Source organism: Pelodiscus sinensis, chromosome 9 (assembly GCF_049634645.1).
Source record: "Pelodiscus sinensis isolate JC-2024 chromosome 9, ASM4963464v1, whole genome shotgun sequence".
NCBI classification, from domain to species: domain Eukaryota; kingdom Metazoa; phylum Chordata; order Testudines; family Trionychidae; genus Pelodiscus; species Pelodiscus sinensis.
In genome coordinates, this window is record NC_134719.1 from 25,975,183 (window position 1) to 26,119,361 (window position 144,179).

General features: G+C 42.3%; 2 protein-coding genes across 3 annotated transcripts; one reads left to right on the forward strand and one right to left on the reverse strand.

The window, feature by feature from the left end:
- Positions 1 to 8,352: 8,352 nt before the first annotated feature.
- Positions 8,353 to 28,906, forward strand: LOC102458960 (interferon-induced protein 44-like). Of its 2 annotated transcripts, XM_075936326.1 has the most exons (9): positions 8,353 to 8,602; positions 8,818 to 9,033; positions 13,877 to 14,382; positions 14,466 to 14,517; positions 19,327 to 19,522; positions 19,735 to 19,887; positions 21,269 to 21,440; positions 23,222 to 23,322; positions 27,772 to 28,906. In XM_075936326.1, exons 3-9 carry the CDS (start codon positions 13,887 to 13,889, stop codon positions 27,958 to 27,960), a joined length of 1,359 nt encoding a protein of 452 aa, XP_075792441.1. In that variant the 5' UTR covers positions 8,353 to 8,602; positions 8,818 to 9,033; positions 13,877 to 13,886; the 3' UTR covers positions 27,961 to 28,906. The 2 variants fall into 2 exon arrangements, with proteins under 2 accessions (XP_075792441.1, XP_075792442.1); XM_075936327.1 differs by lacking the exon at positions 8,818 to 9,033 and having other exon boundaries at positions 8,374 to 8,602.
- Positions 28,907 to 49,099: 20,193 nt separating this feature from the next.
- Positions 49,100 to 99,097, reverse strand: LOC102459916 (vitellogenin-1-like). The gene is made up of 35 exons (XM_075936328.1): positions 98,986 to 99,097; positions 98,678 to 98,695; positions 98,321 to 98,472; positions 96,423 to 96,674; positions 93,562 to 93,723; positions 92,894 to 93,045; positions 88,911 to 89,061; positions 88,649 to 88,806; positions 88,387 to 88,552; positions 86,962 to 87,087; positions 85,027 to 85,245; positions 82,740 to 82,957; positions 82,541 to 82,638; positions 78,287 to 78,411; positions 78,103 to 78,204; positions 77,898 to 78,017; positions 77,449 to 77,638; positions 77,270 to 77,363; positions 76,967 to 77,152; positions 69,754 to 69,898; positions 67,734 to 67,953; positions 66,866 to 67,041; positions 65,717 to 66,490; positions 65,580 to 65,627; positions 63,650 to 63,886; positions 61,613 to 61,819; positions 60,882 to 61,024; positions 60,646 to 60,784; positions 59,214 to 59,349; positions 58,139 to 58,325; positions 57,681 to 57,778; positions 56,822 to 56,916; positions 56,557 to 56,716; positions 55,266 to 55,427; positions 49,100 to 49,416 (listed from the first exon to the last, which is right to left on the reverse strand). The coding sequence occupies exons 1-35, from the start codon at positions 99,023 to 99,025 to the stop codon at positions 49,292 to 49,294; spliced, it is 5,781 nt and encodes a 1,926-aa protein (XP_075792443.1). The 5' UTR covers positions 99,026 to 99,097; the 3' UTR covers positions 49,100 to 49,291.
- Between the last annotated feature and the right edge of the window lie 45,082 nt (positions 99,098 to 144,179).

A 144,179-nucleotide genomic window follows, 5' to 3' on the forward strand; every position in this document is an offset into this window, starting at 1 on the left:
GGGCTGTGCCCACGAAAGCTCATGATACCATCTACATGTTTCATTAGTCTATACCAGGCCATTTGTGCTACCAGGCCATTTGTTGTTTTTTTTCTGTATGGGCTAAGGATGTTAAGTATCAGGTAATTGACTAATAGAATAGTCAATTCTAAGGATGCTAAGGGCTAAGGATGTTAAGTATCCAGTAATTGACTAATCGAATAGTCAATGCAATGACTATTCGATTAGCTGATGGGGGGCCTCTGCCTTTGAAGCATAGCAACAGCACTAGGGTTGTTGCTACATTTCAAAGGCAAAAGCACGGCGTGGAGCCCGGGGTCAGCTGGGGACTCTCCCACTGACCCTGGGCTCCGTGCAGCACTGATGCTTTGAAATGGCATGGTGGCATTTCAAAGCAGCAATGCCACATAGAGCCTGAGGTCAGCTGGGCTTCCTGTGGCATTTAAAAGAAGCAGCGCAGAAGCCTGGGGTCAGCTGGGGACTCCCCAGCTGATCCTGGGCTCCACATGGTGCTGCCGCTTTGAAACACCACATGCAGCCTGGGGACACCCCAGCTGGACCTGGGCTGCATGAGGCTTTTCAGAGTGGCGTCAAGCAGTGCTTCCACTTTGAAGTACCCCCTTTTCTCCTCCCCCCTTAATGCCTCTATATGATAAAGGCAGTGGGGAGGGGATGCGACTAGTTGACTATCCTGTTGACTATCCAATAAGCATTTGCTTATCGGATAGTCGATTAGTCCATCACATCCCTAGTATGGGCATGTCTACATAGCAGGATAAAAGTCAAATTAAGCTACAAAACCTCAGCTACATCAACTGTGTAGCTGAAATCAAAATAGTTTAAATCGGCTTTTTGCGCTGTCTACATAGCAAGAAGTTGAAAGAAGACTCTTCCTTTGACTTCCCTTATTCCTTGTGAAATTTAAAAAAACAATGAATAGTCTAGTAGCACTTTAAAGATGAATAAAACGTGTAGATGGTATCATGAGCTTTTATGGACAAAACCCACTTCTTCAGATGACTGGAATATAATGAGTCCAGATTCAAGGATAAGGAAGGGGGGGGAGGGGAGGAGGAGAGGGGATGAAGAAAAAGAGAGATAGTGAATAGATAAAACTTAAAAAACAACAATCAGTCTAGCAGCACTCTACGGACCAACGAAATATGTAGATGATGAGTAGATAGTTCAAGTAGTTACAGGAGTCTGTTAAAGAGCCATTAGCACCTCCATTGTTTGTTTGGTTGCTTAAGCTATTAAAAGGTGGAAGATAGTGTGTGAGCCATCCAATATCCTTGTTTAGACCATTAGCATAAAAATTAAACTTGAGAATGAAGTTAAATTCCAATCCTTCTCTGTGTATTGGCTTCTGAAACAAAACAGCGACTTGAAGATACATTAATGAGTGTCCAGGAAGATTAAAGTGTTTTCCAACAGGGTTTTGTGTGTTGCCTTTTTGGATATCTGATTTGTGTCCATTAATTCTTTCCTGTAGAGATTGTCCAGTTTGGCCAATATACATTGCAGTGGGGCATTGCTGGCATTTGATGGCATAGCTCACATTAGTGGAGTTAAATGAGCCTTTGATTTGGTGGCTGATGTCACTGGGTCCAGTGATGAAATCATTAGTATAGATGTGTGTGCAGAGTTGGCAGCAGCACTGATTGCAGGGATGAGTTCCAGGATGGAGGTGGATTGTGTGGTTATAGGAAAGAATTTGTTTGAGGCTAGGTGGTTGTTTGTAAGCAAGAAAAGGCCTTGTGAAATGAGGGTTTTGGGAGTCAGAGTATGAAATCCTCCAGCTTGCCATTATTTTTAAATAATGACTTGTGGTATAAACACGCTCCTTGTTATTTCAGAATAACATCAGTTATTCCAAAATAATACTGCTGTGTAGACATATGTGTGCGTGTACTTGTGTGTGTGTGCGTATACGTGTGTTTGTGAGAGAGAGAAAGAGAGTCTTGTCAGCTATCTTTGGGGGCTCAGACTATCGCTTATTGAGGTATAATAAATTAGGTTAGACATAAAAGACATATCTATAGTCTCTGAATTATTGACTCATATTTCTAAGAAGGGACAGTCTTATTAGGTGTGGTTTGTGAAGCATGCACTTAATATAACCACAGGGTATAGTAAAGGGATCAAATATAAGATATTACAGAGACCAGGCTACACAATGAATTTTGACACTTAAAAAGAAGGCAGGAATGTATATTGATACTAAGAAATGCATCCTTTTGATTTTGTCACTTCTGAATTAAGGAAGAATTGAATGAGTCAAACTGTTCTTCTCTAATGAATCCTATTGTATAGGATTTGCTACAGTAGCAGATGGATAAATAACCATGAGCCTTTTATATCAAGGAAGCCTGTACACACAGAAGATGGATACATGCTGAACTTTTGGTACAGGCAGTCCCCGGGTTACGTACAAGATAGGGACTATAGGTTTGTTCTTAAGTTGAATTTGTATGTAAGTTGGAACTGGCTCTAGATTCAGCCACTGCTGCTGAAACTGACCAGGGGCTGACTACAGGAAGCTGGAGGCAGAATTGCTCTGCCCCCATCTTCCTGGAATCAGCCACTGATCAGTTTCAACAGCGGCTGAATCTCGAGCCTGGGACAGAACAGCTGGGCTGTCAGGTAGGTCCCTGCAGGACCAACCCGGCAGCACCCCAGCTGCTCTACCCCAGGGTCCACAACAAAAGCCTGGTCTGCTGGGGGGGGGGCACTAGCTGCGCCCCCCCCCAGCAGACCAGGGACACGGGGAGCAAAGCTGCAGTGGCGGCGGGGTGCCATGCCTCTGAGGCTTTGCTCTGGCAAAGCCTCAGAGGCGCAGGACCCGCCGCCGCTGCAGCTTTGCTCCCGGTGCCTCTGGTCTGCTGGGGACCGTCTCCAGCAGACCAGGGACACCTGGAGCAAAGCCGGGGAGGCAGAGGGGTCCCGCGCCTCCGCTGCCGCTGCGGCTTTGCTCCCGGTGTCCCTGGTCTGCTGGAGACAGTCCCCAGCAGACCAGGGGCACCTGGAGCAACTTTTCTCGCCCCGGAGGTCGAGGTGGCGGGACCGCTGCACTCTGGGCGGTCCCGCTGCCTGCGAGCTCCGGGGCGAGAAAGCCCCGTTTGTAAGTGCGGATCCGACATAAGTTGGATCCATGTAACTCGGGGACTGCCTGTATTGAAACAAAATATCGTCTTCTGTAACATTTATCATGTTAACAATATGGTTCTTAACTTACTGTGTCGCAACTGGTAATATTTTCCTTTTACAGATCTTTGAAATTGCTTAACCAGATTCATGCTGCTTTTGTTTCTTCTTGATAGGTAGCAACAACCGTGTGTGATAGCAATGGTTATCTGCTTCTGCCTTTTGTCACAAGTGTTTTTGGTTGCACCATGCTGTTTAAGCAAAGTCCATGTTGCACACGAAGGGTATATCTACAGAGCAGCATTATTTCGGAATAACTGATGTTATTCTGAAATAACAAAGAATGCATCTACACAGAGAGCCAATATTTTGAAATAATGGTGAGCTGGAGGACTTCTTACTCTGACTTCTGTAACCCTCATTTCACAAGGAGTAAGGAAAGTTGAAGGAAGAGTGTTCTTCCTTCGACTTCCTGCTGTGTAGATAGCACCAAAAGCCAAATTAAGCTATTTCACCTTCAGCTACACACTTGGACTGTGTCTACACTGGCCCCTTCTTCGGAAGAGGCATTCTAATTTAGAACTTTGGAATAGGGAAATGCGCGGGGGATTTAAATATCCCCCGCGGGATTTAAATAAACATGGCCGCCGCTTTTTTTCCAGCTTGGGGAAAAGCCGGAAAAGAGCGTCCAGACTGGCGTGATCCTCCAGAATAAAGCCCTATTCCAGACGATCTCTTATTCCTTTCCAAGCCGGAAAAAAAGCGGTGGCCATGTTTATTTAAATCCCGCAGGGGATATTTAAATCCCCAGCGCATTTCCCTATTCCAAAGTTCTAAATTAGCATGCCTCTTCCGAAGAAGGGGCCAGTGTAGACGTAGCCTTGATGTAGCTGAAGTTGCATAGCTTAATTCAACTTTTGCTCTGCTGTGTAGATGTGCCCAAAGGGGAATTGGTGAGGTGCCTATGACTTACTCTCTCTGTAATGAAAGACTTTACCTCAGTTATCTGAATTGCTTTAGATGAAGGGTTTCAGAAGAACTTCAGGAGGGTGTTTAAAATTGTAAAAAATGTAACTTGCTTAATCTCTCTATATATGTTAGAGGTTTTTATCTGTGTTGTTCTGCAAGCCCATTTGTTCAAGAACTTTCTAAATGGTAAAAGCTAGAACCACTAAATTTGGTAAGCAAATTCCTTGCGTCATAACTTAAAGCAAGGTCAGGGTTTAGTTGTGCCAGGACAACTGGAAACTGCATACCAAATTTGGAAAGGGACTGTTTTCCATAACATGCAAAGGGAGGGGCTGCTATTTGGAGGGATGCAATACTGAGTGTCCACTGGGGCAGCCACACCACCAAGGAAGTGGCCAGCAGGGCTGGGGCTCCACATTCTTGCCTGCCAGCATGCTGGGTAAGTAGCCCCCGCAGCCCCAAACCTTTTCTCACCCTTTTGGCTCTTGGTCACAGCACTGGAGGGTTGGAAGAGGGGGAGGCCCCTGGTGGCTAGGGGGAACTAGGTGGGAGAGAAAATGCCCCTGGAAGCTGGAGGAGAGTCGGTGGGGGGAGGAGAATACCCCTGGTGGCCAGCACAGCTGGGGTGGGGGGGAGAAGAGAAAATGCCCCTGGCAGCCAAGACAGGGATGGGGGGAGAGAAAAGGCTGGTGACCAATGGGATACCCTACCCTGACCCCTTCTCACCCCCCAACTCATCCATGCACCCATCTGCCACAGTCGCCTGACTGTCCCCCGCACCTCTCCAAGGCCCTGCTCTGACTCCGGCATGCACACACGCACACACGTATGCATGCACAGAGACACTGCTCTGCCCACACCATCAGCTCCCTGCCCTGAAGGATCTGGGCCATGCCAGGTAAGTTTGCTAGTGGATATAAAAAGATTGGTGGTAGAGTCAGGACCCTTTGGAATGCTTAGATTAGTAATTAGATTTTAAAATAATGTGTTAATTAAATAAGAAAACTCAGCCAGCATGGGACCATCATAGTTGCTACCTGAAGGGGCTTCCATCTCTGCCACCAAAGGGCAGTGCTTTACCTCAAATGCAGCAAGCAGCAGCAAGAAGCTGACTTTGATTATGGCAACAAATCTGACAGAGCAGAAGGACCTGTAAAGGTGCTTCAGAGGGATTTTTAAGAAGCTGTGTAAGTCTAATCTTCTTTTACTTACCATCCAAGAATATCTTTGTTTTGTGTATAAAGCTGGGTGTCTGTGGTCAGAATGAGATCTTCTTCTACCCTTTTAGTAGAGGGGTACTCTAGCCAGCACTTTCTAGAGATTTAGTGTTAAGTATTCATTGTTAGGTATTGAATGTTTAGTTGATATATTGTTATACTGTTACATATTATAAAGTCGTAAGTGAATGATTATGTTATCAACTGAAATTGTTATTGTATTACTCTGTTTTTTATTTGCCACACCACTTCATTCCCTTATTATATCTATCTCTTTTCTTTTATTGTAACCACTCACTTGCAAATAAATATTTTTACAGTTTTCAAAGATTTACTGCTTATTTGTCTATTCTTGATCGGAGGGATATATCTATGTCTTTTCAAGGGTCAGCAAGGCTAGCTTGCTTCCCTGGCAATTCCTTTAGGACAGGCCACAATGTTTTTAGGCAACATTGATATAGTGTAATTGAATCAAGAATCTTTTGGTAACATTTAGCCTTCCTTTAACCCCATTTTGCCCAAAGTTATGTTGTCATTTGTTTTGCCAGCACCAAAGGAAAATATGAGTGTATTCTGCACATAATATTTGCACGGTGAAAACAACACCAACAGAAAAATAGTAAGTTGTCTGTGGCCTGGTCTTCATTATAAAGTTAGATCAACATAAGCTGCTTTGCAAAGAGCTGCCTTGCATAGAGTTTGCACCTAGTGTGTATATGCATCTACACTTATATTTGTCTCCTATTGATGTAAGCTACCCATTATGCCAACATATTAACATCGCCTCCCTGACTAGCCTTGAACCATGGTTAGAGAGCTCTGTTTGTCATGGATGTCATGGAAACCAGGGAATCTGTAAGTTCCTCCAATTTCCATGGTTTTTGCAGCAGTGTGGCAGATCTCAGGGGGCACCCAAGCAGTTGGCATGTGGACCGCACATTGGCTGCTGTTAGAGCCATTCACGTGGTTACATGGCCAGTTGCATGGGCTGCTGCTCTTTCTAAAATGATGTAAAAAAATTATATATTCTCTCTTGTTTTCCTGTCAGAGTATAGAAAAAATAACACTAACTTTTACAGAAATATCCAGGAAAAATAATACAGGTTTTCAGCATTTATATTATTTGTTACTATACAGATACATCTCAATATTTATATATTTTTTACTCCTTTCAGTAAAAACTTTCTGCTAACAATTCTAGTACCAATACAGGCAGTCCCCGGGTTATGTACAAGATAGGGACTGTAGGTTTGTTCTTAAGTTGAATTTGTATGTAAGTCAGAACTGGCTTCCAGATTCAGCCGCTGCTGAAACTGACCAGCGGCTGACTACAGGAAGCCCGAGGCAGAGTTGCTCTGCCCTGGGCTGCCTGGAATCAGCCGCTGATCAGTTTCAACAGCAGCTGAATCTGGACACCTAGGACAGAGCAGCTGGGGTGCTGCCGGGTAGGTCCCCGCAGAGGCGGCGCTGCGGGGACCAACCGGGCAGCACCCCAGCTGCTCTGCTCCAGGTGTCCCCAAGTCAGCCGCTGCTGAAACTGATCAGCGGCTGGTTCCAGGAAGCCCAGGGCAGAGCAACTCTGCCTCGGGCTTCCTGTAGTCAGCCGCAGATCAGTTTAAGCAGCGGCTGACTTGGGGACACCTGGGGAAGAGCAGCTGGGGTGCTGTGGGGTTGGTCCAGTAGCACCGAGGAGCGGCGCTGCAGGACCAACCCAGCTGCGCCCCCCAGCAGACCAGGGAAACCCGGACGGCGGGACCGTGGAGATGCGCAGCGGTCCCACCCGCATCCTCCCCAGCTTTGCTCCGTGTCTCCCTGGTCTGCTGGGGGGTCTCCAGGAAGACGAGGAGCAAAGCCGCGGAGGGGCTCGGGCAGCGGGGCAGCCCAGGCATGCCTGGGCTGCCTGGCTGCCTGAGCCCCTCCGTGGCTTTGCAAAGCCTCGGGGGAAGCCGGCAGCGGGACAGCCCAGGCGTGCCTGGGCTGCCCCGCTGCCCGAGCCCCTCCGCGGCTTTGCTCCGCGTCTTCCTGGTCTGCAGACCAGGGAGACACGGAGCAGCTTTTCTCGCCCCGGAGTACACGGGCGGCGGGACCGCGAGGTCCCGCAGTCCGTGTCCTCCGGGGCGAGAAAAGCCCCGTTCGTAACTGCGGATCCGACATAAGTCAGATCCGCGTAAGTCGGGGACTGCCTGTATTTGGCAATTCAGCATAACCTTCAATAAAAACAAAACAAAACAATTTATTGGAAAAATACAACCTGCATACTATTATGCAAATAAAGGACCTTTATCAAGTCATCATCCAAGATAAGAGTAGTCCTGTGGCACCTTAGGGTATGGCTATACAGCAGCACGTCTTCATGGAATGACATAGTCTTCACTACAAGCCTTTATTTTGAGCTGGAGGACTTTTTACTCCAACTCGTGGTAACCCTCATTTCATGAGGAGTAAGGGAAGTCAGACGAAGACTGTTCTTCCTTCAACTTCCTGCTGTGTAGACAACGTCAAAAGCTGAATTAGGCTCATTTGACTTAAGTTACACAATTGACATAGCTGAAGTTGCGTAGCTTAATTTGACTTTAGCCTTACTATGTAGACATACCCTAAAGTGCCACAGGACTACTTGTTGTTTTTAAAGTTACAGACTAACATGGCTACCCCTCTGAGGCTATCCAAAACAGATTCACTTGGCAGTCCCTAATGTAGAAATAAATCTGTGGCTTTTTTTGTAGAGTAACGGTGTTTTATTGGATTACTATTCTGTTTTTGGAACTATATTTGCAAATATAAAGCTTTTGTATTTATATATTCAATGTCCTTAATGTAAAAATAATATTTTGTATGGTGTGGCGTCTCTAATGACTTGACATAGCTCAGGGCCTCACAATGCAATACTCCCGCCCTGACCCCATCCTTCCTGTTTCCAGCACCCATGGTGAGCAGTGCTGCCATTCCAAGGTGTATCCTACTGAGTACTTGCAGGGTTAAATCCAGGCAGCTCCAGTTCTTCATTGGAGCCCGGATTCCCCCCACCAAACCTGCCCTCTTCAACAGTACTTTGCAGAAACTCCTTCTTTTCAAAGTCTGGCACTTTATTTTCCTGGGCGTTACCCCCGGCGGGTTCCCCGGAGCTCTGGTTCTCTCCGCCAGCAGGAGCTCACACCCCCCTTCTCTGACATTTCAGGGAGTTGTCCGAGCTGTGTTATTGGCGGCAAAGCGGTGACTTTCACTTTCGTTTCTTCTCTTCCCGGAGTCTCCCCGGCGGGCGCTCTCGCACGGTAAGACCCGCGCCCCCGGATCTGGGTAGAAACCCCGGAGCTCTTACAGGGCTACGGCTTGAGACAAGGGTTGGGGTTCACCTGCTGGCAGGCTGCTGTTGGGAAACCTCCCTTTCGCTGATGCGAGGCTCTAACGTGGAGCCGGGGCCAGGCGTTGCCGGATGGTCTCATCGCCCTTTGTTGCGTTTATAACTTGCACCGGCGCTTCCCTGCAGCAGTTCCTGCTATCGAACCGTGCACTGGCGCTTCAGACCCGACCACAGACAGATAGACCAGATATCGATCCCCTTAGCCAGCGGGATGCTGCATAACCCAGACGAGGCTCCAGAAAACCAGCTGTGCTGTGCTGGCCCAAAGAGCCCGAATGAGACAAAACCGAGGAGTCCCGTGGCGCCCTAGAGACTATACTGCCAGCTACCAAAGAGGAAGAGGTGAAAATAGCATCAATCAACACAGCATCCCCGCTTAGCTAAAAGCCCTGCTTAAAAGAAATCCCCCTGAACATGTTGGCAAACATGCTCACAGAGAGATCTAGGAGGAGTTGGCATTCTGCAGAGATGGACAGTTACAGTGGCTGTTGAATAGAGAGGTTACAATGCATGTATTTTTGTAAACGTGTAACCGCGGAGTCCCCCCCAATGGTTACACGTCTGTACGAAGCGGGTAGGTGAGCATGGTGCTAATGCTGTGTATTGGCTCCTGCCTGCCCTCCCTATGTGCTGCTGCCTCAGTGGGAGGCAACAGGGTGTGTGTGTGGGTGGAAGGCAGCATGCACAGAGAGCCATGTGCATCAGCTCCCGCCTCCTCCCTATTGCCTCTGAAACAGAGGCAGCAAGGAGAGGAGGGGCTACGTGTAACTATGAGGGTTAACCAATGAGCCCGGCTCATTGGTTAACTGTGTACACAGGTACACATTCACTTTCCTACTGTTGAGTAGGGATGTGAAGGACTAGTTGACTATTCGGTATGCTTATCAGATAGTGGACATGCTTGTGCCTCTATCAGAAAGAGGCAGCTGGGGTGGTGGGGAGGAGCAGGTACTTCAAAGCGGCTGTGCCGCTTGAAGCCTGGGGCCAGACCCCGGGTTCCAGCTGGGTGTCCCCAATCTGTATGCAGCGTTTCAAAGTGGCAGCGCTGCATGGAGCCTGGAATCAGCTGGAGACTCCCCAGCTGATCCCAGGGTTCCCTGTGGTGCTGCCACTTTGAAGCATCGTGGGGAGCCCAGTGTCAGGCTCCTTGTAGCTTTCACCTTTGAAGTGTAGCAATAGGCAAAATACATAGACTGTTCGATTAGTTGCTATTTAACATCCTTACGGGTGAGTGCCTGAACATCCCATTTTGTGATATAATCATATAATGACAAGACAGGTAGTAAAATACTCCCCCTACCAACACTTTAACCAATGCTCACAGAAGGGCAAAAATCTGTTTTTTAGTTATGCTGCTGTAATGATGAGAAGTTGTGTGGCACTTTAGGCTATGTTTACACAGCAGCGTTATTTTAGAATAATGAATGTTATTCGGAAATAACATTGTTTGCATCGACACACAAGCAATTATTTTGACATAATGTTGTAATAATGTCCTCCTGGAGGACTGCTTACTCCAACTCCTGTAACCTTCATTGCACGAGCAAAAAGGGAAGTAATAGGAAGAGTGCACTCTTTTGAAATAAGTGCTGTGTAGACGTACACAAATTCAGAATAAGCTATTTCAACTTAAGCTACTCAATTAGCGTAGCTCAAGTTGTGCAGCTTATTTCAAGTTTAGCCCTGCTATGTAGATGTACCCTTAGAGACTAACAGATTAAATGTGGATGCATACATGTGTATATTAAGATCTTGTTCAAGTTATAACTATTGGCATGTCACAGAAATATAATGCATGATTTATTCAAAGTGACTGCATCTTTGACTCTTTAGTTATCTTGCACATTAACAGTTAATAGTGAATGTGTTATCCCAGTGTTTCTCAACTAGTGGTACGAGTACCCCTTAGGGGTACTCGAGAAAAGTCTGGGGGATACATCAACACCACTGAAATTTGGAGAAAACTTAATTTTTGTTATAAGTTTTACAGTGTTATATTATTTTTGTACTTTTTACACCCAAACATTTCATCACCTGCCCAGCTACGATTAAGTTGTTTAAACAAATGTGTTGCAATGGTAGAAACAATTTTGTGTGTCTGAAAACTGTAGGTACTGGGGGTACTTATAATGTTTTTAAAGGAGTACTCTATAAAGAAAAGGTTGAGAAACACTGTGTTAACCTAACACTAGCTCTATCTTCAGGCTGGGTGGAGAAATTCTTAAAATTTTAGTGATAATAATTGAAATCTTCATCAACTTATTCATGTCAATGTATTTAAATATCAGAGAAATTGGCTCACCATTGCAAGAGAAGTCAGTTTTCATGTATCCAAAACATGGAGTGCTGGGTCTAGTTCTTCCTGATACACAGGAAGCATAGCATATGTAGGAACCACTTCCCTATCAATAGTAGAATGTCGAGTTTCCTATTTTCTGTCACATAATTCTAATGTATTTGGAGAGAGGAATACTTTGGAAAACTTGTGAAGAATGTTCTTTTTAAATTTTCTAAGTCTGGAGACAAGTCAAGAACATACAGGGAAATATAATTGCACATTTCTGAGCAAAAACTGTGCATTGTGCCATACAGAGATTTGTTAATATGAAATCAAGCAATAAATGGTCTTGAAAGTTCTGCATATTTACAGATAAAGGATCCAAAGAGTAAAGGACAGCTTTATTTTTCTTTATTTCTATAATGAAGAATAATAAACCATCTGACATGATACTCAAAACTTTGAAATCCAATATAGGCAGATCCAAATTGTCTAAAGGCATTCCTTATAAAAAAAAAAGGCAAGCCCCCACTCCCCAACCTGGCTGTACAACAAAGATTTCTTTTGACAGACTAATCAGTATGAAAAAATAGCCTCCCTCCCCCAGAAAATATTAAGAGAACTTAAAAAGAACAATTGTTATCAATCAAAACAACCACTGCAGTGAGAGAATAAATGAAATATTGAAAGGCAAGGTGAAAAACACAAATAACATTGATGTGTTCATTAATTATTTCCACTTGTCACACAGGTTGCAGAATTATTAAACCAATATTGTATGGTTAAGGAGTCAGTAAAAAACCCAGGAAAAATGAAGGTCTACCAATTTGTAGGAATTCACTGATATTTGTAATAAAAATCCTTAGTTTAAAAAATATAATTAAATTAAAATAATAGTGCAATATATTTTATATAGGCAGCACAACTGGTGATGGCTTTTTAAATTTTTTCTTCTTCTGTGCTTTTTAGTTTTGTATAACTATGAGCCTTGCAAACCCTATGCACTTTGCTCATGCAAGTAGCTTTCAAATTAGGGTTCGCAGGACTGGCTCTGTGCTTTCAACTGGTAGGGTTGCCAGGTGTCCGGTTTTGAACTGGACAGTCTGGTATTTGAGGGTTCTGTCTGGGAAAAAAATTAAGAAAATACCAGCTATATCTGGGTCAGTCCCACTCCCCGCCGACTAATTCTTTCCCCCCGCTGTCCCCCTCGGCCAGCCCCGCTCAGTTCCCCCCCCAATCCCTCCTGGCAAACTCCACTCCCCCTGGTCCCCTCCCGGACAGACCTGCTTCACATTGGCTGTTCCCCCCAATATCCCCCGGCCAGCCCCACTGCTCCCAACCCCCCCGCCAGCCCTGCTTTCTGCCAGCTGATTCCCCTCCCCCCATCCTCCCGGCCAGCCCTGCCCCCCTCCCAGCTGGTGTCCTCCCCCTCCTTCCCCGCATCTGAGATCAAATGTATCCAGTATTTTTTTTGAAGCTACCTGGTAACCCTATCAACTGATCATTAACTGGCCAGGGTGAAAAAATATATAGGAATGGCAGAGTAGTTCATTGGTGGTAGTAGTTCTTACATGTGAAAGAAAGCATAGCATCAAAGTAAAAATTTTAAATTAATCAAATTTTACCATAGAATCTCTATGGACAGTATACACCATTCTTGAACAAGAGGGTAAGCCACCTGACTAACAGTGTTTATGAAATACAGTACTCAGAGAAAGGTGACAAAGGCAAAAAACACATTAATAATGCTTTTTTTTAAAAAACTGTCCTCCTGTTGACTGGGTATGTCTCACCTCAGAAAGGGATGCAGATGTAGGCTCCAAATGATTGTTTCTTGGAACAGCTTTTCCTGGAACCCACAAGGGGACAGGTAATTCTGGATTTAGTGCTAAATGGAACACAGAATCTGGTCCAAGAGGTGAACATTGATGAACTACTTGCAGTGACCATAAAGTTAAATTTAACATAATTGAAGGATGAAAATGCCAAAGAAAACCATCACACTAACATTTAACTTCAAACCACAAAAATTAGGAGGCTAGTTGAATGAAAATTAAAAGAAAGTCTCAAGGGTGAATTGCCAGCAAATTGCATGGAGACTATTTAAAAATAGCATTATATAGCCTTAAATGGCATGTATACCCCAAATTAAATAAAAAGCAAAGCAAAGCAGATAAGTTTCACTGTGACTAAACAGCAGAATAAAAAAGGCAGTTAGAGGCAAAAAGGTATCCTATAGAAATTAGAGGTCAGATTCTAGTGAGTAAAATAGAAAGGAGGATAAACTGTGGCTAGTCAAGTATAGAAATACAATAAAGCAGGCCAAGAAAAAAATTGAAGAACAACTAGTGAAGAAAAATGCAGGACAATGTAGCACTTTAAAGACTAACAAGATGGTTTATTAGATGATGAGCTTTCGTGGGCCAGACCCACTTCCTCAGATCAAATAGTGGAAGAAAGTAGTCACAACCATATATACCAAAGGATACAATTTAAAAAAATGAACAAATATGAAAAGGACAAATCACTAGTGAAGACATAAAACAGGATTTTTTTAATACAGCAGAAGACTGCAGAATTTAATGGGGATAAATTATTTTTTGCCACTCTTTGTCTGTCTTGTTTATTTTAACTGTAGGCTTTTTCAGTTAGAGATAGTCTCATACTGTGTGTTTGGATAGTCTGTTAGGCACAGCATATATGTCTTCAGTTGGAACTTCTAGATAATGCCGGAATACAACTGCTACTACTAATGATGATAATGATTTATTAACATGACACTCCAGTGTATCTGGAACACAGAGACTTTACCACTGCCTTCCATCTTTGGTGATTTGAGTTAAAATAATAATACATTCCTCTTCTTGTTGCACTTGTATTTGTGTAACATCTCTTTTGTCTTTTTAGATTACGAAGAATGGCTGCTGTCATATCTAGATTAACACAAGATGAAGTAAAGCAACTGCAAAATCTGTTGGGAAGCAGACACTTCACTCTTCTTTATAAGGGAAGCATACATGGCTATAATGCTTCTGTATTTCATGCCAAGTGTGATGACCAAGGGCCAACTTTAGCTGTAGCATATAATGGAAGTGGTTATATTTTTGGAGGCTTTACATGTAAGAGCTTTAGTTCATCTGGAGTGTACATAAATGATGAGAAGGCTTTCCTCTTTAGATTAAAAGAGAAAGATGGTGTGCTCAGCCCATTAAAAATTCCTGTTAAGACTTCAACAGGCGCTATATATGATCATAGTTCTAATGGCCCTAATTTTGGAGGTGGAGCACTACTGTTGCTGGTCCAAAATACGGCAACAGCAGCAACAAGTTCCAACAACACCTACACATACAATGTTGCTGATTTGCATGGAAATGATGTAGGCCTTATAGAATGTGAGGTGTATCGAGTTGAAGGTAAGTTGATGTCAAAAGAGAAAATGTATGCTGAGGAAATTATAGCTGTGTACTCTTAATGTTACATGTTGCTTTCCCCCTAGATATTAGCAGTTTCCTGGAATCTCCATGGAGAAAGATTACATGGACAACTGAGTAAGTTAACTGTTGTAATCTATCACTGCAGTGATCTGTAGCCACCAAATGCTGTGGTCATGTGAGCTACTTAAGGAAATAACTACATGTTGTTAGAGTAGACAGACTTGTATTATATGAGATACTTATCTTAGGTATTAATAAGGCACCTATAACCATAGTGTCTGAGCAGTTCACAATCCGGGGATAAGTCCAAAATGATGATTTCAGAACAGGTCAAACTTGAATGGGTGATGAATGTCTGAACCAAACTAAGATACATGAAGAGCTACACTTACTCTTAGCCACACTAAGTCTGCTTTGGCAGAGACTTAAAATGATATTCCAGAGGCAGCAGTGCAGGGGAGAGAGTAGAAGAGGTGGCACCCGCCTGCCACACTGTGCTGCTGCTTCTGATACAGAGGCAGCAGTGTATGTGGGGGGCATAGGCGAGTGGGAGGGCTGTTTACAACAGTGAAGGTTAACCAATGAGCCCAGACTCATTGGTTAACTATGTACACATTTACACTTTCACTTCCCTATTACAGACCATGATTAAGAAGGTAGTTACTTATCTGGGCAATTCCCAGAGTGGCATAGTTATAGTGTGGCAAATAGGGTATGTCTACACTACCCTCCTAGTTCGAACTAGGAGGGTAATGTAGGCATACCGCACTTGCAAATGAAGCCCGGGATTTGAATTTCCTGGGCTTCATTTGCATAAGCGGGGAGCCGCCATTTTTAAAACCCCGCTGGTTCGAACCCCACGAGGAGTAACGGTAGTTCGAACTAGGAAGCCTAGTTCGAACTACCTAGTTCGTGCCCCGTGTAGCCGCGCTGCACGGGGTTTGAACCAGCGGGGTTTTAAAAATGGCGGCTCCCCGCTTATGCAAATGAAGCCCGGGAAATTCAAATCCCGGGCTTCATTTGCAAGTGCGGTATGCCTACATTACCCTCCTAGTTCGAACTAGCGGGGTAGTGTAGACATACCCATAGTGTTTTTGAAACATTTAGAAAACATTGTGCATCTCAGCATAGAATTATAGAAATGAGGGGCTGATAGGGACCTCAAAAAATCATCTAGTCTAGCTCTGAGGCAGAACTAAATATACCTAGACCAAGGGTTAGCAACCTATGGCATAATTTTCATTGGCACGCAAGGCAGGAGCTCAAAAAATTGAAGCCTGCTGTGGCTTCAACTGCCTCCAGATTCAACATGCCCCAGCAGCAACCTGCCCACCCGCCACAATCTGGCCTCAGCCCCAGTGGCAGCTGGCCCCCCATGTGGCCCTGGCTGCCAGAGTGTCCAACTGAGCAGCAACCCCAGGCCCACAAAAACAAAGTTATAGTGCACAAAAAATTCTAATCGAAACCCACCTACCTTCGCAGCAGCACTCACTTCCTCCTCCTGGAAGGTGAGTGTTGTGGCTGCTCTCGCTTATGGCGATTGGGACCAGGACAGGCCCAGGGCCGTGTTGAGGCTGGCTGCTCAGGCAGCTGCGCTAGTGGCTAGAGCCACATTGTAGGGCCAGCTGCCGTTAGGGCTGAGGCCACATTATGGGGCAGCTGCTGCCAGCATTTCAGGCCTAGAACACGTGGCAGGCGGGTGGGTTGCTGCCGCAGTGTATTGAAGGCACGACCAGGTGGGTGGCTGCCGTGGGGTGTTGAAGCCATGGCCGGGGATGGGCCAGGGATTGCTGGTCGGCTGGCTCTGACAGCCAGGGCCACATTGGGGGCCAGCTGCCACTGGGGCTGAAACCGCATTGTGACAGGCGGGCAGGTTGCTCCTGTGGCATGTTGAATCTGGGGGCAGCTGAAGCCAGAGCCGGACAGGTTGCTGCCGGGGTATTGAGACTACAGGCTGGCAGGTTGCTGCTGGAGTGGGGGAGGGCTGAAGCCGCAGGAGGGCAGGTTGGAGATGGGGATGGGACCGCAGCTGCATTGGGGGGTGGCTGCTCAGGTGGCTGCTCTGGCATGCCATAGGTTGCCGAACCCTGACTCAGAGGCTTGAGTGCTGCTTAAAGTATCCAACTGTGAGCCCAAGATCAGAGAACTCAGCAAGGCAAAGCAAGGTCAAGGATCACACTAAACAGTATGATCTGCATCTTAATTTATTTATATATGAAGCTGCTGTAAGTAGGACTATTATTGACTTTAAAAAGTATCACTGGCACGCTGACCCATAAATAGATGTGAATAAGTTAAATCTTGGCATTCCACTTCTGAAAGATTGCTGACCCCTGACCTAGACCATCCCTGACAAGTGTTTCTCTAACCTGTACTTAAAACCTCCAGTGGCTGGGATTCTGCCTCCTGCCTGGGAAGCCTATGTCAGAGCATTATTATTCTTATAGTTAGAAAGGTTTCTGAATATCCTAACCTAAATCTTCCTTGCTGCAGATTAAGCCCATTACTTCTTTTCTTGCATTCAGTGGACATGGAGAGAAATTGATCACTCTCCTCTTTATAACATATTTGAAGACTGTTATCAAGTCCTCCCTCAGTCTTATTTTCTGAAGTCTAAATATGCTCAGTTTTTTTTTAGCTTTTCCTTACAGATCAGGTTTTCTAATTTTTTGATTATTTTTGTCAATTTCCTCTGGACTCTTTCCAATTTGTCAATGACCTTCTTAGATTGTACTGACCACAACTAAACCACAGTCCTCCAGCTGAGGTCTCACCAGTGCAGAGCAAAGCATGACAGTTCGCTGCATTTAATATTGTCTCTCTGAGAAACTGAAACTGCCATCTCTATGGAACTTCCTTTTCCCTTTCATTTTGTTCCAATGGGATATTATCTACCAGTTCTCGTAGTTTGATGTCTGTTGTCCTCATTCTGCTGTTTTCACTCCTTCCTTTCCTTAGAATCATGAAATCTATCATTTCACCCAAATTCCTTTACCTATTCTTCCCTGTTATTCTGAATCAATCTAAAATGATTGCTCTCTACTTCCTTCTTTCACTGTCTGAAACAAAACATGGTCTCCAATACAGTCAGAGGACTTGTTAGACATTTTTTGTTTTGCTATATTACTTTTCCAACAGATGTCGGGGTAGTTTAAGCATTTTCCATGAAAAAAATGTGCTTCCCCTAAGCATGTATGCTGTACAACGTTATCTGTACAGGTTGTTCTGTCAAAGATGCCACTTATCAACAGTGTAAAAAGACATCTGTATAAAGCATGCCACAGTCCTCACTTTAAAAATCAGGAACACGAAGTCACTTGTGCCTTATGCCATCCCTCTGAGTGTAGAGAATGGCTGTTTACCTCATCCTATTCAGAAACTCTTGCTGTGTTGACAGCTGTACTCCCAGGCAACAGTCACACTCCAATGGACCTGTGCTAAATATTGGTTCAGCAGTGTCAGTTCTACCTGTTTTACTTGTTTGCGATCTTTACACAATGCACAGCCTACAAGACATAAGCTGCATTTGGTAGTTTACAGTGCCTGTACTTGGTTACCGGAATACATGTGTAAGGCATGACAAATTCTTTGCTCTCTATACATAGGTAGTGAAAACGGATTCACTCAAGCCTCTTACTATGTTTTAGTCTTCTAACACTTTTTACTTAATAACTTTTAGTCTACTTCTAAGCTTGTTTGAATGAATGCAACTTTTCTGCATTACCTGTCACAGGGTCAGCATACAGAGATAATTTTCCCCTGTGACGTGTCAAAGCAACAGTTTTAGGCAGCATTTGTTGAATGTATTTTCAAAATTTTCAAAGTTGACCACTGATTTGGAGTATGCAGACTGAGACATCAGAGGCCAGATTTTTATAGGCACAGAACACCTATAAACTCCCATTGACTTCAATAGAAACTATTGGTACTCAGCACCTTCTGAAAATCAGGCCTGAGGGTGTTTTAATTGGGCATCAACAATTAGAGGATATCATAGTTAAAGATCCATTCCATATGTAATATCAGCATAAAATCCTGAGCATAAAGTGATTTGACTCTGTGTGAAGGTCATACTCTGAGAGATCTGGTTCTTCTTCAGTTGCTCTTGCATGCTCTTTCCCCATGTTATCAGGAGGCTTTCCAACATTCTGTTAATGCACGGACAGGTACATGTTTTGATTCTACCTGATGCAGCTATAAGGCTGTCTCTGAAATGTGTGGATTCACAGGATTGAGCCAGATCTAGGAACTTCAGAACATGATGCCTGGTGTAACCATGGTCACTCTGGGTGTGTGTACACTGCAGCGTTTTTCCAGAAAAAAGGCCATTTTTCTGGAAAAACAATATTTGTGTCCACACTACCATGGAGTTCCTTTGACAGAAAGTTGAAAGAACAGAGGGGTTTTTCTGACAGTGGTAAACTTCATTCTACGAGGAAGAAGCCTTTTTCCGAAAAAGCTTTTTATGAAAAAGGCATGTATGGATGCAGAAAAGGGAGTTATTTCGAAAGAAGAGGCCTCCAGGAAATAAAACAGGTGCCCTGGTGCCCGTGCCATCTAGACTAATCACAACTTAAATGCGAGATAGTGTCCAATCAATGTGGACGCTATCTTTCAAAAAAGCACATCGCTTTTTTGTTGCGCATTTGCTGTGTGGATGCTTTCTTTCAAACTCAGTTTTTCTGGAAGATATCTTCTAGAAAAGTTTCCAAAAGAAGCTTGCAGTCTAGACGTAGCCTCAGGCTGGTGCAAAGTCCTCAGTAAATTGTATGTTTTATGATAGTTAAAGGTGGAGTATATGGGAGGATGTGGGGATGGAAAATATTTACAGTTTCCTGATTTCACTGTGCCTATATGCAGTGCAAAACATGTGCTGTGATTTCATGGATATTTAACACTATACAAATCTTTTTGTCTTACCAGGGAAAGAGAGAAAATAATGGAGGAAATCAGGACTTACAAACCTTATTTAAATTCAGTGCCACAGATTCGGATTTTGGTCATTGGTCCAATTGGAGCTGGGAAGTCCAGTTTTTTCAACTCTGTGAATTCTGTTTTTCGAGGTTATGTGACAAGCCAAGCCATAGCAGGATCTGATAACACTAGTGTGACTACACAGGTAAATTTTTGGTTCTAATTATATAACATCTAAACCAAACCACATTTTCTTAGTTAAAAATCAACATTTTCCCCACTAAATAGGAAATCCAGAAATAGTCCATGATTGTCCCCACTGAATTCCATGCATCTGCCTGTGAGGAGAAAGGTATTAACTCAATGTTTTCCAGCTATGTATAATTACATATTACTTCTCCCCCCTGCCCCCAATAGTACAGAACTTACCCAGTTAAAGATGGAAGAGATGGCAAGCCTCTGCCTATTATCTTCTGTGACACGATGGGAATAGAAGAAAAATCAGGAACTGGTCTGGAAATTGATGAAGTGTCCAACATAATAAAAGGCCATGTACCTGATAGATACCAGGTAGGATTTCTGCAATTCTGTGCAATTCAAATAATATCTTTAAATGTTTCTTTACATGTAAAAAAATATTACGTCTTACATTTAATTACAGTGGAACAGAATATCTACTGTGTGTAATATATTCTTGCATATGTGGTACTATGCAGTAAAAGCTTATGAGTGTTGATCTCAAGTAAGATGTATTTGAAAAGTGATATACTATGGCAAGTTTGTGTTTAAGTCCAATTTTGCACTGGCCTGTACTTTATGTAATCTTTTACAGTCATGCTAAGTTGATGTGTAAATTGCTGCGTGGGTAGTGTTTGCCAACCATTTTATTTGGGTACAAGCAAAGGGAGAATCAGCCACAAAGTGTAGCTGGTTGTAATATTTTGAACAAAAATGTTTTAAATAGGAAAATGGATTTTAACTCCCCAAGTTTCTGGTGTCTCTTAAAATTCTTTTTTTTTTAAATTGAAAGATATTTACTAAAAATGCAATCAATTTCATTATTGAAATGATTCTCTAAATTTTTGTATTTTTTTCCAATTGGAAACCTAATTTTCAGGAACTGAACATTTTAATTTTTATGTGTGAAAGAATTTGAAAAATGAGGAATAGGTTAGCTTGGTAAAGCAGAAACAATCTGTCATTTTGAATATTTTGAAAACATTGTTTTAAAACATTGGAAAGAGCAACTTCCATATTCAAACTTAGTACAGTGTCTTTTGCCCTGGCTTTTTGTCTTGTCTAGTAGATGGCTGCTGCCTATATAGGCCATTCTAAATACTAACTTTTGCACTGTGCACGAGATGCAGATTTTGGCTATGACTGCACTGCACTGCACCTCTCTTGTGCAAAAGCCTATGCAAATGAAGCACAGATTAGCCTATTGCTACACTTCATTTGCATAATTAATTAGGGACCGTTTTTGCGCAAGAGGCTTTAGCACAAAAAAGAGCTGTGTAGACAGCTCCATTTTGCGCAAAATTCCCCTCTTGTGCAAGAGCCGTTCTTCCTGAAAAAATGAGGAAGAATGGCTTTTGCGCAAAAGTGGGGTTATATGCAAAAAGGCGCCGTCTACATAGCTCCTTTTTGCACAAAAGCCTCTTGCATAAAAATTGCCCCTAATTAATTATGCAAATGAAGCTCGGCAAGATAAGTGAGTGTGAAACTGGGAATTAGGAAATCCTAAATTTCAATCCTGACTTGACCACTGTATAGTTGAGTGTAGATGAATTATTTTATCTCTCTGTATATCAGTATTCCTCCTTCTAAAATGAATTAATAATACTTGTCTCCCTGCTCCAGAGGTGTAGTGTGGGAATCAGTATTTGTATAACCCTTTGAATCTTCAGTTCTTTGGAATTATTATTTATTATTATAAAACATTTCCTTGCAGTTTAATCCAGCTGCCACACTTCGTCCGGATTCTCCAGGCTATATCAAGAATCCTTCTCTGAAGGATCAGATTCATTGTGTTGCATTTGTTATTGATGGGTGCAAAATTGAGATTCTCCCTGAAAAGCTGGAAGACAAGCTGAAACAACTTAGAAGAAAAGTGAACCAGTTTGGTATGTTTTATATATCCTAATACCACAGAACAGAATGAAATGGGCCTGCCCAGGAGGTAATCTGACTTTCAAGCCTGAGCCCATTGCATTATTAGGGGCCTGAAGTACTTCTAGGAGCCAGTGCTTATCTTTGATGTGGGAGGAGGAATTGCCACATATAGCTATTGAGGTTTACATGCTGGCTGGTTCTCTAAGCATTATTATGGTAATCTGGAGCATCAGGTCCCTCACCTGGTGAAGATACGGGCACTGCATTGAGAGAACAGAGGAATTCCTGATCACCTCCATTTTTCTTTACTGTTTAATTTTACAGTATGCCTATTGTGTTTCTGCTCTTCAGTACAATAGAGCCCACCTGGGCTACATCTATACTGCAAGGCTTTTCTGCAAGAGGAAATTCAAATGGAGCGCTCATTTGCATATGATGTGCTCACATTTGCATTTCCTCTTCAGATCTCTTTTGCGCAAGATATTTTTGTCTAAAAAAGAGCTGAGTGGATGGCTTCTTTTTGTGCAAAAACCCCCTTTTGTGCAAGAGCCATTCTTCCTGAAAAAATGAGGAAAGGCAGCTCTTGCTCAAGAGGGGGTTTTTGCGGAAAAAGGAGCTGTCTACACAGTGCTTTTTTGCGCAAAAACCTCTTGTGCAAAAGGGATCCGAAGAAGAAATGCAAATATGAGTGCGACATATGCAAATGAGCACTCCATTTGCACTTCCTCTTGCAGAAAAGCCTTGCAGTATAGACGTAGACCTGTTAATACAGGCCCCAAGAGAGAACTGTGGGCTTATAGGAATACATCTCACCAGGAGAAAAACCATTTTGATTTCATTAATAACTTTAAAATACATATAATCCCAGGCATTAAAACCTTTTAAAAAAAGGAGCAAAGGTAACATTGCTTCATTTAACAGTGGCACTTGAGATGGAAAGCAACAAAGAATGAAAAGAGAACTGAATCTTGTGAATGCTGCTATGGTTATGTTTGGACCCAATAGCTGGAACCTGATTTTCTCCTCACATGATATAAGTCCCTTTCATAGGGCAGTGGACTGGGATATAACCTATGAGGGGCTGTGTCTAGACTGCATCCCTTTTTCATAAAAGGGATGCAAATTAGACATATCGCAATTGCAAATGAAACAGGGATTTAAATCTCCCCTGCTTCATTAGCATAAAAATGGCTGCCACTTTTTTCCGTCTTGGAGCTTTCATTTTAAGAGGGATAAGGGATCTTTCAGAAAAGGCTTTATTTTCCAAAAGATCCGCGTCTAGACTGGTGCTTTTTTCTGGCAAAGCTCCGAGCCGGAAAAAGCGGCAGCCATTTTTATGCTAATGAAGCAGGGGAGATTTAAATCCCTGCTTCATTTGCAATTGCGATATGTCTAATTTGAATCCCTTTTACGAAAAAGGGATGCAGTCTAGACATAGCCAGGGTGAAAACAGGCCCCAGTTGTGCTGTGGAACTTGACTAGGTGTGCCGTGTTTTTTGAGACCCCTGTTTTGAATCATTACTTAGCCCTGGCAGTCTTCCAAATTAGATGATTAAGTCTTTAAATTTAGTGATACTATACTGGAGGAATAAAAGTCATTTTGTATACAAAGCATCTTCCCACCAAGACAATTGGGGCATTGTCCAATAACTGTTTAATATTAGTTTAATAATTAATCTTTTTCTAAAGATGCTGTGCAAAAGAAAAATACTTTCACCTTATGTTAGCAGAAGTAGTTCCAATACAGAAACGATGTAAATTAGATGTAAAATCTTACTCATTTTTTGTATAGGGGTCCCACAACTGGTTTTGCTGACGAAAGTGGATGAAATTTGTCCTGCTCTTGAAGAAGACATCCAATGTGTGTACAAAAGTAAAGCTGTTGAGAAACAGGTGAAGTATGGCAGTGTTTAATATAGTACTAAATATAAAAAACTCAATCGCCTTGAATAAATCAAGGTATTGTAATACTCTACATCTGTAGTACTTACATACTCTCATATTCATACACACATTCTTATTCTGGTTTTGTAGGCACAAGCTGAAAATATAACTAAATTTAATACTTCAGGTTTTGGTTGAACCCACAAAATAAGACCATAAGAATGGACAATCTGGGTCAGACCTAAGGTCCATATAGCCCAGTATCCTGTCTTCCAGTAGTGGCCAATGCCAGGTGCCTCAGAGGAAATGAATAGAACAGGTAATCATCAAGGCTACGTCTAGACTGGCCCCTTCTCCGGAAGAGGCATGCAAAGCAGGCAAGTCAGAATAGGGAAATCCGCGGGGGATTTAAATATCCCCCGCGAGATTTAAATAAACATGGCCGCCACTTTTTTTCCGGCTTGGGGAAAAGCCGAAAAAGAGCGTCTATACTGGCGCGATCCTCTGGAATAAAGCCCTTTTCCGGAGGATCTCTTATTCCTACTTGCAAGGCCATGTTTATTTAAATCCCGCGCTCATGTTTATTTAAATCCCGTGGGGGATATTTAAATCCCCCACGGATTTCCCTATTCTGACTTGCCTGCTTTGCATGCCTCTTCCGGAGAAGGGGCCAGTCTAGACGTAGTCCAAGTGTGATCCATCCACTGTTGCCCATTCCCAGCCCTGACAAACAGAGGCTAGGACACCAGCCCTGCCCATCCTGGCTAATAGCCATTGATAGACCCATCCTCCATGAATTTATCTAGTTTTTTTTGCTATCCTGTTAAAGTTGGCCTTCCCAGCGTCCTCTGGCAGAGATTGCCACAGTTTGAGTGTGCATTATGTGAAGAAATACTTATGTGATTGTTTTAACACTACTGCCTGTTAAATTGCCTAAATCTTACATTATGGAAGGAGGAAATAACTTTTCCAAATTTACTTTCTCCACACCATAAAAGATTTAAGACTTGTTAATATTGCAAGGTGGATTCTGAAGAATAAAACTGGATAATAGGAAAAGATGGCAATACCAGAAACCTGATTAAAAATTAAGGGCCAGATTCTTTTCTCCTACCTCACTTTATATAAAATAACTGGAGTTTGGCCGTAACTGGCCAGCTGCAAATTACCCTGGTGTAAATAGGAGTAAAACTAAAAGTAAAAAAAAAAGAATAAAAGAAAAGAAAGGAGAGCTTCAGGGGGGAGAAGAAGTAGGAAAGAGCTCTGTTCTGTTGGCTTTTTTTTAAAGCTGATGTTCTTTCAGAGGGGAAAAACACTACTGGATTATTTTTGTACAGTCCCTACATGACCAGTACATAGAATTGTCCTCTTGGGGTGTGTCTAGACTACATGACTCTGTCGACAGAGCCATGTAAAGTAGTTTACTCGACATAGTCAATGAAGCAGGGATTTAAATAATCCCCGCTTCATTAAAAGAAAAATGGCTGCCGCGCTGTGCCGACAATCAGCTGATCCAGCACAGCGCGGCAGGTTAGACACAGTGCGGTCAAAAAGGGAAGCCTTTGTCGACCACTCCGGTAAACCTCGTTTCACAAGGCATACCGGAGCAATTGACAAAGGCTTCCCTTGTTGACCGTGCCGCGTCTAGACTGCTGCGCTGTGCCGGATCAGCTGATTGTTGGCACAGCGCGGCAGCCATTTTTCTTCTAATGAAGGGGGGATTATTTAAATCCCTGCTTCATTGACTGTGTCGATGGAGCCATGTAGTCTAGACACACCCTTGGACTCCTTGCCCTGTCCCATGCTGACAGAGTCTGACACAGGAGAGAATCCATAAAGGTTTAATTACCTGCAATATTTAATCTTGTATAAATATATACTTGTCATGGCTCAGTCCCCCAACCTGACACTCTGCATGCAGAGATGGGGGGCTGGCTAGCAGAATAAACTCTGTAAAACCTGTTTCTGACACTCCCAGAGACAAACTTATCCTGTCTCAGTCTTCCTGAGGTCCAAGAAAAAAAGATAAATCAAAATTCGTTGCCACCACCCAAATGTACTTAAAAAGATATAAAATAAACCCTTTTCCAGGGAAGAGCTCACTTGGGAATCCCTTCCCTAAGGCAAAGCTCTCCCTCCTGCCCCAACCTCCATTTTGCTTGGAGTTGGGAAAACAGAGGGACTCCACAGAGAACAATGGACTCTGCCCAGGTAAGGAGGCATGTAAACTTCAGGACACAATTATCAACCAATACTGGTTAATCAAAACAAAAAAAGGAAAACTGATAGAATCATAGAACACTAGAACTGGAAGCGACCTCGAGGTCATTGAGTCCCTGCCCTCTTTTATTATCAAAACAAAACTACTGTTGCAAGCATAGTAAATTGACTAGGGGTAAATAGCCATGAAATTACATAGACTCAGGGAAAGTCCCTGGGTTGTAATCCTTAGTTACAAAAGAGAAAAACAATTAGCCAGCTCAGACATGGTTTCCAAACTCCCAAACAAGGAAAACAATTAATTCTAATGGACTATCTAAACTTTTCCCTACTTACGCATTTCAACAAGTCCATTCTTTGAGAGAGACCCCGTCTCCCATCTCTCTCAATACTTGGGAGAAACGGCTCTGATCTCAAAACAAAGAAGAGAGAAAGAAAAACCCCTCTGGCCTAGTTTGAAATTCTTATCTGCATTTTTATTGGCTGACTGCCCGAACCCCTTCTCTAGGTGCATCTCTAGTTGCTTAACCCTATCCTCATTCTTCAGGTAAGTCAGACTCTTCTTAGAAGCTCCTATTTATGACAATACCCCTCTGTGGAGAGCTTGTAAAATGCTTCCATTGTGCTTTGGTAGAATTTTACACCTACTCTGTACTCACATTGCACAGCCATAAATGCTAACCCAAAGTGAAAGATTGTGGAGAATCAGAGGCTGCTGGGGATTTGCAATTCCCAAATATGGGGGCAGGCCTGGAGCTATTTCTGTCATCAGCAATCCTCAGAGGTATTTAGGCATTTAACTTCCATTGATTTCATAATTTTGAGGAATGTGGTCCAAGTGACCATGGCTACTTTCTGGCTGCTTTGTTCAACAGAAATAGTTCAAAGGGACTGGATCAGTTTCTAGGGTAGAGTCCTGACCCTAGGCTTCATTCTGTCCTGTATCTGAAATCAGTTAATCACAAGGGAAAGGGCTGTCAGGAAGCTGAGTGGTGCTCCCTGAATCTGTGGGCTGGCTCCAGTGAAACATAGTTCCAGAGGATCCGTCTTAGAACATAAAAACAGCCATACTGGGTAAGACCAAAGGTCCATCTAGCCCAGTATCCTATCTGCTGACAGTGGTCAATACCAGATGCCCCAGAGGGAGAGATCACAATAGGATATCTTCACGTGATCCTTCCCTTGTCCCCCACCTCCAGAGAAACAGAGGCTAGGATACCATTCCTACCCATCCTGGCTAATAGCCATTGATGGACCTAACCTCCATGAATCTTGTATCAGTTTTATACCAGTGAAGATTCACTAGAATCTTCACTGCCAAGTTATGATCAAAATCCAGTGCAAAGGAGCTAGATTGGCCAATATAGTGCATTCCCCTGTATCTAGAGAGGGTAAATATGGACGTCACTGCAATAATACCAGAGATGAAAACCTAGGAGCTTCTCTCTAGATTGTTATAGTCCGGAGTCCTGGGTATCACCTCTGAGATTAAACAGAGGGTTTGGGCCTCCAGGACTTTATTCAGTCAGGCTATGTCTAGACTGCAGGCTTCTTTCAGAAGAAACTTTTCTGGAAGAGATCTTCCAAAAAAACTTCTTCCGAAAGAGAGCATCCCCATTGCCAAAGCGCATCAAAAAAGCAATCTGCTTTTTCAAAAGATAGCGTCCATTCAGTGTGGATGCTATCTCGCATTTAAGCTGTGATTACTATGGACGGAGTGGCCACCAGGGCACCTGTGCTTTTTCCTTTTTCCTCTTCTTTTGAAAAGAACTCCCTCTTTCCCATCCACAGACACCTTTTTCCGATAGAGCTCTTTTGGAAAAAGGCTTCTTCCTCATAGAAAGAGGTTTACCAATGTCAGAAACCCCCCTCTGTTCTTTCAGGTTTTTTTTTAAAGAACGCGATTGCAGTGTGGACGTAAGTGAAGTAAAAATGGCTATTTTCCCCAAAAAACTCTGTAGTGTAGTCGTAACCTCAGTTTCTATCAGAGAATTGGCTAAAGAAGAATAAAATAAAGTAAATATGATTTTGTACTGTAGCTCCTTCAAAATGTGGTTGCCACTTCAGTTGCAGGATGGATAGAATTTCAAAATGTGTGGTAAAGTTGTTATACCTGCAAGATAAGGGGGTTTGAAAAGCTAAAATACTTTTCAAAACTTTTGCTTAGCTTCTTCAAGGAAGATTTAAAAAATAGTCAGGGTGCTCTTTAAGACAATCCATTTTGTATCTTTTCCACAGATGCGGATAACTGCAGAGAAACTTGGAATCCCTCTTGCTCAGATTTTACCTGTTAAAAACTACTGCTCTGAGTTGGATCTTTCATCCGAAGTTGACATCCTGATACTTTCTGCAGTGAGGCAGCTAATACGTTTAGCAGAAAGCTACCTTGACAATTTCCCTTTTGAGAAACCAAAAAAAGAGCTCTAACATGATGTTTACTGTGATGCTGGATATTTTATGTGCTAACCTTTTAAAAATCCTTGATACCAGAAGCCAAATTTAGTGCTGCTCTAAGCAGTGTTTCTCAAAGTGTTCTGCGAAACCACTTTGAGAAACCTGGTAACTGGCCACAGCTCTCTTTGGACCCCTTTTGAGTGTTCACACACACCTTTTTGCGCAAGAAGGAGATTTTGTGCAAAAACCCTATAGTGTAAACATAGCCTCAATAAACACACCGGAGCACCCAGTTAGCAGGTTTCTCAGAGTGGTTTCACAGACCACTGACTTCAGAGGAATGGTACTTGATTATGTTAGTGGTGAATTTGGTCCAAAGGTTTTATATCTTGCTACTGCTTATGAAGATTAATGGTATTTTTGAATGCATCAAAGTCAGAATAGATTCTCCAGCTTTCAAGATGGGATTCCTTTATTTAAATATTCCACATTCTTACTCTGCTCCTAACCTTCCAGTCAGAAATGGCCTTTTCTACTAAAAGAATTGTTTACATAAACCTTTTAAGAAGTTGGCCCTTAATAGTCTTTGTGAGTTGCTTCTTGCTAAATCTAGTTCCTGTGCATGCCATATATTCTTTATTTTTATTCTTTTGAGTTTATTATACTATTTAGTAAAGTAGTTTTTGTACCAAAATTTTGTAGTTAAATGCACATACATGAACACGTGACATGACCTGTGTGTTCATATTTCTCACTGACACGATTATAAAGAATAGAGGATTGTATTATAAGCAAGAGTTAAATTGGTAATTTACATAACTAGTCTGTACTAGTGACGCCAACTACGAAGTGTGAATTAGTCTAATTGTTTTGTGATTTCATCTGTTTTTTAAAAAGCTGTTTACGTTTAAAAGAATTGAAACACTAGGTTGTAAAACATTTATTAGATTAATTGGAAAATAAATTACTGCATGTACTTTTTCAAGCATTTTCTTTATCCAGGTTCAGAATTGCAGTAATTTTGCAAGAGGTTTTGTGCTTATTGAAGGAGTGGGTGGTGAGGTTCTGTAGACTCTGATGACCAAAAAAATCAGCCTAGATGGTCAAAATAGTCTTTTTTGCCCTTAAAGTCCATGAGAAGAGGTGAGACAGAGATACAAAAATACTACTTTTGCTCTTGCTTACACTGGTTAAACCCTGCTGTAACGCTATTGACATCAGCATGTACTTCAGATTTGTACTTGAGAACAGCATTTGTGTTCGATACTTCATGAGCTGTAATATCAAATGCAATGGTAGCATTAGAAAGAGTATTTCTATTATACTTTAATAGCTGTGGCTGTCCCAGAAAGAGTTGGTGTGGCTGGTACAGGTGACCTTCCCTTTCTGGCACCATTGCAACCTGACTGATCCTGGATGAGGGATTTTGCCAGACCAGGGGAGATGACTTTGGACCCCTGCCACTGGCCGCCTGTCCCGGCTACTGGCCTCCTGGCTGACTCCCCACCTCCTGCTGGCCCCTCTGCCCTGCCGACCCTGATGGGCAGCCATTGCTGCCATAGTGCCGGGACCTGCTAGGCAGCTGTGCACCATAGCTCCTTGTCCCACCAAGCTACCGTGGCTTCCAGCCCCACTGGGCAACCGTGCGCTGGGTCTCCCTGCTGGGCACTATATTGCCACTATGGGTTGGTCCCACCGTTAGCTTGCTGAGGGCAGACCACTGCCCTACCAGCCCTGCAGGGATCCTTGCCAATGGCCCTTCACCAAGACTCTCTGGTCTTGCAACATCCATGCTGGACCAGAGAATCCCGGTTAAGAGAGTTTTAACCAGTATATAGTTTCTTGCAGGTGTAATCAAGGGAAAGGGCTTTTTCTTATATGATAAACCAGACCTAAAATTGAGCAGTGCATGTTATTTAACAAGAATTCTTTTTTTTTTCATTAAATGACTTGGTCCACTTTGCCCTCTAGTGGCCAACAGTTACAAAAAACTGATTTCTGAAAAACAGTGCTAAATAAAGATGCTTTAGAAAAAGACTACAATGCAGGATTGTGAGTAAACCTCTTGCCTGACCTATGATTCACTTCTTTATTATTTTATTTTCTGTGTCCACACAACTATTTGGGGAGGAATTTTATGTCTATTAAAACCATAAGAACGGCCACATGGGGTCAGACCAAAGGTCCATGTAGCCCAGTATCCTGTCTTCCAACACTGGCCAATGATAGGTGCCCCCAAAGGGAATGAACAGAACAGAACAGATAATTATCAAGTGATCCAGCCCTTGTCACCCATTCTCAGCTTCTGACAAACAGAGGCTAGGGATACCATTTCTACCCATCCTGGCTAATAGTCATTAATGGACCTAACCTCCATGAATCTATCTAGCTCTTTTTTGAACCCCGTTGAAGTCGTGGCCTTCACAACATCCTCTGGCAAGGAGGTGACTATACAGTGCGTGAAGTAGTACTTCCTTTTGTTTGTTTTAAACCTGATACTTATTAATGTCATTTGGTGATCCCAAGTTCTTATGTTATGGGAATAAGTAGATAACTTTTCCTTATTTACTTTCTCTGCACCATTCATGATTTTATAGACCTCTATCATATCCCCACTTAGTCTTGAGCCAACTCTGGTGTGAATGAGCCCAACATCCAGCCACCCTTTTTGCTAAGAAAGCAGAGTCATATAGCCAGCCTCCAGATCTCTCCACCAAAAGACAACAGTAAGTGGTGGGAGGGGTGTAGGTTACATCTCCTGATATTTTGCTGTCAGAATGTATTCATTTTGCTAAGGCATATTTTTATAGATATGTAGCTACTTTAGTCCAACTTTGTCTTCAGGATAACAATGGTAAAAGCACATTTAAAGTGTATTACATGCCACAAGTAGCACATTTTGATGCTTAGCAAAATGGAAAAACAAAATACCTGCAGAGATCTTTTGAGATAAATAAGAACCTTGGAGGGGTGTGGAGGGAAATGAAACCAAATAGCTGTCGAATTGCAATGAAGCATTTTCAGGGCTTTTATTTCACCCTTCCTCAGCCTACCATATAAAGTATTTTCCAGCTCTGGAGAATCAGACTAATGTATTAGCATTAGTATGTGTGTATTCTGTTTTTCATGCATCATTTAAAAGGACCATCTAATAGTTCTGCAGTTGGGGCTCTTTTGTCACTTTATAGCTCATGTGCTGAGGCTGATGAAAGAAGCTGCTGTTTGATATTTTTAGAAGTGTTAACTCTACAAAAACTGAGAGAAGGGGTGACTCTACAGATTGGCACTTCATAATCTGGACTTAGTCCAGCACCCAGCATTGTCAGGGTGACCCTGTGGGATCAGGAGGATTGCCAGGCTACAGGCAGGTGATACGTGGAGTCCTGGGTGGCAGCGGGGTCACTGGGGAGAGCCCCTGGTGGCAGCGGAGTCACTAGGTGGAGAATGGAGCCCTTCCTGGGTGACAGCAGAGATGGGCTAATGTGGAGCCCTGGGTGGCAGCAGAACCATGAAGTGAGGGAGGGGAAATAGAGCCTCCTCATGGGGAGAGCAGAGCCCCAGGCAGCAGTGGGGCAGCCAGGAGGAAAAGCAGAGATGCAGTGCATTGACCTTCCCTGGTCCAGCAAATTTCCAGGTCTGAGACCAGTCAGGTCCCAGGGGTTCTGGACCAGAGAGGTTCAGCCTGTAGAGCAATTCTTAATGTGCTTTAGTAAGACTTATCCAGGAGATTATCATGTAGAAGCTCTCCTCAAGGGCTGATTGTGGATTAATCCCAGCTGAACTGCTGCATGCAAAACACCCATTGGGTAGGCCAGTTAGGTAAAATAACTCTTTGTCAAGCCTGTTTTTCTACTATCAGCAGTGCGTTAGAGTGAACTGTCTACAGTATGGTACCTGTTCTACATTACAGTGTGATAACAGCCACATTGGTTGTTACAAGGGACTTCCAAAATTAATAGTGTGAGCCTCTGTAGCATGAACTAAATAGCAGTTACATAACCCACAGTATGGTGTGTGTTACACATCTCCCACTGTGCTACAAAAGATGTGAGTTTGTTGCAGCTTCCAGATGTAAATGCAAATATAGATAGTACAATGAAGAGTTCTGCTTATCATGCAGATGCAGCCAAAGTATTAAACTCATTGAGATATGTAAGGAAAGGGACAATGAATAATACAGAGAATATTATAGTATCTTTTTATCAAGAAGTGTTGTGGTCTCATCTGAAATCCTGTCACCTCATCTCAGAATGGACATTGCTGAGTTCGAGTAGATTTAGACATGAGAAGAAACAAACCCAGGCCTAGAAAAGGCTCAGAGAAAGAGAAATTAAGAAGAGTGGGATTGTTTATCTCAGAAATGAAGCAAATAAGAGGAAACATGATAAATGTATACAGGCAGTCCCCGGTTACGCGGATCTGACATGTCGGATCCGTACTTACAAACGGGGCTTTTCTCGCCGCGGAGGACGCGGGCGGCGGGACCGCCCAGACGCGCCGCGGTCCCGCTGCCCGGGTCCTCCGCAGCTGTGCTCCGTATCTCCCTGGTCTTCTGGGGGGGGCCGGGCGCAGCTAGTGGGCCCCTCCCCCCCCAAGCAGACCAGGCTTTTCTCGCAGAAGCCTGTGGTAGAGCAGCTGGGGCGCTGCTGGTTGGTCCCGCAGCGCCGCTCCTCGGCGCTACTGGACCAACCCGGCAGCACCCCAGCTGCTCTGCCCCAGGCGTCCCCAAGTCAGCCACTGCTGAAACTGACCAGCGGCTGACTACAGGAAGCCCAAGGCAGAGTTGCTCTGCCCCGGGCTTCCTGGAATCAGCCGCTGATCAGTTTCAGCAGCAGCTGACTTGGGGACACCTGGGGTAGAGCAGCTGGGGTGCTGCCGGGTTGGTCCCCGCAGCGCCGAGGTGCGGCGCTGCGGGGACCTACCCGGCAGCGCCCCAGCTGCTCTGTCCCAGGCGTCCAGATTCAGCTGCTGTTGAAACTGATCAGCAGCTGATTCCAGGAAGCCCGAGGCAGAGAAACTCTGCCTCGGGCTTCCTGTAGTCAGCCGCTGGTCAGTTTCAGCAGCGGCTGAATCTGGACGCCAGTTCCGACTTACGTACAAATTCAACTTAAGAACAAACCTACAGTCCCTATCTTGTACGTAACCCAGGGACTGCCTGTATATAATAATGTATAGTATGGAAAAGTTAAATTGGGAACTTATGTTTCATGATTGCATAACAAGCAGAGGTTACCGAAAGGCATCAAATACAAAACCAATACAAGGAAATACTTTAGCACATAACACGTAACTAGATCGTGGAGCTCATTGCCACAGGAAATTGTTGAGGCCAGGAGGACAAAGAAAACATCAAAGCAATAGCATCTTCTATTGTAGAGTTCCTCACCAGGTAAGGGAAGAGGGGGCAACCACAACAAAATAATACATAGTATTATTTTCATGTTATGGCCATAATAAAGTTGAGGTGTATGTATTTGCAAATATTTGGCGATGCAGAGTTAAAAAAAGGATGTTAAAGTACAAAAGTGGGGAGGGGGATTGGAGAGGGACTACTCAGTAACTCAAGTGTTTGCCCTCATCAGTCTATTTGAAATACATTTCATTCATCCACAAAGGTATGTGAACGTGGTTCTAGTCAGTGCTGCAATGCCTAATTCATGGGTAGACTGCTGCTGAGTGGACTCCTTATCCTCTAGCTGGACACGTAGACTATGTCTAAACTGAAAGCCTCTTTCGAAAGAGGCTTTTCTCTTAAGTATTTTTCGAAAAAGCCTCTTTCAAAAAAGAGCATCTAGACTACAACCAGTACTTTAGAAAAAGCAAGCCACTTTTCAAAAGAGAGCACCCAGGCAGCCTGGATGCTCTCTTTTGAAAAAGCAGTTTGCATTACATGGTGCCTTTTTTTGAAAGAGCACTTTCGAAAAAAGGCATTCTTCCTTGTATAACGAAGTTTTCCATGGTTGAAAAAACTGCCGCGTTCTTTCGCTTTACTTTCAAAAGAACGCTGCAGCAGTCTAGACTCGGGGAGTTTTTTCGAAAAAACCCTGTAGGCTAGATAGACCCATACAGAGGGGTGGGTAACCAAGAAAAGCATTCTCAGAAACCAGCAAACCAACTGGGAAGCCACTCAAGTTAGCAAGGGAGTGAAATGCTAAGATAAGGAGTGGTGAGAGCAGAGGGGCCTAGGCACCTAACATGTGCCGCCTAGCCACCAGGCCAGAGATAGATCCTTCCTCCATATGGGATCCTCAGTCATGAACCCTCTCCTGGATTTGTGGCTGAGCTAGCTTAGTGTCTGTGCCCTAGCAGCTGAAACAGCCTGTCTTTCACTGTCTCCTGCTTGTGCTGGGTACTGCTGTCATACCTTACATTTCCCTGTGTCCCCTGCTGCCTGCTGTACTGACCATCCATCTGTTGGGAGGGCCCAGATTCTGGTCTTTAAGCTGTGGGGTCTTACTGGGTCTTGGCGTGCTCAGAGCATACCTGAAGGATTGTCCACTAACCTGGTTTTGGGGCAGTCCAGGCTTTGGGAGATTTGTGAATGCCAATTGGCAGAAAATTAGATGCTTAGGGGACTTAGGGACCTATGGGGTTAGATGGAATCTGAGTGCAGGCTGAGAAAATAGTAGAGCTTAATGGTGTGAGTCACAAACCAATTTAGGTACCTAACACCCTTTGGGTATGTCTACACTACTATCCTAGTTCGAACTAGGGTGGTTAATGTAGTCATTCGAAGTTGCAAATGAAGACCGGGATTTAAATATCCCAGGCTTCATTTGCATCTTGCCGGGTGCCACCATTTTTAAATCCCCGGTAGTTTGGACTCCATGCCCGCGGCTACACGTGGCACGGAGTACGTAGTTCGAATAGTAGGTAGTTCGAATGAGGCTTTCTAATTCGAACTACCGTTACTCCTCGTGGAACGAGGTGTAACGGTAGTTCGAATTAGTAAGCCTCATTCGAACTACCTACTCCGTGCCGTGTGTAGCTGTGGGCACGGAGTCCGAACTACCGGGGATTTAAAAATGGCAGCACCCAGCAAGATGCAAATGAATCCCGGGATATTTAAATCCCGGGCTTCATTTGCAACTTCGAATGACTACCTTAACCACCCTAGTTCGAACTAGGGTGGTAGTGTAGACATACCCTTTGTGACTCCTCCCTTAGGAGGATCCTAAAGAGGAGGAAAGGTGCCTAAATATCGTTGAGCGTGTGGGTCTCAAAGGCAAGTGAGCCAGTTCTTCAATGTGCAAGGAGTGGTGCAGGTAAGGGAGGTAACCGAAGCAAAGTTCTGTAAGGATTTTGGTCCAGGAGGGTTAGTTTGTCTGTTGGATTAGACTGCAAGGCTTCCTCACTCAACTGCATGGCTAACAATACTGCAGATTTTGCAAATTGCAGACTGTCATTGCAAAACACCTAAGGGGAGTGTGATGGATACCCAGCCTCCCACTCCATACTTTATGAAATTGACTTAAGGACACAAATATGCATAACTGGAAGAAGATGTGGGCAAAACATCTTGGCTGTGTCTAGACTGGCAAGTTTTTCCGCAAAATCATCTGCTTTTGCAGAAAAACTTGCCAGCTGTCTACACTGGCCGCTTGAATTTCCGGAAAAGCACTGATGATCTCATGTAAAATCATCAGTGCTTTTCCGGAAAAACTATGCTGCTCCCGTTCGGGCAAAAGTCTTCTTCCGAAAGACTTTTGTGCAAAAGGGCCAGTGTAGACAGCATAGTACTGTTTTCTGCAAAAAAGCCCCGATCGTGAAAAAGGCGATTGGGGTTTTTTTTGCGGAAAAGCGCGTCTAGATTGGCCACGGACGCTTTTCCGCAAAAAGTGCTTTTGCGGAAAAGCATCCTGCCAATCTAGATGCGCTTTTCCGAAAATGCTTTTAATGGAAAACTTTTCTGTTAAAAGCATTTTCAGAAAATCATATCAGTGTAGACGTAGCCCTCATGTAACCTATCAATCTTAATGTCATAATCTGTTGGATCAGTATATCTTCTTTTGGTGTGTGTGTATAGTCTAGTATGTAAAGTTAGAATGATGGAGGATGGACGGTTTATGGTTTTAAATGACGGTGTTTCCCTCAATGTCTGGGTGATCTCCTGTGAACAGCTTCCTTTGTCCTTTAAATCTAACCTTAAATCTAACAAGGAATGGGGGGCCATAGCGGGGCAAGCCCCAGAACGCTTTCTCAGTATGAGGAGCTGGGAAAAGGAAGGATGGGGCAGCCATAAGCTATGCTGTCTGGAGCATCAGCTGGGTCTTATTGTGGTTTTTTTGCTTCTCACTTTTATGCGGCCCCCGGCTGATAACTCTGTAGGTTAGTGGTCCCTGACCCAGAAAAGGTTCCCCACCTATGGTTGGTTTTAGGAAGTCATGTGATTCCCTTCCCCCCTCAACTGGTAGGAGTTGACCAGGTAATTTTTCATGGAAGGGGAGAATGTAAAAGATAATTCCCACCTGAAAGGAAGGCTATTTAAGTTTGTCTTTCACTGGCATGTCATTCCCAAGAGAATGAACCAGAGACCCCAGGGAAAAAGGATCTTCCCTGGCTTGGATGTTTAGCTGAAATAAGAACAGTTTTAGGGTAAATTTGTGCTGAGCTTTTAGCCCTGATCAACACCAGGGAGTTATTTCGAAACAACTCCCCTTATTTTGAAAAAACAAGCAGAGCGTCCACACTACCAAGCCCATTATTTTGAAAGCATTAATTTAAAATGCTTTAAAATAACTCTTGCTTTCCATGAGGAATAATGCTTATTTCAAAGTAGTTATTTTGAAATAAAAGTGTGAGTGCTCCACTGCTATTTTGAAATAACTACTCCCTAGAGTCATTCAGAGTAATTACTCCTCATTGCTTCGTGGGGCTCTAAATTGAGGCAGCGTGTCCACATTGAGGGACCCTGCCTCAGACTAATTTCAAGGCTTCCTGTATTGTGGACATGCTATTTTGGAATAGTTATTTTGGGAGTTATTATTTCAAAATGAGTTATCTCAAAATAATTTCCTAGTGTCAACATGCCCCTAGTGTTAGAACTACCTATGCCTTTTCTGTATTTTAAATTTGTAATTCAATTTTCTCTGCCTATTTTCACTTGCAACCATTTAAATCCTACTGTTTGTACTTAGTAAAATCACTTTTATTTACTATCAAGCCCAGTGTAAATAATTGTTATGTAAGGGAGCAATCAGTGTGTGTATAGCCTCCCTTCATTGTTAAAGGGGGCTTACATGAATAATTTATTTGGAGTTCTGATCTCATTTGGGGATTGGGTTCCTGGAAGCTAGGCCCAAAACAACATTCTCCTCAGGTCTGAGGAGATTCAGTTCTTTGGAGAGGGAGTGGGAGGGGCAGTAATCTCAGCTCTGTGCCTTGGTTGAGGGAGACCAGGAGATCTGGCCCTGCAGGACAGGGTGGTGAGAAACCCCAGAGACCAAGGCATTGAGTGTCGTGGCTTTGTCAGCACACCAGGAAGCACCCCCAAAGGGTCTTCTGTGATGGCTCCCTGTAACTGAAGGAGCCTGTGGGGCTATCACTTCTTAAGGAGATGATGTGACATACAGTGGGTTTCGACACTATTCCACTGGGAAGAGTAAAGCCTCTTAGAGGAAGAATCCGAGAAGAGTAGATGTGTGATGCCAACATGCAGAACTGAACCTCAGACCTCTGGAGGTTAGAGCATGAGCCGCTATAGCTTGGGCTAAAACCTACTGGTGCTCAGTTAACTCATTCTTTCCTTCTGTAGGTGATCTCAGAGCCTCTAGCTGGGACTGATATTATATACTGATACTGATAACAGCAACAAATACTAAAATTTGGGGGAAACCCCACTGAAAATGTTGTTTTTTAAGATTTCTTATTGCCAATATTCACACTTGTTTCAAAGCCTGTAACTATGATGTCACCTATAGGTTTATGTAATAAATGTTTTCCTTTAGAAATTTTATCCCACTAACCTTATATCAGAAATGTAACTCTATCATCAAAGGACTGAGAAGGTTACACTCTGGTCTCTACTGCAGCGGAGAGATAAGCTGCAATACAATCAGAGGAAATACAGAAACACCGACAGGCTACAGTTAGGACCCCACTGTTCAAACACAGATGTGTTTTTTGCCCCCAAAAGCTTACAATTTAATTAAAGGCAAGACACAGCATGGAGATGGGAGAACAAGGAATAATAATATTGGAAGGCTACCTGGGCCAATTGGAGGCAGGGATAGTTTCTACCTTTGGGTTTGTTTTCCCTCAGTTCCATTTGAGAGCACCACTGTATCCCAGAACAGTCTGCAGAGGTCTTGTGTTGTCACAGTGTTTCTGCCTACCCTTAATCCCAACTTGGTTCCATAGCAACACTGCTCTTATGGGGCCAACCTGCCATGGACATGAAGCAGCATAAGCTTTGGTGTGGAATCTCAGGAGTGACAATGCATGGAGACTTCATGCTCCCTACTTCTGCCCCCTCCATCAACTGAGCTTCCCTTGTCCCAATCCCACTCCACATATGGGCAAGGATCTATGGAGTTTTGGAACCAGGGTGGACAATAAATTCCATAAAAACAATGTAGACCTCCCACAAGGTTGAAATTAAACAGCAATGAAAACAATTTTAATTGAATCATGGTTAGGGAGGAAAGTGAAAGGATTATGTATTCTGAAAGCTACAGGGCCAGCTACTCAGCTGTTGTGAATTGATTTAATTCTATTGAAATCACCAGCAAAGAATCTAGCCCCTCTCTCCCCCCAGCCTACATGAAGAACTGTTTACAATCATACACCAAAGGAAAGATTTTTCCAAGTGCCTAGAACATCATGAGAGTCAGAATAAGTCTACAAAATTCCAAAGGCTTTGGCAGCCAAACATTTTAACAGAGATTGACTGTAACTTTTAAGAGTTTAATGAATGGCTTCTACTTAGGAACTGGTGTAAGGTTTGAATGGCTTTATGCATAGTGTCTGTATTAGGGGCCTTCCATGCTTAGCTGCTGTCTGGTTGAAACAGCATTCAAAATTGACATTCATTGTGTCTTGGTCAGTCAAGCAGGAGAATGTGCAGTGGTAAATGAATGAAGTTAAAATAGGTTAAAAAATAGGTTTAAGATAATGTAAATATTGTACTCCTGTCTCTCTGTGAATAAAATTGCTGCTTCTTACACCCCAGCTAGAAATAATGAAGGATATCGGGACAAATGAATGCCCATTGCAAATTACAGTTAAATGAAGAGTTGGAAGAAGTAGACAAAATTCATTTTAGGTATATTTCAGATGTTAGTAGGTACCCACAAAATAACCTTCCCATGTTGATTCCAGGAAAGCCTTATGTGATGTTTTTGAACAGCTTTGGGTTTTCTAGTAAACTATTATTCCAGCCCTGTAGTATTGTAATCAGTATATTGTATTGTAACCAGCAATATTGGGAAGGAGAGTGGCACAGAGAATGTCTTTAACCACCAGAGACAATGGAAATGGTGTTTACAAAGCTCGGTACTATAATGCACTTTTACAGCGAGAGTATTTTCGAGGTTGAAATAAACTGGGCAGTAATTTACTTAAATCTTTCTGGAATAATTTTAAATGTGGAGGATTTAAACTGTTGTTAATAATCAAAAGAGTCAGTAGATGGCATGAGAGGCTTGAAAATTCAATGTAAAAAAATGAAGGCAACTACTAAGTGGTCCCTTCTTCAGCATTGTGCCTTGTCTCCTGTTTCACCACCAAACCCTCCACTCTGTGGATTCCCTGGTCTCTTATTCATTAGTTGCACTTAGTAACACATAGCACATTTGTTTTTTTAAATTTACTTAATAACCACTTACTCAAACATTGAGTGAAATCCTTGCACTATTAAGGCAAGTGGGAGTTTTGTCAGTGACTACAATGGAGCTGTAATTTCACTCATTATTTTGTAAAGATTGTATATGAAATGTAGGCATTTACTTTCCAGCAGCAACCTGATCTTAGCTATTTCTTCCTTTCCTGCCATCCTGGACCCCTTTTTTCTGTCTGCAGTACAATATTATATTTTCCCCAAATGACACCTGTTGTCCTTTCAAACTAATGAATCAACAGGAACCTAATAGAAGTGTCCAATTGGACCAAATTGTTTATCACCTTGTGGGGGAGGTCTGTGTTGTCAGGCCCCCCTGTGCTCCCCAGAGGGCCTGGCAGCACAGGACTTAAAGAAAGCCGATGGGTCCAGCTAGCCCCGCCTCACTTTTCCTTGTGTCAGGGAGTCAGCTCCTCTCTTTTCACCTGCTTACTCTGCACACTAGCCACCAGTCTACACAGGCGCCAGGGATCTGGTCACATGCCTTTGTTCACGAATGAAAGGACTCTGTTTAGATCAACCTTTTTCCTCTTTCATTTTCATTTAAGATAATTCCTTAATTTCTATCATCATGGACTGAATTGTGTAACATATACAAGAGTAAATATTGATATCTAGTATTATTAATATTGATATCTAGTAGATCAGTAGGTAGGTATTGATATCCTCAGACAAAGAAAATGAAGGTGAGAAGCCATTTCCTGTGTCAGTGTTAGTGCCATAATTAGAACTCAGGACTTCACATACTTTCAGTCCTAAAACACTCTTCCAGCCCTCCTTCCATTCAATAAGTGAAAATTAAAATAAAGCATCCAGGGGTCTAGGTGAACCCTGAAATGTCAATGGTATACTCATTACAGTTACTGCACCCTCCCCCCCCAACCAGCAAACTGAGATTCAGACTTCAAAAATTGCTAAATGTGTTGTAACAGATTCAAAAGAGAAGGAGCTAAGTACAAGGTTACAGCTTTTACGTTTACTGTTTGTTCATTGTGGGTAAAGGGAATAGAACAAAAGTCAGTCTATGATGAATAAAGCAGCAGAAAAGGCAGATGAACAAAGAAATTCACCAAGAAGCCGTTAAAAGAACTGTGTGAACAACAAGAACTGTCAGCTGCTTAGAAGGAATTGGAGCTGATGGACTTCCTGCACTTACATGCCAGGAGGTGCAATGGGGGTTTCTGAGCCAAACTGAAGTCTAGAGAAATCTCTTTTTTTCCTATAGGGCTGCGTTTCTCAAACTGTGCGTCCCGACCCCCCAGGGAGGTCACAAGCAACTTAGAGGGAGATCATGAGCAACTTGGGGGGGGGGGGGGTTGCAGTATTACAAAGTTTGAGAACCCCTGCTATAGGGCATAGATGAAGCAGATGGTTGGAACTGAGGTAGCAGTGATGGTGAGAGGACCAGACCTGTGGAGGCTGGAATGGAAAGGCTGCTTCTGAAGGAGAGATAGACAAAGCCTCCCCAATTCTGCCCACCCCATAGGTCAGTTATACCTTTCCCCCCATTCCTCTGCCCTAGTGGCCCAAAGACTGGAAACACTTTGTCCTGGCGCCACAGCCCCAACACCACAATGGGGAATGAGAGCTCCTCCAGTCTAAGGGCTGTTGTGGAGTGTCCAGGTGTTCAGGCTTTCTCACCATCCCTATGCATCTGTGGCAGGGAGGATGAGCGTCAGGTTCTGTGGCTTCTCCTGCCCTGCCTGCCTACCTCTTCTGGGCACTGCCTGCAGACACTGCTGCTGGGGTTCCCCTGCTGCCCCAAGCTGGATGGAGCGAGCACTCCATTTTTCTAGGGCCCCAGAGGGGTGGGACCTTAGGAGGAAGAGACAGTGAGAGGGCAAGGCTTCAGAAGTAGTGGTGGGGTTGGGGAAAGGGAGATGGAGCAGAGGTGGGGCCTCAAGGGTGGTGGGGTTGGGTTTTGGACATTGGTGGCCCCCACTTCTAGGGAGCTACTGGTGCTCCCGGGGAAGAAGTGATTCTTACTTCATGGCCAATATGCCAGTATCATACTCAGGGGAGTCTATGATAATCAGGGTGAAGGTGTGCCAAGGAGAGAAAAGAAGGTTACTTCCCACTGCAAAGTAAGATGGTCAACCAGTTGATCCCATGAATGCCTGTAATGCACAAAACTGAATAGCTAGTTTGAGATATGATTATGATTACGACTGTGTGTACATACTGCAAATTCCAACTGACATCTTTAGCCTCTCAAAACAACATGGTGAAACAATTGGTCAGGGGAAAGGCTGCCTTCAAGTACCAAGCCTTTGTCCAGCCCAGGAGAAACGAGGACTCATCAATGCTTACGAGACTTGTTTGAGACTGAAATGACAACCCCGGTCTTCAAAACCTAAGAAAGGTGAGCATTGTCTCCTCTTTGAAAACCTATAGTGACTGAAGAACACCCCTTCCCCCACAAATCATTTTCAAATGGAAGAGTTTCCATCAAGAAACTGAGGGACAGGCTGGAAGCTGTCCATGAAACACTGACACATGGGGAGGGAGGTGAGGGGGGGGGGGAGTGTTGCTGGGAAGCAGTTTAAAGGCAACTTGTATTAAAAAAGGGATTTTATTTAATGTGGAATTTAAAGCCTGAGGTTATGGCTCTGTTTATTTGCTGGGTAACTCTCATATGTTTGCTCTCTGCCTCTTACTGTTTCATCTTTGAAGCTGTGGTTTTCCTGTTAAATAAACCTTTTGTTTATTTTTAACCGTAGGCAGGTCTCTGTGGTGCAAACTATATGTAGTATGTGCACTAACGAAAACTGATACATTGGGATGGCGGGAGGGAGAGGGATGGCGGGCTGAATTCACAGCTTTGGAGGTGCTGAACCAGAGGGGCAAAGTTAGCATTTCTGGTACTTAGGAACTTAGGAGGGGCAGATTTGGGGAGACTTTGGAAGGGCTATTAAGCCACCTGGCAAGGAGTAACCAGGTCGCTGGACTCCAGGATGAGACTTCGTGCTTGTGAGCAACTTAGGGATCTGGCCTATAGCAGCACAGTCACTCCCAGGCTGCAGGGCAGGAAGTGCCAGAGCTCCTTACTAGGGCTGCCAGTTTTGGTTGGACGTATTCCTGGAGGTTTCACCATATGACATAATCTTTAATTAAAGCTTAATCCTTAATTCCTGGAGACTTCAGGACAATGCTGGAGGGTTAGCAGCAATATCCCTTACTGGTTTGGGTACTCCCCAAAACATAAGGGGCTTTACCTGAAAGGTCATTTGCCTAGCTTGCAACATAATAGGGATGTTTATTATTGTTTAAAATGTTAACCTGTTAAATGCTATGTTTAATACCCCCCCCATCCGCACCTGTGGCATGACATGGGTGGAGGGCTGCTCCAGTCTGGCCTGGCCTGCAGTGTTGCTGGCTGCTCTGGACAGGCTGGGCCTACCCCACCACACTACAGGCATGAACTGCTGGGGCTGGGCTAGTCCCACTGCGCCATGGGCACTCCAACTGAGGATATGTCTATACTACAGAGTTTTTTCAGAAAAACAGCCGTTTTTCTGAAAAAACTTCAATTATACCCACAATTGCATTCTTTCAAAAGAAAATCGGAAGCACAGAGGGGTTTTTCCAGCATTGGTAATCATCTTTCTATGAGGAAGAAGCCTTTTTCCGAAAGAGCTCTTTCGGAAAAAGGTGTGTGGACAGGGAAGAGGGAGTTCTTTCGGAAGAAGAGGTAAGAAGGAAAAGCACAGGTGCCCTGTTGGCCAGTCCATCCACAGTAATCACAGTTTAAATGTGAGATATCATCCATTCAGTGTGGATGCCATCTTTCGAAAAAGCAGATCACTTTTTTGATGCGTTTTGGCAACGTGGATGCTCTCTTTCGGAAGAAGTTTTTTCGGAAGATTTCTTCTGAAAGAAGCCTGCAGTCTAGGCATAGCCTGAGCCAGGCCAGGTCCACTGCACTGCACTGTGGGTGGGGAGCTGTTCCACCTCAGCTAGGCCTCTGATTACCCAGTTATCTATAATCATCACCCAGTAAGGGTGAATCTTAGCAGGTAACTGGTTAACTGATTAACCCTTTACATGCCTACAACAAAACCAAAGTAAAAACAAAGTAATTCATATCAGTTGAGAAGCACTAATGAAGAAAAGTACATTACATACAAATCTTGACTGTTTAATATATATATTTTAATTCTCAGGAGATAATTGTACTGTTAAAATTGCTTGATAACATAGGGCAGGTCTAAAGTCCAAATGAGCTTTAAAGCTGAACTTCAGCCATCCTCTGAAATAGGTCTGAAATATTTCTGAGGTTTATTGCCCTTTTGCCACTTACAAATCGAATATTGTGCTTAATTCCTTTCCTACAATTGCTCCTTCCTCCCTTCCATCCTGGAGTTTTACTAGCTTTCATTATATTTGGATTTCACAGCGGCAGCATCAGTGGCTTCTTTCTGTCTTTTAAAGATATTCTGCTATCCCGGTATGGGGGCACTAATGAATGAGCACCATCACCTCCTGAGCAACAGACAAAAATGAAAGCGGTTCCTTAAAAATGGCAATAATCTGAGATGTGCCTACCCTCTGTCTTGAATGGAACAGAGGGATGCAGGTGTGTACTGGTTTTACTCGCTATGGCTTCCCCATGTGGTCGAAAGTGTATTCTGAGCAAAGCCTGGCTTGAGAAAGTATGAACGGCTGCCCTTCTGTGCACTTCCATAGCATCTGCTCCATCATCAACTTGTGCACACATACCTCCCAGATATCACCTTTCCTTTCATCAGGCACTTGATTGCAGTGGAGCATGCTAGCTTGTCTCTAATTAGAATATGCCTGCCTGTACTGATTGTGCCCAACTACACATATAATACAGTCCACTGCTTCCAATGGCATGGAAATAAAACAGCTACAGCATGGCAGCTGCAACGCTGAGCCACAAGAATGTAAAATGATTATATATGGAGTCTGTAGTGTTTCAAAAGCCTTTCACGGTAGGCTGAGCTAACTTCTATCTTCAGCTCCTTGGGGGCAACTCCTGCTCAAGATGGTGGGACTCATGTGAATGCAGAGCTAGGTTAAAAGGAAGTTAAAATTAGCAGCATGGTCTTCCTTCCTGTTTCTGAGCTTCAAACTCACTGCCACCTCATCATTAGCAGCCTCACCTTAGGTCAGGTGTTTGGCCAGCAGTTTATAGTAGGGCTGAACATGAAATACTCTAGGCTTCACCCTCTCCAATTTTCCTCCTGAGGCCATCAGTGGGGAATGGGGGGAATGAGCATTTATCATTTCAGCTTAGTGGGCCTAATTTAGTTAATTTTATTTAAGAGGGTGCTATACACAGGAAAATGCATTTTTACTGTTTTCCCTTTGCTGCTCTTATATATCTGAGGCTGCCACCCCTGAGACAGGGACGTGACACTCTCTGAATTTGCCATGATTTATGGCATTAATGTGTTGTCATTATGTAATGCACTGGCTTAATATATGTGATTGTGTTTTGTCTCCTGAGGGTGATTCCAATGACTATAGTAAGCTTATGTTTTTCTTATGTTTTACTTTACTAAGAAGGAGGTTTCTTTTAGCTTACATGTAAGGAGCTTTTATGTATTTTTGATGCTGCAGGTCCCACCTTGATCAATACTAATTACAATGGTATCTATATGTAGAGAGCATGGGCTATTAAAAAAAGAGTTAATTTGTATTTGGTTTTAGTTTTCTATAATATCAACTTTTGAGCATTAAAGCACCTGTTAACATTTCTGTTCACTATCTTCGGGTTTTTTGGACTGGTGTGGTGGAGGAAAATTTTCCTTTCATAAACATGTGGCTTATGGGCCCAGTAGCGAGTTCATTAAAGCCAGGCACAGGCTGCCACAAATGGCAGAGGGAAATGGCCCAGGCACAGTGGAGGAGCTGATGGTATCTCAGCCATTTTAATGGGAGGAGGAGTGCAAAAGTCTTCATCGACCCTTCTGCAGTGTAATTCTACTGAGGAACTAGAAAGTAACATGGATTTGAATTGAGGAAAAGATTTTAAAGGAAGGAAAGGGAGCTGTATTCCAAATACAAATGTAGCAGAAGAACTGATGTTTTTGTTCCTAGACTGAATGCAGTTTCTGGGAAAACTGAGGGTATGTCTACACTACAAAGTTAGTTCGAACTAACAGACGTTAGTTCGAACTAACTTTCCTAGGCGCTACACTAGCGCTCCGTTAGTTCAAACTTAATTCGAACTAATGGAGCGCTTAGTTCGAACTAGGTAAACCTCATTTTACGAGGACTAACGCCTAGTTCGAACGAAGGGCTGTGTAGCCCTTTAGTTCGAACTAGTGGGAGGCTAGCCCTCCCCAGGTTCCCCCTGGTGGCCTCTCTGGGCACAACCAGGAAAACTCTTCTCCTCTCCCCCAGCCCCGGGCCCTTAAAGGGGTAGACTCTGGCCAGACGGCACTAGAGTCAGCCAGCCCTGCCAGGAGTCTCTGCCCCGAACCAGTGGCCCCACCATGACCCAGGCGGCCAGTGCGAGTGACACGTCCCCTGCCCAGTCCCCCAGCACCCAGGGCCCAGCCAGGGGCCGAAGATGGCGCGCGGCCTCCTGGACTAGTGCGGAGGTCATGGACCTCATTGAGGTTTGGGGGCAGGCCCCCAACGTCCATGATCTCCGCACTAGGAGGAGGAATGCGGCCGTCTATGGGCGCATAGCAGCCGCCATGGCCAGCAGGGGACACAGGCGCACCCAGGAGCAGGTGCGCATTAAAATTAAAAAGCTGCGCCAGGCGTACGCCAGGGCCACAAGAGGCGGCGCCGCTGCAGGGGCTGCCACCTGCCCCTACTTCACTGCCCTCCACCAACTATTGGGGGGCAGGGCGGTCCGTGCCAGCCCGGGGGACATCGAGCCGGGACCAGAGGGCCCTGACCTGGGCACACCAGAAGGGTCACCGCCAGCAGTGTCGTCCAGGGAGACCGTACCAGGTAAGTAGTTTGAATTAAGTAGTTCGGGGGGGAGGTGGGAGGGAGACCAGGGACCGCGCGCGTGGGCCATGCCTTCCACGGATCACGCAGACACCTGGGCACGTGCGAGCACGTGCCATGCCACCCTTGGGCAGGTGGCTCCAGCTGCGTGACACCCAGGGGCCATTGCCCAATAGGCACATGCTTGTGCAAAGAGACGTGACATGCTCCCGACCCCGGGGCAGGACCCAGCAGGATGATTTCCCTTCACATGTCCCCTCTACACGGAGGCAGGGGACATCTCCCCTTCCCCCCCGCCGCCCCGGCCACACTATACATGGCACAGGGACATGGGTGCGGTCTTGGGGCAGCTCCCAGTCCCGGGGAGAGCCAGACATCCTGACCATGGCCTCTGTACAAGCACAGCGGCTGTGACGGTGCAGGACATGGTCACCCTCACGTTGCGGAGTTGGGGAGGGGGCTGGGCATCATCCTCTGCGTCCCCAGGGAGAACTGACCACTTCTCTTCTTTCTCTACAGCTGCACCAGCTGCTCGTGCAGGGCGCACCACCCCGCCCGGGACATGCTCCCGCACCTGCGGCCTGCTCCGGACCGCCAGCACGGAGCAGGAATACTGGGACCAGCACCTTGGGGCCCTGCAAGCCGTGCACCGCACACTACGGTCGTGGATGCGGGAAGACCTGCAGGTCCGCCACGAGCTGCTGTCTGAGCTCCGAGGGCTGAGCACCAACCTGCAGCTCCTGCTGCAGAGCATGGTGCCCCGTGCTGATCCTGCACCAGCTGTCCCCCCAACTGCTGTCCCTCCTCCCACTCCTGCTCCCCCTCCCACCTCTCCCTCCTCAACCCCCACAACCTCTTCCTCAATGTCCACACCCCCCACCTCAACCTCCGCACCCTCCACCCCATCCCCCCCGGGGACGCCGAGGCCCCCTCCCTCGCCGTACTGGGAGGCGGTCGGCCCGGCGAGACCCCTACCCCTGATCCTTCAGTTTCCCCACCCCCTCCTTTCCCTTGCTTCCCCCTTTCAGATCCCTCCTCCCAGTTTTCCCCCTTCCCTCTCCCAGCCTCTCTCTTCCCCTCTCCCACCTCCTTTTCCCAGTTTCCCCGAGTTTTGTTAAATAAACAGAGTTTCTATTTTTGAACACACGTGTCCTTTATTTTGTACATCAATAAGAAGGGGGGCTAGGGAAGGGTAAGTGGAAGGAGGTGAGGAGGAATGGGGCACAAGCCCCCGATGGGGAGGACTGGGCTGGCTCTGCGGGCTTCTGGGGGTGGAAGCTCTCCTGCAGCCCCCCGATTGCCCCCTCTCCCCAGATGGCAGCCTGCGGCAAGTGCAGCCGGTCTGATGGCCGAGTGCTGTGATGTGCCCAGTGTGGGTACTTCGGGCACTCCAAGCCAGGACTGGTTTGTAAGTGGGGAACCCCTGAGAACTGTCTGTCCGGGGTGGGGGTCGGGACCCTTTATGCGCAGCCCTCGGCTAGCCTGAGACAGCATCTCCACGCTCTAAGTCCTCCTCTGATGCCCTGCCGGCACTGCTTCCGGCCATCCTTAAGCCCTGTTCAGAGTCCACTCAATGTGGACTTGCTAGTTCGAATTAGCAAAACGCTAATTCGAACTAGTTTTTAGTTCTAGACGCGTTAGTTCGAATTAGCTTAGTTCGAATTAACTAATTCGAACTAAGTTAGTTCGAACTAGCGCTGTAGTGTAGACATACCCTGAGATATTGGAGATCCATGTTAAATAGTTGTCTGAAGAAATTCTTTGGTTACCAGTATCCACATGCCAGATAGAATCTGGTCCTTACTGCTGGACTTTATTTTAGATACATAACGTGTGGATATTTTTGTCATTTGTAACATGTTTTTCTGTATTTTGTACTTGGGGCTTTACTAATTGTTTCCTAAAGTTTTTATAAGCATGAATGTACAATAGAAAATGATCAGCCAAAAAAGTTCCCTTTTTACTCTTGCAGCCTATGAACTAACATCCCCTCCATTTACATTTAAATCAAAACAGAGACTGTATCACACACACTGGCTCTCTGGAAAGCTACCATGGGGAGCCCAGCATTACAAGTTATTCCTTTGTACTGGATACTAAGACTAATGCTCTTGCTGAGAGTGAAATACTTTTCTCCAGAATCATTTTGAAGCTCAGGCTTTTCCTTTTTACTACAAAACATAAATGAAAGCAATTGTGTCCCATGTTTTTAGTATGCTAAATAATGAAATCCTTTATACAATGGAACGTTAGAGGTAGTCATAATCATGTTTTCCTCTCATCACCCAGTGAATGTAATTTTAAGAGAGGACCAGTGTAATTATATTCCAGATAAAAGGAACCACAATATCATATGTGGCTTGATTGCTTTGTTGATAAGACAAGAAAGAAAGGAGACCTGAATAGTTATGCAATAAGCAACATATTTATTATGCGTCATGTATTGTACATAATGCATTTGACTTTGCACATAATGCATTAGGCTTACCTATTTTTAAAGCATATATTTTTAATATTTTACTGCAGCTATTGCTTTCCTTTGGTCCAGCTATTCATTCATTTGTGTGAGCATGTCTATAGCACATCGTTAAAGCATTAGCTTGATCTACAATCATCAGTGCAGGAACAGTCAACATCAGCATCCACAGATTCCACAATGTCCTCGATGGCGTGTTTCCTGTCACTGCTCTTGTGCCATTCAGACAGGCTCACAGCAGAATCTGTCAGAAGAGGGAAGCCACATTAACTAATATCAAGCAAATGAACATTTGAAAATATTTCTAGTCAATATTACTTTGATGGCTGCCAACTCTTTCACCAGAGAAAGAATATGTTCCCCATCTGCCTCTGCCATGGACATCCGACTGACCTACAGATTCAGAGCAGGAGTTTCATCCATGGTATAATTACTATCATACTTCCCTCCAACAAAATGAATTGCACTTCCTGATGCACAAAGATAGAAAGCATGAGCTTGTAGAAGTGCTGGATGTGGATGCCTTTAATAAGGGCACTCTATAGAAAAACACATCAGCTATCTCTTTTCATGTTGTCTCTGCGTACAGGGCTGGCCTTACCATGAGGCAAACTAAGGCGGCTGCCTCAGGTGCCAGACTGCGGGCGAGGAGGGGGGGAGGGGGAGAGGGGGGCGTGCCACTAGGACCCAGAGTATAGAAAATTGTGTCTGCTGCTGGTGCATATGTATTCTCTCTGCTCTAGATGCACGGAGGTGGTGAAGTGCTGTGCTGGAGGAGGGAGGACACAAGAGACATAACTGGCAGGCAGGAGAAAAGGTGAGAGGGAATAACAGAAAGCAGCACGGAGCTGCAGAGAGAGAGAGGAGGAGCCTCTTATGTACCTCTTTAGCACCCCCAGGAGCCTGGACTGATTAACACCAGCTTCTCAGGGAGCTTCCTGTTTCCTGCTGCTTCCCTGAACCCATTTGAGGAGAACAGGCAGTCAACTGAAGTAGTAGGAGCCAGGTAGGTCCTTAAGACGCTGATACCTTCCCTTATTCAGGACCTGCTACCAGCCCATTTATTTGACCCCTTCAATTGAGTGTTGAAAGCCACTATAGCTGGCACAGAACAGCAGTCATGAGTGAAAGAAGAAAACGCCCTTCTGGGGCAGCATTCAGAAAAAGAAAGAAAGCAAAGGAAGCTTTTCTATCTAAGCAGGAAGGAGCTTTCCTGAGATACATAGACACAAATGTTCACGGTGAGCCTTCTGGCCCCAGTGAGGATTTGAGTGGTGAGGAGATGCCTGATCTTCCAGTTAATCAGAGTGCAGGTGACCTGGCAGCTACTGCAGCAGCCATATCTCCATCTCAAATGGATGTAACCATGCACATCCCTGAAGAAAAGTGTACATCAGAGGAGAGTATGGTGGAAGCACAAGGAACAGCTGCTGCTGAGTTTAGTTTCTTAAGTTTAGATGATCCAGGACTGTGGACCCACTTGAGCAGTAGCCTGAGGGACTTTCTTGTACTGCATGGAACACAGCAAATGAAAAACTTCATGTTCCCCAAAGACAACGAAAATAGAAGTTTCCATCCAACACATTACTGGCACGAAATCCCCAATGGTGACAAAGCAGAGAGATCATGGCTTGTGTACTCAAAAACCCAGAATGATGCATACTGTTTTTGTTGCAAACTCTTTCAGTCTAATGTTCCAGCCATATTGGGTTCTATAGGAACAAAGGACTGGAAAAATCTGGCTAGAAATCTGGCATGCCATGAGAAGGCAGCAAATTACCAGAGAGCATTCCATAGGTGGAAAGAACTTGAGATGAGACTAAGGTTAAAGGCCACTATAGATGATCAGCATCAAGAAAAGATTGCATCAGAGTCTCTTTACTGGCAAAATGTTCTGGAAAGGCTCATTGCCATTGTGAGAATGCTTGCTACCTAAAACCTAGCACTCTACGCTGAAGTTAAGAAAAACACATCTATGCTCCACAATGACATAGGAGAGGATGGTCGGCCTGGCAACCACCTCAATAGAGCATGAGCTGGCCCAGACTGTGGACCTTCAGCAAGAAGTTCAAATCTTTGCAACCAAGAAGGCACGGAAAGCACCACTTTGATTATTCAAACAGATAAAAATGCCAGTGTTTACTATGCAGACAAGAAAAGTTACATTTGCTGTTCGGGCATTTGAAAGTTAAGTGTTACTTAAAATTTTTGAACAAGGCATTTTAAGTTGTTAGTTCTCTTTTATTGGGGTAGGTAGCAGAGCAGTACCATGAGAGGAGTAGAACAGGAAGAAGGCAAAATTGAGACATTTCAAAGTTTTGACCCAAGCAAGAGGACATGGGGGCATCATTTGAGCTCCCCCCCTCAGGTGCCAAAATGTAGTGGGCCGGCCATGTCTATGTACGAGGCGTGGAGGGAGTGGGTGGGCATTTCATCTCTCTATTTGTCTATATTCATTCTGAGGGATAAGCCCTTTAGAGAATTTTCAGAGGTTCATAACCTTCTATTAAAGTTTTCCATATATTCTCAAAACCAACAGAGCAACATCAGATTCAGAATTAACCTTACCAGGTTGCTTTATCAATAGCAGCTAAATATGTCATAAACCCCTACTCCTGAAATAATCTAAATGAAATAATAATATTCATCCTCCCAATAAACATTCTGAGCTGGTTGGAGGCCTAACATTATATATGGAAGAATATTAGAACCTCCATTTAGATTGATTGTCTAACTAGCATGTGCCAAGCTTTAATGATTTTATCTGTAGTTGTTTTGTCAGACATATGGGCAATAGATTTACAACATGCTATATTATACCAAGAGAAAATCCAGAACTGTTTATATGAGTTTTGGCTGCATCAGTCATCTATACTAAATGAATGAAATGTTAATGAACTAATTTGGTGGAATTACACCTTTCTGATCAACTTGACACGTTAGTTTTATGCAATAAACTATAAAACATGTTATGCCAGCATGATGCTTGAGCAGTTTGTTATTAATGATTTAATATTTGAAAACTGGAAATGAGAAACCCTGAAGAGTCTGATCTTGACAGACATTTGCTTTTGTTTAGCTTTTTCCTCCTGCTACCTCTTGTAAATGTTTGCATACCAAGGGCCCAGTCCTGCATCTCTTAGCCATCTAAGTAACTCTTATTTGTGCAAATGGTCTCAGTGGTATCAGTGCCTATCTACCTGAGTAACTATGATGCAAGTGCATCAGGGTTTGTAGGATTGCCAGATAGGCACCCATGCCACAAGCATAAACCAATGCATGTTTTTAAAGCTTGGGGAGTGAGTGCAAGAAGAGGGACTGAAGGATTTGCCTGCAGAGTTCTAGAGCATGAGGAGGAATTTCCTCCCTCAGTTCTGTACAGCAGTAATTACTCTGATATTATGCTCACCCCATGTGTGGGGGCTTCCTCCCATTGCTATCAGTGATGTGGGCTCCTCTTTTAGGAGGAACAAAGTATCAGGGCTAATATCCCTGTGTACATCTGAGGGTACATCTAGACTGCTTTCCTCTTCTGAAAGAGGAAATGCAAATGAAGTGCAGATTAGCATATTCTCACACCTCATTTACATATAATCTTCTAACCCTTTTTGCGGAAGAGGATTTTTTTCCAAAAAACACAGTCTAGATGCGGCTTGTTCACGAAAAAAACCCTTTTTCGAAAGAACCTGTAAACCTCATTTTTTGAGGAATATGGATTATTTCAATAAAGGGTTTTTTTCGTGAACAAGCCATGTCCAGACAGCATTTTTTGGCGTAAAAACCTCTTCCACAAAAAGGGTTGGAAGAGGATATGCAAATGAAGTGTGAGAATATGCTAATCAGTGCTTCATTTGCATTTCCTCTTTCAGAAGAGGAAAGCAGTCTAGATGTACCCTGAGAGAAGAATTTTGTGCTCATATACTAGTGTTCATTTTATGAATCTGGGAGAAAGGATTGTGTTTCTAGCTCTGCTTCTGTTGCTACTTATCTAGTCCGCCTACCAAAACAGAAAAGTACATCTCTTAAAGAGTTCCATTGTAATGCTGTTGATTCCCAGCCTGAGGAGAAGCATTTCTGTTACTGAAGAACACCAGTGCCATCCCCTGCCTTCTTCCTCCTCAGGAAAATAAACAACAGCAAACCCTTGACAAAAGAGGGCTCCTGTGTCTCAGGTTCAGTAGATGAACAAGAGAAGCCTGCAGTTGCTGTACAAACCATAGTAACTGTGTTGACTGATTTGTCTGATTTTCTTCTTTTATTTTGTGTGAGAATGAGACAAGATTGTTATAGTCTAGTAACTGAAATCAGTGTGTGGCTTACAATGATGACACTTCACAGATATGGAACATGGACAGACACACACATGAAAATCTGCCAGACATGGACATGACAAGATTTTAGAGCTAGTATGGTGCTGAGGGTGCCTTTTCTTTGTTTAAAAGAATTCACCTAGCCACATAACATAGTGCTGTCAGTATTAATAATCTGTGTTATTCTTCTTTCTTGGTTATCTAGTTGCCAACAGAAGTGATATACCTAATATTTCCGTGAACTGCTTTGGCACACTGAGAATTCTAATAATATGAGCAAAGCATGATGATCTTCTGGAACATGTTTTCATCACTCAGGGTACGTCTACACGGCAACATTATTTCAAAATAACTAGTGCTATTTCGAAATAACTTAGTCCGCATCTATACAGCAGGCAGTTATTTTGAAATAATGTCAAAATAATGTCAAGCTGGAGGACTTCTTACTCTGACTCCTGTAACTTTCAAGCTGTGTCTACACTGCACCCCTTTTCCGGAAAAGGGATGCAGATTAGACAAGTTGGAATTGCAAATGAAGCGGGGGATTTAAATATCCCCCGCTTCATTTGTATAAACATGGCTGCCGCTTTTTTCCGGCTCGGGGCTTTGCTGGAGAAAAGCGCCAGTCTAGACGGGATCTTTCGGAAAATAAAGCCTTTTCCAAAAGACCCCTTATTCCTGATTTTAAGAGGAATAAGGGATCTTTCGGAAAAGGCTTTATTTTCCAAAAGATCCCGTCTAGATTGGCGCTTTTCTCAGGCAAAGCCCCGAGCTGGAAAAAAGCGGCAGCCATGTTTATACAAATGAAGCGGGGGATATTTAAATCCCCCGCTTCATTTGCAATTCCGACTTGTCTAATCTGCATCCCTTTTCCGGAAAAGGGGTGAAGTGTAGACACAGCCTCTCAGATAACATTAGGTTCTTCTTCTGGGGTAAATTGAGTTCTATGGAGCTATGCCAGTTTGCACCAGTTGTGGAGCTGACCCAGAAAGTTGATATGCAAAACAGAAGTGTAGTAGCAAGTACCAAAGCAGAGTTAACTTCTATGGTACAGGAGGGTTGTGCGATCAGTTCCAGTACATTTAAGGATTTGGAAGTAATGCACCAGAAAATAAACTATGAGCCATGAGGCCTGATTCTCCTCTCACTCACACTTGTGCAAATTCAGAGTATCTACTTTGTAGTCAATGGTTGTACTTGTATCAAGCTGATATAAGTGAAAACAGAATCAGGTCCAGTCTTTTAAAAAATCAAATGTGTATGAGAGGTAAATGCCTTCAAAAGCTGTTTTCTGAATAATCTCAAGAACACGTTAACAATATGATTTTTGCTGAGGCATTGCACTAGGGCAGAGCATAACAACCTAATCACACTGCAGTCATGTCATACTACGTGACTGACTTTCAGTTGCTGTGCTCACTTTGGTCTACATGAAACAGCAGATTGGAACGGGACAGAAAGGACTTTTTGTTGCTTATCACAAGTCAATTAAACATCATGAATACACAATACATTTTTATTGGCACTGCTGCTCCTTTTACCACCCCTAAGATTTTTTTCAGGCAAATACCACATGCCAAATAATCCGCACTGGCGCTCAGTTGCCCATTATTATAATTGCTATGTCAAATGGGCATATATGAATGGGTTTAGGAAGTAACAGCTCTGAAAGCCATGTGGGCTAGTAGCAGTCTCTGTGGTGATATGCTATGTCTTGGCTAACTGATCTGACAGAGCTCTTCTGATATGTGACAAAAAGTAAAACAAAGCAAAAAAATCATACCTCTTGGGAAACAGCGGAAGCCAACCTTAACGGAGGTTTTTTCAGTTGAAGTACAGCCTTTCATACACTGCAATACTGGATCAACAGAGTAACATGTAGTTTCCTTTCCATCAATAACAGGATTTCTCTTCAGCTTCACATAGCTGCGTTGTAGTTTACACCCTAAGAGGCAAAAGAAAAGGTAGTTAACCTCAAGGAATATGAAGCTCTAATTTTTCCTTACAATAAGAAGAGTCCATATTTTCTCCTCAGCTTTTAAGTACAACTCCCCAGTGACCCATTTTCACAGCAGTAAGGGTGGCAAGATCAGGACCATAGTTAGTGGGGAAAATTGATTTTTGAAAGAGGAGTTGTGTTTAAAAACTGATGGCACAATATGGCACAAATGAAATTCTGTAGTTCACTTTTTGAGAAATAGCATCTCTTCGGTCTGAAATCTTTTAAGAATAGATACTGTAAGTACAATGACTACTGAATTGCATTAGGAAAAATGTCAGTTGTTTGCGAATGGATAAGTAATGGCAGTGGTTGCATAATGATATCAAGGCCAATTTTTGTATTGGATAATTTTTAAAATTCTGCAATCATCAACAATAAAAGGATTATTAACATTCACAGGATCCCATGTGCCATCTTGTTTCCCGAACATGTTTATGGGTATGATCCAGCTACCGCTGAAATCAAGGGAAAAAGCCCATCTGACTCTACTAGGACTCCTTATAGAACCAAAGTCAATGAAAAATACTGCATTGTAGGGAGCAGGTCAGCATAATAGGAAATACATTATGAATATTTCCCAGCCAACATCCCCTGCTCACTCCCTATTCAGATCCTCTGATTGTGTAAAATGGAATTGAAGCCAATGTTCTAACAATCTCTGTTCTGTTAAACATACATAGCTTATTTGATTAAATTAAATCTACATATAATGAGCTGATTGAGTGCCCGCTCCTGCTCTTAAGCAAATCAGTGGTGAAACTCCCACTCAACTCAGCAGGTTGCAAGACTAGGTCTGATTTTACCAGTCATGGAGTGAGGAACCACTTATTATGAGTAAATGTGGCAGAATCAAGCCTTTAACAGTAAATTGCATGTGAGAAACAGGTCTTCACTGAAATACGAATGTGATCCAGATTCATTGGGATAGTTTTAAATAATGATTAGCTATATAAAAAGAAAAGGAATGAAAACATTTTATTTACACATAAATGTTTCTTTTTGTATTATTAGGGGAAAAATAAAATAAAAATAACATTTTCTCTATGTAGAAATTGTTTTCATATCTACTGACCTCCAGAGCAAGTTTCTTCTACCAACACCCATGAATGGACAAAAGCTGAGCAGCTGTGTGCCAGCCTATGATTGGGCATGAGCAGTTCATTTTCCTTTTGTCCATCATTATTTCCACAAACACCACAGGTTCTTCCTCTCATCCATGAAACAACAGTAACCTGTAGAGGTAAGAGAACTTTGCTGTCATTGCTACTATGTTGGCCTATTACAATGTCAAAGTGTAAAAGAGAAGAACACTAGTAATATAACAGATTCAGAAGTACCTTAAGTGTTGAGCCATCAAAAGTCACATTCTCCAGACCATGTTCTGGAGCTTCTAAGACAACTGTTGTTTCATTTCTATATATTTTAATGTGTTCTGTAAAAAAGATATGACTATTTACAGGTGGTTCCTCTAATTTTGAAATAGGAAAGAAAATACCTAATCCCAGGGCTTAATGCATGTAATGATCCATTTACAAAAACTATTTACTATTTACATCTGAATACATTGTTTGTGGACAGATGAGGGCAGAAATTAGAACTTGTTCTTTTTCTTTGCAAAATACTTCTTGTGATCTATATAGCTGTCATTGATTTTCTGTCCAGTAAAAAGTGCTAGCCTGATTTATACCAGCTGAAGATCTGGTCTTAAATATCTGGCATCTATGATAGTCATTGTCATAGCATTGCACCTACATCTAAGCAAGCATCAACATATTGAAGCCGTTTTGAATGCAGAATGCTTCACATTTCAATGAGCAAATTAATTCCTATGCATGACTGTGGCAAGCATACAATACATATCAGTACCATAATGGCCCTGATTCACTTATATTAGTGAAAATTAAAGAGTATACCAGTGGAAGTCACGTATGTCAAACCAAAATAAGTCACAGAATTATGAAGCTCACAATTTTTCTTAGTGTTGATATACAGTTATTTTTTTTACATCTAGCAGTCCTCATTACACTAGTAAAATATTTTGGTAATATTTGGATAATACTTAGTCCTGCCAGGAGTTCAGGGGCTAGACTAGATGATCTTTCGAGGACACTTTCAATTCTAAAATTCTATGATTCTATGTTCCTGTAAATGTTTAATTTCTAAATAATTCCTAGAAAGGTGAAAGACACACTGTACCTTTTTTATTTTGATACAGATTGCTGTGTTTTAACACTGGTTCTTCATTGCATGTCACGAGGATAGAGGAAGATGGAGAAAGATGGAATCTGACCCGTCTTGAAAAAAGAAAACAAATATGTTGAACTGTGGGAACATTGATGTAAATGACCAACATAGAAACAGCCACAACTTCAGCATCCAGATTTTGAATGTGCCCCCTGAAGTTCATCACTAGTTGAGTTTAGGGCTCTGGTTCAATACTTCCCTAGGAATGAGAAGCCCAACAAATAACCGTGTGGGAAATAAGGTGACGTAAGTATTACCTCAGAAACTGAAGAGGGAAGCTGGAGGGCAGAAGAGGATTACTAGATTTATAATTTTAAAAATACCCATCTTTTTTTGCAATGCAACAAACTTGAAACTAACTTCCTAAAATTCTATATGGAGACTTAAGCCTTAAGAACAATTGCACTTACGATGAGGTAATGTTAATGTACACATCTCTTGAGGAAGAGCGGGGACTGTGTTTTCTTGTTGTGACAATGAATTTAGGGTGAGCTGTACAGTCTTGAGCCACTATGAGGTTGCAATCTTTATTGAATGAACATCTGTACTTCACTTTATCAAATGTTTTGAAGTTTTCTTCTTTCACTTCACATGTGGCTGAAAAACAACAATAGAAATAAATGACAGATGCAACTTTACTATGGAGATTTTGAAAGCTGCCCAAGAGGTCTGAATAGCCAATTCCCATTAAAGTCAATGGAAATTGAACATCCAAATCTGCTTGGTAGCTTTTAAAATCTCATCTTAAGTATACATACTTAAAGAAAGACTTTTAATACTGCAGTCATCTGAAGAAAGCTCATGATATCATCAACATGTTTTGTTAGTCTTTAAGGTGCTGCTAGACTATTCATTGTGTTTTAAGTTTTTCATACTTAAAAGAAAGACATGGCAGCAACATAAAATACTGCTAGGCATGCATTGCTCTTTTTGATAAGCAGCTAAAAACAAATCATCTCATGATAGTCTCATTTTAAAGACTCTATTACTACCAAATTCCTGGGAGACAAAAAGCTGAACTCATGACCAAAAATTTGCCTCTGTTTGTAATAAGTATTCATTAGAAACAGACAGACCCAGTTCTATTCAAAACCATGAAATCCCACTTCTGAGGAAAATAAATAGGGTTGGTAAACTGGTGTCCCTGTCCTATATCCACCATGTCATCCCTTTTGTGATGGGGATAACAGATTCATGGAAGGGACAGAGGACAGCACTTACAGTGCTTCTAGCCTCTTGGGATCTCTGTAGAAAACCCATGAAATCCTCACCATGTATACAAATCTGAGCCACATGTGCCCACCTTCCTACAACTGCTGAGAAGGCATCGCCTATGGGTGGGGTAACAGTCAGGGTTGCCAAGTTTCCCCAGAAGACCATGCTCAAAGCTTACAGGAGACAGAGTCACTAGAGGGGCCACGTGTTTACTGCAAATAACCATTTCTTATCTATCAGGGTCTAGACCAATACTGAAGTAAAATTTACATTGATCTTCTCTAAATATCAGTGACATTATTTCTGGAAGGAAATTCCAAGCAGATACTTCTTGAGTCTGAGGAGCTGGAGCTGGGCTCACAGGCAAAGTCAATGGAACTGGGAGACCCTCATAATAAAAGGTTGCCTGAAAAAAAACAATGAAAATTCTTTAGGATATGTTTGGTCAATCATACAGGCAAAAAGACACCTTCCCACCCCCGTGTTAAACAATTCCCTAAAAATGTATTTCAGTAACAGGAGTCATTACAGTTCTCTCAGGATACTGTAGGCACTCAAACCTAGCATGTGTATTTTTATGAGACTGTTATTTTTGATAATCACTTGGACATTTTCTTGAGAGATGATCTTTAAATGCTCATTTAAATACTAGGGAATTAAGATGCACAGTTGATGTTTATGGCATTTACTGAGTATCTGAAAATGAAAAACCAAACTAAATAAACCACCACACTAATTAGGTCCCTGTCTCTTATCCTGTCCCATTGCAACTAGGCAAAGCAGGCTAAAAAGACATATTAGCTGACAGTTTTACAGAATGAAAGTTGGCTTGATGTTATTTTGGTTGAGCTCATATACTAGAGTGAAAGACACATTAAATATACCTAGCTAAACAGATGCGTCATTATCACATATGAAAGACCCCTGGAAAATTAAAGTAGAAGGGTAGGTTAAGGACACACTTCCCTTATGAAAATCCAAACTGCTGTAAATTTAAACCAGACCTATTTGGGGATATTTTTCATAAACATGCACGTGGATGAAGTGGACAAAGACCAATTCATCAGGAGGAGTCTGCAGTCTACAAAACTGTGCAGGCTGTGAAAACATAGCCCTTCTTGTTTGTTCAGAGGTGTGCTTCATTTGGGAGTTCCAAGGCATGATCCTGCAAATCTGTGTGCAAGAAGCACTGGGCTGTGGGACTTGAACACCAAGCAGCATACAAGATGCAAATAAGGTTAAGCACTAGCCATAATATTCCTCAATGCAGCCTTTGTAAGTCATGGGCCCCTTACTCCTGAGACCCCGGGATAAAAATCAAGCAAAATATGTGGGCAGGATGGGCATTTATGTGAGAATATCAACTTCAAAGCCATACAATTGAAGTATTTGGCTAAAAGGTTCCCCTGTGGACATCATTCTGTGGGCTGGATTGAATTGGTGGCTGTTCAGTTGAAAGCACTGGGTTCTCAAGAACTTCTGATCATGCTGATCACTTTTTTATGTTGTGCTTTATGTCACACTGCATCCATGCTGTGTAAGCCCTGGGTATTCAGGTTTTGCAATAACTCATGTAGGAAGTAAGGTTCTCAGAATCAGCCTAGATGTATTACCCAAAGCCAAACCATACAAGTAGAAAGTATATTTGGAAAACCAACCAACCAACCAACCAACCAACCAACCAACCAAAAGGTCCACGTACCCAGGGAGCCTTTACGACTGTAGTAATTGTCCGTGGTGAAGTTGCAACTGCTCTTAATATAAGCTCCTGAGAAGGATTTTTCTGATACACTTCTGAGAAGCCCATCATCAATGCTATTCCAGGGACATATTCTACAGCTCTAGAGATAAACAATATATGACATGCTCAGGACCTTCATAACATCAACCAGTGTAACAAGAGCAACACATCAAATGACAAGGTATTAGACTGCATACGTTATAGTTGTCCTCTTTATCCAGGATGGAAGTTTTGCCCAAGCGAGCTTCACCTGTACGGCTGGACTCTTTGAAATTTGGCCTGTGGAAGCTCTTGCTTCAATTCTATAGTCCCGGCATTCCTTGCCCCACCTGAGCCTGGCCTTTGGGAGGAAAAGAGACATCAGAATTTTGCAAATAAAAATAACAATAAAAATCTGTCATCATGTAAAAATAAATGACTTTTTAATGAAAATTCAGTGCCATCTTCAATGCTTCTAAATATGCCTAAATATACCTCAGGAAAAGGTGCTCTGAGCAGCATAGTCAAATGCAAAATGGAACATCTTGTCTATCCAGTAGCCTAAGATTGACATGGGTACAGCTATGCTTCATACAACTTGAAGAGACAACCATCTGAAATTCACGTACAAAGGAAGGGAATGGGCCAGATCCTCAACTTGTGTAAATTGGCATTTGAGCTAGTCAAACATTTTCACATTTTCCAAATTTAGCTACAAATGTTTTTCAAATTTTTTTTTAAAGTCACAAATTTTCTGTTTTTCTGATGGCTTATAAAAAGTGGTTGAATTTTTTCAAAAGTTCAAAATGTTGATGAAAACTGTTTGTGAAAAATTGCAGCAAAATTTGTTGTCTTTGTGTGACCATCTCTAATGAGCATAATCATCTAGTTATTTGATATCTCTGGACCTGTTAAAGGTCTCACTTGATGGAGCTAGTTGTTTCTTTACCTGTGCTTTGAAAGGCAGTATTACAGAATCAGCACATGCTTTCCAGTTAGTTTCAGCAAGCTGAACTATCACCAGTTGCACATCGACTTTGGCAGCAGCAGAGTTAATATATGCTGTGGCTTGGTAACCTTGATTTTTGTTGTCATTTCTGACTGCCCGAGCTACAATGGTGAGCCCAGGTGGAAGTACATCTCCCAGGAAATTGGTCTGAAAAACAAAACAAAAATGGCAATGCTTAAATGCACATATATATTTTCAGTGGTAAACATCAGATTCCTTTTCATAGAATCATAGAGCTGGAAGAGATCTCAGGAGGTTATCAAGTCCAGTCCCCTGCCCAAGGCAGGACCAATCCCAACTAAATCAACCCAGCCAGGGCTTTGTCAAGCCGAGACCTAAAACCCTTTAGGGATAGAGATTCCACCACCTCCCTAGGTAACCTATTCCAGTGCTTTGCCACCTTCCTGGTAAAATAGCTTTTCCTAATATCCAACCTAGACCTCTCCACAGTAACTTGAGACCATTGCTCCTTGTTCTTCCATCCATCACTACTGTGAACAGCCTTTCTCCATCCTCTTTGGAACCTCCCTTCAGGAAGTTGAAGGCTGTTCCTCCCTTCTCTTCTGCAGACTAAACAAACCCAAATCCTTCAGTCTCTCCTCATAGGTCATGTGCTCCAGCCCCCTAATCATTTTGGTCGCTCTCCGCTGGACCCTCTCCAATGCATCTAAATCCTTTCTATAGCAGGGGGCCCATAACTGGACACAATATTCTAGATGTAGCTTCACCAGAGACGAATAAAGGGGAATAATCACTTCTCTGGATCTGCTGGCAATGCTCCTTCTAATGCACCTCAATATGCCATTAGCCTTTTTAGCTACAAGGGCACACTGTTGACTTGTTGAGCCACACCGATAGCACCCTCACTCTTCAGCAGTATAGGACCTGGGCTGATTGACAATGAATATAATTCCAGACTCTTCTTATTATTTCACTGTAAGCTTTGGTGGGCTATTCTCTTGTTTTGTTTCAGCTCATTAAAGAATTTTTAAAATGCACAGCCGTTTTGACACAAGATCCACAACTCACTTAAGCCTTGTCAAAGAATTTAAGATTTTGTGTATTATTTTTAATATTTCTAGAAATATTAATGGATTTCTAGAACACTCATTGGATATTACCATAGCAATATATTCATTCAGAAGCAATTCTTATGAGCCATAATGAGAGTTGTGGGCTTCTTATTAATTACAGAATTCATACAATATTATGAATCCTTTGGATATTTCTCTGTGTTGTTGGGCTAGGTTGGTGTATTATTATTAAGATACATTTACTTGGAATGGATTCAGAATGCTACAAATGCACTGAAATTAAGGATCATGAACAGTCACTGTGCTAACTAGTGCTTAAGTGTATATCTCCCTATAAGTAATGCATCTGTTTTACTGAGCAGATGGCCAGATTTTCTCTCTGTTACACTAGACTTATACTGATTACTTCAGCCTCTGCTCTGGAGACTAAGCATCACAATACTAGGATTTAACATTTAAATATACACATTTTTTCATAGTTCTCAATGAATATATACATTATATAGGACACATGCCTAGGTTGTGTTTGTCAGTAGACCTGGTGGAAAATTTTACGTCAAAAGAGTTTTTGATGGAAAATATTTTATCAGTGAAATAGAAATTTTCATTAAACATTCGCATTTTTGTGTTTTCATTAAAAATCTTTCCATTTCTAGTCACCTAAAATAAAACAGTTCTTTGAAACTGAAAGTTTTTAATTGCTGAAAACTCCTCCACTCTTGAAAAAAGAAAAGTTAAGGCTAAAAAAAGGAACTTTATAAACCTCTGTAAAAAATTTTCACAGGAAAGAAATAATTTCTGGTTTTCAGCTTGTAAAAAAAAAAGATCGCTCTGGAGGGTGATGGTGAGTGATCACTCACAGTGGTTAATGGCTAAAGGCACAGGCTAGGCTAACAATGCCACTTTTGCAGCCTTTAATTCCTAGACAAAGACAAAATTTCACCTCATGTGCAAAGCTAGAATCGCTGCTGCTGCTGCTGCTGCTGCTGCTGCTGCTACTGCTGCTGCTACTGCTGCTGCTGCTACTGCTGTTCCTGCTGCTACTTTCTTGGCTGCTGCTGCTGCTACTCTTTCGGCGGCTGCTGCTGCTGCTGCTTCTTGACTGAGGGGAAGATGATGATGGTGATGACGATGATGACGATGATGATGATGAGCTGCTTGATGATGATGGACTTCGACTCTGAGAAGAGAAATAGGTAAAAAACTGCAGAATAGGTATCTGGCTAAATCCAGTTCTTATCACGAAAACACTCTCTCCTAAATGGAAGCAACTTGTTTCAATAATCAGGTACTATGTCCCCCAGAGTCACCTACGCATTGTAATATATCATTATAAAACTAGCTCTGGGTAAAATATATTTTTAAAAGGGCAAGGGTTTTTTTTCATCACAAATCAATTTTCTTGTTTTGTGACCTGTCCTCACAGCAAGAACTTTACAGGAAGAACCCATAAAGCTACTACATGATCCTCTCCTTTTACTAACTCCTCAAAACTCACCTCTGCTGTGATGCACACAGAATCTGCCTTCTGATAAGGTTTAGGCAGGTTGCAAGCTCTTATTACTGCTATTGATTGTCTAAGAATTCTGCTCATAGCTAGTCTCTGCTAAAATATCTTATTATTTTGTTACTTTCCCCTCTCTCCCCCACTTTGTGTCTGTTTGTAATTTACTATATAATTCTATACCACTTCACTCAACATAGCCTTGATCTTGTTGAGGCTTCTGTGTATGACAGAAGTATGCAGGTATACTACTACTACTACTAAATAATTAATATGATTACCATTTCACTGTGGATGCTCTAGATAACACCATAGTATTCTTCTCACATTCTGACACTGGATATCAAATTATTTGGAGTCCGCATGAAATGAACATAAATGTCAATTTTCTCCTCCCATTTTCCCAGTAACTCATGTTAAAGTGGAACAATCAATAAAAGAATCATTTTCCTTGCTTTAATCCCATCAATTTAAGTCTGTTCTACAAGTTCTCTCCCTCCAAAGTGCTGTGTTGAATGCCATATCCCCTATCACATCCCAAGCAAATGTCATCCTTTATGACATCCCACACCTTCTGCTTGTGTCAGCCTCTCCGTCTCTTTCCTTCAATCTTGATCTGTTGGACTCTTTTACTGGTACAATTGTCAAGACTGTCCTTTACATGATCAAATCAACTGAACTTACACTCCCTCATTTTTTTCATTTGCAAGTGTTGCTTTGAGAATGTCTCAAACATACACAGTCCTCGTGTGGTCTTTCTTACTTGCGCCACTCATCCATCTCAACATTCATATTTTTCTGTGGAGCATATCATTTGCTCATATTTCTTTTTTGATGCTCAGTTGTCAGTGCCACATCTTTCCTCTGCTTATTCTGAGTCCACCTCTCTCCTACACACCTCTCTATTTATAAAGATCCTATACTAGGCTATCTTCTCACTGTGTAGAATGACATCATCTGCAAACAACATGTACCAAAGTGTCTCCATCTTTTGCATGGATATCCAGGATGAGGATAAACAAGAAAAGGCACAACGATGACCCCTAGTGTATCTTTATCACCACTAGGGAGTTCTGATAGCTGACATTGCCCTTGCATACATGGCTTGAAGAAGCTTCATACTAAGGTCTGTATCATTTTTCCCCCCACATGCCTTCAGATGACTTTCCTGGGAACTTGGGCAAAGATCAATGGACTCTATATGAATAATTTTTCTTTTCTCTCTGCATTTTTATCACAAGCTTCCTCAGTGCAAAACCAGCGTCTATTGTCAATCTCTCTGGCACAGAGCCATATGGTTTTGTGCTAATATCTGCTTCACTTCTTAGTTTAATGATAATTAAATTAAACACTTTACTGTTGGACCTACCGAATGAGACTTGAAGCTGAGTCGGTACATTTCTGGAAGTTGCTTTTCCTGAAAAATTCCAAACAAATGATTGTCTTCAGTAATTTAACAAGAATAATATCACATTCAACTATGTATGACACATTAAAAACAGTTACCCAGTCTACAGATGAATCATAACTGCTGCGACTGGTGTCCTGAGACTTATCATGTTTCCTCTCATCTTTTTGACCAGGTTTGCTGAAAGGATATGACTCCTTGGAACGCCTCTTGGCATCATAGCGAGCTTTAGCAGCATTTTTGCTGCTGCTGCTGCTGCTGCTGCTACTGCTGCTGCTGCTGCTGCTACTGCTGGGTCTATTGGTGGTGGTTTCACTGCTGCTGCTGCTGCTGCTGCTGCTGCTGCTACTAGACCTGCTTGGCTGTTTGCGTGCAGCCTTGGAATGCTTCTTCTCATGAAAACCTCTCTCTTCAGGAGCACTAGTAGCGTGTACAGGAAGTGGTTTCTTAGAATGTGACTTAGCTGGATGTTTTCCTGCAACAACTTTGCTGCTTCTGCTGCCGCTGCTGCTGCTGCTGCTGCTGCTGCTACTGCCGCTGCTGCTACTGCTGCTGCTGCTACTGCTGCTTTTTCCAAATGGAGATAACTTCTTTGCTTTGGTTTTCGAAGGCCCTTTGCTGTGTGGCACTTTCTGATCATGTCCTTTATGCCCTTTTTGCTGTTTCTTATCTGATGGGGCCAATGAATCGACAAATGAAGCTGCATCTTTCTTCTTGAGTCTTATCTGGTTACCTGCCTTTGTGGTTCTATGCCGAGAATCGCTGCTAGACTCGCTGCTGGATGAACTGGAGCTACTGTTGCTACTTCTGCTGCTACTGCTGCTGCTAGAGCTGGATAATGCTTTTTTGATGCTGATGTTGAATGATTCTCCCTAGTAGAAGATGCGAGCAGAGAGACAATTATTATTTTGTTCCACTGAGGAAGTTTTTACATAAAATGTTTTATTGAGAGAAAGAAGTATTTCTGCTGTCTTCCAGAAAGCCAGATCTAGTTCCCAAATAGAGTCTTCATCTCTGTTTATAACTTATTTTAGTGATGATCACATGGGGATGTGCTCTTAACCAATACATTTAGATGAGTATGTGTAGTAGTTATAATGCATGGAATTACGCATGAATTTAATATTATTTCCTAATTATCCAAAGTAACAATTGCCTTGTTATTGTCATTTTATTTACTATGAAGATTGTACCATGTAGGTATATATTGTTTCCCACAAGTCTAAAAGTATACATTATAAACTTACCTGGATCTGGATTGTGGGATCATCAAGGATTTTCTTCAGTTTTTTAATTGCCTTTTTTCCAGAAGTTAGTTCTGTTTCTGTGTCTTCAAATGTCACTAAGCGCACCATTTTTGCAGCAGCTTGATCACCTGCTTGAATTGTCACTTGTATTTTCTCAATTGGCGAGTCTGTATGGACTGACATTACATGGCAATTAATGTCACTGTTACTGTTTATTGTAATTAATAGCAGTAGAAGATAACAATAGCCCAGAACGTGCTAATTTCTGCTTTTATATTATATGTGGGAGATAAAGAAATATTTTTGCAGTTATTTTTGCATTTGATGAAAATGGCTATTTCTGGTATTTAGTAACTTTGATAGTGTGTCATGAAAATTGAACTTACATACATTTTCAACAGCACTGAGCATAATGCTGGATTCATTTCAAGTGAATAAAAAATGGCATAATCCAGTCAGCAGACCCAGGTCTCTGGAATATATTTATTGACCAGAGTTTATTAGTGGTGCCTTATTTGGCAACAGCTCTGATCAGGGATTTGTTATCATATCAGCCTTGAGAAATTAACATACATTTCTGTGTTTATATATTCATTGATTAGATATTGCATTTGCCTCTAGGCTCTTAAAGGATGATCCAGAATTTAGGCTGCTAGCCTGGGACTTGAGAAACCTTTGTTTAATATCGTTTTCTGCCAAAGATTTCCCGTATGATCATGGGTATTAATTTAGTCTTTTGGGGGTGTATTGTGAAAATACACATATTAAAGATTGTAAAGTGCTGAATTCTATGGTAAAGGGGGTCATGAACTGCCTATGGATAGAAAGACAAATATTTATTAATTTCTCTCAAGACAGTAGTATTTACCTGGTTTGAAGGAAACTTTAAAAGTATGATCCCCAACCATGTAATAGAGAGGAGCATTTCTGATAAATGCAGCATTTATACTTCTTCCTTCTGCGCAGACTTCAACTCCAAATGTACTTGCATTGAAACACATGGAACGAACAGATGGTACTTTCTGTTGGGATGACTGTCCAGCTGAATAGACTTTTTCTGTTGAAATGATTTCTGAAGAGAATCTACCCTATTTCATAACAAACACATGCCAATGTTAGAATCTGTGATACTGATAATAAAAATAATAGAATCAAATTATTAAGTCTCCTGTTTTAAGAACAGATTCCTGTATTTTATGAAGAGGTGATATAATGACTTGTTGAATTTTATGTAATCGCTGAAATTCTGGTAGGCTGACCCTGTTGTCAGCTGGCCAAACTGTCATCCCCAGTTTAGGATATCTATTTAGAATAGAAGGGGAATGGACATCAGGGTTTAAGACTAAAAAATGTAATTCCACCTAATAGCGCTAATTATTTTATTTTGCTTTTTTTGCTGAATGAGTCGAGCTGTGTTCACTGAATCCCAGTATTTCGATAAGCCTATAATTACTGTAGAGGTTCTAGACAAAAATAAATGTATAATAGAGAATTCTAGCCTACAAAAGACATTGAGCCAAATTGCGGAGCCATTACTCATTAAACCCTTATCAAGGCAAAAGTCCCACTAGGGACTATAGTCTTCATCAGCTAAGAAAGTCATAAAGATCTCCTAAGATGGTCAAAGTGGATTATATTAGAAAGTGCTTCCCCTAAGTACTGTGTATATGACAAACAATGGTTCCAGAGGACCCACTGAGGTAGAAACCAAATCTGTTCAATGAGATTTATTATTTCCCTGAGCAAGGAGGCTAACAGCTAAAGAAACAGAACTACAAGTTTCCACTAGCTGGGTTCATGGTGCCTCTTAATATTGTAAAAGGTTTACATTCAATTTTACTTTTTCAGAAATGAGTAAATACTTCACATTTTTGTGGATTGCCTTACAAGATTCCGGAGGCATACTCCACAAATAGAACTTTTAATGGTAGCTCTTTCTTTTGTTAGTAAATTCCTACTCTTTTGGGAATTGTTCAAGATGGGGGTCATTGTTTAGTTGCTGTTCATTTAGCCTCACTTCAGCAGTAAGGGCCAAATTCTGTGCTGCTATTGTCAGTGGATGCAGCAGAGAGGCACTTGTGAAGATTAGGATTGAGCTTGTTTCAGTGCCACAGCTCTACCTTATAGCAGCCTCTCCATGATTGTCTATGGATTTTTCTATAGCAGAGCACTATGGCTATGCCCCTTGTTACCTCTATCCCAACCATGAATGAATGGCCAGTATGCCCCTCTGGTAGGGACTGTGAGGGGGACAGGACAGTCCTGTGCATGCCATCCCATCTTGCTCTTACATTGGCGGGGGGATGGAGAGGGCTAGGATATTCTATATGACCATTGTGTCTCCTATATGTTACTAGAGTATCACAAAGATGTTGGAATAGGAAGCCCAAACTGAAAACTGTGTCCCAAAAATGCAATTATATTCAGCCATTTGACTTAACACAAAAACTGACATTCATCCCTGAATCAGAAATGCCCCATTCCACAGCATTACATTTCAATTCTACCTATTGAATAATCCAGCCACCTCATGGAACGTTTTATAACCTTCTGTTAACTTACTTTGAATTAAACAAGAAGGCTGCATGACAGTTACAATGCATTTAAAGGTTGTGGGCCTTTCCCAGAGGAAATTGCTAAAATTAATTATTCAGGACAATGTTATAGTTTCTAAAAACAATTCTGTTAGCCTGACACTCTGATTAAATTTCAGATTTTTGTTATAGCACTACTATTGGGTTATTTTTGCCCCAGGGTTGTACATGACTCATTTTGAAAAAAAATAACACCGGTCAGAAATCATTAATACAAATTCTCTTATGGATAAAGGAGATAATCTTATACTGATTAAAAAACAAAAGGAGTGTTCAAAATCCAATATATGTTACCCTTATTTTATCACTCTCGCCTGACGCAGAACCTGAATCGAAGGACAGCTTCATTATGTCAGGGACTGCCTGAGGTAAAAGAACTGGAGTCATCTTAGCTGCTGCTAAATCTTCAACATTTCGTGTAACAGCATATGTCTTAGACCTGTAGAATAAATATGACGGGTAATGTTGTATCGACAAGCACTTCTGAAGAATTATATCATGTGGCATGTACTTAGCAACAAACATCCTACCTTACAAATTACTTCACAGATTTTCACAGCAGTCATCCTGCTAGTGAGATTGTCAAGCTCTGTAAAAGCTGCACAGAAATGCAGACCAACATTTTCAAAGTTGGATGCAAAAATTTAGGCACTTCTATGCATACTTAGGCTCTTAAATATGTGGCTTGATTTTCTGAAATTCTGCACACTTGCCTGCAAGAATCATTGAAATCAATGGGATCTGTACAAGTAAGCACACTGAAAAATGGGGCCACTTAGTCTGGTACCTGGCTATGTATTTAATTGCTTAACTTTGGCTGCCATATTTGACAATTATGGCCTTATTTTTAATTTTCAAAATTTTACATAGCCTAGAAAGGCTAATTTTTGGAATGCTTGTCTCTAAATTATTACTTTATCTTGAAAAACATTTAAACCCCCCCCCCCAGGAAAATAGGCCATGAAATGTAGATTCTTTTGTTACATATATTAAAAATGCCTTTGAAGAGAGGCATTGAGAGTACCTGAGTAAGACACCTGCAACTTGCTGCATTTTTGGTAGATCTGTTTTTCCCAGAGCAAGAAAGTTGAATATTCATATAGTAATATTCAGTACAGTGGTTCCTAAGCTGTGGTCGGTGAACTGCTGGTGGTCCAAGTGCACTTGAATAAGGTACTGTTAACGTGGGGTGAGATTTTGTATTGTACCTCTAAGAGCTCAGAATGAGAGGACGGCTGAGGTGGCTTTAAACCCAGTTATGTCTTCTCCATCTTGAGCTGCTCTATGGCCTGGAGAATTCTTCCCCACCCAGATGTGGAGCTTCTAAAGTCCCTTTTTACCTCTCCAACCCTTTTCCTTGGTATAAGAAGGCCCGTGCAGAGATGAGGATCTTGGCTCTTGTGCTTGCTCTTTATTTCCAGCTCTGTTAATTGCATTAAAATACAACTAAAAATACCTTATATACTCTCCTAATGCTTCCTTTTCATGTCAGCAATTGCTGTAGCTACCACAGCGTTGTTATGGGACTGTGAATGAGAGGAGGTGGCCTGCCTGACCGCGAATGGGGAGATGGCCTATGAGATGATCTCTATTATAATGAGGTCCACACTGTGCACAAGTCTGAGAGCTCTCAATCTCCCCTATATGAAAGGTGAATTTGTATTCATTTGATGGTGCTCTCTTCCTCTTGAAGACTCTTGCCATGCTGCGTGCACTGTAAAGCACACAATTGCACTTCATGTGGAACACCGCAATAAAACACGTGTCTCCCAGGGGGGCTTTGTTTGCTTTTCCTGTTCTCCCATTTTAGATAAGGACATGACAGCAACGCTACATGCTGAGCATGAGTAGAACCTTGAAGAACAGAAATATTCTTCCTAACAAACTGAGTGGATAAAAGAAAATACAAATCAACATGCATTTCAGATGGCTCATCTGGGTAAGGGAGACAAAGAAAAAAGCAAATGGCTTTTATTTCAGTCCCATTCAATAATTTAAATGACCACCGAACAGCAGGCTGGGTCTCCAGGCACAAAGCTCTCCTATTCCTTTTTTCTTTTAGTATTATTTTTTTATGCCAATAGACTACTTCTGCCACCTAATGAAAGCGGAGGATCAATTCCTCCCTGTTGTGCTCAGAGAGCTGACAATGTAGCTGCATCAGAGGTGACACATGTCAATGTCTGCAGAATCACACGGCACAGTAAAAATAGGCTGCAAGAGCCAGCTCTGGCTCTTTAACAAGAAAAAAACAGTTACAAAGAGGCCTAAAGCTATGGTATGAAAGAATCTGTTCTCTGTGATCCCCACACAAGGGAGAAAATAAAAGGGAGATTTTCCAATACATGTATTAGTGTATTTCTTGGATAAGAGAAGAAGCTGTTCATATATTTGTGATACAATACCAGCCAAATTCTATGTGTATGTGTGCATGTGCACCCGTGTATGTCGGTAAATCAGTTGAACTGGGCCTCTTTATGTCAGCAGTGAGTATTATCCCAAGTACTTAGCATAAACAAAAAACTACCTATGTATGACTCTTCATTATTTAAAATAAGGCTTTATTCATTTTAAAACAGGAAACGACCTACACCAATGTAGTATGCAAGTAATAACCCGATGTCCAAAATCTGATCACATATGCACCAATAAAAAGCCAAACAACCTTCATTGAAATCTACAGAATTATTCCTGATTAATACCAGCGAGAATAAATTTATAATCTGGCACAAAAATGTTACAAAAATAAAGTCTTGAACTGGTATGGCACTTCTCTCCCACACATCCACACTGTATCTCCCTAACAATTACATGTACCACGCACAGGCACACTTTTGTGCTCCTTTCTAGGAGAGTGAAATTATCTCATGTCACACAACATTCTGCAATTGTGTCATTAATCTTATTTATAAGAGGCTCCTGTGAAGCAATTTCTGCCAGGCCAACCTGCAATTTTTTAAAAACTGGGACACAAGCACCATTCAAGTGTAATGTATATATTTCAATAGCTTGTCATTATGAATGAGAGACACATTTTCAAAGTGTGTAGTGCATTCTCTGGCATCTCTCCATATATATACTTTAATCACAAGGCTCTGATTTTCCCTAAAGCTTATGTACATTTCTTTCTGTAAATGATATAGGGAAAATACGTTTTTAAGAGGCCATCTGTTGGCAAGCTGAATATAATACCAATAAATATGCAAAACTCAATAAGAGTGTGAAAAAGGTTTTTAAAATACCTAGGATTTGTATTGTTTTAGAAATTCAGTTTAGCTTTGATAGGATTGCATTGAAACAAAAGCTTTGTATTTTTCATGTAGTATTATTAGTGGGTAGCTGTGTTGAAAAGGGAGTCTGAGTCCTCATTGTGCTGTCCTGTCTTGAGCCTCTGTCTTTGTCATCGACACTTTAAATCAGTTCTTCAAAACTCAGTGATTTTTTACCTGGTTTTTATTTGCTACTGGAAACTGGTGTATCTCACCAGTCTCACAGATATGATGTCCCAGCCTAAATAATATTGATTTTTTAGGTTTTAATCACAATACCATCCTCACTGAAGTCTGATCGCTCTCAAAGCTAGCTCTCCCATGCAGCCAACTATCTTCCCACTATCTGTAATGTCACTGTAAGCTGGACCAGGTGTCCTTTTAAGGTCTCTTTCAGCTCTGTGTTTCTACAATTCCTAGGTAGCTCTCTGATTGTGACAAACATAAAGGCTCAGTCAAAGGGCCACATTGTAAAATACAGTTTCATTATGAAGGTTGCTCAAAAATGGCTCTACAAAGCAAACGCCTCCAACTTCACAGCTTCCCCGGCAGAACCACAGACATTTACCTCTCTCTCCCCCCCGCCCCGTATCCCCCTTCTGTTCTGAAATTTTATTTGTCTTTTTCATATGTGTTCATTTATTTTAATTGTATCCTTTGGTATATATGGTTGTGACTATTTTCTTCCACTATTTGATCTGAGGAAGTGGGTCTGGCCCACGAAAGCTCATCATCTAATAAACCACCTTGTTAGTCTTTAAAGTGCTACATAGTCCTGTATTTTGTTTCAGCTACACCAGACTAACACGGCTACATTTCTATCACCAATCCCAGTGGTTTCTTTAACAGAAGATGCAAAGCTAACTAGGTAAACTGTGTTAAAGCATTTCCAAAACATTGACTCCAATAGATTTCTCATGCCTTAACAGGAAGCACTGAACTATTCAAAATATCATTCCAAACAAATCCATATTAAATTAAGCTTTCCTGCTGATTCTCCCCATATTGGCTTAATATTTTTCCTCTTACATTTAAGATTGTATTTACTTGTCCCAGAAGTGCCCTGGTGACCTGGTTCAATGTTTGGTTCTCTAGTCAATTCCCCTTATCTGCACCTTGTTTCACTCTGAGTGCATATGTCATTACTCATTTGTTTTGTAGCCTAGATTTGAAATGCTTGTATAAGCAGATAAAACTTAGCAAAGATGAGCAACGTTTTATCATCATCAATAAGAAAAACTGATGGCAATAAAATGTTGCTCATCTTTGCTAGAATTTATATCGTTAGTTTACATGCTTGATAAGGCATTATCTAATTATATCTGTCTAAGATGATTCCAAGTGTTATTTCACAAAGGGTATGTCTACACACAGTGTTATTTCAGAATAACTGACATTTTGAAATAACAAAATGCACGTCTACACAGCAAGCCTGTTATTTTGAAATAATTTCAAAATAATGAGCTTCTTACTCTGACTTCTGTAACTCTCATTTTACAAGGTGTAAGGGAAGTTGAAGGAAGAGTGTTCTATGAATCTATGATTCATTCAACTTCCTACTCTGTAGTCAGCACCAAAAGCTGAGTTAAGCTACTTTGACTTCAGCTATGCAATTGAAGCTGACGTAGCTGAAGTTGCGTATCTTAAGTCGACTTTTTCCCTGTTGTGTAGATGTGCCCTTGGTATGCTTCGATACATGAAAAAACTTGGGAGGTGAACAAGAGGATGTGGTTTGAATAGGAAGGGTGGGATTCCTGGGTTCTAATCACACAGTTTTAATGCTGGCTCACTTTCTGACCGGAGACAAGTCATTTAATATTTCTGTGACTCAGTTTCCTTTTCTGACAGACAAGGAAAATAAGTTTTACTTGCTATGCAGGAGTGTTGTACAGTAGTTAAAGTTTGTATAACAATTTGGAGCTCCAAATACATACTCATTATTATTATTATTATTATTACTACTACTACTACTACTACTACTACTATTAATTCCTTACTCTTTCCTTTTACATGTCCCACTCTGGGATCCAGTGAGAGCAGCTGGCATAAATATTCATTTCAAGCTCATTTCAGGAATGGTTGTGTGGTTCATTCAAGAAACAACAAACAACTCTGGGCTTGCACAAATAATTGATGCTCTGTCAACTGTGGAAGAAGCTAGTCCCCCTGTTTAAGTTTCCAACAATGCTTCTGGAGCACTGGAATCCCCAATGTCAATGTGGAGAAGCTAATTATGATCACCCTAGAGAGAGTGAAGGATTCATTGTTGGAGGAGGGTGTAATATAAAATGCCTAATAGGACAGTTTGCAACCATAAGTTGGAAGGGTGACTTTTAAGGGTGAGTAATAATCAGCCTCCTTGGCTGCTAAACTGAAGAAGCCTTTCAGAGCTTCCAGGAGACAGTTAGCATGAATGCTAACTTCAGATGGGTCAAACATTGAATTCGTTCATTGCTGCCATATTCCCTAGAACAGAAGCTTGTTAACATCTCTAGACATTGTAGATTTCTATTGTGGCTGGCAATTTTTGTATGTGATGACCTTGATTTTCTGTGTATTTTGTGTGTGAAGATTTTCCTAAGCATTACTCTCTTCCATCCTAACCCAGCCTCTCTTTGTGCTGGTATTTCTATCTATTTTTGCTTCTTTGGCATCTGGCTGCAACAGTTTTCCAGAGTGTTTTGCAGTTGCTCACAATGGTAGTAAATCAAGTAGATTAGGCTAGAAGATCAAATGCCTGCCCCAGGAAAACCTGATAAACACACAAGATATGCTGAATGCTGTACAATTTCAAAACACTGATTGTATGTGTGTGTGTTCATTTTGCTTAAACCTAACCTATACTTTAAAATGCAAACTTTTAAATTCATTTATATTGTGTAAAATGAACAAGTAGTCGTGTGGCAACTTAGGGTGCAGCTACACAGCACCCTTATCTCAAAATAAGCTACATAATTTGTGCTATGCAAATTGCATAGCTTATTTCAATGTTATTTCAAAATAAGGAGCTATTTTGAAACGTCCCTTAACCCTCGTACAATGAGGTTTACAGGGACGTTGGAATAGCGAGCCAGTTATATTTTGATATAATCGACTTGCTCTTAAGACATGGAATACCTATTTCGGGATACCGGAGATATCCCCAAATAGCTCCGCTGTGTAAATATAGCCTTAGGGTGGATCTACACAGCAGGGTTTAACTCAAAATAAGCTATGCAAATTAAGCAACATCAATTGTGTAGCTTATTTCAAAATAGGCTATTTTGAAATTGGGAGCATCTACACAGCACTTATTTTGAAATAGAGCACTCTTCCTCTGACTCCCCTTACTCCTCGTACAATGAGGGTTACAGGGGTTGGAGTAAGAAGTCCTTCAGCTTGACAGTATTTCAACATTATTTCAAAATAACTGCCTGCTGTGTACTAAGTTATTTCGAAATAATGTTGCTGTGTAGATGTCCCCTTAAGGTGTGTCTAGACTACAGTGTTTTTTCGGAGGAAAAAAAAAAGGCCTTTTTTGGAAAAAACTTCCCCTAAGTCTAGACTGCTGCTGTGTTCTTTCTAAATTAAATCGAAAGAATGCTGTGGTTTTTTCGACCGCGGTAAACCTCATTTTATGAGGAAGAATGCCTTTTTTTGAAAGTGCTCTTTCGAAAAAAGGCATTCTTGAATGCAAACATGGGTTTTTAGACAGAGAACATCCAGACTGCTCACTTTTTCGAAAGAAGTGGTTGCAGTCTAGACGCCCTCTTTTGAAAGAGGCTTTTAGTCTAGACGTACCCTTAGAGACTAACAAAAATATATAGAATCATGAGCTTTCATGGGTAAAACCCACTCCATCAGATGAACTGGAGTGGAGTATATATGAATATAATATATATTTAAATGAATTAATGAATATAATTAAATGAATGTTATAAACAGTTTGGGCCTAAAAGTGGTTTAAAAGAGAAAAGCACGTGAAGACCATTGGAGAGAAGTGGTGTTCATTTAAGCATAATTTTTTATTCAATATATTCACTTTATTGACAAGTGAGTTATTCCAGACAGTGCCAGTGAGCCAAATTGTTTGCATGGGATGATTCCTAAAAAGGGAATGCATTCTATTTTTGAAATATTCCTTTCTGCATTGCCACATAGGAAGATAATATAATACCTTCCAAAGTATCACAACATGACTGATACAAATGGATATGAGAAAGTTTAGAAATCCCACTCATAAAACAGGTACTACTTACCTTACAGTAAGAACATCCATTTCTTGGCTGCAGGGTGGGATTTCCAATTTGAAATTCTTATCCTTAATATTCACAGTAGCTGCAACATTCACAGGGAGATTTAGATTTATTTTAGAATGTGCCTCCAATCCAACTTGGAACATGCGATTATTAGTTCCCATAACAAAGATCATATCCTTCACCATGCTGAAAAATTAGAACAAAATGGTAAAGTTGCATGCATGTAGTAAACAGCTGATAGATATTTACAACTGCACTGTGCATTTGGAGATATGAACATGGTATTTTGTACTAAGTGTTTACCTTACAGTCAGCTTTGATCGCACTTTAATATTGGCATTAAGTAAGTCGGGCAGTCTGAAATCGGAACTTGGTGCTGGTGAAATCTGTGCTTGAACTATTGAAAAGAAAGAGAAGAATATGAATAAGTGTGAAAAATGCCTTGCAGTGCTTCATACCATTTGATGTTCAGTTTGCCTTACCACTTCCTGAAACATGTGTGAAAGAAGCATGATACAAGCTTGTTTCCATTGCGAGTCCAATACACGTAGGCACAACGTGACGGATTTCTGAAGACAACAACGCTTTCGACCACTGGGTCCCTACACCACTTTGAAGATTATTTATGAGTTTCTTTATTGAGGGAAGTTTTTCCTCTGGTCCATACAATGCCTGCAATTATAGATTTTCTCTGTTTAAATAAGTTGAACTTGAATATCATAGTCCATGTCATAAATTATGCTCTAGGAGAAAGTCTGCCAGAGGTGATAATAACTACTGTTGATCAAAGTTTGAACTTATTGTACATGATCAGATCCTTACAGCAAAACATCTCATGAGTGTCAGGGAGAGGGGAGAAAGAGAGAGTGAAAAAAGAAACAATATTTTAAGCCTTTTGATCATGTGTCTGATGATGCTATCAAAGAGCTACCTGCAATGTTGTTTGCATGGAATTCTTATCAAGTTCACCAAAGAAGATTTCTTGTTCCAACATCTTCACATAGCCTGTTACAAGAGGTTTATCACTGGGCACTGCCTTCCAATCAGAGAGCTGTGTGGCAAGAGGAAGTTTGTCAGAATGTTCCTGGCATTGGTAGGATTAACCCCTCACTGCATTTTTTTTCTTGTGAACATACCGTTTTTAGAACTTCCCTCACATCAAATGCACTGTCAGAATCACTGTCAGGTGAGTGTCTTTTTGCCATCATCTCTTGCAGTCTTTCAGTTCTCAGTCCCAACTGTGTAAAGAAGTAAAACATACATGAAAAAAAAAGGAGGGATAAAAGGCCCGTGATAAAAATAGAAAAGTTGCCCATTTACCTCCAAGGGTTCAGCAATGTGTCCAACCAAATGGGTCCTGAATTTGGACAATACTGCTGATGGGATTATGCTGCCAATATTATTCAGTGCCAGAAACTGGGCTGACATTCCCATCATAAGAGGATCTAAAGAGAAAGGAAAATATACAGCAAAACGCAAGCTCAGTTAGTTTTTAAAACCACAGAGTGCAGACAGTATCAATTTACTAATTGCATAATATGAGCAATACAGCATGACATGAGAGAGGCCAGAAATCCCAGTCATAAAACTGATGTCATAAAACTGTCATATACAGAATATTCTGCATATTTGAACTATTAATGGACAAAATTACAACTCCCCTGCTTGTTGCATAGCAATTAGGCCATTTTTTCAATTGCTTCTGCTATATCATTTACATCCGGTCAGATTCTGTAACATCAGCTTATGAGATGCATTTATGAGACATCATTCAGTATAACCTGGCAAAAGGGATCAGGAATTGAAACAGATTTCCCATCCTTTGCTAACAGTTCAGGGAAAGTGTTATCGATGTCCTATAAGGACAGATGGCGAGGTGTAGATGTGTCTCCCAAATTACTCTAAGGCAGTTAAATACATCCAGTAGTAAATGCTGCAACTCCTTACATTAAGAGGCACTAAGTACGCTGTAATTATTAACTATAAAGTAAATACAGAGCAATGCAATTTCTATGTATTTTCCAGTCTTTAGTATTATCATGCACAATGGGGCAGATCGTACGGTATAGTTAACCTGTACAGAACACCTCAGATGGACTTGCACTAAAATGGTTTAAAGCTCATCTTTGCTCTCCCTTGATCTTCATGCAGCTCTAGTGAAAACAGCTTCAAGGCTCCTCTAAGAAAACTTTAGGGGCTTTAAGAGCAACAAGACCAAAACCACATGTGAGAATCGCCATATCACAAAGGCATCCTTACCTTTCCCTCAGCTATGCTTCCTCTTCTCTGGTTACATTAGCTGCAGCTAATGTGAGTGGCTGAAGAAACTGTATGTTAGATCTCTGCACTGGATGATCATTCTTACTTTGGAATTACACTTCACATGCTGCTTAAACTGGTTTCAGGCTCAGACTATACCATCTATGTAGTACCTAAGTTGAATAAACTTTACTGAGAACCTATATTGCCCCAATCAGATACATTATATAACACAGGAATCTAATGGAAAAAGGACAGGTGGCAACTGACTATGCTAGCGGGATCTATAATTTTCATACAGTTCCCAATATAGCTGAGAGATGCCATTTTCATGTAAGATGATGCCATATTGAGTCACCTACTAGGGGGAGAACCTAAGGGATTTGAACACCAGTAGTGCAAGACTTCACCACTTGAGATAGCTCTATTAGCTAGTAGCATTATCCTTATATGAAACAGCCACTAACACAGGACATGACACTTAGGCAGTATGTTACAGGTGCATGTTGTCTAGATTCTAGGCCATGAAGTCTTGTGGTTAATCCAAACATTGTATCTACTGACACTTAATAAGAAATTATGCTTGTAAATTATTAGGTGATTAACCAAAATGCTTTAATTTGAACAGAGAAAGGACATTTTCCATTGCTATGTGCTAGTAATTCATTCTTCTTGAGCATCAAATATTTTTAGTGTTCTGAAAAAATATTTATCAGTGGAAAATTGTGGTGGCACATTCATATGATGCACTGTAGCTATTATATCTGGAAAGATGTGGCAGTATCTAAATATATCTGACTAGATGATACATTTCATGGAAAAAAACAGTGCTAGGAAAATGCAGTATTAAGAAACCCTTAAATATTAATACATATATTTTAATTGATTCTGTAATAATTTTGAGGATATTTAGTGCCAGATCTTTTTTTCCCGAAAAACCTCTGTAGTGTAGACATAGCCACAGTGAATGTTATTAGAATCAGAATTTGCATCCCTAGGAAGCTGTGGTAACCAAATAATCTTTCTGTGTCTGGTATAATACTAGATGCTGCATTACTATTGTCATTATAATAATTCCTCTAGGATAAAGTCATTGAAATGTTTTTCACCGGTGACCTACTGCTGGTAAATCCATTCTGAAAGCTAGGCACTGGATTCTCCTCTAACTCCAATATAATATAGGAATAACTCTGTTTGGGGCAATTGAGTTACCTATATTTAAAATTAGCATGTGTGCGAAAAGAATAAGGCCTCCTGTCTCTGGAAGTAAAAACTTTACACACTAAATTCAGTGTCTCTCCAAACTCTTGGCACTTGTACTTATTGGATAAAGCTGTAGCATTTACTGTTTGACTGCAATTACTGGCTGCAACCAGGAAAAAATGAATCCATTCTCACAGAACACATTCACTTGCTACAGCCCCCCACTCTTTACACCCCACTTTGCTACATTGTGGCTGCTCACAAAAATATATTTTAAAGGGAAAAACAAGTTGTGGAAATGAATGTCTAAAACTAGAAACATACAACTGCATATTACTGGAAAATATGTATCCCCCTCACGGCATTTTAAAAGGTACAAAAGTTCATATAGCACATATTAGTGATTGTATTTCTTTAGGCTCGCTCTCTCTCCATCTCCAAGGTAGCAAGCATATGTATCATATATTACTGTGGGCACTGTAGTATGTACTATCCTTATGTTTATTGCAGAGCAGATTAAATGGTCATGAAAAATCCATGAAATAAAGGTAGAACGATAACAAGATGTATTATGTCTTTGTAAAAACAATAATAAATAAGTACATCTATATTTGGCATGGCAGGTTGAGAATATTTCAAGGACTTGTTTTTCCTTGATTTCTTACATAAGTGTCTTTAAATATCTTGATGAGTCACACAAGTGATGAAAACATCCATATGCAGAGGGATCATATTTATAAATAGAATTCTCCTAGGGCTCTGCATGGGGGGAAATGAGTACACTTTACTGAGGCCCAGAGACCCTAGTGGCCCCATTCTAGGCTGCAAATTGTAGTGTGTATGTATGAGGGGGGGTCATTTTACAATTTTGTACTGGGCCCAAAAACATGTTTGGGCCCTTCTAGCTACATATGCCACATTTTTGAGGCTGTCATGGTCATTTGTATGGGGCAGCCACTTAAATAATCATTATTTTAAAAAATAACTTGCATGAAAATAGTTTGAATTTGGTTGAGCAATCATGTGGCTTCTTCTCAGGCCCTCTCTTCAGACAACTTGTCCATTCACTGCCTATGACCTGTGCATGAAACTCAGATTGACAGGAATGGGATATCAATAAGATCCCATGCATTGATCTACGATATTGTACAGAAAAATTAAGGGTAAGATGGTGCAAGCAAAACCTATGGATGTAAATCTGAGTTAGTTGCTCATTGGAAAAGGAAATGTTTGTGTCTGAATATTTTCAAAGCTGAATGCTTAAAGATGAATACCTATTTTCTGGCGTGTTGGACATTCACAGCTGCAATGGAATTTAGGGGGCATTGCGAAGGGGGCTTAGCACTTTTAGAAATCAGGCCACTTACATTCAGTTTTGGTGCCCCACTATGATTTGAGAAGTTGGCCTATGTCTTCATTGTTCCTAGCATCCATGTTGGGCTGCCAGCATAGAATGTACAATGTAAATCACTTTAAAAGAAAGATGCTTAAGATATGGCATTATGTCCCTGATGATAGAAAAATTTACAGGTACACTGTACAATTGATAAGCAGTCACGAATCTATGGATAGAACAAGACCCATTACCCTGTATAATTTTCCCTACTTTTAACATATGTGTATTTTATTGCAAAGTCTATAGGGGTATATCTACACTACCCTGCTAGTTCGAACTAGCGGGGGTAATGTAGTCATCCACACTTGCAAATGAAGCGTGGGATTTGAATTACCCGGGCTTCATTTGCATGAAGCCGGCCGGCGCCATTTTTAAATGCCAGCAGTTCGAACCCCGTGCCGCGCGGCTACACGCGGCACGGAGTAGCTAGTTCGGATTAGGCTTCCTCGTGGAACGAGGTGTACAGCTAGTTCGGATTAGGAAGCCTAATCCGAACTAGCTACTCCATGCCGTGTGTAGCCGCGTGGCACGGGGTTCGAACTGCTGGCATTTAAAAATGGTGCCAGCCGGCTTCATGCAAATGAAGCCCGGGAAATTCAAATCCTGGGCTTCATTTGCAAGTGCGGATGACTACATTACCCCCGCTAGTTCGAACTAGCGGGGTAGTGTAGACATACCCTAGGTGATTAATATAGATGGAGAAATTTGAGCCTTACCTTTAAACATACTCATTCTGAAAACTCTGCTAAGTCGATAGTTAGATCTCTCAAATTTGGGGCTGAGTATTCTGATGGCCATTCTGCAGGCAGAAGCCCTGAAAGAGTAAGTGAATCGTACCATATTAGCATCTTCCCTGCAGTTTGGAGCAAAACAAGTTTTTCTTTTAGAGAAATAATGTATAGTGGGTGCCCTTACACGACTTGGAGATCTGGAGCTGCACTTCTGCTCAGAGTCCTCAGGGAAGTAAAAATGAAGCTTGCCACTTGCATGCTAGGTTCTCTTGACATAGCATTAGCTAAAGTCATCAAGATAGGAAGACCTGGTTTGGTTTGAAGCAGAACAAAGGCAGCAATCATTCGGACTTCGGGATCAATCTTGTGGTTTAGGAATATCTCCTGGGTAATGTCTTGCACCTGAAAATAGTAAATAAAATTTTAAGCTATTGTACATTTGAACATTTGCAATCAGGGGAGCCAACATCCTTGCCAGGCCCCTGCGCAAAGTGTAGAGGTGGTTCGGAGCTCCCAGAAGGGGCGGGGCTTCAAGCGGAAGGATGAGGGCTGTGCTATGGCACCCATAGGCAGCTCTCAGAACTGCCCTTATTACAGCAGCTGAGGTAGCCAAAACCCCAGGCTCATTTGAATCATCGGGCCCCGGGGCATCTGCCAGTAGGCCTGTGTGCAACTAACTATTTGTTTTTTTCCCACCCTTTACCACAATTGTAGTCCAAATCTTATGTTAGAAGCAAAACCCATGCTTTATTTTTTCCATTTAATTCATGAAAGTAATGTGGTAACAAAGTTCATAATTTTTAATTCAAAAGGGACCATTATGACCATCTAGTCTGACCTCAGAGGACCAAAGGATACTTTTCTCATGAAATCTAGAACTTCTGTTCTTTTAAAAAGCTAAAGTCTTAGCTTTGTCTAGCTTCAACTTCCAATGACTGGATCTCTCTATAGCATTGTCTGCTAGACTGAGCAGCTTTCTACTATCAGAAATCTCTCCCCCCACATCGATACTTACAGATTCTTCTCCAGCCACCTCAAGTTTACACATAAATTTAGCTGCACACTGTTATGTGTGACAAATATAGTTTGGTCTGTAAAATACTTAGCAACGTATACCCCCATGCTATGCAGCATAAGGGCTCAATCCAAAATATTTCAGTGGGCTTTGGATGAAGCGCTATCTGACTTGGGTGTTAATTCAATGTTGTGGATTAGCAGATGTTAAAATAAAGGTAGACTGCAAGGATGCAAATATTTCCAAACAGTACATGACTATTTCAAATTAAACAATGAAATGAAAGCCCACTTAGGTAGGACTGATTAGTGCAAATTTGACTGTGCAGTAAATCACAAACCCCAGTCACGGGCATTAAAATACTGCAGCATAGTTTTTCCAAGAAGTGCATAGTAAATGTAATGAAATAAATGCCTGTGCCACATGAAGAGTGTTGGGCTCAGGGGCAATTGTAGCCATACTACTGCTTTGAAACACCCTAGCAGGTTTTTACTTTCCTCTGAAGAAACCATGGCTCACCTCCCATATCCCTGCTTATACATCTTATGAAGCCTAAAAGCTGTTTTTCTTATTTTTTCTGCTAAAAACACACTCTGGAGTGGCTTATCTTGGAGCCAATATATAGGATTAAGACAACTTCTACAAAAAGTGGGTATAATAGAAGCCTAAATAAAATCCCAGTGTAATGCTGTGAATTAAGCTGATGTAAAAATTAATTAGTATCATCTCACTAATTTTCTGGTAAATAAAGAAAACAATATTCCTATCTGAGTGATTAAAAAAGGAACTTTGAAAATAAGTTAAACCTTAAAAGAATAAGGTTTCTGCTTTACAATAAGACTGTTTTCAGGTGAGGAGAGCATTAAACCCAGATTTGTGGAGTAAGAGATTATTTTGCTCATAATGTAATTCAAAGACAAAAGTCACATTCAATAAATGTTCCATTTATAGCTTAAACACACTCAAAAAGCCTATAAATTCATAATTAGGATTCAAATCTGCAATATCTATGAGATATCAATATCTATCTAAGATATGGTCCTGATTTATGATTAGTTGTGACACTTAGTCTATATTTAATATACATCTTTGGAAACTGCTGCTTCATGGGTTCTCCCTCACACCAATGTTGATGTTGCACTAAATGCACTTTGATCAGTAACTTATCTCTCAGTGTCTTTGGAAAATAAGATTTTAAAATGGAAAAAATGCTGACAGCCAACCACAGAATAATGAACGTATCCTTATACTAAGCTATTCTGTGTGTTCTGAAATACTGAATATAAATGTCAATAAGAATGTTACAAGGAATTGGAGGCTCTCGCTCATTAATATTGGATTAATTTAAAGAAAACCACCAGAAGTATGTATGAAATACCTCACATGTCTCACAATAAATTGAAAAAACATGTTGAGCTTATAGCATGTGCTCAAGAGGGATTCTTTGTTTCCTTACCCGTCGTGGGTCTCTCTTGGCCATGTTTCTCAGGGCCATCACTGCAGTAATTTGAACCCTGACTGAGAGATCAGAAGCACTAGGTGCATATCCTGGCATAAATTTCATCATGCGCTTTAGGGCAGCTGGATGTCCTAAATTCCCAAGAGTCTTCAGGGCCAGGACTATTTCATCTTCTTTGCCCTTGCTGGATGCTTCAGCTGCATAATCATATAGTGGCTGAAAAAATGAAAAAGGGGGTTTAAATTGCAATTTTGTTTTGTAGACATTCCCTGGGGATGCGGTTGTGCGGTTTTAGTTTGTTCAAATAACTTAATGAAAGTATGTTCAGGTACATTTAGTGCTCCTGGAAATTGCAGGAATTTTAGCTCTGAAGACTGAAGTTGTGAATTTGTTTTTGAAGCAAATATAGCCTAGACCCCCTAGCAATGCAGTTCCTCACCAATGGACCTTAAACATGATGGGTTAGAGGTATAAAGGCACAAATGGTAGGAAGGACCCAATTCTCATTGATTTTCAATGAGAGTCAGGAACCTGGCATTAGAGTATTTGGAAATCTTTTCTGACATGTTTAAGGACCTTCATTGATGCATAAAGACAGACCAGTCTTTGGACCCATTCTATCATTGGTCTTTTATATGAGATGGTTAATAAGGATTCCAGCCTCTGCCAGCTGGACTGGTAATTTTTTTAGCATGGACTTCTAGGGCAACCAGCAGACCATTTCATTCTGCTGCTTGTGAAACAAGCAAATTTTAACATTGTTTAGTCACTGGGCAGAATTTGTACTTGTGGTCTAAACAGCTGTCATTTTTAATGTGTGTTTAGAACTGACTTTTGCAAGGTAGATGACTCCTCTGACTGTATAAACAAAGGCCCCATGAAAAGAGTCAAAATATCATAGAATATCTTCAATACATAGAAGGTGCATTGACATAGCACCCTAAATTCAAAATAAGATATGCAATTTGTGCTATACAAATTGCATAGCTTATTTCGTGTCTTTGAAATAAGCTATTTCTACCCAGCACCAAATTTCAAAACAACATGCTATTTCGAACCATCCCTTAACCCTAGTGCAACGAGGTTTACAGGGATGGTGCAATAGTGCACCCATTATTTCTGAAAATATTTTGAAATAAAGGGCACATTTATAAGACTTGGGGTAGCTATTTTGGGATACCTTGGTATCCCGAAATATCTCCACTATGTAGACCTACCCAGAGTGGCCTAAAGAGCAACATTTTGCTTTTTAAGATACCGCATTTTGATCTATCAATCAAAAGATTGTACTAACAAGCAAATCCAAATTTAAAACATATCCTTTCTGTCTCTTCCTTTTGTCTCCCTTTCTCCCAATAATATTTGTCTTAAACATCCAGGGGACAGTGTAGCCTAGTGGAGGAAGACTGCTGCACTGAGTTTCAGGACAGCTGGGTTACACTCCTGCTCTATGCTTGGTTTGCTGGATGACCTTGTACAAGTCCCTTTAGCTCTCTGTTCTTCTGTTTGTTAAAGTGAAAAATGGGGAAAATGATACTTACCACTTTTGCAAAGCACTTTTAAGATCTATTGAGGAAAAGCCCTGTATAAGAGCCGGATAGTTTTGTTATTAGTGGGCAGTGTAGTCTATTTGTGTAAGTAGATGACTGGGAGTCAAGATTTCCAGGTTCTATTCTTAGCTCTACAACTGACTCACTGCATGACTTTAGGCAAGGAATTAATACTTGTACATCTTAATTTGTACATCTCTTAAATGGTTATATTTAAAAGTAGCATGCAAGTGTGTCATGAGACTTCAATATCAAACATTTCAAGATCCTCAGATAAAAGGTGTCATGAAATCATGAAGAATGAAATGGTTTGTCCTGCCAACCTTAATTATCTAAATCACAATTTTTCCATTAAAAAATAAAAGAAGTTCGGGTTTTGTACCTGGAGAGCTGACTCAGGGCAGGAGTCTGAAAGGGAGCAGTACTTGTGAAGCAATGATCCAAAGGTTAGATAGGTGATTTTGTGCAGTAAAGTACCTGAGCGTGGATGAATCTTTTTCAGGATGAGCTAGAGAGAAAACAATTGGGCATTATCACATAGCAAGAAATAATGTACTTTTTATTTTGCATATATGCATATTTTATATAAACCTGCAGGCAGGAAAAGGAAAATTCAACTGATATTTCCTGAAAGTCTGGCTGCTTAGTTGATATAGCTGTTACTGTATTTCACATAGTGACTACATGCTCTCTCTGAGGCTATGTCTACACTACACGTCTTTTTCATAAAAAGGTGTGCAAAATGCATTCCGCAATTTGAGTACCTTTTCCTGATTGTTTTTTTGGAAGAGGCTTTTCTAAAATGTGGCCCATCTACACAGGGCCAAATTTCAGAAAAACCTCTGCTTTTGGAAGAGCCTTCTTCCTCATGAAACAAGGTTTACAGGGCCTCCAAAAGAGCGCATCTGCTCTTCTGCAAAAAAGTGTCGAAAGAGCAGATGCGTTCCCTGGTACCAGTGGTATCCCGAAAAAACTCCGTGGTGTAGACATAGCCTGATTTTGATTTGGGTATTAAGTTCTTGTAATCCAAAGGGTGAGTTGAACTGTATTCATAAAATGGAGTGTTCTTTGTCATTTTATAATTGCGTGCTTTATAGGAAGAAAAAATGAAGACGGGAATGTTTAGCATGAAAGCATATGTTACCATCAGACTTGAATCCATCACTTTCTGTGCTACATGTGAACATACTAATAATTGGCCTGTGCTGGTCTGGACATACATAGAGGGCCAAGTTTTGCTCTTAGAGGCATGGCTCTCACTGAAACTAAAAGGAAATGAATAAATGCCTCTGAGAGCAGAATCTGACCCACAGAATATGTACAAAATTGTATAATAAGCCTGATTCTATTCTCTCTCACATACCAAGTTCCACACTGGCATAATTCCCTTGCCTCCATCAGAATTACTCTGATTTATAACAGTCCTGAGTAGGACAATCAGACCCAATATATTCTGATAAAGCAAAACATGTAGATCTTTTTGTTTAGTTGTCATAGTGTCCCTCAGTTACAGAGCCATTCTTGATCTGACTATAAAGTTAATTTGGATGAAAGAATTCCAGAAATCAAATTTGAAGCATTAAAACTACATCACTTAAGAATATTCCACTGTTTCATTCTGGCTTCATTTATGTCCCTTTGCTTCCTTCTGCATTTCTGACACAGTCAGGAAATAAACTCTTTTCAACCTCACTAGCAGATATAAAAGCTTTGTATTTTCAAAGCCTTTGCAATCTCGCCAAAGGAGTAAATACAAAGGATGCTAGAATTGGTGACGAAAGATTAGAGAGTGTGGAAAGCATCTTACCACAGCTTCATCTATCACTTCACGGGTTGGTGTACTTAGATGCAGGCCTATAAGCACTGCTTGAGCTGATTCCATGTCACTGAGCTCTTGCCTTTCAATTTTGTGCCTTAAGAACCTGATTGCCTCATGTTTGGAAACGGCAGGCATTATATCCAAAATCAAGCGCCTGCAATAGGAAAGAGTGATTATCCCCCAGATCTGCATCTGAACACATTCATTTCAGATATTCAATCATAGTTGAAAGAATTAAAGTTACTATTACCTGTATGCAGGCCGGCTAGAAAACTGTTTCCAAACTGACTCATAGATAACTTCTCCTGCAGCCCGGAAAAGCTGTACAAGCAGCAAGAATTTTGCTGGAGCATCCCCGGGAACCCGCTCGTGTGTGTGCTCTACCAGATAGCGCAGGTTTTCCACTATCTGCAAGATAATTAAAATGCACAGCAAGATCACATATATTCCCTTTCCTGTATGTGTTGGCACCCAATTACAGCAAAATATTTACTTCCGGCAGTTGATTTTACCTGACTCTCCAAGTTTTTGGTTTTGAATAACTGCATCGCAATTGGAAGCAATTCACTGCCAAAATGGAACCGAAGTGATCCACGTTTCTGGAAATCTACTGATGGGATTTCTGGGGCATGTTTCTGCATATTAGTCAGGATCAGCTTCTGGCTGCAGTGGGAAAACCCAGTTAAAGAACATAACAAGAAGCAGCATGACAAATAAAGAAATATTCTGCTCCTCATATAATTATGTATTTTTTACAAAAGTGTTTTGTTATCGAGTTGCAACTTTATTCACAAACATATTCACCGGAAACCAGAAAGAGGGTCTGATCCTGAGAGAACCTCAACTTCCAATAATCAGCTCTTCTCAGGATCAGATCTAGTCTTTAGTCCCCTTTCAGATGAAAGAATAAGTTTTTTTAATCCCTGTAGGATTAAAGAAATACCTGGGGAAGGGAAACTGGGGCAGGATGTGTATGGGTGAGAAGGTGGGTGATTGATAAATAAGATTACAAGAAAAGTGTGTCTTGAAGTTCAAGTAAAAATAACTGACTTGAACCTTCATCCAAAATCATCACTGAATTTTGAGTCTTTCTAGAGGCTCCTGAGAGTTTTTACATACCTCTGCACTTTCTGATTTCAAATGGAAATGAAAAAAGTGAGATACTACAAAAAAATGTTACCGTCTTTTCTTGAATTATTACTGACCCACTGTAAGCAGAATGTCCTAGGGATTTCATAAGATGAAATATTCTCATGAGGTTTCTAGCCTGATTTCTCAAGTAAAGAGATTCAGATTCTTTGGAAAAACATCCAAACGTCTGGAAGCTTTTCAAACTGAGCCAAACCATCAACCGACATCATCAAGAAAATTTAATGAAAGGGTGTATTTGTAAACATTTCTTATCCTTGCCATATTTGTGGCTACAGTGATTTATCCTATCTGCCAATTGCATTTAAATATACTATTCAGGGCAATAAAATACTTTTAGGCATTTGTATTGAACATCTGTGAATATTTCAGTAAAAATAAGATTGCACTTAATAAACTCTAAAATTGACATCTCTATGTTGGAATCTTTTGAAATATTCCATGAACTGTAAGAATTTCATAACATCTTTGCAAAATATTATTGAAATACTCTACTGACAATCCAATAGGTGCTGAATACAGGGGTTTACACAATCATTTGAGATTTTTCCTCTTCAGAAAAATTATACCATATTACTCAAAGGGAACTGGGTTCAGGAAGTATAATGTCAAATACACTCAGAGATATCTCGCCCTTCCAGGACACGCAAAATGTATTATATACCTTCAGCTCTGATGTATCAGGAAGAGACATATGTGCAGAAAAGAGAGGGGAAAATATTGTATTCAGCTATATAGGAAAATTAATATTAAAACTTGGTCTACACTTAATCTTATATCAACATATAAGGTTTAGAAGATAAAATAAAAAAAGAACAAGTTAAAAATCACCTAGAAAAGTTAGATGCCTGCAAGTCACCAGGGCCTGATGAAATGCATCCTAGAATACTCAAGGATCTGATAGAGGAGGTATCTGAGCCTCTAGCTATCATCTTTGGAAAATCATGGAAGACAGGAGAGATTCCAGAAGACTGGAAAAGGGCAACTATATTGCCCATTTATAAAAAGGGAAATAAGAACAACCCAGGAAACTACAGACCAGTTAGTTTATACTCTGTGCCAGAGAAGATAATGGAGCAATTAACTAAGGAAATCATCTGTAAACACTAGGGGTATGTCTACACTACTCTCCTAATTCGAACTACGAGGGTAATGTAGGCATACCGCACTTGCAAATGAAACCCGGGATTTGAATTTCCTGGGCTTCATTTGCATAAGCCGGGCGCCGCCATTTTTAAATCCCTGCTTGTTCGAACCCTGTGCCGCGCAGCTACACGCGGCACGGACTAGGTAGTTCGAACTAGGCTTCCTGTCCAAACTACCGTTACTCCTCGTGGAATGAGAACATGACCTGTTAAGGAAGGCTGAAAGAATTGGGTTTGTTTAGTTTAGAAAAGAAAAGACTGAGGGGGGGACATGATAGCCGTTTTCAGGTATCTAAAAGGGTGTCATAGGGTATGTCTACACTACCCCGCTAGTTCGAACTAGCGGGGGTAATGTAGTCACCAGCAGTTGCAAATGAAGCCCGGGATTTGAATTTCCCGGGCTTCATTTGCATGAAGCCGGCCGGTGCCATTTTTAAATGCCGGCTAGTTGGAACCCTGTGCCGTGCGGCTACACGTGGCACGGAGTAGCTAGTTCGGATTAGGCTTCTAACTAATCGAGGAGTACAGCAATTTTTGAATTAGGAAGCCTAATCCAAACTAGCTACTCCGTGCCGCGTGTAGCCGCGCGGCACGCGGTTCGAACTAGCAGGCATTTAAAAATGGCGCTGGCCAGCTTCATGCAAATGAAGCCCGGGAAATTCAAATCCTGGGCTTCATTTGCAACTGCGGATGACTACATTACCCCCGCTAGTTCGAACTAGCGGGGTAGTGTAGACATACCCATAAAGAGGAGGGAGAAAACTTGTTCATCTTGGCCTCTGAGGATAGAACGAGAAGCAATGGGTTTAAACTGCAGCAAGGGAGGTTTAGGGTGGACATTAGGAAAAAGTTCCTAACTGTCAGGGTAGTTAAACACTGGAATAAATTGCCCAGGGAGGTTGTGGAATTCCCATCTCTGGAGATATTTAAGAGTAGGTTAGATAAATGTGTATCAGGGATGGTCTAGACAGTATTTGGTCCTGCCATGGGGGCAGGGGACTGGACTTGATGACCTCTCAAGGTCCCTTCCAGTCCTAGTATTCTATGATTCTATAATTCATAGCTATGTCAGCTGGGAATGTGAAAAGAGAAATAAATCTAGTGATATGCCAACAAATCACCCTCATGCAAACGCACTCTTCTTTGTCTTTAGCTAATGCTGTTTCAGGAGATGATACTGTGAGAACAGTATCGAAAGAACACCTCTGTCTGTTGGCAGACACTGAATCTGCATTGGGGACTAGGTTGGAATATGCTTTGTAATGTTGCCATAGCCTAAGGATTGGGTTAAATGGTAAAACTTCCCAAAGTTCAATGGGAGCAGTGAACAATTAATGGAGCAATGCTAGTTGATATAAGCTAGGATCTGGCTTGAGATGAAATAAATGCAAAGTAATAAAAAAACCCTCTTTTTCCTATTCTGTAATATGACGTCTCTGTATATAATGCTCATCACTAGAGCTGACAACAAAATAGTTTCTGTGGAAAATTTTTTGAAATTGAAAAAAATATTCATAAAAAAACTGACCCTTTTTTGGATTTCAGCTGAAAACTGGAAAGTTTAAATTAAATTTTCAGCCAAATATTTTCATGTTTGGGCCAAAATGTTTTTGACATAAATTCAAAATTTTCCATAAAGAGTAAACACTTTTCATGTAACATTTCATTGGCTAAAACCACAGTTACTTATCAAAAGCAGTTATGATGGAAAATTTTCAATCTGCCATATACATAACTGCATTGGCAACACATCAAATTTCAAACTACTATCCTGTTTTCCTGTGAACTATCCACATGGGTCTTTTTCAGTGACGGTTTTCCAGAGATCTTCCTTTCAGTGAGCCACTCTATGGCAGAGTATTTTATTACAAATACATTAGTTTGCATTTTTTTTTCAGATCAAATCACATTTTTCTTGGCTTTTGAGACATAAACCAAATAACCAAGAGAAATAAACTCATCAAACACTGCCAACTTGGGCTAGAAAAATGTGGGTAGTAAAGCACATGTTTCAGATTTATGACCAACAGTGAAGGATTTTTTTTTATTATTATCTGGTTGAAGTTTCATATAATGAAATATTTCCAATCAACATTTGGCAGGTGCAAAGTTCTCATTTCAGTTACAAAATCTGACTTGATTACTTAGATGCTGAATTAGTAAAGAGATATGTATTTTTGGATCATGAAGATGTACAGTACCTTGCTTCAGCTATAACATCCCCTCCAGTGACCTCATGGAATGGTGTGAACTGATGGATTTCTTGGACTTCGATTTGTTGAATTAAAGCATCCTCTCGGGTCGATTTGATTTTGTAATAATAAGTAGTGGTTGCCCGGGAATACTTATTTTTCTTCAGAATGAAAGATATTTAATTTAAAATCAGTGGATTCATAGATATTAGGCTCAGAAAACACCACGTATTGCATCCAATGTGACCCACTTGTTTGCAGGGCTACTCTCTATAATATTCCCATGATTGTCTTATGTGAACTCTACTTGCATATTTATATAATGGAGTTCAAGTCCATTGCTCATACTGCTAAGAATTTTAAGCATCAACTTTTCTTAATTTTAAGTAACGGAACATTATTTTGAGAGGGTAGAATATTATTCTGACTAAAGACAGCATAAGATACTGCACCCCTATTCTGAGGATATTATGTGATACAGAGGCTTTGCATTGGCCAGAACACAAGAATATCAAGCAGAGAGCAAATAGTGATAATTAGATATAACAATCCTAATTTGCCTTCCGAGCAAAGTAATATAAGTGCGGAACCAATACAGTTAAATGGTCCCCAAACCAGTGCAAGTGAGAGAAGAATCAGCCCCACAAGATGTTTAAACATAGATCCATCTTACTTACTTCTCTGCAGGCAGGGCATTGGCAAGTATATGCAGTACCAGTAACCATCTGAACTCTCTCATCACAACTGTTTAGGTCCTTGGATTTTGTCACATACATTTGATTTGCTTTCTTGTTTTCTTGAATCACATAGGTTGTATTGCAGACACCATCAATCCCAGCCTGCCAAAAATTAGAACTCATTAGAATTGCTAGATGCCTAACATGGAGCTCTACTATGCTCTTACTATATGTTTAAAAAATTTTATATGTGATAAAGGGGCCAAAACAGAGGTTCCACTGAAAGCACTGAAAATTCCCATTGACTTCCGTGGGATAAAAATTTGGCCAGTGATAGGATTGTATTAATTTCCAATTAGGAACTATAGAATATGAGATATATTTTGGAAAAATTAATAAATGTGTTGAAATAATTTGATCAGTCAGAATTAAAGTTCAAAAGCAAGAGGTTTTAGAGCTGTGGCTGATACTTTGCCCTTATAAATCCCATTATACCTAATCTCCAGCTCATACATTCTGCTATTAGAGGCTTCAGAATAATGGATAATCTGACACACAATGTGAGCAGCAATAATTATACATTAGATTAAGAATAGTGGAGATTTAATTGTGGATTTTCTTGCATTTGAAGGTTTAACTCAGATGTTTAATACTACTATAAGATTGTGTATGTATAAAGCACATTGATTTTCTTCAGTCTGTCAACAGGACTTGTACTAATTTTGTATGAAAGGAGATAACTGAATGCATTTTTTTGGGGCGGGGAGTAGATTTCCTGACTTTTTATTGTCAATGGTAGTGTACAGTTGCTCCAGGGACAATCCCTGGAGCAAATGAATCCTACCATTAACATAAAAAAAACCAAGCAATCAACCATTTCTCCTATAGTAGCATAGGACCTAATCTTGCAGTCTTCAATTAAAACTCCCATTAATTAAGTGATCTGTTGCAAGTCATTCTAATTCTGCATAGCATAGATACCCCCAAGCTCTTATTTAACTCACTGGGAGAACATCTAGACTACAGGCCTTTGTCAACAAAGAGTCTAGATTACAGCCAGTTCTGTTGACAAAGCAAGCTGCTTTTTCAACAGAGAGTCTAGACGCTCTCTTTTGAAAAAGCACAGTGTGGATGCAATAGTGCCTTTTGTCAACAGAACTGTCGACAAAAGGCGTTATTCCTCGTAGTATGAAGTTTAATGCCGTCAACAAAACTTCCGCGTTTTGTCGACTTACTGTCGACAGAACTCGGCGGTAGTATAGATGCAGGTATAGTTTTCTCGACAAAAGTCCACTTTTGTCGACAAAATCCTGTAGTCTAGACACACCCTAGGAGCTTAGGAGGCTCCTAAGATACAGTATCACACTCTATGTATGTCTACACTGCAGAGTTTTTCTGGAACAACGGCTGTTTTTCTGGAAAAACTATACTAACGCCCACACTGGAATTCCAACAGTGGTAAATCTCTTTCTATGAGGAATGAAGCCTTCTTCCGAAAGAGCTCTTTTGGGAAAAGGCCTGTGTGGACAGGGAAGAGTGGGTTTCTTTCGAAAGAAGAGGCCTCTAGGAAAAAGCACAGGTGCCCTGTTGCCACTCCATCCATAGTAATCGCAAATTAAATGAGAGATAGCATCCAGTCATTGCTGTCAACAGTCATTGTGGGTGCTATCTTTCGAAAAAGCAGATCACTTTTTCAATGTGCTTTTGCTGTGTGGACGCTCTCTTTTGAAAGAAGTTTTTCCAAAAGATCTCTTCCAGAAAAGCTTCTTCTGAAAGAATCCTGCAGTTTAGACATCGCCTCTGAAGCTCAAATTCACCTTTGTATTGGGACCTGTCATGCCTATCTTCCTTTGTAAAGTACTTTGAGTGTTCCTTTATAAAGATGCTAATTTTTTTAATCAGTGAATGACTGAGTAAAACGAAAACTTGGAGAAGATTTCAGTAGCTAAACTGGCATAGACGTCATGCATAGAGTGGCAACAGAACTACCACATGTAACCAATTCATTTAGAAGTAATAAAGATGTGAAACTGGGCATTGCAAAATAATGCATATGTTACAGCTGCAATGTCTCAATATGATGCTGCAAGGGGAACAAAAATTGTGAAAAATAAGAGATCTGGAAGCTCAGTTCTTGACCTTACTCTGATCATATCAAGTATTTCAGTTTTCTTAAATTAAAGCGGTTTGGCCTACATTTGAAATAAAAATAATTTGGAAGAACAATAATATCAATAAAAGGAAAACCATGTAAATATATTTATGCAAAACAAAGTAAACTGCAATCTGTGTGCTGAATTTTAATGTGGGTGATTTTAAAAAGTATGAAAACTCATAAAACAGTGGAAATTCCAACAGAACATCAAGTACAGCTGTCAATGTTATTATAATAATACAACAGCATATGTACTATATTCCTTTTCAAATAGAAGCTAAAGGAGATTAAAGTATACATGATATCAAATTGCTATTATTTCTAGCTGAAATGTTAATAATAATGCTAAGGATTTAAGGCTATTTAAATGTATTGTTCACATTTTGATAGGCTAACATTATAGCTTTCTGAGTGGTTTCCTTTTGCTTGAGACAAAAATCATGTTTACTTGGTTTCTCATGTTGTTAATGCACTCCTGAAAACATTTATTAATTAGATTAAACAGCTATATATTTCTCATGACCATTAAGGCATAGATCTATCAGTGATGGTACAGAATAAATGAACAACTTCCCTCTGAGTTTAGATGTTGTTCACTAGGAAATATACCCTTAACACTGAATTCAGATAAATATGTTAGAAGAACAAGAAGTGTATGCTTATTCAAACTAGACCACAAACATAACTATCAAAACAAAGTGCTCACCTCCTGCAAGTTATATATGTTCTGTGACTTCTTCATGGTGAGTTCCAGCACATTGATAACTCCTCGATAGAAGTTAAGACCATCATCTGAGAGATTATCTGGAGCCATAAGATTTCCAACACGGCCACCACTGTATTCAAATTGGACGGGGCTTCTGAGTTGTGCTGAAAGAGCCTGGCTCATTTTTGGTGACCGTGTGAATGTTGCCATAGGCCAGATACCATTGTATTCTGCTGCTTCGAGTGAATGAATCTGCAAGAGAAGGGGAAATAGATTTTTCTTTTCTTCCTAGGATTTTAGGAAACAACTCTCAAGATAAAGCCATGATAGGGACTTGTGGATGTAAAAACTGGCTGAATGGGATGTTACCACACATCCCATACTTTGCCTAGATTCACAGATTATCTGTCTGGTCAAAAGGTTGGCCCGTGTACAAAAATGAGCTAGAGAAGAGCCACACGAAGCCATATTCTACTCCCAGAACTGTTGAAGACCTGCTATAATATGTGGGGAAAATAGGGTTCAATGAAGCAGCATTTAACCTAGTTGCCCTTGCTATGATCCCCCTAGCTGAAGTTACCAAGTACAGCCAAGGACCAAGAGCTAATAGCGACAAGGCTGCTGAGCTATTTTTAGAGTCTCAGTTAGTATGGGCTGGAGAGCAGAGTGGAGGAATTGTCCCTCCCGATAAATTTTTCGGGGTCAGAAGCATAGATAGCTGCAGATCTATCTTCTCTACTTCATATTCTAGCCCAGCTACAGTGCAAAACTCCTCCTCCACCTTCCAACATGCAGCCCTTTCAGTGTGCTTCTGCTGTTTTGTCTCTAGGACCATTTCAGTAGTTAGGCTCTCAACAGAGACTGCCAACATGGGCGAGAGTTAAGCTGGTGGTTTTGTGATGAAGATACGTGCTGAATGGGAATGAGTCTGAGACCATTAATTTTGATTGGAAGTGGATATGAACCAGTGGCCAGAAGTGAAAGGTACATTTCCTGTGCCATTCATGCCTTCAAAACCATGTGCTTTAAATTTAACAGCATAAAAATTAACTTCCCCTATAGCTGAAATGTCATGTCATGTTACAACTAAAGAGAGAAATTTCTTTATTAGCTTTCATTATATCCTATAGAAATATACATCAGCAGATAGCCACTTCAGTTGGAAAGTTCATGCACTTTTCAGGCACTGATTAGGACACAATCCCAAATTTTTCCTATATATAATTTAAATTTGCCAAGTGAAATCTTTAAAAAGTTGTTTTCTTCCATGCACACACAAGACTAAATGCAATCAATCCAGATCAATAAAGTGGTATGTTTCCATACATTCATTGGACACACACATACAGTAAAGGCCAAAATCATTTTCATATAATCAGAAGTTGTTAGTAATTACTCAGAAATTTTAATGTCAGCATGAAATGAGGGAATACAATATCAGTGTAGCACAACATGTCATTCCCCCACTGAAGTGAAAGAAACAGCCGGGAAAAAAAATACTTCTGCCAAATATTGAATGACATCCAGCTGCTATAATATGTTTATTTCTGTTTGTTTGCTAGTTGCAAAATCAGTTGATTAAATAATCTTAGGTTGTACAGTTTGGGAACAATTGAATTCATCCAATAATAAATTATTATGTATTTGAAATTACATTCTGTTGTCTCCCTGACCACAAAGCAGAAGAAATCCTTCAAGCCCAAGGTTGGCTTGAGCTGAGAATTACCTGGCAAAGTGCAAATAGAACATAGGGAACCGCATAAAAAAATAACAGCATCAGTTACATTCTGCCTGAGTAAGTAAAACATATGATGAAACTTAATTATTTTCCCAAAGTTTGAAAAAAAAAGTCATATAGGAAGATAATTTCAGCTTTCATATTGGATACATTTTCTTACCCTAATAAGACAAAGTTTTGGCTGAATACGAGTAATTTCCACTTTGCATTTTATTTTCATTCCAGCTCTTGCAAGTCCTCTGTCTGGAAGTCCACTGAAAAAATCAGTTTCATAATCATATGTATAAACTGTGTTTGGTTTGTAATCAGGTTCTGTAAAGAAATAATACCCAGTAAACATTATAGAGAATGTAATATATTTTGTTCCAAATAGCAAAGATCAATTTGTTCATTTTGATATTACTTCTGAAGCACATTAGCTGCTGTAAAACATAATGAAACATTCATATACCTTTCAAATTATATTTCAGTTGCACTAATTAGGATAATATCATTTGACAAAAAAAAAAATACTTACGGTTAAGATGCTGACTCCCTGAAAGAGAAAAAATATTGAAATTAAGACAAAATTTTTACCTCAGTCTGTGCAGTACAAACAGCCTAATGATTTCCAGTTAATTCTGTTGATTTTTAAACACAGTTGTTTTATTATAAGATCAGAATATATCCAAACTATTCTGCTCTAAATCATGGAAAATTTGCTTTCAGGTATTCTTGTCCACTTATGCACCTCTGAAGTTTATATTTCTAAATGAACAACAATTAGTATCTTAAACCTTATTCAAAAAAGTCTCTGCTATCTAAATAGACAAGGTACTTACTTACCCACAAGGGTTAGAGTCAGGGATAGAATTAAGACCTTCATTATGAAGGATAAGGTAAAGGTGAATGTTCAGGGATCTCTTTTATACAGGCACAGTGTACCACATGATTATTTTGGAACTTCACTTTGATGAATAAGCATATTTCAGAATCAGTATTGATCAATCAAAAAACAAACATGTCTTGGAGTAGGAATGCTGTTAATGCAAATCTATTGGATAATTTGGACCAACTGTATCTTTTATTTTGAAATATGGAATCTATTTCTGATATTTCTTGTTTTTCACCCTGTTTTCCATTTCTCCACGCACATTTATACAATAATCCCAAAACTGGCAATACATATTCAGGCTTACTTTTAAAACAGTGGGGCCAGATTCACAGATGATGTTACTCAATATAGCTCCATTGTATTCAGTGAAGTTATGCTGATTTACACCTCCTTTGTGCCTATGTCAGAAAGGAAGATTTGTGTATGATTTAATCTTGCAGTGACTAACATTGCTGCATGTTGTTTTAGGTCAAAATCCTCCAGAGAAAATTATGAAAATGCAGAGCCCCATGGAAGTCCATGCGGCTCTGTGACTGTACTTGGCTCCCCCTGAATAGTTCTCTTTGCACAAGTGAGGCCTTATTACAGACTTGTGTGACAGAATCCCCTCAGATTCTGTTACCAGTTATACAAGTGTCAATCCAGAATACATGGGCCATCCATTTAGATCAATGACATAACTCTAGGTTTACACCATAAAAATGAGAGGAAAATTCACCATTTTCATGGAAGCAAAAGCATATCACAGGGCTTGGAGGAATCTCCAGAGGTTGTGAAGTCCAGACCTGTCTGCTGAGGCAGAAACATATATCTGCAAAGTCAACAGACCCAGATCATCAGCAGGAGAGTTTGAACCTTATGGGGTAAAACTATGTATTTCTACTGCATGAGCTAAACTAAGCCTGTAGAGCAGACTTTACTCTCCATTTCTTAGTGGTCTCAGGGCCACTGTGTTACATATATTTATTGGGCAAGTGATCCTGTTTTGCTGTACAATGTCTTAAGAGGACACTGTAAGAAAAGGCAATGGGTAAATTTTTTTAAGAATGTTACATCTCACTGAATTTGAAAGCAATGGTCACTAAAGTGCTTTTGAAGATGTTCCCCAGTACCTCCAATTCTATAACTTTTTAATGCCCAACTTGTTGTAACAATGACATTTATTTTAATCTTCCATTGGAAAAAGTTCACAATGTGTTGCAAATCCAATTTCTCCCAAAACTAAGAAAACCTCAGTTATGCACTTGATATGTTTAAGTCTAGAGCTCTCTGCGTGGATACAAAATTTTGTATCCACATCTGTATCTGTATCGGCCAAAATAAGCTGCAGCTGTCTGCATTGACACCTGAGGATATAAAGAGTATAACTGCAAATTTGCAGGGGTCTAGATACAACATTTGTATTTGCATCCACATCTGCAAGAACAAGCTGCGGATAACTGCATCTGCATCCTTGAACATGGACACCCACAGATATAAGGTGGATATTTGCAGGGCTCTACTCACCTCTATTTTGAATTTAACCTTGTTTTAATGGCAAATGTTTTATGTAAATTACATAGCAAATAAAAAACATCATTTTAGAGTCTGGGTGCTAAAGTTGTTGTGTGGTGAGGGGAGGAGAACTTAAAATGTATGTCTAGTATTTATTTGAGAAAGAAAGCATTTCTGGGAAAGGTAAAAAAGTGCTTGCATGCAGGCAGCTAAAATACATCCTTAAGGGAAGAAAAATATTTCCTCTGATTGCTACTTCATTGACAGTAAGAAAAATGAAAAATGGTGTGGCATTCCTAAGACTGATTCTGGGCCTAAAATCTGTTCTGTGAAGGCCCCGCTGAACAGTCCCCTCTCTACCATAATGATATTATTCATTGACTTGAGTAGTGCTACCTGAATGTAGGAATAACAGACTAGTGCTGTTCCAGAGGATCTGAGAAGCAGTCTTTGGTTGGAGTTCATGGAATAGTTAACTATATAGAATAACCTGATGCAGAGAGGGACATCTAACCCTTTAGAAATTACTAGCCTAAAAGAACATCTCCTTCTGCTTTTCCAAGTATCAACATCTTTCCCAACTCACATGTTCTGTCCACTTAGTATTCCCCCGTCAAAGATGAAATCTGCATAACGTGGGGAAAGAAAAAGAAACGTTGCACAGATCTCAACAGAATGCTATAAAAATGTATTAATGAGGTGGTTGTGACTCAAGCAGATCTTTGAGCCCAGGAGTTCTAATATCAAATGTATAAGCACGTACTCTCTCACTAACTTTCTTTTAAGAAATCCTCATTTAATTTCAATCTGATTCAACCTAATTCAGTTACTTCTAATGAGAAAAGTGTGAGACATTCACTGACTGTATAGTTTTCTTACTGCTTTGCCTTTGTTGATTTGGATGTTAAGTATACAATGACTGTTGAAAATATTTGATAAGATGCAATTCTATTTTTTGTGAAGGAAATGCTTACTTTTTCTGTAGCCCCATCATTTGCAGACTTTGAAAATGGCTATATGTATAGTGACAACAAAACAGTATCTGAGTGATAACAACTAGAATTCTGCTACTTCTGTTCCTGTTCTTTTGTTCTACTGTAATCAGAGATATAGCTTGATGGCTGCAGTAATATTGTGCTATCATGATGAACTGGCTGGGCTTGCAGAATACAAAGTGTTGAAACACTGTAAGTAGGACTATTAATCTGAGGCGATTACACAGCATTGGAATAACAGGCATTCAGATATTTTAATATGGCACTTGAAGATGTTTCTATTTTAACAATAGGTTTTATAGTTCAGGTAGTCTTGTTCTAGCCTGACAGAGCAACACTTGCATAACTTTAAGGATGGCCAAGCCTTAAAAGGACCAAAGTTTGTGATCAGCTTGAATGAGCACCAAAATTTTAGATGCTGAAAGTGTGTCTACACTGCATTCAGAAGGGATGGTTGCAGGCCCTGTAGACATATATGACATAGTCTGGTCCTGATAGGGCTCTGCATACACATTCAAGTGGCTGCCACCCATTCTGCTGAAGCATTGTTACTGTTATTCAAGCTGGGTTTGAATTAGGTTGTTCAAAGCTACCTCAGGTACATCTCATGTGTTGAATTCACACCTCCTGACTGTAGTAGAGAGATAACTGAATCTACATAGCTCTCCTCTGTCCCATTCACCATAGGTCCCACCTGAGTTTGTTTTCTTGTTTTTCAGGAAGAAAAGGGTACCGAAATTTGTTACATCTTACATTATTTTCAAGGAGTAGCACAGTGTACCAGTCCCCACCCCACACAAATTCACTGGTAGCTAAAAAGTCTCAGAGGGGTAGCTGTGTTAGTCTGTAACTGAAAAAAACTTTAAAAACAACAGCACCTTAGAGACTATCAAAAAGTGAGTTGTATCCATGAAAGCTCATGATACTATCTATAGTTTTTGTTAGTCTCTAAAGTGCTGGAGAACTATTGGTAGCTGAAAGACAGCCCGAGAGATTTTCCACTATCTTTGAGCACTGGGCCCTAATCTAGCTTTTCCCCAAAACATGAGGTCAGAAGGAATTCACAAGCTACCACTTTAAGAAATCAGAATAAAAGGAAAACACAAAGGGTGCGTCTAGACTGGCAAGATTTTGCACAAAAGCAGCTGCTTTTGCGCAAAAACTTGCCAGCTGTCTACACTGGCCGCTTGAATTTGGCAAGAGCACTGACTTTGTAATGTACAAAATCAGTGCTTCTTGCGCAAATACTTTCATGCTCCCGCTCAGGAAAAAGCCCTTTTGCGCAAGAATACTTGCGCAAGAGGGCCAGTGTAGACAAGGAAGAACTGTTTTGCGCAAAAAAGCCCCGATGGCTAAAATGGCGATTGGGGCTTTCTTGCGCAAAATCGTGTTTAGACTGGCCATGGATACTTTTGCGCAAAAGCACTTTTTGTGCAAAAGCATCTGTGCCAATCTAGACGCGCTTTTGCGGAAATACTTTTAATGGAAAAACTTTTCTGTTAAAAGTATTTCTGCAAAATCATGCCAGTTTAGATGCAGCCAAGTATTATACCCAGATGAAATACACCTCAAATAAATACAATTAGCTCCCCACTACAATAACGAGCTAGTGGGTGCATACTTTCACGAAGGAATTGTCTGGCCACAGATTTCATTTGCAGACTTTAAAGGTATTGCTAAAATGCAAACAATAAATACAACACAATTTTTTAAATGATGGGAACATCTTACAAAAAAGCAAGTGAAAGAAGTTCGCAGTGCTACTATTCTATGCCATTTCCACAGCAACACTTGTAATAAGGACTACCATGTGGACTATTTCAACATGTGTTATAAAGGGCACAATGGCAGCATATACTTACAAGGGCTGCAGTATGATAAGGTAGGATGCTTTGAATTTACAGGGTACTAGCGCCATTAATGAAACATGAATATAGGCTAATTAACCCAATTAGAACTATTTCTTCCATGGTGTCATTGTCTTTCATAACATAGTCTATTCGGGTAACAGAGCCTGCTGCCGAAAGCCCCACACTCTCCTTATTCTGTGTTCGTGTTGTTAAATTATGGTGCACTGATGCCATTTTCATCCTGCCAATGTATTGCCTAACAACAAAGAAGAGATTAGCAAAACAACTCTCAAGCAATCACTGTAGGTTAAAATTGTTGTAATTGGGTGGCTAAGGCTTTTCTTTCCAATTTTATACAGCTTCTATAGTTGCAGAAGGGTTAAAATGACCAATGAATCTAACATGCAGTCACTGAGAAATGTATAAAAATATTAAATTGCCACTTTAACAATGTGGGTTACAAGACATATTTTGCACTCCCTCTGCTGGCTCTGGGACAGTGGATAACTAACAAGGAATGTATCCTAGGTTGGGCCAGACTGTCGGAGACTATTGTCCATAATGCACAAAGGAGACTTTGCTACATCATCTTTATTTAAAAGAGAACAAAAGCCCTGACAATTCAATCCAATGTCCTAGAGATAAAGCAGCAAAGCCAATTTCCTATAATATTACCCCACTTTAACACTGGTCAGCACCACTGATATCAGCAGTCATACCCGTGGAACCAGACACAGTACCATCACAATTACATCGATGGCAAAATGATTTATTATTGCTGTCTTTCTTTTGGCATATGCAAAAATTAAAGCAGGGAAGGTCTATCTAAAGCCCTCAGTAGATCTGCTTGGAACATTTTCAGTTAAATGGCTTTTCACTGAAATATGCTGTTTTGCTGAAGCTAAAATCGTTCATGCAGAGATACCAGTTTTAATGATCTTTTCAACAGGAAAGCATCTGAGATCCATGGTAGACTCTTTAGTGACTTCTAGAGAGAGAAAGAGAAAGAGAGAACCCTGAATCAAAACTTGGCCTTTTTGAAATGGGTGTTTGAACACAATTCTTTGTCACAAAATTATTTGAAAGTTTTTGTTTTCATTCCAATAGGAAACAAAAATAAATTTCAAAATCCCAGATATTGTCCAGCCAGCTCTCATCTTCCGCTCTCCTGAACAAATGATACTTCAGCTCATAAGAACAAATGATACTCGTTATTGGCTCGCCCTGCAACAGGCAACAAAACTCCACCCCCACAGAATACCTACCTTGAAACAAAATTGTATTTCGTTTTATTTTTGAGCTTCTACAATGGGATTAATGATAAAAAATTAAAATGTATTTTTGAAAAGAGGTTAATTATTAAATTAGCTGTAATTATGTGAATTATATATCTGCAGAAAGGGAAGGCACAGATTTATCATCGTCATCCTCATCCGTCAGGCTAAGTACTTTACTTCAGCTCTTTTTTTTTTTTACCTGAGGTGGGAAGTCCGTGGATAGGGAAAATATCAGTCAACTTGATGTTAGAGTCAGTTCACATCTAAGTGCTAGCAGATATCTGCTATAAGTTCACCTTGCCCTACTTCAGATTTCATGGTCAGGCAGCTCTTAATTTATGTGGCATTGGAATCCAGACACAACATCAACCAGTACTGCAATTTAGCCTTTGCATGAAAATATGACTTCACTTAAGAGGAAACAATCGCTGTATAAACTGGATACTCAAGAGTTAGAACCAGACTGTGTACCTAACTGCCAAACAAACATTGCTCATATATAATGTGCATGTATAGTGGTTGTGTTCCTGGTTCTGGTCACAGTGGAAAATAAATAAGGAAATAAATGCCAGTATAATATTTTATTCTGATAGACTTTGGATGGACAATATGTTGATGCTTTATTATGCTCTTTTACCACCATGACCCTCTGTAGCTAGATAGGTATAGGGTTGTGGAGATGTTTTGTCTACTTTAACAAGATCATCAGATGAGTACATGACAGAATGGCCATTTTTGTAGCAACAAGGAGTTCTGTGGCACCATAAAGACTAAGGGTATGTCTACACTAATTTGAACTAACAGCCGTTAGTTCGAATTAACTTTGATAGGCTCTACACATGCAAACCGCTAGTTCAAACTTAATTCGAACTAGCAGAGCGCTTAATTCGAACTAGGTAAACCTCATTGTACGAGGACTAACGCCTAGTTCGAATTAAGTAGTTCAAATTAAGGGCTGTGTAGCCACTTAATTTGAACTAGTGGGAGGCTAGCCCTCCCCAGCTTACCCTGGTGGCCACTCTGGGCACCACCAGGGAAACTCTTCTGCCCCCCTCCCGGTCCCAGAGCCCTTAAAGGGGCACGGTCTGGCAACGGTGCCCGTGCCAGGTGCAAGCCTGCCAGCACCCAGCCAGTAGACCCTGCACCTGGCATGGCACGAACCAGCCACCCGCTGCCACCCAGCCCTCTGCCTCTTCCCGGGACCAGGCTGGCAGCTCCCAGGACACTTCCCGGGGCCGCAAGAGGCGGGCGCCCGCCTGGTCTAGTGCAGAGATTATGGACCTCATCCATGACCTCCGCACTAGGCACAGGAAAGTGGCCGTCTAGGGCAGGAGAGCTGTCAGCCTTGCCACCCAGGAGCAGGTTTGCATGAAAATCAAGGTGGTCCAGTGAGACCCCCGACCCTGAGCCCTGAGCTTAGAATGGCCGTACTGGGTCAGACCAAAGGTCCATCTAGCCCAGTAGCCTGTCTGCCGACAGTGGCCAATACTAGGGACCCTGGAGGGGATGGACCGAAGACGATGACCAAGCCATTTGTCTCATGCCATCCATCTCCAGCCTTCCACAAACAGAGGCCAGGGACACCATTTCTACCCCCTGGCTAATACCACTCCATGGACCCAACCTCCATGACTTTATCTAACTTCTCTTTAAACTCTGTTCTAGTTCTAGCCTTCACAGCCTACTGCAGGAAGGAGTTCCACAGGTTGACTATTTGCTTTGTGAAGAAGAACTTTCTGTTATTAGTTTGAAGCCTGCTACCCATTCACTTCATTTGGTGTCCTCTAGTCCTTCTATTATGGGAACTAATGAATAACTTTTCTTTATGCATCCTCTCCACACCACTCATGCTTGTATAGACCTCTATCATTTCCCCCCTCAGTCTCCTCTTTTCTAAGCTGAAAAGTCCCAGTCTCTTTAGCCTCTCTTCATATGGGACCTGTTCCAAACCCCTGATCATTGTAGTTGCCCTCCCCTCTCCCACCCTCTCTCTTCCCCTCTCCCACTTCCTTTTCCCAGTCTCCCCAACTTTTGTTCAATAAAGAGAGTTTCTATTTTTGACCACACGTATCCTTTATTTTGTACATCAGGAAGGCGAGCTAGGGACGGGTAAGTGGAAGAAGGTGAGGGAGGAATGGGGTACGAGCCCCCAATGGGGAGGACTGGGGTGGCTCTGCGGGCTCCTCGGGGTGAAAACTCACCTGCAGCCCCCCGATTGACCTCCCCAGATGGCAGCCTGTGGCAAGTGCAGCGGGTTGATGGCCGAGTGCTGTTATGTGCCAAGTATGGCACTTAGGGCACTCCAAGCCAGTACTGCTTTGCAAGCGGGGAATCCCTGAGAACTGTCTGTCCGGGGTGGGGGTTGGGTCCCTTTAAGCACAGCCCTCGGGTAGCCTGAGACAGCAGCTCCATGCTCTAAGTCCTAATCTGATGCCCTGCTGGCACTGCTTCCTGCCATCCTTAACCTCGGTTCAGGGTCCACTCAATGTGGACATGCTAGTTCGAATTAGCAAAATGCTAATTCAAACTAGTTTTTAGGTTTAGATGCACTAATTCGAATTAGCTTAGTTCGAATTAACTAATTTGAATTAAGTTAGTTCGAATTAGTGCTGTAGTATAGACATACCCTAACAGATTTATTTGGGTATAGGCTTCTGCGGGCAAAGATCCATTTTGTCAGGTACATGGAGTGGGAATTACAGAGATAGGTATAAACATACTAGCATATAAGAAGGAGTCCTGTGGCACCTTAAAGACAGGGAGTATGTCTACACAGCAAAGTTATTTTGAAATAACAGCCCTTATTTCAAAATAACTTTCCTAGCATCTACACAGCCAAACTGCTATTTTGAAATAGCAGCATAGCGCTTATTTTGAATTTGGTAAACCTCATTCTGTGAGGAATAATGCTAAATTCAAAATAGCTATTTAGAATTAAGTGCTGTGTAGACACTTATTTCGAAATAGGGGGGCCTCCAGCCTCCCCAGGGAGCCCTGGTAGCCACTCTAGCCTCAACCAAGGACATTCCACTCCCTCCCACCTCCCTGGAGCCCTTAAAGGTGTAGACTCTGGTCACAGTGCCTGTGCCAGCTCCAAGCCTGGTACCCCAGAGCCAGCAGTCACTGCCCCTGACCCAGTGGCCCCAAAACATGAGCCAGCAAGCCACTGACAGCGAGTCCTCCACCGCTCCCCAGGAGCAGTCTGCCAGCTCCCAGGAGCAGCCAGAACCTGGAGAAGGCCAGTCCAGGGTGGAGATCATGGACCTTATTCAGGTTTGGGGGGGAGTGCCCCCAACGTCCATGATCTTCACACTAGATGGAGGAACGAAGCTGTCTATGGCAGGATAGCTGCCAGCCTGCCACAAAAGGCAACATTCGAACCCAGGAGCAGGATTGCATGAAAATCAAGTTGGTCCAGCAAGACCCCCAGTCCTGAGCCCTAAGCTTCCCTTCCCCCTTCTTCCCCTTGCTTTCCCCTTCCAGCTCCCTCCTCCCAGGTTTCCCCCTCTCCTCTCCCACCCTCTCTTTTCCCCTCTCATGCTTTCTTTCCCCAGTCTCACCAGAGTTTCATTTCCTCCCCCCCAGTTTTGTTAAATAAAGAGAGTTTGTGTTCATGAAAATACGTGCATTTTATTTGACATCAGGTAGGGAGTTAGGGAGGGGTAAGTGGAAGGATGTGAGGGAGGAATGAGTCACAAGCCCCTAATGGGGCAGACCAGGGAGGTTCTTAGTGATCCTCAGGGTGGAAGCTCTCCCGCATGGCCTCCTGGATACTGACAGACCCCAGATGGACCTCCCGGATGACAACCTACAGAAAGTGCAGCCAAGCTCTCAGCAATGCATCCAAGAGAAGCACCAAAGTGCCCAGGGGCAGCTCTGGCTTCATGTTGGTGTCCTGAGTGAGGACAACCAGAGCACGCAGAGACAAAATGCTTTGCTGTCTCTCATGGAGGTAGACAAGCAAGCAGGGAAACCTGAGAACTGGCTGTCTGGGGGTGGGGAGATGTCCCTTTAAGCACAGACCTCAGATAGCCTCAGGCAGCAGCCCCACACAGTAAGTCCTGACCTGGTGCTCTGCCAGAACTGGTTCCGGCCAGCCTTACATGTGATTTAGCGTCCATTCAATGTGGACCTGCTATTTCAAAATAGCAAAATGTTATTTCAAAATGCATTTTGTGTGTAGATGCGTTAATTCGAAATAAGCTATTTCAAAATAACTATTTCGAAATAACACTGTAGTGTAGACATACCCTGAGCTACTTATAACATTTCACTGGGAAGTGCTCTGCACCCTGCACATTTACTTTAATCTAGTAGTCAATGTAGAAGGGAGCTCAGGTTCCTCGATAATCTGCCACCTTCCTCAAGTTGCAGATTTTGACTCTCTCTTGTGCTCTCTGGGAGCACAAGTACTGAGACCCTTGCAGAAGTGCTTAAGAGGTCTCCATGCACCCCTCTCTCCTCCGTTATATCCCATGGAAGGCCACCCACAATCTGGCACTAGCCTTTAAGTTTGCCTAGGCAAAGAATTGATCTCACATGTTTTTGAAAAGCACCATGTACTTTATTACATGTGTTTATTACATTTATGTCGTGGTTCCACATAAAATGTGCTAAGCATTTTCCAAATGCAGAGGAAACTATTGCCACTAGTCCAGAGAGCCTACAAAAAACAATAGTATTTTTCAGGTATTGCAGACTTCTTTGTTTTATAGACCCAGAGTTTGATTCTCCCTTCAGCTATGCCGTAAAACCAGGGTAACAGAGTGGGGAATCAGGCTCATCCAGTTGCCATAAAATTGTAAGAACATTCCTGTATTATTGACAGCAAAAGAAATTTATGATAACAGGCTACAAGTTCAATATAAACTCTCTTAGGGGCAGAACATATGAAGAGCAGGATGCCTTCATTTCATAGAACTAGGTCACTGTGACATCAGGTCGTAGGCCAGATAAGATAAGCAGTTTGTAACTCCCAAGAAATAAACACTTTCTGCCAATGCAAATAATGGACATTGACTTTACCCTAAAAAAAAAAAAGCAAAATCTCCTATCATTATTTGATTAACGACTTTGACATTGGAAGATTCGGGGATGTAATCATACAAAAACATGAAAGCAATTCAGACTAACACAGTTTAGTTTTAAAACTAATCTAATGACTATTTCAGTAATTAATTAAATACCTTATATGTCATTAATTTGGAAAAACTTTGTTAAACTTTATAAAATGGATATTTCTGCTATATTTTAAGGATCATTATTCCTTCTTCTGGCATATATAATTTCACTTTAGACTATTAGATGGAGAAGTGATGTTTATATTGATTAATCAACTTAAACCCACCTGGACATGGTGGATAACCCCAAAGCTTTGAATTGTAACTGAATGTGGATGGGCTGAATGCACAGGGTTGGTTCCAAGTTCTGAGATTCCCTGTAACATTTTGTGATATGACAAAAAGTGTACTACTTGTGAACCATTTGGGACAATTTTACTTTTGATTCTAATTCATGGACTCACCCAGGCTGAGATGATGAAATATGAATTTGATTCTATGTTTGTAAGAAAAGGGTCTAAATAACCTTCACAGATTTGTGTGTTTTGGTATCAGGAATGAAATCCAGATCTACATTTCACAGTTGCCTCTGGCTGAAATTTTTCATATCTTGTGTCCAGGCCCTTTTACATTCCTCTTATACTGCAGGGCATTCTTTTTCATTACAGTGGATGCCACAGAACAATGTGAGGTACTTGTAGAAAAGATCTTCCTTTCTTACAGGACAGGAGTTCTTTTACATATCCAGCCTTGTACATTTCCCTGCCTGCAGTATGTTGTACACAAAATGCATATTTTTGCATGCAAATTGAGTGGTCTAGCCACTGGAATTGTATTTGAATGATCACATTCTATTTTATGCATATGTAAAAGTTAAGGACCAGACTCTGGCAGTCCCATCCATAAAGATCAATGCCTGGAGTTATTTCTTTCACTTTAATGGGAGTGGATCAAACACCTACTGAGCAGTACTTTTCTCCATGAGTAGTTATTTTAATTTTCACAGGAATAAAATACTACTCTGTCTAATAGTGCTAACAACATCTGGCCCTAACTCACAAAGCATTTCAACACATTTTTACAGGTCCCTTAATGCTGGCCCTTATTTCAGCAGCCATCCAGTTTCTTAGTTTTTGGTACACAGTTCCTGTGATGTGTAAATTCATTTCCTTTTTTTCATCTCTGGGGGAAGTACTAGTAGAATTACTCTTTTCTTGGCCTTTACAGAAAAATTACTAGGAAAGAAACTTCTGAATTGTTTTGTATCAGCTCTTGCACTGATCAATAAATAAAAATATTCATTCTTGAAAGCAAAGTGTGACATAATTACCAAACTAAACAATTCTGCATGGCCTATAGTGGAATAAAAGAAACACGGGGAGATGCCCTGCAAATACAAGATTTATATGCTTTATGATTCTTGCTTTTTCCTTCATGTTTAATAATAGTATCTACTATTTATTGTATGAATCAGTCTGAGCTACATTTCAGCTGGGATAACTTGGCAGCACTCCATCCAAGTCTATGAACTTATGCAGATTTACTGCAGCTGACTAACTAATTTTTCTAATCTCCCACTCAGGAAGCTCTTAATTATTATAATTTATTTTAATTAATTTTTTCCAGTAGGATCTATACCAATCACCTGTGATCTCTGCGAGTGGGAAATTAAAAATACTGCATGAAATTAGAAATACTGTGGTGTGTTGTGAACAAGACATGAAAAGTCATTCTTCTGCTCTACTCTGCACTGATTAGGCCTCAGTTGGAGTATTGTGTCCAGTTCTGGGCACCACATTTCAAGAAAGATATGGAGAAAATGGAGAAGGTCCAGAGAAGAGCAACAAGAATGATTAAATGACTAGAGAAAATGAACTATGAAGGAAGACTGAAAGAATTGGGGTGGTTTAGTTTGGAAAAGAGAAGATTGTGAGGGGACATGATAGCGGTTTTCAGGTATGTAAAAGGGTGTCACAAGGAGGAGGGAGAAAAATTGTTCTTCTTGGCCTCTGAGGATAGAACAAGAAGCAATGGGCTTAAACTGCAGGAAGGGAGGTTTAGGTTGGACATTAGGAAAAAGTTCCTAACTGTTATGATTGTTAAACACTGGAATAAATTGTCTAGGGAGTTTGTGGGATCTCCATCTCTAGAGATATTTCAGAGTAAGTTAGATAAATGTCTATCAGGGATGATCTAGACAGTACTGGGTCCTGACAGTAGGGAAGGGGACTGGACTCAATGATCTCTCAAGGTCCTTTCCAGTCCTAGTATTCTATGATTCAATGAATCTCATGCATATACTCTAGACATCAAAACAAACAAACAAACAAACAAACAAACAAAAAAGAAGATGGAATACACAAAAAGCTTCAATATCTTCCATTACATTTTTGTTAAATTCTTAAGTTCTGTCCCAGAATCTTTGGACATTGTGACTTTAAAAACTAGAAATACAAGAAATAAAGGAAATCGGAAATTTGACATCTCACTCATTTAAAGCTAGATCCTGAATTTCTCACGTTTTATGATAAATTTACTCTGAGGTTTTCCACATTTTTACAAAGTCCTCATACCCAATAAAACCACTCACATTTACACTTTCTTTTGTAAAAACGTAAAACATGGAATTTTCCATCTCTACTCACTAGCTAAATATGCAGTACAGTTATCAAAAGTTGACATTGAATAAGAAATTATAAAGTCATCTTGATATGGACACTGTTCTATTGCTCCTCTGAGCTATCTCATCACATGATTGTCTAATGATAATGCTGTTACCCATTGACTATTGGCACTGGGTTTGTCTTCAGTGACATGGAGATCAACGCTTTAGCAGTCGATCTTCTGGTGTTCGATTTATCAGGTGACTGCGGTGGGAGTGTTTCTCTTGTTGATTTCCCACTGTGGGGCTTACATTGATGTAAGGTACATCGACTCCAGCTACACAATTGTAGTAGCTGGAATTGAGTATCTTACATCCATTTTCTCTGCCAGTGCAGACTGTCCACTGTCTCACAACACTCTTAGGGTATGTCTACACTACCCCCCTAGTTCGAACTAGGAGGGTAATGTATGCATACCGCACTTGCTAATGAAGCCCGGGATTTGAATTTCCCGGGCTTCATTAGCATAAGCGGGGAGCCGCCATTTTTAAATCCCCGCTGCTTCGAACCCCGTGCAGCGCGGCTACACGGGGCTCGAACTAGGTAGTTCGGACTAGGGTGCCTATTCCGAACTACCGGTACACCTCGTTTCATGATAGCACATGCACCGTTACTTTGTTTATGTCTGGAGAAAGAGTAAAAATATGGTATGGTGATGAAGCATGGTAAAAATACTGATCTCAGACAACAGCTGGGAAAGCCAGACCAGGCACCTGGGAAACAAGAAAAAAGGAAAAACAAGCAAATAGGCTAACTGGTTAAGACTCACTAAATAGTCACTAGATAAAGCAAACCATTTTACCTGCAAGTTATGGCCAATGGACTCTAAAAATATAAAACTGTCCATATTGTCATTGAATGTGATTCAGCCTTAGACTCTAGATAATAGTTACTGGAGTAGCAGGTAGCAGGGGAAACTAGCATACTTGAAATGTAGAGTATATTGAAATTAACAATATTCCACAAATTTCTAAACATTCCAACACAAAGGAAAGATTTGGTGCTGATCTTGGACCTGTGCTGCTATCCACCTTGGCCTCCAAAGATACAAAAAGCAGGGCTAGCTATTAACTAGAGGTTTCTGACAACCTCTTGAAGAGGCGGGAAATTAGTATACAGAAAGTCTGATTTGCAAAGAAACAAGATGGTGCTAAGGATCACCCATGAACCAAAAAGGAGGGACCACTTCCCTTAGGCATGATAAGGGAGGGGTCATGCCAGTGGTGTAGCAAGAAGGGCCCACTTGGGTGAACTCCGATTTCTGGTGGGTGGACAATGCTGGGAGGAGGTGTGGATGGAGCATAACAGCCTGAGGAGGGAATCTTGGACAGGGGACCTATGGATGCACCTGGAAAGTGGGATCTGTACACAGGACCTGGTCCTGTTCCAGTGCCTGCCAAGTGCTCCAGCCTGCAAGCGGGTGTTCCAGTGCAAGTTCTAGTCCTACTATTCCTGCATCCTGGCTGGATCACCAGGATGGAGCAGGGTAAACCCTCATGTCACAGGCCTTCTCCCTGGTTGGAATGCCAGGAGGCTGGCGAGGAGGACAAACACTGGGGCAGGAGGAGAGCTGTGGGATGCTGCAGGGACGTGCCTGGATGCAAAGTGGGTGGGCTGCAGCCCACTCATACCCACCTGTGGCTCTGCCCCTGGGTAGTACTAGTGTTGATTGAAAAATTATAGTTGTACATGGGGGCCAAGGAATAGACAGGGGAATTGTGTGGAGAGGTTTCTTAAAAGGTTTGTCTAATTTGGATAAAATTTAGATAAGCATCCCAACTTTTTAACCTTATTCAGCCTAAACACTGAACCTTTCTAGATTTGCCAGTCCCTGATTTTGAGGAGGTTAGCTGGAAATCACATACTATATGATGGTGATGGAGACAAGCCAGGTTGTCCAGTTGCCTGAGGGCAGGGACAAGCCACTCATAGAGCCCGAGGAAGGTGGCCTTCTGCATGTGGAAGTTCTGCAACCAATGCTGGTTGTCCCATTGCTGCAGGACGATGAGGTCCCACCAGTCCAAGCTTGTCTCCAACTGCCAGAAGTTCCACGGTGTCCCGGTGACTGAGGGGCATGCAGAGCAGCAGGAGTGCCAGGACCTGGGTGAACAGGGGCTGCGGTCCAGGCTGGTCCTCATCTTGCTGGCAGTTTGGAAGTACTGCCCCATGTGGCACAGCAGGAGGCCTGTGAGTCTGGCACTGCTTTGCAGCAGCTCTGGCTCCTTGTTGTGAGTCCTGTGGCATCCACACTGCATCCATTTTGTATCCTGTGAAGGGGGAGGCAATGGACAAGAGGTGTGCGAGATGCGGCCATAAAGCAGAGTCTCTGGAAGCATGCGACACAGCTTGCTTGACAAAGCATCCACAGGAAGTCTCTGCCTTCCTGGTGCCCTCCCCAAAGCTTCCAGGGGCTCTAAGTCTGAGGCAGGCTCCAATCAGTGCGGACACACTATTTCAAAATAATTCTGACTAATTTCATTGTTGACTAATTTCGTAGTGGGGGACACTACTTTGTTAATTTGGGCATTATGATGTCTATTTTAGTTATTTTTAAATAATTTCCTAGTGTAGACATGCCTCTAGAAAGAATGTAAGAAGGGTCAAGAGGTGGAAAAAAGTCAAGAGGTGGAAAAAAAGTGATCAAGTTCCAGCACCTATGTCACAGCCTGTGTTGTGACATGATGAGGCACGGGTTATCTCTGGTCTTCACGCTATGTTCCTTCTGCAGTTTGGTTTATTTGGCTTTGGGAACTGTACCTGGATTCTGACCACAAGTGAAGCAACAGGTGAAAACATAAAAAAGAATGTCTCTTCCCAGGGAAGTACCAAAAGAAAATGTCCCACAAAACATTTCCTTTGTCTCTTAAATAGGTTATTCTATGATCTTCCAGTCACTTCCAGTAGTTCCAGATTGTGCCAGGTAAGTATTTGTGTGATGAATGGGGTGGATTTTCTCTGTCCAGATAAACATGGAAAAAGATTAATTCATCCCTGAGCAGGGCAGGGTCAGGAGGAGCACAAGGTCTGTACCATCCTTTAGGATAATGCTGTCATCTCTTGCTGGGGTACTCAGACCATTCCACTGATGACGGAAAGAAGGTTTTTTCTCCTTCCCCACCCCCTTGGGCTGATGTGCCCTTCTTAACCCTCCTAATGGGAAAACATTGCTCCAAACTTCGAGTTCTGGCATTTTAATTTAACAAATTAAAAATGATTTGAATACAAAAATATTGATTTTTGTTTTTCATTAATTTCCACTTATTTTATTGGTATCTGAATAAAATACATGAACAGGCCACTGGAAACCTGCTACGCTTTTCACCTCCTTAACTCTTAGGTCCAAAATAGATTCTAAAAAGCACAAAGCAGCTACACAGCATGACACAGTGAGAGACTGTGCATGTGAGACAGTGTGAGAGAACAGACCGTGTGCATTAAAAAATAGTCCAAGGATCTGATTCCCTTGCTGTAGGATACAAGTAACTTCACTGGGAATAATTTATATCCTGTGGTGGGAGGATAGGTTTCCAAAGAGCATATATAGGGGGAGGGAAAAAAACCCAGAATGTTCTCTATATACAGCAAGTGGCTCACTTCTTATACATTAAAGTTGCTGTGTGCTTGCAAAGTACAAGAGGTAGCCACACTTAAAGCATACATGTGTAGGGCAGGTTAACGGGGAGCCATTTCATCCTACATTTCTTTATCTTTCTCGTGTCATTAGGCAAGAACACTTCTGCAACAGTTATACCAATCTCATTACTCACCATGCAATCTTGGGGATGGCTTTCTATACAGCCTCTTCCCCCAACTGTTCATGATCAAGAAGGACAAAGTTCACAGTTTCCTCTTTCCCCAATTTTAATAAAAGCTTGTGATAAGTAATGAACATTCATTTCTATGAGTACATTGAACAGCATCTATGTGATGGTTACGGGAGAGCTTCATAGTCCTTTTACATTCTATAGTATAGAAGTGAGCCTTTGGGGCACCTCAAAAAAAAAAGTTTTAAAACACTTGATTTCATTCAGGGAAGAATCAAAGAGTTTCAGGAGGAGAAATTGTCTTTGCACACATAAAAATGAAGGGTCTTTTAGCTAGATGACAGCAAATCTGCGTTCTCTAATCCCGCAGGGGTTCTTTTAATAAGTCTCTGAAAAGTTCCATTTGACGAGTTAAACCTTCATTTTTTTTCATACTTATTATAGCCAAGGAGGTGCTAACCTAGTACAATGGGCAAGGGGGAGTTAACACATTACAATACACCACACAGAGTTAGTACAATACTGGGCAATAAGGGATCTTAGTACAATGAGTGAAAGAGGCAGTGTCTGCAACACAAAAAATTGTATTTTAGAACAGAATGCTTTAGGCTGAGTATCGGTTATTTTATAGCTACCAGTACAAACAAATGAAATTAGTTCAATTTCTAATATATAAAGGAGAATGTTTGTACAGCCGGTCCCTGAGTTGCGAACGGTCGAGTTACGACCGTTTGCATTTACGACCAAAGTTCCCATAGAGCGGTCATATAAGCGGTCCCCGAGTTATGAATGCGACCCGCGCTTACGAACAGCGCGGTCGCTATGTAACTCAATGGGGTCCGAGTTATGAACAGATTGACTTACAGCCAAGTGTTTGATCTGTAACCTGTTGGTAACTCGGGGAGAGGCTGTATGTTTGTGCTCTGATAACTTGGACACTATAAGAGCTACTGCAACCAAACTTTGCATGGGATAACCTTACATCCAGGAGAAGGTTTTAAGGTACTTTTGGAACTAATCGGGCCTGAGCTCAAGCTGTAAAAATCACCCTAGGCTCCATGCCCACTGCCCGTGGCCCCAGCATCATCCGGGACTCGCCCCCTCCCGCCCGCGAGGTTACATAAGCGACCCTCTTTCCCTCCCCTCCTGTGCCGGCATGTAATGCCTCGACCCCCACGTGCACAACGGCTCGCCCTGCTCCCCCCATGGCACTTGCAGCCCCGGACAGGAGTTGGGGCGCCCCTCCCGCGTGTAACCTCCCATTCCACACGGCGTCACACCCTCCTCCCCCTCCAGGGATGAGGTGGACCAACATTTTAATCCCTATAGAAATCAGTGCAACTTTTCTACCATTCAAAAAAAAGATAATGGACTACTGCTTTTATATATTTTGTTCGTCCGGTTTCCCAAGCAACGCCGGGTAACTCTAGCTAGTATTTAAATATTTCCCTAGTTTTTTAAACCAAATGCCTGATTCATAGGTTCATAGGCCTGAAAGGACCATTATCATTATCCAGAATAACACAGGCCAGAGATTTTACCCATTGATTTCTGTACCAAATTAGAGTTTGACAAATTTTTTTGGACAAAAGGTTTATTCAGTAAAAATGCTGTTTAGATTTATATATACATGGAAATGGCCCCAGAAAAAATCTAGTATTTCAACTTCTCTTTTCAAAATGATGTTTTGTTCTGAAAGTATAAAGACTTATTTAAAAAAGGTTAGAAAACCCCTAAAAATGAACAAAAACCCTCAAAAAATCAGTTTTTGTTGTATTAAATATATTATTTGATCTAACATAAAATTTCATTGATGTTTTGGAGAGAAAAAAATACTCTCTTGTGTGGATCTAAAATTAAAAGTTTGTCCAGTTTTTCAGTTTAGCTACATATTTACTCTGCCTTTAATTCAACAAATTGGAGTTATAGAGATGAAGTTAATATAGGAATTAATTTGTCCCAATAAATCAGATACCATAGAGATGAAAACCAAATGAACACTTAGCCAGACAGATTAATAGCTAGATGTAGATGCGAATACAGCAATATTGTTGTGGGTCGTATCTGACTCTATCTGAATGCAAGTTACATAAATTAAAGTCACTTCATCTGTAATCAGTTTTTTTCACAAGCAAAGCAAGGGTCCAATGTTTCCCCGATTATCTCCTGGCCCATCAATTCTCTTGCTTCCATTCATATTCTCTTCCCATTTCATGCCTAACTCTCACAGAATAAGCTGGACACATCAGCCATAAATTAGTGAAGAAAGAAAGAAAGAAAGAAAGAAAGAAAGAAAGAAAGAAAGAAAGAAAGAAAGAAAGAAAGAAAGAAAGAAAGAAAGAAAGAAAGAAAGAAAGAAAGAAAGAAAGAAAGAAAGAAAGAAAGAAAGAAAGAAAGAAAGTATTGCCATCTGTCGCTTCATTGTAAGGCTCAATCTGGGCACAGGCTTCTCAAAAGAAATTCACAACATGCACTATGTAAATTTTCATAGGTATTCAGCAAACTAAATTCTGCAAATGTATGTGACCTACTTTATTTCAGACTATTTAACACCTAACAGTATCCCTGCTGCCAATCAAAATGACAACTTCAAATGTTATATATGCCCTTGATCTGAGAAGAACTGAGCTGTTGATGGATGACTTGAATAAGACTCATGAAAGGCAAAGGAGAAAATGAGATGTGTAAGAACGAGATTTTACAGCACTGTTGCACAGATGCATTTGCTGGGGAAAAAGAACTGTGCATTCTGTTGACATGTGGCCAGAATGAGGCATAAGAGTTAGTGTGGGAATGGTGCCTCTGAGCATAAATTCATCATACGGAGTTACAATTTAAGATCATTTTATTATTCATATTAAGGGCAGCTGAGAATCCAGGTAATGCCATTTCTGAATGATTACAAAAAATCCTAATAGCAAAGCTTCATACAAAATGCTGAGGTGCTGAGAAATAACTGTCAGCTAGCATAATGTACGATGCACACTAATTTTATGGATGCAGATGCAAAGAGAAGAGAACCCAAATGCTTTTGGAGTTAGCTAATGCTGTGATCTCAGTACTGTTTAAAGAGGTCTGATGACAGGATGTGATTTCAATGGCTTTGTATCAAAGAAAGTGGGCCTTGTTTTCTAGTATATGCAAGTTGCTTAGTGGCATGTAAGCATGAATTTAGTAGCTAGAACTCATTGAAAAAAATGCAAAATATAGATTGAGACTTGGGGTCAGCATTTATCAGTGGATATGTATTAATGTATAGGGAAGTGAGGAAGTATTTCTGGATCTCTTTTGACACCTCTGTTGCGATTGAGGAAGAGGAATGCTAGATTTGTTGTTGAGGTTCTGGCCAGAGACTGAGGAGAACAAGGACTGAAAGATCTAGTGATGAAGGCTGCAAGGATCAGTTCCTGGTCCATTGACTGCCATGTAGGTTTACCATTGGCTTCAATGGAACCACAGCTTGGTCCTTTGAGTTGTGTTTTTTTTATTCAGTGTTTTGGATGGAGAAGATACAGGTCAATCTATGGCCTGTACTCAGATATTACTGTCTCCAGTCTATGGACTATATGCAATATTCTTACCCCTCACTTGACAGTCTTTGGGGTGTTATGTGATGTGGAGAAAGATGATGATTAGTTTACTCTGTCCAGAATTTACATATGAAGGTGGAAAGTACAGTAGTCCCCATCTTTATTTGTAAGGAGGAAGGTAACTTGACATTCATTTTACATGCTTTCTAGTAAATCTCTCAATTCTTTATATCTCAGAATGCTTTAAAAAATCTAAAAAATACAGGTTTGCAAAAGTATAGAACAAAAGAGCAACTTTTCCAGCTTCTTATCCATTAATAAATGTTACCTATATGTGGCAGCTCAATCTTTCTCTTAGTTAATAGTTGTCAAACACTGTCTAGTGTGCTTAATCATATCATTTTTCAAATATAAAACAGGACTAATTGGTGTCTAATCTGAAAACAATTCTCACAGTTTAAGCCTTCTCTCTCTCTTTTGGGAGAATACTTGTGTGTTTTTAAACAGGAGTCGATTGCCTGGGAGTGAATTATTTTATTCTTCTGCATTAACAGTTCATGAACGATGCCAATAGCTGCAACATGATCTTCTTTTCCCTGTCTCACCCATAACCTCTGCTGAGTCCTGGAGGGTAAACTTATGCCACATCAATCAACGGTCTTCATGGTTTGTAATACAGACATGTGAATTGTGGCTTACACTATGTTCTCTCTGGATTTGTGGGAGTTGGGGCTGTGCAGAAATGAATTAAGAACTACAAAATTTTCCACCATCCTGCTGTTTATATGATTTGTGAATTACATTGCTAAAAAGAAAAAGGAATTATGGGCTTTCAAAGTGTGGGCAGAGATGGTACTGGCCTATTGGAACCTCTCAGATAACACATACTTAAAAAGTGAATGGGGGGCCCGTGGAGCTGCTGTGGGCCCTAAGCAATTGCTTTATTTGCTTATTTCTAGAACTGGTGCTGGCCAGGTGACAGGGAGTCACCACAAGTATGGCCATTCCCTGTTGCCCATTGATAGGTGTAAGTGAGTTGCCTGCAGGGAGGGGTGGCTCCCCCTGGTGGTCAGTGGGCAGCCACCCTGGACCACTATGTTTTCCACTGTCAGTTGGGGAATTAGCAGAGGCTGCGAGGCTGTGAGTAGGTCGTCCGATTGGGCAAGTGGCAACCCAGCATTTAGACCCGACTGCAGTCTAGGGCAAGTAGCAAATAGACAGTTCACAGGCCCGGCCTCAGTTCAGGGTGGGCAACAAATAAGCAATTCATAAACCTGGCCTCAGTTCATGGTAAGCAACACCAGTTCCAGCACCTGGCCTCGGTTCGGGGCGGGCAGCAATTAAGCAAAGAGTTCAAACCCTGGCCCTAGTTCAGGGCATGGCAGCTGGCAAACAAACAGCAAAGATTTCAGAACCAAGCCCTGGTTCAGGGCATGGCAGCAGTGGGTGTCAGCTGCAACTCAGGTATAGCCAAGGGTGGAGTCTGCCACCTGAGAAAGGGGTGACGGGGGGATGCAGGCCCACCTACACCACTGCTTGCCAGCCTTGGGCCCTGGTCCCAGCAGAGCAGTCTGCTGCTGCGTCAGTGGGGATCCGCTCTGTCTAAGCTAACAAAGTGTCATCTTTCCCTGGGCTACTTCCAAACTCCCTTAAGGCTGTACCTGCGTTCCGGGAGAGTCTTCAGGGCTCCAGTGTGTTGGCAGCTTGGGCCAGGCAGGAAGTCCATCTGGAGCAGCAGGCCCAGTGGCCCAGGCCAGTTCTCTGCTTCTGCAGGGTCTTGCTCCTCCAGGGATTTCAGACCTCCTTGGCAGGCCTTTTGTCTCCCTGGCCCCACCTCCTGATTGATAGTCAGTGCTTCGTTAGGTTCAGCCGTCGCCCATCAAGGCTCGGGGAAAGATGTCTCACCCTCATGGTCAATGGCCGGCCACTCCGATCCACTACAATTGGGATATCCTAGAAAAGCCAGAAGGACAGTATGGGGAATCTTCCTAGTATTGGAAAATTTCAGAATTGCTGGATTAGAAAGTGAAAGAGCAGTTGAAGGGGTCAAATTTTCAAACCAGACCCTGGATAAAGTTGCACCAAGGAATTTGCACAGTTCATTTCTGTACATGAAGAAAGGGCATTAAATTACGTACACATGCACCCCACTGGGTAAACAAACCTGATTGGGAAAAAACCCCAACCAAAAGCAAGATTATATGCAGACAAAAATTGTATGCTCAGATTGGAAGGTGTAAATTTAGGCCTTGATCTTGACCTGAAGTATGTATTGCAGGTTGCTGACAGGAGACGGAGCAAAGGGGGAATGTTGAGTCAAAGAGGCCCAGAGCTCCTGGCAATGGCCGCTATATTGGGACTTGTGACACCAAGAGCCCCTGGCCCTTTAAATCACTGCCAGAGTGCCGCGTAGTGCACACCAGAGTCCTATGTGGCATGCTCCAGATGGCACTGAGGGTTTGGGTGTAGGTGGTGCTGAGGGTTCATGTGAAATGAGGAGTAACGGTAGTTCGAACTAGGAACCCTAGTTCGAACTACCTAGTTCGTGCCCCGTGTAGCCGCGCTGCATGGGGTTCGAACCAGCGGGGTTTTAAAAATGGCGGCTCCCCGCTTATGCAAATGAAGCCAGGGAAATTCAAATCCCAGGCTTCATTTGCAAGTGCAGTATGCCTACATTACCCTCCTAGTTCGAACTAGGAGGGTAGTGTAGACATACCCTTTGACTATAAGGTGCTACAGAACTCCTTGTTACTTTTGCAGATCCAGACTAACATGGCTACCCCTCTGATATGATACACACATTGAGGGACACTTAGGTTTCCTATATACATAATAAGTCTGTTCAACAGACAATTTTTCCCAGTTCTGTTTCATGATTGCCTTTCGTATGGATACTTGAATGGTTAGCAACAGTGGGGTAAACACTGTGATTTAGAAAAAATAATCTTTTTTATGCCTTTCATTAAAATAACATTGTTGATAACCAGAGTATCTGTAATAAGACTTGACAAACAAAAGGTAACTTTGGTTACCAGAAAAAAAGAACGAAGAGGCAAACAAGTGAAGCTAGTTTTAACAAAAGCCACTCTGGCCTTTGATATGAAACATTTGATCTCTCTGGGGAGGGAGGAGATTCAATCTATCAAAAACATGTTTTGTAAGCTAGCAAGTTATATATCTGAAAATATAAAATCTGAGTCTACTCCTCTTACAAATGATCTTGGGAGAAGAAGAGCATGAAGACAGAGTAGCTATAAACAAAGGACAAAATGAAAGCACTGGCAGAACTGTAGGGCATATGGATAAAGAGGTAGGAAGATCATCAAAAGGGAGTAGGAGAAAAAATATCTGTCAATGGAATGGGTAAGCCAGGGTAAAGGGTAGACAGCCTCAAAAACTAAAGCCAACTTTCTTGAACATCTTAGCTCTTAATGTTGCAGAGCATGATCCTGTTTTTGCTTTTCTATTCATAGCCTTCATCCTCTATTCATGTATATTCTGATTTTACATTTAGTTTTTTCTATTTCTGCTTATATTGCCTTCTGTTTCTATTACAATAATTAGAGAGCTTGTACAATAAGAAGAAAACTAGTTCCGCTCAGGCCTAGAGTATGTCTAGAGTGTATGTGCTTAGAAGCCTTTTCCCTATCATCATGATTAAAGGACATTCAGGTGTATTCTGTATTCTAACATAGTTCAATCACATTTTAATTAAATTCTTATTGTTTAATAAGTTATAGTGGTGCTAAAGATCACAACAGAGATCAGAGTCCCTCTTGCCCCTGATGTCTTAGGCAGAGTACAAACGTATAGGTAGATATAGTCCCTGAGTTTGAGAACATAAAGCAGCGGTTCCAAACCTTTTCCAGATGGGGACCCATTTTGAGAATTCAGGAAGACTTGGTGACCCAAGGCAATTAAAAAATGGGGGTGGCTGGAGGTGTGGGGGAGGGGGAAGGAGCAGTGCTATAACTAGCTAATTTTGTGCCTCAGGCAAGAATATAAAATTGTGCCCCCTCCTGTTTATATATTCATAGTAGTTATTTCACAGAAAAACTTAGAATACATTAATAAAATAATAACACTACATTTATTTGAGTTGTGGTGGGGGTAAGACACTCATCCGCAAACCGCTCCCCCTCAGCTTAAACCCCACACTCAGAAGCTGAAGGAGTCACACCCAGGGGCTGGAGGGGCTGGGAGTCTCACAGTCAGGGGTCTGTGGGCACACTCACTCAGGAACCTGAGAGTCACACTCAGGGGCTGGAGGGGCTGGGAGTCACACTTGGAGTCACACTCAGGGGCTGGGAGTCAGGGCCTGGGAGGCACACTCTGGGCTTGGGAGTCTCACACACGGGTGTTATAAAAATATTAGAATCATAATACACATTACTGAAAAAAACAAGAAAAATGTAGTATTTTACCAAACAGTTTCACCTGAACTTAAATTAATGGGATGGTTGAGCTTGTGTTTGCTTTGCTAACTGTTGTATCCTTGGAATTGTTATGGCACCACCCAGCATAGTCCCAGCCTCTCCCCCCAGGCTCCCAAACACAGTCCCAGCCACTACCCCAACCCCCCCCTCCCCCCGAGGAAGCCAGCTAGGACTCTGCCCTGGCTGGCCAATGTCAGCCATGGGAACCCTGGCCGAGGCAGCTGGAAACCTCTCAACTGGACACCCGGACACCTGGCCCTCCACCCCCACCTACCTGAGCTGGGTGCTGCTTCTTCTCTGCGTTCCCTGGCATTCTAACTTCTTTCCCCCAATGTCCAGGGATATTTTCTTACTTCAGTGGTCACCAACCAGTAAATCGGGATCTACTGGTAGATCTTGGAGCCTCTGACAGGTGATCCCGACTGGTTTGGCCAAGAGGCTGTCAGGTGCCGGTATGTCAGCTGCCCCTCCCCCCCGCTGAGCACCTCCTGCCCTTTGCCTGACAGCTTCCCCCCACCCCCTGGGAGTCTCCTGCTTGTGGTACAGATCAGGAAAGAGGGGTGATGATGTCAGAGTGCCCCTTCTTCCACCCTGTATTCTATCTCCACAGAACAGGAGAAGGGGGACAACAGGGCCTGGGATGGAAGGAGTTTGCTGGATGCTTTTGGGAATGGTGCAGGGCCAGGGCAGAGTGAGCCTGCCTTAGCCCCACAGCACCATCACCCAAGAGTCACCTGTGGTAAGCAGTGTCCATTTGGAGCCAGCTCCGAACCCCTGCTCCAGTCATGTATCCCCCTCTACACCCCCAACTCCCTGCCCCAGGCTCAGCTCAGAGCTCCCTCACATGCCAAATCCCTTAGCCCAAGACTAGAGCCTATGACCCAGCCCTCTGCCCCTGCCTGGTGAAAGGGAGGGAGAATGGGAGTATGCAGGGGCAGGGCCTCAGAGAAGGGGCACAAAGGAGGCAGGGCGAGGGTATTTGGGTTTAAGGTATATCCTCCTGGATTGCACTTAAATTCAAAAAGCCATCTCCTACTTAAAAAGGCTGGATACCCCTGCCTTATTCTGCGGTGAGTCACTGAAATGGTATTCAATTCAATTGATTGGTTTAAGTGCCTGAAGGTTGTTAAACCAATTAAGCTGAGAACCACTTCAGGTGAATGGCTCTTTAAGACTAAGCCAGCTGTGGAGCTGACCAGCCAGAGACCTTTTCAAATGTGTGAATGGCTCCTTAAGAGCACCACCTGGGGAGACACTTGGCGACCCTTTTGAAATGTAATGGCTACCCGTATTTGGGTTGCAACCCATAGGTTGGGAAACCCTGACACAGAGTATCTAAGGGTGCATCTACACAGCAGGGCCTAACTCGAAATAAGTTATGCAAATTGAGCTACATCAATTGCGTGGCTTATTTCAAAACAGCTTATTTCTAAATTGGGAGTGTCTACACAGCACTTATTTTGAAATAGAGCACTCTTCCTTCCACTTCCTTTACTCCTCATATAATGAGGGTTACAGGAGAGGGAGTAAGAAGTCCTCCAGCTTGACAGTATTTCAACATTATTTTGAAATAACTGCCTGCTGTGTAGTTGCGGACTAAGTTGTTTCAAAATAACGCTAGTTATTTCAAAATAATATGGCTCTGTAGACATACCCTAAGGCTACGTCTACACTGACGGCTTCTTGCGCAAGAACATCTTGTGCAAGGGTTCTTGGGCAAGAAGTCTTGCACAAGAAAATGTCCACACTGACATGTGCGAACTGTGCTTTTGCGCAAGAGCATCCATGGCAGTGTGGACACTCTCTTGCGCAAGAAAGCTCTGATGGCCATTTTAGCCATAGCGGTTTCTTGTGCAAGAAATCCCTGCCGAGCCTCCGCACTACCCTCTTGCACAAGAGCTGCTGCACAAGAGGGCTTACACCTGTTAAAAAAGAGCTTAGCTCTTATGCAAGAAGCCCTCTCTTACTGCGCCTTACTGTAAATTTCTTTGCGCAAGAGCAGGCGGGCAGTGTGGGCGCTCTACGGATTCTTGCGCAAGAATGGCAGTACTGCACAAGAAGCCGCGAGTGTAGACATAGCTCCCATGTTCAAGATAGACTCACATTGAAAGGGAGCTGGGAAACAGCTACACAGGAATTAAGAGACTTGCCTAGATTAACAAAGAAGGTCAGATTGCTTACATCTCAGTCCAATGTCTCTTCTGAAAGACATTCTACAGCACATATTATATCAATTTTCCATGCTAACTCACTTTGCTCACATCACTTTGTTATCCTAGAGCCCACAAAATCATTCTGCATATTGGAGTCAGCAAGGCAAACTTCTCCACACTAGCACATCAGTTGCTAGGACTGATCATTTCGTCTCAGGACAGGACTATTCTTCTTGTTTTCATGATGGCACATGAATTAACTTCAGGTCACTGTGGTCTCAGTGACCCACTGGTCTAATGTTCTGTGGCATGACCCCCTTCTATCTATGGTACCCTGGGCTGAAATCCTGCTGCAAGTTCTGGAACAGTTGTTAATGGTTTGCAAAATCCAGTTGTGATATTGCTGAAGTCAGTTTCCAATGTATTTTAAGTTGAGTATACACATTTTGCATTTTTTCATGTACTTGTGCTATGAATAGATCAAATGGTAAGATACACATAATGCTTGATTCATGTTGAAGGATTTAAATGCCACCTGGAATGCATAGCCAGCTTGAAAGGAACCCTTGCCACATCACATTCCATGTGCATCACTTGAAGAAAACTCCCTTTGTCTACACAGTCCCGGCACAGAGATACCACAAAGGCAATCGAAACAACAAGATTCTTGTTTCAAGATTTCTGTGGCATGAAATTACACATGAACATGCAAGGAAGTGTACATCCGAACTGTGCCCATATCAGTACTAAACTGTGCCAAAAATATTACTGTGGGCCAAAGAATTATTAAGTATATGATGGGAGAGTTCTATTAGATTCTATGTTTACTTTCAGGGCAACCATACATTTCCAGTCTACATTACTTAGTTTAAGGGAAAAGGGGTTTTCAAAGATGAAGAGTTATTTTTAGCCACACAGCTTTCAGTAATTTCAAATCTCAGTGTGGGTGCACACATCACCTTTGTAACAGATTACATCTGAACTGAACACAAAATGGTAGCTGCCTCCAGCAGACAACATAAACCTAGATGCTGGTACACAGAAACAAAATCATATATGCTGCAGCAGGGGGGTGGGATAGTAAGTCTTTTCTAGCATTGATTTATATGATTGTATGAAAACAATGGTTAAGGGCTGTTTGCATATTGATTTGTGTGTATAGATCCCATGAGCATTAATAGGAGTTTGTGTATCAAATAAAGAATACACTTTATGCTGGCGCAGATATTGGAGAGTGCTTCAGTTTTAATGGCAGAAAGCTGTTTGGTCTGGTGTCCTGGGTTATTTCAAAATGCACATTCTCTTTAGCTTTTTTGTGGTCGCTGTTTATACCTTCAGCTCTTATTCTCCTTGAACAGCTTTGCACAGTTATAAAAGTAAACTATTTAAATATGACTCAAATGAGTAAACAAACCCTTACCCTGCAATTGTTCTAGGCACAGCGAAAAAGCAAACAATTATTTTGACAGGTAGACAGGAGACAGGTCAGAGTGGTCTGCTGAAAGTTTGCTTTCGACAGAGGTCAGCAATGTAAAGCTTTTTGTATTGCACGATGACCCACCAGCATTCATGGATACAGACTTCATTCCCAGACAAAATGTTTGATTTCTCATATGCAGTTGTTGGTGTGTCCGTATTTTTTCAATGGTCTTTTTGTGTGATAAAAGCACACATATGTTTCTGAATCATGCTGAAAAATCATCACCAGTATGAAAATCATGCTTAAAATAAATCCTTACTCATTTTTTATGTGGTTTCAATTTGGATAATTAAACAGGCAAAACATGTTCACTTTGTATTCATAAGCTTCAGGGGATAGCAGAGTTAGTCTGTAAAGAAAAAAAACAACAAATGGTCTGGTAGCACTTTATAGACTAACAAAACATGTAGATGATATCATCTACATGTTTTGTTAGTCTATAAAGTGCTACCAGACCATTTTTTTTTAATATTCATAGTCAGTTTCATTTTCTGCTTCTCATTGTTGCACTTGCAGCTACAGAACTGCAGCTCTGCCAACCTCAAGCCTTCAGAAATCACATCTAATTCTCCACAAAATCACACAGTTGGCTTAAAAATAACCCACTTCGGCTTCTTTTTTATTTGTCTTCTGGTATTTGAGGCTTTCATGGGCACTTGAAAATCATGTGGCCAAGGAGTTTATTTTTTTTAAATGAACACTGAGATTTTTCTGCATTCACATGGTTCCAGCAGCCTTAAACAGTTCACCAAATATCATAAGAGTTGGCAATACTGAAACTTCAGGGGAATATTGGAATGTCAACAAAATAGTTTTCATTCAAAATATTGTGTGGGATGAGCCAAAGTCGCTGAAAAATTAGTTTTGTCCCTGTGTTCTGGTCCCTGTACAAAGAATGGTATCTTGGTCCTGTTACTATAGAACCCCTTCCTGCACAGACTGGTCACTTGCAAGAGCCACTGAGCAGCTGAGCCAGTGAAACTGACAGAGTGAGCAAGAATGAGAATGAGTGGAGACAAAACAGCAGCAGCTACAGAGGAGATAAAACAAAATAGAAATTAAAACATCCCTGCCCAAAAAGGGAGGAAATGGAGCAATCATAACAGGGGGATTATAATTATAAATGGTGCTGGCTGGAGAGCTGATAGGGTGAGCCTCCTGACTCAGCACCTTCTCCAGTGCAAGGCTGCTCAATGCCCACAGAGAAGGGTTAGATACACACAGAGCTCCCTCCATACACAGTTCTTGAAGACTTGTTCTTACCCACTGAAATGAGCTACCTACAGCGCACAGGCTGGATTATTCTCTTTATCTCCAGATTGCTGATGTATTACCTTCCCCAATTTCCTTTTAAAAGGGCTGTAGAAGCAGCTTGCTCTAATGGAGAAGGCCCTTGTTAGTGCAAGTCCATTGGAGAAGCAGGTTGTGAAGCACACAGCACAGCAGTAAGTTCCTTACAGTTAACCTTTCACTTTAGTTAGGTAGTGATGCACAGAGCCCTTGTTCCTTAACGAGGTAGAAAATCCACTTGCTTTCTAAGGGCCTGATCCAAAGTCCATTAAAGTCAATTAAAATACTCCCCTTGACTTTAATTGACTTTGAATCAGGCCCTACAGTCAAAGCAGCAACTAAGTCCCTAACATGACATATATAAGACTTTCCTGTGAAGGAATGTATTGTCTGCAGAGAGCCTTGAATTATAAAGTTCATAGGAATGCAAGGATGCAGGAGATTCTTTAATGTCTCATACCACACAGTAGCTCTTCATTAGCAAATATTCTTCCCTTTGAAGATAAAGAAATACACAAAAGGCCAGTTCCCTGGCTTGTGTAAATCATTGGAACTCCATTAAATTCAGGGTTTAAAATACTCTTTTCGGGAGCCACAATACACAGAAGGACAAACTCATTTTTAGTGTAATTTGGGACACTATTTCTTGCATTTCTTTATGAGACAGGTGGGTCCTCAGGTGCTATTTAAATATCTAGAGGGCTTTGCATGCCAGTTCAGATAAAGCAAAGCTTGTTCCAATTTTATATTTTAGTTGCTTTGCTAGATGAGTTCAAGTAAGCCCTCTTTAGATACACTATCATTAAACAGCAAATTACAAGTGTACTTTGGTAATTCATGGATACAGTTAGAATTGCAGTTCTTGGTTTAGGATGACACTAATACAGCAATGCAGGGAAATAAGGTAAGTCAAATTTCCTTCCCTTGCACAGCATCCGAGAGAGAGAGAGAAAGAGAGAGAGAGAGAGAGAGACTGTCTACACTACAGAGTTTTTTTTCCGGAAAAATGGCTGTTTTTCTGACATTAGTAATGTCGAGGGGGTTTCCCAACATTAATAATCCTCATTCTATGAGGAAGAAGACTTTTGGAAAAAGGCATGTGTGGATGGGGAAGAGTGAGTTCTTTAGAAAGAAGAGGAAAGAGGGAAAAGCACAGGTGCCCTGGTGACCACTCCATCCATAGTAATCATAGCTTACATACGAGATAGTGTCCACACTGAATGGATGCTATCTTTGAAAAAGCAGAACACTTTTTCGATGCGCTTTGGCAGTGTGGACGCTCTCTTTCGGAAGAAGTTTTTTCAGAAGATCAAGTCTGGAAAAACTTCTTCCGAAAGAAGCCTGCAGTCTAGACATAGCCAGAGAGGAGGAGGAAATCTGTGTGGCCTTTACTCCTTCATTTCATGTGACCAAGAAAGCAGGGAAGTGAGGAACTTTGACTGCCCTCACAATGGAGCACCAAAGTAAAAAGTGACACGAATTACTTTTGTTATGGATTTCACCGTCCCTTCTCTTCTATGCCACCTCACACACAGGGCATCAAGGAAAGACTCAGTCTAACTCTTAGGGTATGTCTACACTACAGCGCTAATTCGAACTAACTTAGTTCAAATTAGTTAATTCGAACTAAGCTAATTCGAACGAACGCATCCAGACTAAAAAACTAGTTCGAATTAGCGTTTTGCTAATTCGAACTAGCATGTCCACATTAAGTGGACCCTGAACCGAGGTTAAGGATGGCCAGAAGCAGTGCCGGCAGGGCATCAGATGAGGACTTAGAGCGTGGAGCTGCTGCCTCAGGCTAGCCGAGGGCTGTGCTTAAAGGGATCCGACCCCCACCCCGGACAGACAGTTCTCAGGGGTGCCCCGCTTGCAAAGCAGTCCTGGCTTGGAGTGCCCTGAGTGCCCACACTGGGCACATCACAGCACTCAGCCATCAGCCCGGCTGCACTTGCCGCAGGCTGCCATCTGGGAACAGGAGGCAATTGGGGGGCTGCAGGGGAGCTTCCACCCCCAGAAGCCCGCAGAGCCAGCCCAGTCCTCCCCATCGGGGGCTCGTACCCCATTCCTCCCTCACCTTCCACTTACCCTTCCCTAGCCCCCCTTCCTGATGTACAAAATAAAGAAAACGTGTGGTCAAAAATAGAATATCTCTTTATTGAACAAAACTTGGGGAGACTGGGAAAAGGAGGTGGGAGAGGGGAAGAGAGAGGGTGGGAGAGGGAAGGGCAACTAAAATGATCAGAGGTTTGGAACAGGTCCCATATGAAGAGAGGCTAAAGAGACTGGGACTTTTCAGATTGCATTGAGCAGCCTTGCACTGAGGGGGGATAGGATAGAGGACTATGAAAGCATGAGTGGGGTGGAGAGGATGCATAAAGAAAAGTTCTTCATTAGTTCCCATAATAGAAGGACTAGAGGACACCAAAGGAAAGGAATGGGTAGCAGGCTTCAAACTAGTAATAGAAAGTTGTTCTTCACAAAGCAAAGAGTCAACCTGTGGAACTCCTTGCTGCAGGAGGCTGTGAAGGCTAGAACTAGAACAGAGTTTAAAGAGAAGTTAGATCAAGTCATGGAGGTTGGGTCCATGGAGTGGTATTAGCCAAGGGGTAGGAGTGGTGTCTCTGCCCAAAGTTTGTGGAAGGCTGGAGATGGATGGCACGAGACAAATGGCTTGGTCACTGTCTTCGGTCCATCCCCTCCAGAGTCCCTAGTGTTGGCCGCTGTCGGCAGACAGGCTACTGGGCTAGATGGACCTTTGGTCTGACCCAGTACGGCCATTGTAAGCTCAGGGCTCAGGGTCGGGGGTCTCAGTGGACCACCTTGATTTTCATGCACACCTGCTCCTGGGTGGCCAGGCTGGCAGCTCTCCTGCCCTAGACGGCCACTTTCCTGTGCCTAGTGCGGAGGTCATGGACGAGGTCCACGATGTCCGCACTAGACCAGGCGGGTGCCCGCCTCTTGCGGTCCCGGGCAAGCTCCCGGGAGCCGCCAGCCTGGTCCCGGGAAGAGGGGGAGAGCTGGGGGGCATCGGGTGGCTGGCTCGAGCTGTGCCAGGTGCAGGGTCTGCTAGCTGGGTGCTGGCAGGCTTGCACCTGGCACGGGCACTGTAGCCCCGTGCCCCTTTAATGGGTCCGGGGCCGGGAGGGGGCAATAGAGTTTCCCTGGTGTTGGCCAGAGTGGCCACCAGGGAAAGCTGGGGAGGGCTAGCCTCCCACTAGTTCGAATTAAGGGGCTACACACCCCTTAATTCGAACTAGGAAGTTCGAACTAGGCTTAGTCCTCGTAGAATGAGGTTTACCTAGTTCGAACTAAGCGCTCCGCTAGTTCGAATTAAGTTTGAACTAGCGGAGCGCTAGTGTAGCGCCTATCAAAGTTAATTCGAACTAACATCCGTTAGTTCGAATTAACTTTGTAGTGTAGACATACCCTTACTGATGAGTCTCAGAGGGGTAGCGTGTTAATCTTTATCTGTTAAAACAACCAGGAGTTCTGTGGCACCTTAGGGCATGTCTACACTAGGAAATTAATTATTTCAAAATTACTAAAATCAAACTAATAACTCCCAAAATAACAAAATCAAAAAAGTCAAAATTATTTCTAAATAGTACGTCCACACGGATTGCAGCCTGCCTTGGACTTAAAGTCCCTGGAAGCACTCTAGGGAGGGCACCTGCCAAGCGTATTTTCAGGGGCTCCTCTCCATGGCCGCATCTCACACTCCACTCCTCCACTACCTTCCCCTACCTCCCGTGGGACACAAAATGGATGCAGTGTGCTTTGGTTGTCCTTGCAAATGCCACAGCAGTCACAACATAGAGCTGGAGCTGCTGCAAAGCAGTGTCAGACTCACAGGTCTTGTGCTGCGCCTCATGGTGCAGTACTTACAAACTGTCCTCATGCTGCTCCAGCAGAACGATGACCAGCCCAGATTGCAGGTCCTGTTCACCTAGATCCTGGCACTTCTGCTGCTGCAAATGCCCCTCAATTCCCTGGACACTGTGTAATGCTGCTTCTGGTGTAGGAATACCAGTCCCAGCTGGTGGGACTGCATCGTCCTGCAGCAATGGCATGACCAGCAGTGGCTGCAGAACTTCCAAATGTGGAAGGCCACCTTCCTGGAGCTCTGTGAGTGGCTCGCCCCTGTCCTCAGGTGACAGGACATCCTCATGAGACCCGCCATCCCCATCAAGAAGCACATCGGCATCGCTCTGTGGAAGCTTGCCACATTGGACCACTCCATCAGGAACCAGTTCAGCATGGGGAAATCCACAGTCGGGACCATGCTCCTGCAGGTAGACAAGGCCATCAAGCAAGTGCTGCTATGAAGGGTCATCACTCTAGGGAACATGGACACCATCATGGATGGCTTTGCCACCATGGGCTTCCCCAACTGTGGGGTCGGGTTGGGGTGGAGGGGGGGGTGCGCGGCTATACATGGCACTCGTATCCCCATCCTAGCTGCTGACCACTGTGTCTCGGACTACATCAACAGAAAGGGGTATTTCTCTATGTTGCTGCAGGTCCTCATGGGACACTTCACCAACATCACTGTTGGGTGGTTGGGGAAGGTGCACGATGCCCGTATCTTGTCTGTTCCAAAAGGTGCACACTGGCACTTTTTTCCCTAACTGCACCATAGAATTGGGGCAGTGTATATGCCTATCTTCATCCTGGGTGTTGCAGCCTACTCCATGCTCCCCTGACTCATGAAGCCCTACACGGGCAGCCTGAATCCACCAAGGAGCATTTCAATGCCAGACTGAGTAGGTGCCGCAGCTAGGCCAGGAGCCTGTGGGCAGGAGGGGGTGGCTCAGCTTCCTTCTCTATCTTGCACATGCTGGGTCCAGCACTGGCAGTGTCCTGCAAAGAGAAAAATTCTATCCCTGCCCTTGAAGGGGAGGGGAGTGTTGTTGTTGCGGGAAATGTGTGTGAGTAGTAGACGCCGCTTGGCAGAGAGAGTGGTACTGGGGTACCATCCTCTTTCTCCCCCACCAGCAGGTTCCCATGGATCTGTCTCCTATGCATCCCCACGCTTGACCGGAAGCGGGTGTTGCCTGAGTGTGAGCATGACCCTGAGCCATGTGCAGCACTTCAGTGTGGCTCCATGTCCCCACCCTCTTTAGTGGTGGCTTCTTGTGGAAAGGTGTTTCACCATGGAGGCCAGAATAAGGCAGGCCTCTCCAGGAACCTTGTGAGAAGGAATGAGGGGTTCTTGTGTGGGAGTGTCACGGGGCTGAGTACTCCGGACGGGTGGTCCGTGTGCACCCATGTGTACAGGCTGTTGTACAACACCCCCTGGCTGAGTAGACTGAGGGTATGTCTACACTACCACCCTAGTTCGAACCAGGGTGGTTAATGTAGGCAACCGAAGTTGCAAATGAAACCCGGGATTTAAATATCCCGGGCTTCATTTGCATCTTGCCGGGCGCCGCCATTTTTAAAGCCCCGCTAGTTTGGACTCCGTGCCCGCGGCTACACGCGGCACGGAGTAGGTAGTTCGGATTAGGCTTCCTATTCCGAACTACCGGTACTCCTCGTGGAACGAACTAGTCTGAACTAGCGGGGCTTTAAAAATTAGGAAGCCTAATCCGAACTACCTACGCCGTGCCGCGTGTAGCCGCGGGCATGGAGTCCGAACTAGTGGGGCTTTAAAAATGGCAGCATCCGGCAAGATGCAAATGAAGCCTGGGATGTTTAAATCCCGGGCTTCATTTGCAACTTCGGTTGCCTACATTAACCACCCTAGTTTGAACTAGGGTGGTAGTGTAGACATACCGGCTGTGTCTACACTAGCCACATAACCCGTAATAGCTATGGAAATGAGAGAAGTCAGAATAGAGAAATGCGCGGGGGATTTAAATATCCCCCGCGGGATTTAAATAAATATGGACGCCGCTTTTTTCCGGCTTGGGGAAAAGCCGGAAAAGAGCGTCCAGACTGGCGCGATCCTCCGGAATAAAGCCCTATTCTGGAGGATCTCTTATTCCTACTTGCAAGGAATAACGAGGAGTAACGGTAGTTCGAACTAGGAAGCCTAGTTCGAGCCGCGTGTAGCCGTGCGGCACAGGGTTCGAACGAGCAGGGATTTAAAAATGGCGGAGCCCCGCTTATGCAAATGAAGCCCGGGAAATTCAAATCCCAGGCTTCATTTGCAAGTGCGGTATGCCTACATTACCCCGCTAGTTCGAACTAGGAGGGTAGTGTAGACATACCCTTACAGAGGCAGGGGTATACAAATTGTGTTAATGAAGGTAATTATATCAAGGTGGAAATGGCTGATTCACAGTATTTGGTGTGAACATGTGAATATAAAAAGATGGGAAATTGCCTTTGTACAGGTTGAAACTCTCTTAACTGGGATTCTCTGGTCCAGCAACATCTGTGGTCCAGCATGGATGTTGCAGGACTAGTGAGTCCCAGTGGAGAGCCAGCAGCAAGGACCCCTGCAGGCCAGCAGGGCAATGGTCTGCCTACAGCAAGCTGATGGTGGGGTCTCAAAGCACGTGGCAGTGGGGCTTCCCAGTGGGGTGAGGCAGTGGTATTGGAAGACCCAGCATGTGGCTGCCTGGCAGGGCTGGGAGCCGTAGTAGCTGTGGCTCAAAGGGGCAGGGAGCTGTGGTGCGTGGCAGTGGCTGTCTGGCAGGGCCTGGAGCCCCATAATGTGACTGCCCAGTGGGGTTGGAAGGGCAGCAGGGCCAGCAGGAGGTGGGGAGCTGGCTGGGAGGCCGGTGGCCCGGGCCAGTGCCAGGGGTCCAGAAATTACTTCTCCGGTCCAGAAAAGTCTCTCATCTGGGACAGGTCAGGTTCCGAGGGTGCTTCACCAGGGAAGTCCAACCTGTAGTGCCTTAACCAGTTAAGATCCTTATTAAATACTATGTCGATTGCATTGAATTTGCAAACTCCAGGTCAGCTGTCTCCCTTTGTAATCGGGGTTTTATATTATTTTCTAGAAGGATGGCTCCTTAATTCCATTACTGAATGTCCAGGGAGGTTAAAGTGTTCCCCTGCAGGTCTCTGTGTGTTATCGTTCCTGATGTCTGATTTGTATCCATTTATCTTTGGTGTAGAGCAGGCATGGGCAAAATATGGCCCGCAGGCCAGATCCAGACCACCAAGCCACTGGATATGGCCTGCAGATGTAGCAGGGAGTCCCAGGCAGGCTTTCTGCTTGACTGGCCCCATGCGAACGCCACTCAGAAAAGCAGCTGTTGGTAGTTCCTCTTTCACCAACATGAGCCTGGATAGGGAAGGCTTCATGAGCTGCCCTTGCTCCCAGCACAATCCTATTGGCTGGTTTCAAGCAGCACAAAAAGCACCCTCTCCCTCAGCTCGTAGTTATTCAAACACACACAGAGGTGGGGCAGGCAGGCTGCCTGAGAACCCTGCTGGGCTGTTGGCTGGGGGTCACCTAGGTAAGTCTCCTAGCCAGAGTCTGCCTCTGGCATGGCAACCCCTCACTTCCCCATCCTTCTGCCCTCCCACTCCTGCCCCCCTACCGTACGTAACCCAAACCCTCTGCCCCCATAGCCCCTCCCAGATATGGCACACCAGTCCTCTGCCTCAGGTCACAACTCCTACTGCCCTAGGTCCCAATACAATCCCCTGCCCCTCCTGTACCCCAATCCCCTGCTCCAGATCACAACCCCCTCCTGCCCTAGGTCTCATCCCAAGCCCTTGTATCCCAGTCCCTTGTCCTAGGTCACAACTGCCTCCTTCGGCCAAACTCCTTCCTAAACCCCACGCTCCCTCCTGCATCTTAATCCTTTACTCCAAGCTCCATTATGCACTCAAGCTCCATCCCAGACTCCACAGCTCCTCTATTAATATCTTGAAAGAGTGTGGCCCTTGACCACTTCCCAAAATCTTGGAGTGCTCCCCCATCAAAAATTATTGCCCACCCCAGCATAGAGACTGTCCATCTGGCCAATATACATGGCAGAGGGGCATTGCTGGTGTTTGATGGCATATATCACATTAGTGGATGGCAGGTGGATGAGCCCCGGATAGTGTGGCTTATGTCGTTAGGTCCTGTAGTGGTGTAACTTGTATAGATATGTGGACGGAGTTGGCAACAGACATAAAGTCCATCTGGGGGCTGGACTCGATGACCTCCTGAGGTCTCTTCCAGCCCTATGATTCTATGATAAAGAACAGAATCTGGGCCTGGCTGTTACCTAATACTAGTTTTACACCAGAGTAAACCCATCTGAACACAGTGCTGTTGGTAAGAGAGGAATCAGGCCCCCTGGATAGATTCTATTTGGACATGTCTGAGTTCTCAGGGCTCTCCACAAACCACATTACTAGAAAGGCAATGGTGAGGAAACATTGGTTTATATCAGACATTTGTGCTGACGGCTGAATCTTTGTGTGTGGGTTCAAGGCTTAACCCCGAGAAGCTTCAACATGATGAACCATGAACACAGAAATGCAGTGTCAGGCAGTGTTTTTCTTGTGGCGGTACTGCCCAGTATGCAGTACCGGCACCTCCAGATGCAGTACCTACACCTCCAGTCAGAGGAAAGAACGGAGCATACTGGCACCTCTGTATGCAAATGTCCAACAGTCGGCTGGACTGTGTGTCTTAAAGGTGCCACATCTCTTAAAAGGGCAATGCCGGCCCCACCCCAGCTTTTTTTTTCCTCAACAACTTTTCCCCTGGAATACTGGCACTTTTTTATTTTTTTTACCAAAAAACAACCACCACAACAAAACCTCACTGGAGGAAACCCCATACACTTCTCCACCAAAGTGTAAAGGCCCTGACTGAGCAACACACATGTTTAAGTACTGGCTTAAATTCCATGGGACTTGATCAAGTTCTTTGCTGAACTTGAGCCAGAGTCAGGTAGGGTTAAGCTCCCAACTCCCGCCAATCTCTCTTTAAGGACATTACCCCCAATACCTTCACTAGGGACTCCCCCAATCTCTCTAGCAGTGATTCCTGTGACTCTCATGCTCCCAGTGGTCTTACCTCATTGAGCTCATGTCTACATTTATGAGACAATCAACCCTCCAGAGGTCAATGTAGACTTGTAAATCAAATGCTGAGGGCAGCCCCCACAGATGTTCAGTATTCCTCATTCTCCGAGGAGTAAGGAAAGCTGACAGGAGCATGTGTTCCCAGCCTCCTGCTTGGTAGATACTGCCATGGCTCACTTTAAGATAAGCCAACTCCAGCTATGCATTTTGCGTAGCTGAAGTTACATACCTTAAGCCAGCCTGCCTGGCCTAGTGTAGACCACGGCTGACTGTACAGCACAAAGCTGCTTCAGGAATTTCTGCCCAAAAGTCACCTCCAGCAAATGCAGAGAAATAGTTGGGAGCGGGCTGTGGAGGGTGGAAGGGAATCTATATGTAGTTTCAGATCTTACCTGTAACAGTTACATTATGAAAAATGCCATTCATAGTAAGCCCAGATTCACCAAAGCCTGAAGATGTATCACTTTATCAGTGTACCAGTTATGCTGACTCTTGTACCTAGCAGTTTTCAGAAAAAATATCCCTATGTAAATCCTTAATCCCATTTTATCTGTCTGACCATCTCCTTTGGCATTTTGACAGGGCTCACCACAATATCTGAGAAATTACTCAGCAGTTTTATATTGTGCTCCTCATTTTGGGTCTTTGCCACACCTAGACCAAGAGAGATGATCTCAGTGACATTTCTTCCGATTAGTTAGTGTTCTAAACTTTCTCCAGCAGATGGCAATAAAACACTGTGCTAGGGTACACGCTATATGGCTCCTCGAATGCCAGTCTTTGACAAAAGCTCTACAGGGTCAGAGGGCTGGTAGATGGAAAAGAAGATGTATTTGCAAACAAAGAATATTTCATCCTTGAAAAAAAAAAGAACACTGTATAAGTTTAAACTACTAGCAGCATCTGTCTTGAACTTGTGCTGGTATTTGAGAGAAATTATATCCTGCTTACATATATGTAGCATAAATGTGTGCAGGAGTATGCTGTGGGAAGGTCAGAGTACATGTAGGTTTCCTGAAAAGAAACAATTCTAATGTCTGGTTTATGTACTATAATAATGGATCAGCATAATGCCCCTATTTTTTAAAAATGTGTTTATTATCTTCAGGGGTATCTTCTTCTCTTGATGCATGCATACTGAAAGTCCTATTAGTGTTAATGGGAATTATGTGTGTAAATCCCCAAATCCCAGTGCACAAAGATGACAGTGTCCCCTGAAGGGTCTGAAATATGTATTTGAATTAAACCTGGCTGTTGGGAAACTCATCATACTGCTGCTGTTATTATAAATTTATACTTACTAGGACTAAGTTTCACCTGAAACAACAGAGCCTGAAGTGTGATTTGTTCCAGCAAATTATTTTGTTAGATGTGATAATCAGTTCACAGCAGGACTGCAAGTGGCTACTCAGATTGTTGACAATTCTGGGTCCCGGCCAGCTCAAAATAGCCTCTGAAGTTCTTCCAGAGGTCACAGAGGATACTCCTAAATCCACTTCCTAAGGGGAGAAATCCATGGGTAACAACCAAACAATATAAGCTCTAGTTTTCTGTAGTAGCTCCTGCTGCCTTTTCCCGAGGAGTGGAGTTACAGATCCTGCTCACCCCACTCACTTGCTGTTCATGACAATCAGGCTCATGGGAAGTACATCTGTGGCAGAGCACTCTGACATTTTACCGTGGAAAGCGAGAAGACTCTCTTCTTCTCTAGATAAGTGAGCAAGTCTGGGAAAGCTTTTGATGGGCCTGTGGCCCTAAACAAACCCTGTATGGCTGGCAGCTCTATTTTGGAGTCACAGCAATAGGCGTCATGTGGTCTAAGGATTCTTAATCCTTTCCCCACAAACATACACCCCTTTTGATAATGGACTAGGTCGGAGTCCTTCAAAGAAAGCCCTGCTCTTCTGCTTACCTTCCCATCCCTATTCAATGGCAAACTTGGGCTGTGTTGCAAGATCCATATAGGCAAATAACTCTAGATTGCAATGCTCCTTCGTGCTTCATGACCTGAATTGTGGAGAGGAAACAGGATCACGAGAACAGTTACAAGTTGCAGGAGGCAAAGAATTCACTGACATATCTTTTCTGCACTCCTTTCCTGGGCAGCTTCTAAAATCCTCACCACATGCTTTGTTTAGTTTTCCACAGAGCAGCCATGTACAGTATAAGCTAGTGGCTTGCACAGCCCAGATGTTTGGCTGAATTCCTTTGCATCTAACATGCCATGGTGCTTACATTTAAATAACATTAACAGATACAATAAAATAATAATAATTCATTACAAGAAATTAACTAATTGAATGATTTAGACTCATGCAATTAATTATTTTAAATCCCAGTCTTCTATTGTGAGGCAGCAAGTGAGTACAACAAAAGTTCTGTTAAAGCTTGAAATGGAATAGAAGTAATTTCATTCCTCATTAAAAACACAGTGAATAGCTGCTGCAGCATTGCTGTGTTCTTTGTAATGACTTGTTTCAGTGATGGATCAAATAGGCTGTTGACAATGGTTGAATGCAACTGACAAGCTCTTCTAATAAGATAAAAAAAATCTACATTTTATTGATTACAAAGCAGCAGTGCTAAAATTGGGTTTTTGTCCCTTTACATTTTTTTATTGACTACAAAATAAAGGCCTTTTACCTTTGAAATTGCACCTTGCCCTGGTATTACATTGAATTATAATCCTAGGCTATTCATGCTTCCTCAAAGACCTAAAACATTTGCCTTCATGGCTAGCATGTTGTAAAATGCCTGCATTTGCATATATATTTTACAGGGCCTTCTATCTAAGAACTGTATAAGATTTTTTTTTAAAGGGCCAAGTGAACAAGAATTCTGAGAGTCTTGGGATATGAAAAGCTATGTGATATAATAGCAGAAATTATTGAGAGAGGTTCTTTGATTTGTATTAAGCAGGAGGTCAGAATTCTGATCCCTTCTGGCTTTTAATTCTACCAAACTAGGGGTCTGAACTGCTTGGGAGAGGTTTTCAGATTGCCAGAAACTCACTAGAACCAAATTTAATCAACAAACTATAATTGTAGCCATTAGAAAGTCAACATTTGCCATTAAATACCTTGATGTGGTACCTAAATTCTATTGTCTCCTAGGCTACGTCCATATTGCACTATAGTTCAAACTAAGATATGCAATTTGAGCTATGCAAATTGAATATTTTATTTCCATCTTATTTCGAAATAGCTTATTTCATAATTTGGTGCTTCTACACAGCACCAAATTTTGAAATAACTCGCTGTCAGCCGATGGTCAGGGCAGTGTGTGTGTGTGTGTGTCACACCCAAGTCTTCAACTTCTGAGACGCAAGATCTCGTTGCAGTGGGCAGCCTAGGAGGCTGAAGGGCACCCTGAGAAGTTTAACGTCCGTGTCTTTACCCCTAGGACCGGGGTCCCATCGTGGCGGGCAGCCAACAGGCTGACAGACGCCCCAGAGTTTATAGGAAGAGCTTATTACATCTCAGATTTTAACTGCTAGGATACAGGATCCCTTCGCAGTGGGCAGCCTAGGGAAGGCTGAGGCTACGGATCTGTCCTCTGGAAGCGACACGATTCAAACGCTCAAGCTCTTCCTATACCTGTCCCTTATGACCGGCTGAAGTTCTTTTAAATTGTGCTTGGTTCTGTTATAGCAACTGAAGGAGTCAGGTTAAAGCTTAAACAGTTACAGGTTTATTAAAGAAGCTTATAAATCATATGATGTAGGGGATCACCCATGTCCGTGTCCCCCATTTCCCTGATACATCCCTTTGTGCGTATCTGGAGTCACCAGGTTTATTAAGTTTTACTGCTTTACAAACCCTGTAGCAAGGTCGATCGCCCTATACAAGCTAGGGAAGGGGGTTCGGGCCCACCCTTGCTCCGAAACCCGACCCAGGGCCCTAAGGTCAGGACTCCCGTCCCCACCTAGTGGAGGGGGTTGAAACCCCTAAACTCCCCCGCTCTTGGGATCCACGCCCCCGCCCTGGGCCGCTTCTTCCCTAGCACCTGCCCGTGCCTAGTCAGGTGACCCCAGGTTAGAACTCACCCAGGGTCTCCAGATCCCGGGCCCTACTTGCCTCAGATGCCGGTCTCCGACTCCCAGGGGATCCTCTCCCCCCCCCCCCCCCAGGCATGGGGATTCCTTTTAAATTACCCTCCGGACACAGGGGGATGATGCCCCCCCTGACGTCATCCCATCGCTCTGCCTCCGAGCCACAGGGAGATGACATCACCAAGGACGGCATTCCAGCCAGCCCCCAGGCCCCACGGGCGTGCTTCCCCGAGCCGCCACTTGTCGGGAACGTCGCCGCTCCTCGCCTGGGGCTCTCTGCGGCTTTCTGCCCCGGTGCGGCACAAACCCCGCCTTCCTGTCTCTGCGGAGACACGGGGATTTTGGGGGGGGCAGGGCCGCCCTGCCACATATGGTTACAATGGCTATTGCTCTATTTCTTAACTGCTAGCAAATCTAGATCTTAAAAAATGGTTACAATGAAAATAAAGATAGAAAATAGAAATAATGGTACCAAGTGACAGCTTAATCTTTAAAGAGCTCTATGTGTACATTTAAGACAAAGGACCACATCCAGGTACAATTTTTACCCCCTTCTGTGCCTCTCGACTCCAGCGGGTCAAGCCAGGGCTGGTCCCTCAATTCCTAGGAAAGACGAATACGAGGTGGCCGTCCCCATGGAACCTTGGGAGGCCAATCACCTAACCCGACCAGCAGATAGATGGTAGATTGACACTCGGAGTAAATGTGCTGCTGGACCCATCTTTATACCCATAGGGGCCCCTATCCTCTTTCTTATCTAAGATGCCAAATTGTGTTGGTCTGTCTTTGTGACACCAGTTTTTACAAGCAAGTTTCAACTTAATTTACACTTGCAAGAGAGATAACTAAATTGTGAGTACTGGACATTTTTTTTACTGGGTGGGAGATTCCTCCCCCCGCCAACAGTGTGTGTTCGTATCAATATAGGTGCCAGCCATGGCAGTTCTCGCAGCCTCGAGGTCAACAATTGGCGTATCGCTGTTTACAGCCATCCAGGATCACAGCAGCCAGCATATCTGGGCCTTCTGTTCAAGGCTTTTACTGCTCTGTGTGCCCTGTATGCTCCAGGCAAGCAAAAATGGATGTTACAGTGGGAGTTCCTGTCTGGCTGCACCTGCTATTCCGAAATGTCCCTTATTCCTTGTGGAATGAGGTTTACAAGGACGTCAGAATAGAGAGCCTGAAATAACGGGCTTGCTGTTAAAACACAGAATAGCTATTTCAGGATACTCCAGTATCCCAAAATAGCATTGCAGTGTAGATGTAGCCCTGCTGTTCTGTGTACAGGCAGTATGTACCACATCTTTTATCCATAAAGTTTCTGTTGCACTTTAATATTGAATTCTCTGATTCAATTTAAAACTTTCCACATTCACCTCAACCCCACCTTAATTCAGGAGAAAGCAAGGGGAGAAAATATGAGTATGCCCATGCACACACACCATTTTCTGCCCACTGCTGCATGAGCAGGTAGATCTAGAGAGGACTGTGTTTTTATGCAGGTCTCCAACTGCTTTAGGACAGGCTGCTTACAAAAAATCAGTCAGCAACTGTGATGGGGTGGAATGCCTCTGCCCCCCCAAGGCGAATCCACCCCACACTGAGCCGGCGGTCACGTTCGCGCTTCTCGGAGTGGCCCGGGGAACGCGGAGGTTTTGCCCTCCCTGCATGGCTGCCGTGGGCCAGCTGAGCAGCAGGGGCGGGGTTAGAGGCTGTGGCTGGACGTCAGTACAGCATGGAGATGCACTGACATCAGAGGGCGGGGTCAACAGGTGACATCAGCGGGCGGGAGGGTTAAAAGAGAAAAGGAATCCCAGGAGAAGGAGGGGAGAGGGAAAGAAAGGGAGGAGCTGACAAAGGAAGGGAGGAAAAGAGACGGACAAGGCGACAGGGTAAGAAGAAGCCCAGGGCAGGGCCTGGAGTGGCGCCCGGTGAGCCGGAGGGTTGCGGACAAACCCCCCCCACCGGCTGAACAGGTTCAGTCGAACCTGTTCTTAGGGCCCTGAGGTGGGGCCCGTGAGAGAGGGCGGGCCCGGGCCCCCCTACCCCTCCCACAGACAATCCCAAGGAGTACAGTGCTGGGCGCCCGGGGAGAGCGTCGGTTTGAGACTATAACT

Bases quoted from the DNA above. Each gene is read 5' to 3' on its own strand.
- LOC102458960 (XM_075936326.1), top strand. From the start codon at position 13,887: ATGGCTGCTGTCATATCTAGATTAACACAAGATGAAGTAAAGCAACTG. The intron at 19,523-19,734 runs GTAAATTTTTGG...TGCCCCCAATAG, and splicing joins ACACTAGTGTGACTACACAG to TACAGAACTTACCCAGTTAA. The intron at 23,323-27,771 runs GTGAAGTATGGC...TCTTTTCCACAG, and splicing joins GTAAAGCTGTTGAGAAACAG to ATGCGGATAACTGCAGAGAA.
- LOC102459916 (XM_075936328.1), bottom strand. From the start codon at position 99,025: ATGAAGGTCTTAATTCTATCCCTGACTCTAACCCTTGTGG. The intron at 93,046-93,561 runs GTAAGTAAGATG...TTCATTCTGAAG, and splicing joins AATGCCCTGCCTGCAGAGAA to AAAAATAAGTATTCCCGGGC. The intron at 82,958-85,026 runs GTAAGGAAACAA...TACTATTTTCAG, and splicing joins CCAAGAGAGACCCACGACGG to GTGCAAGACATTACCCAGGA.